The sequence below is a fragment of the Elaeis guineensis genome, chromosome 14, assembly GCF_000442705.2.
Source record: "Elaeis guineensis isolate ETL-2024a chromosome 14, EG11, whole genome shotgun sequence".
Classification (NCBI taxonomy): domain Eukaryota; kingdom Viridiplantae; phylum Streptophyta; class Magnoliopsida; order Arecales; family Arecaceae; genus Elaeis; species Elaeis guineensis.
In genome coordinates this window covers 27,595,046-27,739,224 of record NC_026006.2, presented here as the reverse complement: position 1 = coordinate 27,739,224, position 144,179 = coordinate 27,595,046, and positions in this window count along the sequence as shown.

Here is a 144,179-nt window from a genome sequence, read left to right as displayed (position 1 = left end):
TAGCACTTGGGATCTTCAACTTCTCACACTTAGAACCGCTTCCTCACCATCGTAGCTCTGATACCAACTATTGGAGTACGATCCTGGCTCCTCCCACAGACCTTTGGTGCAGTAGAACCAGCAACGAATAGATCTGGAGACTTCTGGACATGATCCAAGGCCCTTGACGAAATTAGCCTGGTTGCTGTCTTCTTCGTCAGCCTTTCGTTGCAGATGAAGAACGCCTTTGAAACCACCTCTAAAAAATCCAAGATCTGGTATCCAACCAGATCAGACCTGGACCGAGGTCTTTCAATTTATAGATCTTGAATCGGAATATTCTAGATGGGGAAGAAGATAGATGGAGATAGACCTCGCAGATCTGTCCTGCTGCAGCCTTTTTGTAGATCTGTTGATGGAGATCTCACCCGCACCTCAAACGACCTCAGATCAACTCCAGATCTGAGAGGGACTTGTACCAACCTCTTCTCAAGAGATTTCAAGTCTTGGACCTAGTGTTTGGATACCTGCAAGAGAGGGGAGAGAAGAAATGGCTGGCGACTGCAAAGGGGGGAAGGGGCTAGCGCCTCCCTTCCTTTCTTTCCTTTTATGGACTGATGGCAAGAAACCCTATGGTTTCTTGCTCCTGGTGTGTGGAAGATTACTGGAGAGAGAGGGAGAAGAGAGAAAGAGACTTGGGAGAAAGAGTTATCTATTTTCTTGGCTTAATCAAACCTATACAAGTACATGTATATATAAACACCGGGTCAAGTGACCTAAACCCAAAACTCTCTTTACCAACTCTATGGGAGATTAGGTTAACCCAAGCCCATGTACACCCATGACTCGACCTAATCTCACCTATCCTGGGCTCAGACCTGGCCCATAAAGAGTTGGTCCCTTGAGGTCCACATAACCTAGACCTCAAGTACCCGAAAGGCCCACAGTCTTTCAACCTAGGGCCCAACTAGCCCTAGAGTCTCCATGAAGCCCTCATGAATGATGGACCTTGGCCTTAGCCTTGGTCCCCTGGGCCTTGGGCACACCACCTGGATCATAACATTCAGAACACAATACCTTTATGCGGGTAGTCGATCTCTGCAATCTGATCACCGTCGAGAGGCTCTGATCGCCGCAACGTAGCCACACAGAGTGTCTGGCCTCTATCGATCATCCACACGAGGCTCTCGATCTGATTGGCTCCTCACGAGTGCTAGCTCATTGTAGAGCTCTTTTGACGGCTGATGCTGATCGAACTCCTTCGATCGATGTCTATCGATTCTACAGATGTTCTAGATTGTCAGCAGATATGCTTGAGAGGATGTTGAAGATCTCCCTGAAATTTGGTGGTCTCACGACACTCGTAGGTCACCTTCTCACTTTCCGAATCCTAGGCTGAAACCCTAGGGTACACTAAGAAAAACTCTACACCCTTTTTTCTTTCTTTTCTTTCTTTTTCTCTCGGAAGGTTTTGGACCTTCACCTCATGCAGAAAGGTTCCTCATGCCCCAAACTTTCTCTCTAAAAAATTTTTATGCACGCCCCACCTTTCTCCCCTTTTTAAAACAATGTCGAACGTGTCTTATCCGTGTGAGAGGATAAAGATAAGTGGTTGCACATTTGAATTCAAATCGAGTTTGAATTCAAATGCAAACCAACTCATCCCTATCCACTTATGGTGTGAGAAGAGAAGGGCGTGGACTCTTTGTGCGTGGAAAGGTTTCACGAAAAACCTTTTCTCATGTAAGTTATGTGGCGCACAAGATGGATAAGTATGAAGGCACAAGAGATAAGTTATCTATTCAAATTCAAACACACTTTGAATTTGAATGGTTAACTAATCAGCTTTATCCATCCATATGGCACACAAAAGTGGGTGTGGGGAGGGCTTTGTGTGAGAAAAAATTCATGAGAAATTCCTTCTCGTGAATTCAAATGGGTGCAGTGGATGTGAGGTGGCGCAGGGAGTTTGGGTCAAGGTGGTTTCATTATTTAAACCAACCTAATTGAACCAAATAAGTTAGGCCCAATTAGGCTAATTTAAATCTAACTTAGTTAGACTTAATTAAGCTCAATAAAATCCTAATCAAATCAAGAATTGACTAAGCCCAACCCCTGATCAAATCAGGGACCAAACCACTTCGATGATTAGGTCAACACTTAACCTAATGGGTCAAACCCAACTGAATCCAATTCAATTGGACTTGATCCAAAATTAATTACTCAATTAAATTGAGTTAATTAGTGATCAAATCACTAATTAAACCTCTCATAAATGTTGAATCCAAATCCGATGGGCAATCGGGTATCAAAGTTTATCAATATGAAACCTTGATCGAAGAGTCCCAAACCAGTGGGACTCTTGACCCCGGTACCCAAAATGTATGGGACTCATGATTAGAGAATCTTGACATACGCACCGACAAGTCATGTACTTGACTACACCTAGCATCCTTCCATCACTGAATTACAAATTCAGGTAGTCTAGTGCCTAAGTGCAGTGAGTTGCTTGCAAGTCACCGTGGTGGTCTCAAGTCGGAGGGACATTTATACCCATATCCCATCGGAGCAAATCTTGACAGTAGAGATAGCTCTGAAGTCGGTCACGTTCAGTACAGATGTACCCTTACATCTCATCTGTATGCCATACCAATGTCTCCACACTCCTTGGTTAAGAGGACAACCAACCTATATGGCACACAACGACCTATGCTTGATAAACATTGTTGTCCTTGGTAACAACGTATCATTTGGTCGCGAACTGGTTTAAGGACTAAATGACAAATCCTCCTTTGTCGAGTCTAAATAGTCCTAAGGACTTCACCACAGCACAGGAGTTCATTAGAAGATGAAATAATTTATGATGAAAAATACCAAAATAACTTTTATTTATTTATGATTTATGTACTAATACAATAAAGAGCACAACTATCAACAGGTTGACGATTGACTTTGGGACACTATTTCCAACACTGCGAAGATATAGCCACCCTTCTTCTAGCACCAATTCTGTTGGTGCAGAATTCCACCAACGTCGGAGAAGCTGGAGTCAAGGGGATCGCGTCCGCCGTCGGGACCTGTAAGGGAAGTCTAAATCAGAGTTGGGGGTGCTCCGGCAAGATCCTCCAACGCTCAAGTCAGTACTCTGCCTCAACAGAAATGGAGCACTCGAATGAAATTTTAGCAGAGTTTCGAGATAGAGTTTAGAGCTTAGAGAAGAACGTATCTAGGGGTCTCTTTTTATAGACGGAGAGAGTAACTGATTGACAGCGACATCTGTAACTGCCTGGTAGTGGGCCGTTCGGGGCCACGTGAAGTTTGTTATGGAGAGTAGTGGCATCAGGGGGCCATTCAGAGTCACGTGGAGTTTGTTATGGAGAGTGGAGTGGTGTCCATTATCGTGACTTGCCAGAGAGTGGTGGGGCCATGTGGAATCTACTACAGAGAGTGGAGTGGTGTTCGTTGTCATGACTTACTGGAGAGTTTAGGCCTGACGGTCGAAGCTCGGTTGGGACGTCTGATGGAGCGGAATGGCTCTCTATCTTAGTAATCTAAGAAAAGCTTAGATGTCTTCGAGATTGCTGATGAGTCCACTATTATCGGGTGCCTTGGGTGCTGATGCTGTAGGCGGCAGTCATCTACTGTAGAAGCTCGGATGGAGACTTTCTATTGGGAAAGTCTGGTAAGAGTCTGATTTCTAGAAGAGTCCATCTAAAATTTGCCTGATATGGAAGTTCGTCTGAAGATTGTCCATCGAAGAGGTCCGGTTTCATGAGGAATTCGATAGAGGGTCATCCGATAATGGAGTTTGGATGGCACTGTGAAGATTCGTTTGTTGGAGGAGTCTCGAGGACACTGGGGAAGGTCGAATGTTGGAGGAGTCCGGGATTCAATTCTATTGTAGAAGTTCGGATGAAGTCCGGCTCTTGTAGGAGTCCGGACAAAATCCTCTTATTGTAGAAGCTCGGACGAAGATTAGTTATCATGGAAGCTCGAATGGAGACTTCTTATTGTAGAAGTCTCATGGCTGGAGAAGCTCGATCATTGACGAGGTCTGAAAGAAGTTCGGAGTAGAGATCCAGCTGGTGGAGCCTGTCCGTCGTAGAAGTTCATCTGAAATCCATCCGCTGTAGAAGTTTGGCTGGGATCTGGCTCTTATAGGAGCTCGGATGAAATTTGGAAGGTGGTCGACCGTCGTAGAAACTTGGATGGAGTCTGGTTACTGTAGAAGTCCTGCTGTTGGAGAAGCTCGGACATTGACGAAGTCCGAAAGAAGTTCGGAGTAAAGAGATTTGGAGAATAGTCTATCACTGTAGAAAATCGACTGATAGTGAAGCTCAGAAAGCATTTGGAGCAGCCCGGTAGATGAATGGAGGAGCTCATTATCGAAGAAGTCCAGATGGTATTATGGAAGCTCGGACGGTCGGGGGAGTTTAGAAAGATGTCGCATAAGGTCGGAAGCCGGAAGAGCCCTGGAAGGGTCGGCCTTTTACAAACTTCGGCTGGGGTTATTTTATACCCAACACTAGGCATTAAGGCTTCCGATGCATTGGGTGTTTTGAATGAAAATTTTAAACATCTAATCCTTTCGCTGTACCACCGAAATCCAACACTTAATACATTGATATGATCAATAAAAGGGTAAATTTATTTTTTATTCAAGTGTGATGTGTCTTTGAATCATCCATAGAATTAGTTTCGATATATATTCTCAAGGTATTGAGAATTGAAGATATTTATTTAATTTTTAAATACTTTCGATCATAGGATCATCATGAAGACAGTATCGATCCAGATAGACTGACGCACAAATCACTTCTTTCGACATAGATGAGTCTCTGATCTACAATGTAGAGACACTGAGTGACGAGTATGGGTAGTTGTTAGAGAACAACTAGTACTGAGGATGACCATATGAGAAATCACTTGGATTCCTACTCGATCGTCAGTGATCATCTCATTGCTGTAGTTGTGTGACTGATCTTTTGACCTGAGATAGTACTGCTACTCGCAGTAAGGCTGCTGAAGTTTGACTGACATATAAACATGGATCTCAATGAGCCCTTATAGTAGATGTTGGTGACAGTTGGTCCACTGTAAGGGTAGGATGCACATCAAGATGGGATCTATCAATCTTGGTAGAAAGAAGTAGTCCTATGAGATTTGAGAAGCTAAGTCTGAAAATCTGTAACCACAATAGTATAATTGATAGAAAAGAGTTTTCAAAGAAGTCACAACTGAACTTGAGCTAATCGAATTTATCATATGACTGATGATGAGGTTTGATGATCTATCCATGATCTGCCATCTAATCGGAACTCACGATAGAGGGATTGAATCACATGTTAACTACATCTAGAGGTTTATTTCAGTTCTACTAGATTGCCACTACATACTACTAGGTGTCACTGATGGATTGTGAGAGCTCACTAAGATTATTCTGGATCAACAATCCTTGATGAGTTAGAGTGAAATTATTCCAAGCCATTGAAAAGAGTTTCAATGATATTTTGATAAAGATCATTGTATATCTCACTACCAGATAGAATTAAACCTATAGGATCATACAACAAAGAGATTAGGTCTGAAATTAGTAATTGAGCTTCTGAAATATCAATTGGGTTTAGAGAAACCCGATTGAGTTCAAGGTAACCTTGCTAGCACATGGTTGGGCCCAATTTCTCTTTTCGTTTGAATTTCTTATTTGATAAGATAATTCAAACTTAATTATCTGCTAATAACCTATATGAATTAGATTTATGAGACTTCAATTATTGGGTGTCTAAGGTTTTGGATCATATGAATTAAGGATGCAAGTCCCTTATTAATTTCTTTGATAGTTATTTTTGGACGCCACCTTGATTTGATCAAGTTGGGCGTGTCCTATGATTAGAGGGCCTTTTGATCTTATATGGGGCATCCCTTGGGTGTGTTTTGGAGTGTGAAATATGGATGAAAGGGCTCCAATTATTGATGCCTAAAGGATCTCCTAAAGTAAGTTGGATAACTTAAGTTATTAGAAAATCCAATGCAAGTAGAACTTTTATTATGAGATTGAATAGGATTCAATCCTCATACCTATTTAAAGGGATCTCCTCTAAGGTCCCTAAAGCATCCTAACTAGTATCCCCATGCCACCTTTGGAGATCCCCACACCCTCTCTTCCTCTCCCTTTCTCTTCTCTGCTTGGTGTCCTACATGCCCTATTTTTTGGGATGTCCCAAGCTCTTCCACGCCAAGGCTTTGGGCATCTTCTCTTTTGCTGGTTTTTGATGTCTAACAGTAGCACAAAGCAAGGAGAAAGTTTAGAGAAGAAGAAGATCAAGGAAAGAGATCAAGTGTTGATCATGATCCAAGCTTCGTTCAAATTCAGCAGGCTAAATTTTTTTAGAGAAGAAAATTTAATTTCTAGAGGACTGTTCCAGGCTGATCCCAAGTGGATACCTATAGAGATCAGATACTTATGTGGCTAGAAGAAAATCTCTTCTTTTTTAGATTTATATTCGAAGAAAAGAATTACAAAACAGGTATGTGAATTGATCACAATCTGAATTTCAGCATATGTCAATTTCAATACATGAACTAGATCTTTTTGGTTTTATATTTTTATGTATGCATGATTTAAATTAAAAGTATTTTAATCTTATATTTTACTATGATATTTATAAAATAAAATTTTGAAATACACATGCATGCCCTAAATCTCGAATTTCAATAGTGATATCAGAGCCATGAATTTCATATTGCTAAAATTGTCATACATGTTTTGAAAAAGATTTTAAAATCTGATTTTTTTTTGATACATGAGATGTATAGATAAATTTTAAAATCTAAAATTTAATTTTGAATTTGATTTTAAAACATATATTTGATATATGAAAGCATGCATAGATCTAAATTTTGATCTAGAAAGAGTTTTAGTTTATGTTTATATGATACATAGATGCATGCATAAAATCTAAAATTTTATATAATCTGAATTTTAATTCATATATATGATATATGATTACATATTTAGATCATAAATTTACTTTTGATATGATCCATGATTAGTATATGAGATATATGATATCATATAGTAGATCTGAATTTTATTTAGATCTGAATTTACATGCATATATATGATATATGTTTGTATGCTAAATTTAAAAATTATTTTTATGATTTAAAACTTACTTTTATGTGAAGAATTTAGATCTAAAATTTTAATTTTAAAATCTAAAATTTATGTTTGTGTATAAAGATTTTAGTTATAGAAAAATCATTAATTAGGTCATGTAATAGGATTGCATCTAAGATTTTTGATTTGAGTCATATGGGTCTAATTTGATTAAATAATTAATTGAACTGAATCAAGTATTGATTAAAATTAGATCAATTAAGTTATATAATCATATAATTATTGTTGATTAAATCATTTGAGTCCCATATGTAGAATCGATTAACCTAAGGATCTAATTTGGTTCGATGGTTTGAGTCTGATTCGCTAGAGTTAATCTGTTTAGATCAATTGACTGATTGGTGTCTAAGATAAGTTAATGAGATATGATTATTTAATTGATTTCGTTCACTTACTTGATCAATTTGTTGATGTTTAAGGAAAGCAACGGAGGGACCCTCACTAATCTCCACTTACCTGGCCAATTTGGAAGATTGAATCTTAAACTAGGTTGTTTAGTGGTTTGGTTTAGCTCATGCTAATTAGATCAATCATATGATGACTGATTAGATGAGACCTAAATCTAAACCTCTCCATAAATATTAAGTCCATAGGTTTTCCACCGTTGTAGATGTGCGGGTATGCTATCGATGTTGATTATTCTCGACTGGTCATAGTGGTTCAATTGCATCGAGAACACACAACCACTCTATTAGCAAAGAGTTGCTCCAGGGTAAGGATGGGGTTGGGCCCAATAACTGTTAGGTGAGGGACCCAATGACGGCCTTGCACCTGCTTGTGAACGGTGGGTTGGGTCTAACTAAGAAGTATGGGCAATAACTATTAGGTGAGACCACATGACTTAGAGATTAAGTCGCTGCAACATGTTTAGAAAAGTATCTAGGCAAAGAGTTACCTACGCATTGGTGTGCATGTTACCAATAATTGTTAAGTGGGTGCATGTCATCTGTGGGACCGCAGCATCCACTAGAAATCCTTTATCACGTTAGGATTTTCATTTTCTTCCCCAGGAGTGGAGGGATCTGATAAATTAGTGGGAGTTATTGTTTGTATCTTAAAGTCTCTAGAAGCAAATATAACTATTAAGTATAAAAGTCTAACTTGAATCTCTACTCTCATAGTTAAACAATGTCAGCCTCAAACCCTCTAGCCTGCATCTTTGAAACCAATCATTTGACTGGTACCAATTACAAAGATGGGCTCAAAAACTTCAGGCTTATCTTGACCTCCAAAAAATTAGGTCATGTACTCGATCAGGAATCCATAGTGCTATCGAACCATCCTACTGCTGAGCAAAGGGTTGCTTTTGAGAAGTGGACGGATGAAGACAGTCAGATTAAGTGCTATAAACTAGCTTCTATGTCAAATGAGTTACAAAGCCAGCATGAGCATATGCCTACTACCAAGGCTATGATCACTCACCTACAAGAGTTGTATGGTGAGCAGAGCCGTACAGCATACTTTAAGGTGTCCAAAAGACTCTTCAATCTAAAGATGCGTGAAGGACAGTCAGTCCAAGAGCACTGTATGATAGTGATCAAGGACATCGAGGAGCTTGAAAAACTTTGGCTAGAAATACAAAAAGAATTACAGATGGATCTGATCTTTCAATTCCTTACAAGTTCATATAGTCAATTTATTATAAATTTTTATATGAACAAGCTCGATTGCACTATACTCGAACTGGTCAACATGTTGGTCACACGGAGGAAACCTTGAAGAGTTCAAGGGGCACTATTCTCATTGTGGAGTGAACTTTTTCAAGAGAAAGTCTACTGAGAAGAAGAAGGCAAAATCTGCTAAGAAGCAGAAAAAGGAGGATAGGCCAAAGAAGAAAGTTTCTAACAAGGCCGAAGCAAAGGAAAAATATTTTCACTGTCATGCTGAAGGCCACTGGAGGAGGAACTGTCCAAAATACCTGGAGAGCCTAAAGACCAAAAAGGGTGATAAACTTTTCGAAGGTATACTCATAATTGAATCTAACCTTATGGTTTCTTCTACTTCTAGTTGGGTATTAGACTCTGGCTCGAGTGCTTATATATGTACCTCAATGCAAGGTCTGATAGAAAATAGGAGGTTGAGGGAAGGTGACATAATCCTTCGAGTCAGCAATGGAGCAAAGGTTGCTACAGAGGCCATTGACACTTATCCTCTTCGATTACCATCTGGTGTTACATTAGATTTAAAGGACTGTTATTATGCTTCTGTAGCTAGTCAGAATTTGATTTTCATGTCTGTACTAATACATGAAGGTTTTGAAATTTATTTCAATAAAGACTTTTGTTCCATTTATTTATGAAATAAATTAGTTGTATAAGATCTTTTAATTGACTATCTTTATCATTTGCATGTTGATGCAAATGTAAACTTAAATGAGTAAATAGTGAGTGCCATAGGCCAAAAGAGACCTAGAGATGAAATAACCAGAAGTACTTGTGGTACCATAGACTAAGCCATATTGGAGAGGATGGATAAATAGACTGGAGAAGGATGGGATGGATCCTTGGCTCTCTTAATCCAGAGTCATATCCAACTTGCGAATCCTATCTTCAAGAAAAAATGGTCAAGTTACCCTTTGTAGGATATGGGGAGAGGGTCACTGAGTTACTTGCCCTGGTACACACCGATGTGTGTAGGCCATTTGATGTGCAGGCTAGAGGTGGTTATACCTACTTCATTAACTTTACCGATGATCTATCTAGGTACAAATATGTGTATCTAATAAAATACGAGTCTGAGGCTTTTGAAAGGTTCAAGAAATTCAGACATGAAGTAGAAAAATAAACAAGTAAACCCATTAAGGTTCTTCGATCTGATCGAGTAGGTGAGTATCTTGATCAAAAATTTTTGGGATATCTCAAGGATAATAGCATAGTCTCTAAATGGATGCCTCCTAGAACACCTCAGCTCAATGGGGTATCCGAAAGGAGGAACAGGATTCTATTGGATATGATCAGGTCCATGATGAGCTTCACTGATCTACCCTTGTATCTTTGGAGACATACCTTGTTAACTGCCATTCATCTATTAAATAGGGTTCCATCAAAGTCTGTTCCTACCACATCGTATGAGATATGATTCGGTAAGAAATCGAGTCTAGGTTATCTTAAGACTTGGGGATGTCTGGCCTATTCAAGAGATAGATGGCGGATAAGTTAGAGGATAGATCTATTATAGCTCATTTTATATGGTATCCCAAAGAATCTATGAGATACTACTTCTACTTTTCATAAGACCATAATGTGATTATGAGTTGGAATGCCATATTTCTGGAAAAATAGTTTACCATGATGGTGGCAGTGGGAGGTTAGTTGAGCTTGAAGAGAGAGTCTCTGAAGAGCCAAGAGCTATAGATCCTCAGGAACCCATTATCCATAAGTCAGTAGTAGATGTTTCTTAACCACCTCGTAGATCTAGCAGAGTCTCCTGACCTCCTGAGAGGTATGTGGGTATGCTTACGAAGGAAGTAAAGAAAATATTCCTTATGGGAGATAGGGGTCATGGTGATGATCCTAATACCTTTGACGAGGTGATGTCTGACATCGATTTCGAGAAATGATTAGATGCTATAAAATCAGAAATTGACTCGATACACTTGAACCAAGTCTAGACCTTAGTGGATCTACCTGAGAGTATTGTACCTATTGGATGTAAATGGATCTACAAAAGGAAGATAGATGCCGATGGTAAGGTAGAGACCTATAAAGCTAGGTTTGTGGATAAAGATTATAGTCAGTGCGAGGGTATTGACTATCAAGAAATCTTTATACCCGTAGTCATGCTGAAATTCATCCACACTCTGCTTGTTGTTGCAACCCACTATGATTATGAAATCTAGCAGATAGATGTAAAAACTACTTTCCTGAATAGATATCTTGAAGAAGATATCTATATAGAGCAGCCTATGGGTTTCACATCTGATGATGATGACACAGAGTCTGTAAGCTGCAAAGGTCTATATACAGATTAAAGTAGGCTTCTCAGAGTTGAAACCAATATTTTGATGAGGCAATCAAATCATTTGATTTCATCAAAAAATGAAGAGGAACCATGTATATATAAAGGGTCAGTGGGAGCACGATAACATTCCTCATATTGTACGTGGATGATATTCTCCTCATTGAGAATGATATTCCTATGCTGACCACGATCAAAAGATGGTTGTCCAAAGAATTCTCCATCAAAGACCTAGGAAAAGCATTCTATATTCTTGGAATAAAGGTCTATAAGGATAGATCTAAACAGATGCTAGGCATACATAGAGAAAGTACTGAGGAGGTTTAGGATGAAAAACTCTAAAAGAGATCTTTTATCTCTTAGGCATGGTATTAGTCTCTCCAAGATGATGTGTCCGACCATATCTGAGGAGGTGCAGTGCATGAGTAGCATTCCTTATGCCTCGATCATAGGGCGCTTCGTGTATATCATGTTATGTACTCGATCTAATATTGTCCTTATTATGAGTGTCACGAGTAGGTATCAGTCGAATCTAGACAAGGAGCACTGGATAGCTATGAAGAACATCCTTAAGTACTTAAGAAGGACTAAGAATTTGTTCTTGATCTTTGGAGGAGATTATGAGTTGCGAGTCGAAGGGTACACTGACTCAGACTTCATGTCTAATCTTGATGATAGAAAGTCTACGTCAGGATATATATTCGTTTGTAATGATGGTACAATTAGCTAGAAGAGTTCCAAGCAATCTATCATAGCGGTTCGACAATGGAGGCTGAGTATGTCGCTACTTCGAATGCTGTAAAGGCTTTTGGTTCAAAAAGTTCATCGCAAAATTTGGGGTTATGATATTGGATGCCATACTGCTCTACTACGACAATAATGGAGCCATAGCACTTGCTGTGGAGCCAAGGTCTCATCAGAATTAAAGCACATCGAGCGGTAGTATCACATCATACATGACTACCTTGAAAAGAAACATATCGAGGTACAAAGAGTAGACTCTATAGACAACGTGGCAAACTCACTGACTAAACAGTTGAGCCAATCGAAAATGGAAGTCCACCTTGAGAAGATGGGACATAGATTTATGGCCAATTAGTTTTAGTCCAAGTGAAAGATTGTTAGATGTATGTCATAGAAGCCAATATGGTTGACACATTGTAATAAATCTAAGATATAATTTTATACTTAATATATTGATATGATCAATAAAAAGATAAATTTATTTCTTATTCAAATGTGATGTGTCCTTGAATCGTCCATGAAATTAGTTTCGATATATATTCTCAAGGTGTTGAGAATTGAAGACATGTATTTAATTCCTAAATGCTCCCAGTCATAGGATCATTATGAGGACAGTGATCGATCAGGATAGACTGATGTATAGATCGCTTCCTTCGAGATAGATGAGTCTCTGGTCTATAGTATAGAGACACTGGATGATGAGTGTGGATAGTTGTTAGAGAACAACTAATACTAAGCATGACCATATGAGACATCACTTGGATTCTACTCAATCGTTAGTGATCTTCTCGATGCTATAGTTGTGTGACTAGTTCTTTGACTTGAGATGGCACTGTTGCTCACAGTGAGGTTGCTGGAGTTCGACGACATATAAACATGGTCTCAATGAGCTCTTGTAGTGGATGTTGGCGATAGTTGGTCCACTGTAGGGGTAGGATGCACATCAAGATGGGATCTATCAATCTTGGTAGAAAGGAGTAGTCCTATGGGATTTAAAAAGTTAAGTCTGAGAATCTATGGCCACAGTAGTGTAATTGATGAAAAAGAGTTTTTATAGAAGTCACAACTGGACTTGAGTTAATCGAATCTATCATATGACTGATGATAAGGTTTGACGATTTATCCATGACCTGCCATCTAGTCAAGACTCAAGATAGAAAGACTGAATCACATGTTAACTATACCTAGAGATTCATTTCAGTTCTATTGGGTTGTCACTACATACTGCTAGATGTCACTAGTAGATTGTGAGAGCTCACTAGGATTATTTTGGATCGATAATCTTTGATGAGTTAGAGTGAAATTATTCTGACCCATTAAAAAAAAATTCAATGATACTTTAATAGAGATCATTGTATATCTCACTACCAGATAGAATTAAACTTATGAGATCATACAACAAAGAGATTAGATCTGGAGTTAGCAATTGAGCTTATGAAGTGTCAATTGGGTTTAGAAAATCCGATTGGGTTCAAGATAATCTTGCTAGCACATGGTTGGACCCAATTCTTCTTTCCATTTGGATTTCTTATTTGATAAGATAATTCAAACTTAATTATCTGCTAATAACCTACATGAATTAGATTTATGAGACTCCAATTGTTGGGTGTCTAAGATTTTGGATCATATGAATTAAGGATGCAAGTCCCTTATTAATTTTTTTGATAGTTATTCTTGTTGAGAAATATGTCCCAAAAGTCAATCGTCAAGCTGTTGACGGTTGAGCAACCAAGTATTGTAATTGATCTGTTAATAAATAAAATATATTTTTAATATTTTCATCATAAACTTTCATCTTCTAATAAACTTCATTGTTATGATGAAGTCCTTAGGACTATTCAGATTTAATAAAGAGAGGATTTATCGATTAGTCCTTAAAACTGTTGACGACCAAATGATAGGCTGTTAATAAGGATGACATCTTCTATCGAGCATAGGTCGCTGTAGGCCATATGGATTGGTTGTCTTCTTAATCAAAAAGTATGGAGACACTGATATGGCATACAGATGAGATATAAGGATACATCATCATTGAATGTGATCAACTCCAGAGCATTCTGCTGTCGAGAATGTCTCTGATGGGATATAGGTATAAGTATCCTTTAGACCTGAGATCACCTCAGTGACTTGCAAGCAACTCACTGTGCTTTGGTACTGGACTAATTGAATTTCTAATTCAGTGATGGAAGGCTTCTGGGCATAGTCAAATACTTCGAAGTCAGAGTATGATCGAGATGGGATTGACTACTCCAAGAGTTGGAGAAGAATGAGTCACTATATTTCAATTTAGCAAAACCTTGGCCAGATAATCCATCAGATAGATTTGATATTTTGAAATACAATGTGGACAACCTGATCAAAGTTGACAGTTGAACTCTGAGGTATCCTATGATCATTTTGGTCAAGGAGATGAATTATATGGAAACTATATCCACATGGGTTCTAAGGATGTTGTTCTACACATTCGACCTATCCGATCATCAGGTACCATTGCTAGATGGTCACTTTGATTGGTATAAAAATTTATTTCTATACTATCAGTTTAGGTTCAAACCTATGAGGTTACACACATTAGAGTTCATGATCCGATCGGATGGTTGATCAATGATTAAGAATCATTCTAGGGTTAAATGATCAATACGATTGATATTTAACCTAGTGCAAAGTGTTACAGGAGGATCGATTAGTAATTCGATTATTAATTAACTTAATTTAATTAAGCCAATAGACTGAGATTAAGTCTAATTGAATATAATTTAATTAGATTTAGTTTGGACTTGATTGGATCAAGTTCAATTGGTTTATTGGATAAGTCAAGTGCAAGAAAAAAACTAGTCCTAGTTCAATTAGGACTTGGATCAACCTAATTTCTAATTTGATTAAAAAATTAAATTAGATTTAAATCTAATTTAATCTGATTAAATTAAGTTTTTAATTGGGTTAAGACCTATTTTAATTGGGTTGATCTAATTTTAGTTTGATTTGGTTTGAGAAATCAAATTAAAACAAGTCATAAGATAGAATCCTAGTAAGACTAGGATTCCACCTTGCACCACATAAGCCCCCCCACGCCCTCTCTCTTATTTCACACCAATCCCCTCTTATTTTGTGTGATAAAATCCCTCTCTCAGGTCTTTCCCACATTCAAAAAGTTTTCTTTCTTCTTTCATACATAAAAACTGGTTGTGGATCAAATCAAAGTAGGAATAAGTTTGAATTTCAAATTCTATGAGATAGAGTTTTAGAAATCCAAAACTCTTTCCTTTTTGCACCAAATTTATCCAAATTTTTTCTAAGATTTTTGTGGCTTTTATGGCACATATTGTATACCCTTTTCTGGTGGTCCATACATGAAAATAAAGAGGAGGAGCCCAAGAGTTGGACACCCCTTATCTTGCCATGTTTGGATAAGCCTTGACTAGGTATTTGACCTAGACAATGACTCCATCATATATCTCTCTATAAAATGAGTTTATTCATGAAATTTTCGAAAAACATAGAGATTTGAGATACCTTTGGAGCATCCAAAAATTAGAGAGAAGGACCTTTTGGTCGTGGAGATATAATAGACACAAGACAAGGTGTCTAGGAGAGAGTAAAGAGAAGAAGAAGAGGGTCTTCTTCTAAGGTTGTTAGTTTCATCTCTTCCCTTCATCCATCTTGAGTTTCTTGAGAGTGTCTCAGATATAAAACTTCTCCTCCTACTTCTCATCTTTGGAAGAGTCCAAATCAAAAAGAAAGAGACACCTGATCAACCATCGAAGAAGGATTAGCGCAGTACTAGCATACTGTGCTGATTTTCTGGAGCAGGACTTCTAATCGAGATTCGTGGGCTTGTGTGGATGACTCCTAGAGGCCGGACATATGTGCGGCTCACAACATCATCCTCAAGCTCGGATCAGCAAGGTTAGAACATCTAACTTGCAAGGTAATAGATCTGATCTATTGTTTAATACATACATTAGATGTAGTATAGAAACATGTTGATATGATCAACATGTAGTTCATGCTCTATATATTTTAATTTTTGATTTAATGCTATGTAATAATTATGTAATAGAATCTTAGATCTAGAGATTCTCTAATTTTAAAAAATAAATTTTGATTTATTTTAGTCTTTCGCTATCTGATCTTGAAATGTTTCAAGATCTAACCCTGAAATCCTAGATCTGGTTCCTACAATTCTTGGGCGCCACCTTGATTTGATCAAGTTGGGCATGTCCTATGATTAGAGGGCCTCTTGATCTTATATGGGGCATCCTTTGGGTGTGTTTTGGGGTATGAAATAATGAGTGAAAGGGCCCCAATTGTTGGTACCTAAAGGGTCTCCTAAAGTAAGTTGGATAACTTAAGTTATTAGGAAACCCAATGTAAGTAGGACTTGTATTATGAGATTGAATAGGATTCAATCCTCATGCCTATTTAAAAAGATCTCCTTTAAGGTCCCTAGAGCATCCCAACCAGTAGCCCCACACCACCTTTGGAGATCCCCATGCCCTCTCTTCGTCTCCCTTTCTATTCTCTCCTTGGCGTCCTACATGCCCCATATTTTGGGACGTCCCAAGCCCTTCCACGCCAAGGCTTTAGGCATCTTCTTCTTTGCTGGTTTCTAGTGTCTAGCAGCAGCACAAAGCAAAAAGAAAGGTTAGAAAAGAAGAGAAGAAGAAGATCAAGAAAAGAGATTAAGTGTTGATCGCAATCCAGGCTTCGTTCAAATTCAGCAGGCTAAATTTTTTTAGAGAAGAAAGTTTAATTTCTAGAGGGCTATTTCAGATTGATCCTGAGTGGATATCCATAGAGGCTGGATACTTGTGCAGCTAGAAAAAAATCTCTTCTTTTTCAGATTCAGATTTGAAGAAAAAGATTGCGAAACAGGTATGTGAATTGATCACAATCTGAATTTTAGCATATGTCAATTTTAGCACATGAACTAGATTCTTGTGATTTTATGTTTTTATGCATGCAAGATTCAAAAGTGTTTTAATCTTGTATTCTGCTATGGTGTTTAGAAAATAAAATTTTGAAAGACACATGCATGCCCCAAACCTTGAATTCCAACAGATGTCTGACATCATTTCATCATAGGTTTTAGGATCATCAACATGATCCATATCACCCATGAGAAATATTTTTTCTACATCCTCTATCTGCATACCCATGTATCTTTCAAGAGGATGTAAGATCCTAGTGGATCTATGAGGTGAAATAGGTTCCACAGGCTCTATGGCTCGTTATTTTTTAGAAACATTCTCTTCGAGTTGAATCTTCCTCCCACTACCTTCATCCTAAATAAAATCTCTTTCTAAGAATTTGGCATGCCAGCTCACAATCACATTGTGATCTTTTAGAAAATAAAAATAGTATCTTGAAGACTTTTTTGGGTATCCTATAAAATGAGTTCTCATAGATCTAGCCTCTAACTTGTTCGTCTATTATCGTTTGACATAGGCCAAACATCCCCAAAGTTTGAGATAACCAAAATTTGGCTTCTTACCATACCATATCTCATACGGTATGGTAGGAATAAATTTATAGAAAACCCTTTTAGTCAAATTATTGACTATCATTAAGGTGTGTCTCCATAGAAATAAAGGGAGATCGGTGAAGCTCATCATGGATCAAACCATATCCAATAGGATCCAATTTTTTCATTTTGAAATCTCGTTGAGTTGAGGCATGCCAGGTAGAGTCTATTGAGAGAGTGTGCCATTTTCTTAAGATAATCAAAAAAATTTTTGCTCAGATATTCTCTTCCTCGATCTGTTCGAAGTACCTTGACTGATTTTTCAGTTTGCTTCTCTACCTCAAATCTGAATTTTTTAAATCTTTCAAAGGCTTCATATTTATATCTCATAAAAAATATGTACCTATATCATGAGAAATCATCAGTAAAAGTGATGTAGAGATAACCTCCTCTGGTCGGCACATCAAATGGGTCACATATATTAGTATGTACCAGAGCCAGTACTTCAATGACCTTCTTCCTATATCCTACAAAAGGAAGCTTGATCATTTTTTCTTGAAAGCAAGAGACTCACAGACTGAACATTTCAAAGGTGAAAAGGCTCTAGTTCTTTTTGTAGATAATATCAACAAGAAGAAAGGCAAGAAGGATTTCAAGAAAAAGTTAAACCCTATGGCTAGCATCTCCAAGAAGAAGGCAAAGAAGATCTCCACCAAAAGTACTTGTTATCACTGTGGCAAGGATGGGTACTGGAAGAAGAATTGCAAAGAATATCTTGCAACTACGAAATATAAGGAAGCAAATATTGCTAAAAGTTTGTATATGATACAAACAAACTTATTATTAAGTACTTCAATTTTAAATTCTTGGGTATTGGACACTGCCTGTGGCTCACACCTTTGCAAATCATTATAAGGTCTGCAGAAAATAAGAAGTCTGAGTAAAGATGACTTCAAGCTATTCGATGCTAGTGGAGAGTCCATTCAAGCTGAAGCTATAGGAATCAAGATTTTGAAGTTGTCTTCAGATAAAGTTTTGAAACTGAAGATCTATTATTATATTTCAAAAATTATTAAAAATATTATTTCTATACCCTTGTTATTAGAACAAGATTTTGAAATAAAAGCTAAGAATATTGATTATTCTATCTATTTTTTAATGAATTTTATGGAAATAATTTTGTGGATAATGATCTTCTATTCCTATGACTTAGTGATAATGTACTTCATGTTAATAATATGAAGAAAAGAAAGAGAGAAGATGTGAATATCACATATCTCTGGTACTGTCGATTTGGTCATATAAATGAGTCAAGAATTAACAAGTTATACAAAAATAAATTCTTTGATCCTTATGATTTTGAATCATATGAAATTTGTGAATCTTGTCTCATAGGTAAAATGACCAAGACTCTATTTACTGGACATGAAAAAAGGATGAGTAACATTTTGGACCTTGTACATACTGATGTTTATGGTCCAATATCGACTCAAGCCAGAGGTGGATACTCCTACTTCATCATATTTACTAATGATATGTCTAGGTTTGGATATATGTATTTAATGAAATACAAATCAAAAGTCTTTGACAAGTGTAAAGAGTATCAAAGAATGGTTGAAAAATAAACTGGTAAAAATATTAAAGCTCTTCAGTCTGATCGAGGAGAAGAATACTTGACTAGTGAGTTCCTTGATCATTTAAAATAAAATGGTATACTCTCTCAGTGGACACTTTCTTACACTCCACAATTAAATGGTATTGCGGAAAGGAGAAATCATACCTTATTAGATATGGTGCGGTTCATGATTTATTTACGGATCTCTCAATCTTCTTTTAGGGATATGCTCTTGAGGCCACAGTATATGTTTTGAACAAAGTGCCATCCAAGTTTGTCTCTAACACTCCATATGAGATATGGAAAGGAAAGAGACCCAATCTTAAACATCTTAAGATTTGGGGTTGCCCAACTTATGTAAAAAATATTGATGGACAAAAGCTTAGTGCTAGATCAAAAAAATACAGATTTGTAGATTATCCCAAGAAGAGTATAGGATACTACTTCTACCATCCTACTAAATAAAAGGTGTTTATTGGTAGGCATACCATTTTCTTGGATAAAAAGTTTATCCAAGAAGGGGACAGTGGGAGGTCTATTGAACTTGAGGAAGTTCAAAACCTACAACCTATCCAGAATTCAGAAGCGGACTCTCAACCAGATATGCCCATTGTTGAGGCATAGCCACTACACACACCTTCTCTTCAAAGGTAATGTAGAGTGCGAATGTACCACTCAGGTATAGATTTATTATTGAAGATAATAATACATCCACATCATTGAGAATGATGATCCTACGACCTATTTGGAAGCTGTCATGAGTAGTGACTCTGACAAATGGCTCAATGCCATGAAATCTGAAATGGACTCCATGTATGTCAATCAAGTTTGGACTTTAGTTGATGCATCTGAGGGTATGATCCCAATAGACTGCAAATGAATCTTCAAGAAAAAGATTGGAGCAGATGGCTAGATAGAGACCTATAAGGCCAGGCTAGTGGCAAAAAGTTTCAGACAAAAATAAGGTGTTGATTATGAAAATTTTTTTTCATCTATAGCCATGCTCAAGTCTATTCGGATTATGCTTGCTATTACAGTATACCATGATTATGAGATCTGACAGATGGATGTCAAAACTATCTTCTTCAATAAAAATCTTGAGGAGGAAGTCTATATGATTCAGCTAGAGAAATTTATCTCTAGTGGGAGAATAAATCAAGTATGCAAGCTAAATAGATCTATTTATAGATTAAAGCAAGCATCGAAGAGCTGGAACATCCATTTTGATGGACAGTCAAATCATTTGGTTTTATCAAAAATATGGATGAACCTTGTGCGTACAAAAAGATTAGTGAGAGTGCTGTTATCTTCTTAGTCTTGTATGTAGATGACATACTGCTCATTAAAAATGTTATTCCTATGTTGCAATTGGTCAAGACATGGCTATCATAAAAGTTCTTCATGAAAGACTTGGGTGAAGCATCTTATATACTTTGTATAAAGATCTATAGGGATAAATCAAAGAGGATGCTTGGCTTGTTCCAGTTTAGGTATATAGACCTTATGTTGAAGAGGTTCAATATGGAGGGAAGTAAAAGAGGTTACTTGTCCGTGAGTCATGGTATAAAACTCTCTAAGAAGATGTCTCCTAAGACATCTAAAGAGAGAAAGAGAATGAGTTCTATTCCTTATGCTTCGACTGTAGGATCAATAATATACGCCATGCTGTGTACCAGGTCTGATGTGGCTTATGCCTTGTGCATTGTAAGCAGATTTCAGGTAGATCCCAATGAAGATAATTAAAAAATTTTGAAAAACATACTCAAGTACTTAAGAAGGACAAGAAATATTTTTCTCACATATGGTGGATCTGATTTAAAACTAGAAGATTATACTGACTTTAGTTTTCAATCTAATCCGAATGATAGCAAATCTATTTTTGGGTATGTGTTCATCTTGTACAGTGGAGTAGTAAGTTGAAAGAGTTTCAAATAGCAAACTATTGCTGACTCAGTCATTGAGGCTAAGTATATTACTGCTAGTGAAACTGCTAAGGAGGTCATCTGGATGAAGAAGTTCATATCAGAATGAGGTGTGGATCCGGGGATTGAACAACTAGTGCCCCTTTATTGTGACAATATTGGGATAATTGCTCAAGCCAAAGAATCGAGGTCTCATCATAAATCCAAGCACATCTTAAGACAGTTCCACCTCATTCGGGAGATAATCGAAAGATGTGATAGATCATGGATCTTGTTGATACCAAGAACAATATAGTCGATCCATTCACTAAGATCTTGTCATTGCAGTAGTTTGACTGTCATCTTGATTGCATGGGCATCAAGTATAGAGGTGATTGGCTTTAGTGCAAGTGGGAGATTGAAAGAATAATGCCTTATAAGCCAATCGTATATGGGATACGATCGGGTGTTTTCGATAATTTATCTTCCAAACTCATATAATTGATATTATTATTTAATAAAATAGATTTTTTTATTCATTATATGCTGCATCTTATTATTATTTTTAAGATTATAATGAATCCCATAGGTCTAGACAATAGTTTTAGGGTCATGATGAGATCACATCAGTGAGACCTAAATCTTTGATAATCATGACCTAAAATATTCTCAATCATTAGTTTATTGAGTCGGAGATCAATGATATCGGTAAGATTGGCACGTCCTATGTATGCTCAGTGATAAATGTGGTTGATCTTACAACCTCTTGTGTGGTGATACTAATACAAGGATATGTGTTGCCCAGCTATGCAACCCAAGAGGGGGGGTGAATTGGGTTTTAAAAATTTTAAGCTTAACTAATTACTTATGAAAAGTATTTGTTAAAAGCTTGATGAATGAGAAGAAAGACTTTAATTCAAGATTAATTACCTAAAGCAAGAATGCAAGGATATAATAAAGAAATAAAGAAAAATAATAAAGCACACCACAAACACAAGGATTTATAGTGGTTCGGTGCCAACCTTGCACCTACATCCACTCTCCAAGCTCCTACTTGGGAATTCCAATCCACTATACTTGTATTCAACCCGAATACAAACGTCGGAAACTCCGACACTAGCTATTCCAAGCTAGTCCACTTGTTTCCCGGGTACAAGCCAACCCAAAACACTCCGATTTCAGGTTCGGATCAACCTTCTCTTGTTTTGAAAATCCTCCAAAAATAAGAACAATTACTCACAAGAGTAAGACAGTTTAGAGCATAAATAAGTACAAGAATAGCTCCTTAAATGAGCGAATATAACATTAAAAATACTTTACTCAAATGAAGAATCCCCTTTTGGATTTCCTCAAGGTGGATGAAGAGTTGAATGAACGCTTGAGGAGAAGGTGAACTTTGATTGAAGACTTCTTGAAGGCTTTGAAAGAGCTCTTGATCAAGGTTGAAAAATTGGCTTGAAAAAACCTCTCTTTGAATGCTCTTGAATGCCCTTTTGAACGCTCTTGCTTTTCTCTTTCACAATCTCTCGTGTATATTGTAGATTCCTTATCTCTCTCATGTATATTGTGGATCCCCTTTTTGTTTTTCACCTTTTGAAACCTTTTATAGCTTTAGGAAACAAGAGAAAACATTTTAGACAGAAAAAGAGCCGTTAGAGCATTTTAAGGGAGCATTAAAGGCAATTAAAATGGGCAAAAAAACTAGCCGTTGCGGACAATTTCCGTCGCAGGGGTCGACTCATGAGTCGACTCATGCTTCAGGAGTCGACTCATGAGTCGACTTCTGTTGCAACAGCCAGAAATGTTGGTTTCTGGATTTTTTGGCCCAAACCAGCAGAGGTCGACTCATGAGTCGACTCATGCCTTGTGGGTCGACTCATGAGTCGACTCACAGGTCGTGCCAAGCCAAAAAACTAGCGTGCCAAAGAAAATTTTTACGTGCCAATCAGCTCATTGTGCCATGAGTTGACTCATGAGTCGACTCATGCACTTCAAACATTCATAACTTCAAAAATATAAGTCCAAAAATAATGAAATTTTCACCAATAGATTACAAATCATTTGTTCTACCAAATGATACTATCAAATCAGGATTTTAGTAAAATTATGATTTTGCCCCTGAAGAGCATAAAGACTTTTTCAATTTAAAAATATTTGTATCCCTTCAATCTGCTTTGTAATCATCAAAATCAATCTAGGAGCAACAATCTCCCCCTTTTTGATGATGACAAAATACTTGAACAAAAGCATTTATGTGAATGCATTATAGATGCTTGAAAAGAGTATGATTCTTTTGGCATGTGATATAAATGGTCATATACAAGAATAGTTTGCCCATTTGCTTAAAGATTTGAAGATATGCTCATTGGATTATGTGATTTTGGTGTTAGAGTGGAAAACTTATTTTTGTTAACAGATCAAGCTGTATTTTGAAAATTTGCTCATTCTCATTTGATTTTAGTTTTAGCATCAGAGCAAAAAATAATTATGTGCTTTAATTGCTTTTGATACAACAAATAATTATGTGTGCCAAAGCATGTTTAAGAGTTGATTTGGAAAGTGTATTAGATTATTTTGAGTTTAAGATGTATCAGAGCAAGAGAAAAAATAAATTTTGCAATGTATCGGAGCAAGAAAAATAATTTTACAATATTTTCAGAAGAAAAAATTTTACAATGTATCAGAGCAAGTTAAAAATTTTAAGATGTATCAGAGTAAGTTAAATTTCTTAAGATGTATCAAGGTAAATATAATTTCAAAAGATGTATCAGAGCAAGTTAAATTTCTTAAGGTGTATCAAGGTAAATATAATTTCAAAAGATGTATCAGAGCAAGTTGGAATTTTTAAGTATATCAGAGCATATTTAAATTTTTAAAGCAAATCAGAGCATATGTAAAGAAGTAATTTAAAAGTTACTTATTTGCATTGTACTTAGCATTGTACTTTTGATATTGTTCTTTAAATTCTCCAATTCATTCATTAATTTCTCATAATTTGTAATTTTGCTTTTGATGGGTTGCTTTTTCTTTAATTGCTCATAATTTATGATTTTGCTTTTGATGGATTGCTTTTTCTTTAATTTTTGTTTAATTTCTCCCCCTTTTTGACATCATCAAACATGGTTAACTCCTCCTTTTTCTGAAACATTCTTTAATTTCTCCCCCTTTAGAGTTTATCACAGATGTTTGCTCCCCCTTAATACAGTAATTATTAACAGCAAACAACAACAAAGAGAAGACAATATTTCAACAAGGAGAATATATATAACCAAAATATGATCGACATCATTACAAAAGGTAGAAATATAAGTAAAAGATGATACCATAAAACCATAATTGTTTCAATACATAGTTCATAATATAAAAGTCAACCAGCTAATTATTAATACATGGCCCCAAAATACAGATCCTAGAACAAGACACTAACACCTAGGATCTAGTAATGATCATGAGAAGTCATGGATCGGAGTCATTAGATATGGGATGAGAAGCTGATGGATCTCGATCAGAAGTGCGTCCTCTACCCCGTCTGCCTCTGGCATGAGCAGGAGAGCGAGATGAACTGGGTGGCTGAGTACGCTGAGAGACTAAGGACTGAACAGAAAGGGTGAGTCTGATGGAATCAAGTACGTTCAGTGCTCTGGAAATAGACTGAAGTAGAGCAGTGAACTGAGTGGATGCATGCTCACTCGATCCTCGGATCTCTCTCCTCAGTAACTCATATCCACCCTCCAGTGCTCCTCTGAGCCTGCCAGCCTCTGCAGTGAGGTCTGTGACCTCAATAGTGGACTCCTGTGGCTGAGGATGGGCCAAAGCAAGGACTTGCCCCTGCAAGTCAAGAACTCTGCCAGTCAGTCTCCAAACGGTGTCCTCAAGCTGCAGAATCCGGATGGACTGATCTGATATCATCTGAAACACAGTGGAGATGTGGGGAGTCATGGTCTGATCAGAAGAAGTGGCTCCTGGTGCAAAAGTAGTACTGCTCCACTGACTAGATAGCAAAGAAGCCACACGCTGTGATATTTGCTCGATCTGATCGTCAGCCAGTCTGAACTCTGATTGAGGTGCTCTGCTCTTTGGCTGATACACTGGTGTGGGCATCCTAGTAAACTCTGAAGGGCCAGCCTCTATATCAGGAATGAACTGGATATTTGGTGATGCTGCCCTGAAGTCATGGACAGGAGATGATGGACCTTCTTCTTCAGCTCTGTCTTCAACTCTGTCTTCAGCTCTATCTTCAGTTCTCTCCCCAGCTCTCTCCTCAGTTCTCTCCTCAGATCCCTTGATCCAACCACCATCAGTCTTTGTAAATCCCATTCGGTGCAGGGTGTGTTGGTTGAAAGTGTCCACATGAGAGAGCTTAGTAGAAGCCTCCCCCTCACAGCTAACTCCAAACCTCCTAAATACTCGAGTAAGGGCCATACCATAAGGCAAGTGTGCCTTGGATCTGTTCAAAGTCTCTCTCATGGCCTCTATCATAAGTGCAGGGAGGTTCAGGGGGGTCTGAGTGATGACATGAAACATGATACAAACATCTCTGCTGGAAAGTAAATCATGCCTACCACTCCTAGGAAAGAAGAGCTTCGTTACCATCTGATGCAGGATCCTCATCTCAATGGACAAAATCTTTGCTTCCAATTTATTTAAACTCCCTGAATAAGTTCCCCCTAGAATAACTCTGATCCCCTCTTCTTTTACTGGGAGTTCCATATAAGAGTAACCCTCACTAGGCAACTGAAGTATTTCTCCCAATATACTAGAATCCAAGCAAATATCAATACCCTTGACTGTTGAAGTCACTGACCCATTTCCATAATGTAGATTCTGGTAGAATTCTCTAACTAGGTCAACATAGGTGACTTCCTTAAGGGAGCAGTAGAAATCCCATCCTTGGTTTTTAATCTTAGTTGCAAATGTAAAACCCTCTTTTTCAAAGAATCGAAAATCTATATTCTTCTCGGTTTCAACTTTTCTATCAGATAGAGGATTCTTACTGGGGCTTAGGGAGGATTGAGGGGGACCTTGAGCAGATACTGAAGCTGGAGTGGGAGCAGTGGAAGACTGAGCAGCTTGCCTTTTCTTTCGGATAATTTCTTCAGGCTCACGGACTGACTTTCTTCTTTGGAGAAGCTTCATCTTCGGAGCCATATTCACTACAGTAGCAGACAAGAAGACTTGGAGGAACAAGTGAATGAGTGGAGGAGGGATCACAAGAGAGTGAAGAGGAATTTTGGTGGAGAAAAGAGATGGATTTGGGAAGAATGGTGGAGTGCTAGGGCACGCTCCAACCGTGCCAAACAATGGGAGAAAGCACAAAAATCCCTTTCCAAGGTGGCAATTTTTGGTGGAGAGGAGGAGGGAGAAGTGCCTCGAACTAGATCCTTGGATTTGGAGCAAAAGGAGTTGGAGAAGTCGGCTTTTGGAAGGAGGAAGATGAGAGGATGAGTCGGCTCACGAACAGGATCCCTTATAAAAACAATGAGCCCGTGGGAAGTTTGAGGAAATAACAAGTTTGCCATTGAGTCGACTCATGGGGGTCGACTCATGAAATTCAGAAATTCAGAAAAAATATGAATAAATTCCAGAAAAATTTGAAATTTTGGGAGAAGGAGTTTTGCTCAAAGATAAGTTTTTAGAATGATAAAATTGAGCTTTTGGGACCAGGATAGATGTTGAAAATTGAGCTCTAAAAATTTTTGACATCAATTCTTGGAAATTGAGAAGAATTTAGGCATATGGATCTAGAATTCCTAGATTTCTCCTAATTTTACAGAATCTATCCTCACTAAGGGCCTTTATAAAGATATCAGCTAATTGATTTTCAGTGCAAACATATTCAAGAATTATATTTTTATTTTGAACATGTTCTCTTATAAAATGATGTCTTATTTCAATATGTTTGGATCTTGAGTGTTGAATTGGATTTTTAGATAGATTTATGGCACTTGTGTTATCACATCTTATTGGTGTTTCATTAAGTTTGATTCCAAAGTCTTCGAGTTGTTGCTTAATCCACAAGATTTGAGCACAACAACTTCCGGCTGCAATGTATTCGGCCTCAGCCGTAGACAGTGCCACCGAATTTTGTTTCTTGCTAAACCATGAGATTAGGTTAACTCCAAAAAATTGGCAAGTTCCACTTGTGCTTTTTCTATCTAATTTACATCCAGCAAAATCAGCATCTGAATATCCTAATAAATCAATTTGTGAGTCCTTAGAGTACCATAACCCTAGAGTTTGAGTACCATTTAAGTATCTAAGGATTCTTTTAACAGTATTCAAATGAGATTCTTTAGGATTAGATTGATATCTTGCACATAAACAAACACTAAACATGATATCAGGCCTACTTACTGTTAAATATAATAATGAGCCAATCATACCTCTATAGTATTTTAAGTCTACACATTTACCTTCATCATCCTTGTCAAGCTTACATGAGGGACTCATTGGTGTGCCAATTGGTTTGCAGTTCTCCATTCCAAATCTTTTAAGTAGTTCCTTGGTGTACTTGCTTTGGGTGATGGAGATTCCCTCTTTTGATTGTTTGATTTGGAGTCCGAGGAAGAAGGTGAGTTCTCCCATCATGCTCATCTCGAACTCCTCCTGCATAAGCTTAGCAAAGTCTTGACAAAGGGATTCATTAGTAGACCCAAAAATTATGTCATCAACATAAATTTGTATAACTAGCATATCATTTTGATTTCTTTTAATAAAGAAGGTTGTATCTACATTACCTCTTGAAAAACCATTATTTAGTAGAAATTTGCTTAGCTTATCATACCATGCTCTAGGTGCTTGTTTTAATCCATATAAAGCTTTATTTAATCTAAAGACATGATTAGGAAAAGCATGATTTTCAAATCCAGGGGGTTGTTCTACATATACTTCTTCAGCAATATATCCATTTAAAAATGCACTTTTAACATCCATTTGAAATAATTTGAATTTCATAAAGCAAGCATATGCAAGTAGAAGTCTAATAGCTTCTAATCTAGCAACAGGTGCAAAGGTTTCATCAAAATCAATTCCTTCTTCTTGATTATATCCCTTAGCAACCAGTCTTGCTTTATTTCTAATTACATTTCCATGCTCATCTAATTTGTTTCTAAAGACCCATTTTGTGCCAATTGTTGAATAATTTTTAGGTCTTGATACTAAGGTCCAAACATTATTTCTTTCAAATTGATTAAGTTCCTCTTGCATTGCATTAATCCAATTATGATCATTTTCAGCTTCTTCAAAAGTTTTAGGTTCAAGATGAGATACAAAAGCACAATGATTAACTACATCTCTAAGTGAAGAACGGGTTTTTACCCCATGCATAGGATCACCTATAATTAACTCCTTAGGGTGGTTGTGAACATACCTCCATTCCTTGGGTAGGTCATTTGTACCTTGAGGTTGTTCTTGAATTTCTTCACCTCTCTCATCTTGTTTGTCTTCTTGATCCTTGTCTTCTGGAGTTGCTGAATCTTTCAGAGTGATCTCCTTCATACCTTCTATTAGTGGATCTGTATCATCAACACCCTCATTCTTCCTTGAAGGAAGATCATTAGATTCATTAAAAACAACATGTATGGACTCCTCAACTACTAAAGTTCTTTTGTTGAAAACTCTAAATGTTTTACTAGTGGAGGAGTAACCTAGAAAGATTGCTTCATCTGATTTTGCATCAAATTTACCAAGTTTTTCTTTGCCATTATTTAATACAAAACATCGGCAACCAAAAACATGAAAATATACAATATTTGGTTTTCTTCCTTTCCAAAGTTCATAGAGGGTTTTCTTTAAAAATTGTCTAATCAAAGCACGATTTAAAATGTAACATGCTGTGTTAATTGCTTCCACCCAAAAATATCTTGGAAGGTTGCTTTCACAAAGCATGGTACGGGCCATTTCTTCTAAGGTTCTGTTTTTTCTTTCAACTACCCCATTCTATTGGAGTGTCCTAGGAGCAGAGAAGTTATGGCCAATTCTATTTTCATCACAAAAATTTTCAAAGTCTTGATTTTCAAATTCAGTTCCATGATCACTTCTAATATTTTGAATTGAAAACCCTTTTTCATTAGTGACTTTTCGGTGAAATTTAATGAAAATATGAAAAGTTTTATTTTTGTGTGCCAAAAAGAAAACTCAAGTAAAACGAGAGTAATCATCTATAATTACAAAGCCATATCATTTTCCTCCTAGACTAGTGGTTCTAGTTGGTCCAAATAAGTCCATATGCAAGAGCTCTAAAGGTCTAGAAGTTGAAACAGTATTTTTGGATTTAAATGAAACTCTAGTTTGTTTACCTAATTGGCATGCATTACAAATTCTATCCTTTTCAAAATTTAGTTTTGGCAAACTAAGAACTAATTCTTTCTTAATTAATTTTGAAAGAGAATGCATGTTAATATGTGCAAGTCTACGATGCCACAGCCAACTAGTCTCATTAACTTTAGCATTCAAGGATACTAGGCATTGCATGTCTAATTTGGCTAAATCATTCAAATCTACCATATAAACATTGCCATGCCTATGTCCTATAAATTTAATGCCATCGTTAATAGGACTAGTCACAATGCAAACAGATGATTCAAAAATAACTTTATACCCTTTATCACAAAATTGACTAATGCTAAGTAAGTTATGCTTTAAACCTTTAACTAATAAAACATTTTCAATGTATTTGGAGGGAGTGATACCAATGTTACCTATCCCGATGATCTTTCCTTTGCCATTATCTCCAAAGGTGACCATCCCTCCATCCTTAGCATTAAGCGTGATGAATTGTGATTCATCACCAGTCATGTATCTCGAGCATCCACTGTCAAGATACCATTTCCTGTTTCCTCCTTGGGATGCTAGACACACCTGCAAGCAAAGGTCAAGTTTCTGTCTTAGGTACCCAAGCTTTCTTGGGTCCTTTTAGGTTAGTCAAAATGGTTCCTTTTGGAACCCATATTTTCTTTATAGTTGTGTTTGCAGATTTGTTAATAAGGCATGTGTATGATTTATGTCCTATTCTACCACATTTGAAACAAGTAATATTTGTAGACTTGTTACTTGAATAATTTACATAAATATTCTTCAGAAATTTTTATTTCATCAAGGGGTTATAGCCAAGTCCAGCCTTATCATATACAGCTTTTTGATTATCAAGAATCATATTTAATTTGTTTGAACTTAAGGTGAACTTATCTACTATAGGTTTCAGCTTGTTAATTTCATTCTTTAAGCTTTGATTTTCTTGAATCAAGGTGGATTTTTCAATTGAAAGGTTTTCAGCTTGTTTCACTAAGGACTGATTTTCCAATTTCAGTTCTTTGTTTTTCATCCCTAGTTTCTTTAATTCATCAATTAAATCATAGAATGCTTCATGCAATTCTTCAAAAGTAAATTCACTAGGGGATTCAGAAGTTACCTCATTTTCGTGTGCCATAAGGCACAGGTTGGCTTGTTCTGTTGAGGTTTCCTCATCGGAGCTTGAGTCATCACTCGCACTCCAAGTCGCCATCATTGCTTTCTTTTTGAACTTTTTGGGACCTTTCTTCAGTTGTGGACATTCGGATTTGAAATGTCCCGACTTCTTGCACTCGTAGCATATAAGGGGTTGATCTTTCTCTTTCTCTTTGCTTTGTTCTCCTTTTGTGAATGACTTCTTTCTCATCCCCTGTTTCCTTTTTCTTAGAAACTTCTTAAATCTCCGGGTGATGAGTGCCATCTCTTCATCCTGTTCTTCATCTTCAGTGTCATCCATTTCATCATCAGGCGAAGCTGTGGATTTGAGGGCAATGGTTCTTTTCTTTTTGACTTCATCCTCTTGATGTTGCTTCATGCTAAGTTCATGAGTCATCAAGGATCCAAGAAGCTCTTCTAGAGGTAGAGTGTTCAAGTCCTTTGCTTCTTGGATGGCAGTCACCTTGGCTTCTCAAGTTCTTGGCAATGACCTGAGAATCTTCCTTACAAGCTCACTGTTAGTATAAGATTTGCCAAGACTCTTCAAACCATTAATTATATCAGTAAAACGAGTAAACATAGCAGTTATGGACTCATCATGCTCCATTTTAAATAATTCATATTTATGCACAAGCATGTTTATTTTAGACTCTTTTACTTGATTTGTTCCCTCATGGGTTACTTCTAACCTATCCCAAATTTCTTTAGCAGATGCACAAGTAGAAATGCGATTAAATTCATTTGCATCAAGTGCACAATAAAGAACATTCATAGCTTTAGCATTTAATTGTGCCAATTTCTTATCAACCTCATCCCATTCTTTCTCGGGTTTGGTCGACTCCTCACCATCTATAATCTTGGTGGGTGTGTGAGGACCGTTCACTATGATACTCCACATATCATAGTTGAGTGCTTGTATGAATATCTTCATCCGAGCTTTCCAATAGGTGTAATTAGACCCATTAAAAAGTGGAGGTCGGTTGGTAGATTGCCCCTCGGCTAGAGAAGTACCGACATGGGTTGCCATAGATCTTTGGCTCTTTGATTGTTAGATCAAAGAAGGGCTAGAGCACCAGGCTCTGATACCACTTGTTGCCCAGCTATGCAACCCAAGAGGGGGGGTGAATTGGGTTTTAAAAATTTTAAGCTTAACTAATTACTTATGAAAAGTATTTGTTAAAAGCTTGATGAATGAGAAGAAAGACTTTAATTCAAGATTAATTACCTAAAGCAAGAATGCAAGGATATAATAAAGAAATAAAGAGAAACAATAAAGCACACCACAAACACAAGGATTTATAGTGGTTCGGTGCCAACCTTGCACCTACATCCACTCCCCAAGCTCCTACTTGGGAATTCCAATCCACTATACTTGTATTCAACCCGAATACAAACGTCGGAAACTCTGACACTAGCATCCCAAGCTAGTCCACTTATTTTTCAGGTACAAGCCAACCCAAAACACTTCGATTTCAGGTTCGGATCAACCTTCCCTTGTTTTGGAAACCCTCCAAAAACAAGAACAATTACTCACAAGAGTAAGACAGTTTAGAGCATAAATAAGTACAAGAATAGCTCCTTAAATGAGCGAATATAACATTAAAAATACTTTACTCAAATGAAGAATCCCCTTTTGGATTTTCTCAAGGTGGATGAAGAGTTGAATGAACGCTTGAGGAGAAGGTGAACTTTGATTGAAGACTTCTTGAAGGCTTTGAAAGAGATCTTGATCAAGGTTGAAAAATTGGCTTGAAAAAACCTCTCTTTGAATGCTCTTGAATGCCCTTTTGAACGCTCTTGCTTTTCTCTTTCACAATCTCTCGTGTATATTGTAGATTCCTTGTCTCTCTCGTGTATATTGTGGATCCCCTTTTTGTTTTTCACCTTTTGAAACCTTTTATAGCTTTAGGAAACAAGGAAAAATATTTTAGGCAGAAAAAGAGCCGTTAGAGCATTTTAAGGGAGCATTAAAGGCAATTAAAATGGGCAAAAAAACTAGCCATTGCAGACAATTTCTGTCGCAAGGGTCGACTCATGAGTCGACTCATGCTTCAAGAGTCGACTCATGAGTCGACTTCTGTTGCAACAGCCAGAAATGTTGGTTTCTGGATTTTTTGGCCCAAACCAGCAGAGGTCAACTCATGAGTCGACTCATGCCTTGTGGGTCGACTCATGAGTCGACTCACAGGTTGTGCCAAGCCAAAAAACCAGCGTGCCAAGGGAAATTTTTGCGTGCCAATCAGCTCATTGTGCCATGAGTTGACTCATGAGTCGACTCATGCACTTCAAACATTCATAACTTCAAAAATATAAGTCCAAAAATAATGAAATTTTCACCAATAGATTACAAATCATTTGTTCTACCAAATGGTACTATCAAATCAGAATTTTAGTAAAATTATGATTTTGCCCCTGAAGAGCATAAAGACTTTTTCAATTTAAAAATATTTGTATCCCTTCAATCTGCTTTGTAATCATCAAAATCAATCTAGAAGCAACAATATGGGTGTTTATTAGAGAATGAGTTTACTGAATAGACCTATGAGAGAACAACTAATGGAGTCTTATTTATATCTCAACTGATGAATCTCTACTGGGAGTTGTGTAAGTGATCCTTTGACTTGAGATCACGATGGTATCTTGTGTACGTGAATTTATGTTTTGGTTCACTTTCTAACTTGATTCTTTGATCCTTGTATGAGGTGTTCTGCATATGGTGAAGTGTGTATAGATGTTGTGAGTGATCAATAAGGGATCAGCCACTCCTAATAAGGAGAGCAAACATCCTATGTGATCTCATAGGTTGATGATTCTGAAAGTCTTTGGCCAAAGCAAAATGATAATTAGAAAAAAAAAATTAATATATCATCAACTGAATTATCATCTTCTGATCGAGATACATTTAGATAAGCAATTAGGCTTGACATGATTCCATGCTCACAGCTCATCTGAGATGTTGCTTGACTGAAAAATTGAATTACACGGTAACTTACCACTGAAGGATATTTTGATAATTTTATCAAATTTTATTTCTTCTAGGTAGTCATGATATATTGCTATATATCAATCTTGACTTGTGGATTTATCAAAATTAAAAGAGTTTAATTCAAAAATTAATTAAGAAGAGTCCTAGTTAATTGGGACTCAAGCTGACCTAATTTGATTGGATTAGAGTTAGGTCAAGAGTCTGTGTCCACTACTGGCTAGATTTAGAATCCAATAGATCACACACTTTGAGATTTGATCTTAATCTAATTTAATTAAAATTTAAGATAAATCTTAGGGGTTAATTTGATATGCTAGCACATTATATTAACCCAAGTTCTTAATTAGGTTAAGTTTAAAGTGTTTGAGCTAAACTGAACCTATTGCCTTTGATCTGATTGGATTGGGTCTATTTTAATTGGACTCCTATTTAACTCAGAAGAGTTTCAAGTATAGAAAGAGACCTCCATGCCACTATGGTTTCATGCCAAAAATTAAATGCTGCCACCTCTCTTTTGCATTAAGAAAAGGAAGAGTCCTTCTTCCTTAAGACTCTTAACAAACCTCTTTGTTTTTCATGTTTTTTCTTTAATGTCACATGACAAATTAAATGTGGGAATAATGTTGCATAGAAGAGGAAGAATCCTTCTATGTAAAGCCTCTTCTGTGCCACTTAATTCATTGAAGAATTTATTTCTCTGCATGAGAGAAGTGGAGCGCCAAGAGTTGGCATCCCTTGGGTCTCTTGACACCTCTTTGTTCATTATTTATATGGGGTGCCTCTTATGGGATAAGGGCTAAATTTTGATGAAAAATTAGAGGCCTTGGTGTATGACAAGAGAGAAAAAAATTTAAAAAAATTTGAGAAAAAGATAAGAAAAAAATTGAGTGGAAAATAGAAAAAAGGGAGGTTAGAAAAATAGCAAGTGTGGTGAGCTTGTCCTAGGGTTTGATTTTTTTCATGTGTTGGAGTACAAAATCAAATCCTAAGTTGTAAGATGTCTAGAGAGAATTCTCTTGGCATAATCCTAGTGGTGAAATTGAAGGCAATTGGATGTTGGTGTGATTGTTCTTCGAGTTCGAAACTGACAGTATTCTTGTGAAAAAAGGTTGTAGTAGTGCACCAGTTAGGAAGGACCTTGACCAACTTCCATATGGATCACCGTTGGAAGACTTCTATTTTAGAGTCTCATGGAGATCATCTTCTGATCACTGTCGTAGGCGGTCAAGTATAAAAATCAACTCAAACTATATAGATAGGGTGAGTCGGGATCATTTCCATAGGGATTTAAGGTGATTATCTTTTTTTTAAAAAAAAAATAAAAGAGAATTGATTCTAGAAGGATTAAAAAGAAATAAAATAGAAAGAATTTAATTATAAATATAAATTAATTTATGAAAGAAAATAAGTTAGAGAAATAACTCAAAAATTTTGAATCCACCATGCAAATTAGATTTATTTTTTTTTATGTTGCAATATTAATTCTTATGATTAAGGTATTAGTATAGCTTATCTCTAAGAGGTACGGACTATATCAGTAGATCATAGCTCATCCTGTCAGAGTATAAACTATCTAAATTCAATTACAAGATATAAGATTTAATCTAACATACTACGATCTATCTCTCCTAGGCACGTACCGTATCCAGAGATCACGGCACGTCAGTGAAGGGTATAGTTCATGTAGACTAGATCAATACATCAAAAAAATAAAAGGATATGAAATAAAAGCATAATTTTATTACATAAAACTTAAATACAAGAAAGAAAATAAAAATCTATTTACAGGCATCATCGTATTCCTAAATTGAAGGGATTAGCCATGCATTAAGATCTCTAGCTCCATATTCATCTTTTCTCTTGGATCCCTAAACCTCCCTTTTTTTCTCTAATTTTTTTTCTTACTTTTTCATTGATTTTTTTTTCTCCCTACACTTATTCCCAGATCTCCTATTTATAAGTGAATTTTTCACCTTTTTCTAGTCACAAAAGGAGTCCTAAAACCCTTAGAAATCGTATTATAACCATAGGAATTATTCTGACTGTCGAATCGCATTTTGACCATCCAGATCAGCCCAAAACTGTTGATCAAGTTCTTCTCAATGTCAGATGTATTCTCAGCCATTCGATCATACTTCAAATAAATTTTTGATCATTGAACAGCACCTCTGATTTTCTTAACACAGTCGGAATTGATGCTAGCCGTTGGATCAAACTCCAGATTCATTTTCGACCATCGGATCGCACAAAGAGGCTTTTATCCATCGTGGACCACACTTTGGACCGTGAAACTATTCTGTGGACTGCGTCCCTGAATCTGTGGACCAAGTGGCCGGTCCACCATGCACTGAAGGTAATAAAATTTTTTTTTTAAGATATTTTCATTTGATTTTGCCTGAAAAATTTGAAAAAATATGCATTAATTTTTTTTTTAATTTTTTAACATTTTGGTGCTTAAATTTTTAATTAAATCAATATCTATTTTTCATAAATATGCTTTAATTTTATATTTTTTTAAAATTATCTATTTTTGTAAAAAAATCTAATTTATTCATGAAATTAGATTTTTAAAAAGATGTTAGCATAATAAATTATCAAAAATATCTTTAATAAATATAAAAATATACTACTTATCACCTTCTTACCATATTGTTTATCTGAGAAAGTATAAATTTCTATCACTTTGCATGCTTGAATTTATTTTGTTCGATATCTACAAGGTGATTCTAGGGTTTGGGTTTTAGTTCGATAATTTTAATTATTAAATCTTTTAATTTGCATGTTTAAAATTTTTAAAATTTATATTTCGCTATGTGACTAAAACTTAAAAATAGATTTTATTCTATCTGATAATGAGATATATTGTGATCTCCAACACAATATCATTGAAACTCTTTTCGATGGGTTGGAACTATTATAACTTTATACTTCAAGGGTCATCGATCATCAAGACGATGCTCGACGAATCCACAATCCATCAGTGATACCTAACAGTATGTAGTGGCAACCCAATAAAATAAAAGTATCGAATCTCTAGGTACAGTTATCATATAGTTCGATTCTTCTGTCGTGGGTCCAGATAAGACGTAGGTCAAGAAAAACTCATCAAATCTGTTCGTTCGTCATATGTCAGATTCAATTGACTAGAGTCTATATGAAATCTTATGGAAACTCCTTTCCATCATTCACCTACTATGGCCATGGATTTTAAGACTCAATTTCATAAATTTATAGGACCTCTCTCTATCTACGAGGATCGACAGATACCATCTAGGTGCAAACTCTATTCCTATAATAGACCTACTGTAGCCAACAACACCGTAAGATTTTGAATAGCTAGGTAACCATGTGATTGTGCAGTTAAACTACAGCAATCCTATTGCGAACAGCCGAGGCACTGCAGCAGGTCAAAGAACTATCTACACCACTACAACTTTGAGTAAGTCACTGATAAGGGGGTAGCCATCCTAGTGACTTCTCATGTTGGTCACAGTCAGTACTCTTGATCTCTATCAAGCACCTACACTCTCACTCCAGTACCCCTACATTATTGACTCGAGATACGTCTATCCATGAAGAAAAGTAATCTGTGCACCAATCTATCCAGATCAGTCGCCACCCTCGTGACAATCTATCGATCAGGAGCATTTAGGAATTAACTACTAATGACACGTGTCTCAAATTCTTAACTCTTGAGAATACATGTCATCATCCATCAATTTTTTGGATGATTCATGGACATAATTAAAGCACAACATGAATGAAAAAATAATTCAAATTTTATTTTTTTTCAAAATTTCATTACAAAGTTATATCTTTAGAATGTGTATATATGTCAACCAATCTGATTTCTAGGATATACATCTAACAGAAGAGACTTAACTCAACTATGATTCATCAAGTATTTCGCTTTCACCCAATTAAGAATTCTCCTTTCAACTACTTCTCTTATGTTACCTAAGTATGGGCTATGAAGGGACTCAAATCCAACTATAACCATCAAAGTTTTCTACAAAGAAGAAGAAAAAAAATTTATAAAAGATTTGTGAGCCTTCTACCTATTATCCCCTCTTCACTGAATCAAGCATGGACTATGAAGGAATTTTGATCCAACTATAGTCCATCAAGTTTCTTGACAAAAGAGATCAAGGGAGAAGAACTCTAAAAATTAAAAGCTCAAAAAGAAATTTAAAGAAAAAAGTTTCTAATCATAGTCTAGCTTCATCGCAAACCTTAGGGGGATTGCTTAGTTAGACATAAATTGATTTAAAGCAAACATAAAGTAGAACTATACTAATTACAAAAATTTAAAATTATAAAAATTAAAGGATTGCAGAAAAATAAATATAAGAATTTAAATTATCCTAGTACTAAAATTAAAAATTTCATAAATTAAATTGAAGGGAAAGAAACTAATTTATTGTTAGAATAAAATTTTTGATACAAAACTTTTAACTCTTAAGCCATTAATAAGGTTTGGAGTTAAAAAAAATTAAAACAAAAGGAAACAAATTATGCTAAGTTTCTAAAGGATTTGTGCATCCAGAAATACAAATCTAAAGCACACATCCCTAAAAAAGTCCATCTTACTAAGCAAGCTAGCTCATCTTCCAATACGCTACACTGCCCAAACTTAATGTGTTAGAAAATAGCTATGGTTTCGTACGTATGTTCAAAAATTTTTTAAACATCTATGCAGTGAAAATAAATAAATTAAAAAAAATTTAATTTACACACATACCACATCTAATCTGAAAATTATAGTAAGGATCTAGATACGAACAAGTAACCATGATTTGAAATCTAAAAAAAGAAAAATAATTGTTAGCCAAAAATAAGTTGGAGATCAGATCTCCATATCTCAAATCTTACGGATGTTTCGGGTTTTGATCATACCGCATACATGCACAGCCTCTGCTGGTATCCACATAGAGCCATCTGATTAGAGTACTGAGATTATCAGTGTGCTAGTACTTTGTAGATCTCGCTCTTTATCCTTGGATCTAGATCTCTTCTTCTAGATCTTGAAGAAGGAGATCGCTGTGCAAACTCTTTCATGCAAATCCAACAAAATCTGAACCAGATCACTATGAAGACAAGAAGAACCCTTCTTGTTCTCCTCTTCTCTCTCTTTTCTCTTCTTAGATATGATCTCCATTAGATCTTAGTGTGGAGATGTGAAGGGGAGAAAGAAGGGAGGTGTTGGGGAGGAGAGAAAGATGTAAGAAAGAAGCCTACTCACACATCACGCATGCCACCCCTTTCTTTTCTTAAATTTTTGTCACACCAAAAGAAAGTTCTCACACCCCATTAAGAGATAAGATCAAATCTTATCTAAATAGGTAAGAATGGTGTGGAAAAGAGGAAAGAAAAAAATTTCATCGAGAAGAAAAATGCGTGAAATCTTCTCACGCCAAATCCTTAGCGCATGCCCCTCTTTCTCTAATTTTTTTTATCACATGAAAAATTCTTCCATGCCCTAAATAGATGGATTTCTATCTTATTTTGAATCAAATTCAAATAGAAAAAAATTTGAATGAGAAAGAGTTCCAGATAAGGTAGGGCGCCAACTATTAGCATCCTCTCTCCTTCACACACGTAAGAAGAAAGGAGCTCAAGAAAAACAATATCCCACTTTTATTTTTGGCATGATTTATAGAGAGAGAGTCTCAAAAAATATAATTTTTGTGAGTCATGATTCATCTAGTTCATGTTGGGCCTTAATCAAGTTCAAATTGAGTCCGAAACGAATCGAATTCGAAAAGGCTGTCAAGCCCGATCCAATTAAGCTTGAAATCCAAATCTGATTTGGATAATTGAATTCAATTAGTATTAAATTTAATTAAATTTAATTTAAATTAATTAAAACTTAATTTATAATATAATCAGCCTTCAAAAAAAAATTATAACATTTGTAATTAAATCCCTGCACTAACAATTAGCAGCTGTTAAAACTGTAACGCTTACAAATTAATAGTTTTTAAAATTCAAACTATCAATCCTATTGATAATTCAAATATGATCCAAGCCATTGATCAGGTCATGCTCGTTGTATGTGTGACCCCTCAGATTCTATTCTATCTAGTAATGAGACATACCGTGATCTCCATCATGGTATCATCGAAACTCTTTTCGATGGACTGAAACGATTCCAACTCACTTTAACAAAGATCGTTGATCCAAAAATGATCTTAATAAGTTCTCATGATCCACTAGTGATGTCTAGTAATATGTAGTGGCAACCCAATAGAATAGAAAATGAATCCTTAGGTGCAGTTATTGTGTGATATAATCTCTCTATCATGAGTCCCGACTTAACGGAGGTCATGGAGAACTTGTCAAATCCCATCATCAGTCATATGCTAGATTGACTTGACTCGAGTTTAAATGTGAATTCTATGAAAACTCTTTTTCAATATTTATTCTTACTTTGGTCAGAGATTTTTTGAACTCAGTCTTATGAATTACACAGGATTTCTCCTTTTCTACCAAGATAGATAGATTCCATCTAGATGCATCCTACTCCAAACAGTGAATCTGAATTTACAATAGCCAACATACACAGTAAGGACCCGAATGGCTAGAGATCAAGAGAACGTGCAATCAAACTATGTAGCCTCATTACAAATAGCCAATACACCACAGGTCAAAGGATCAGTCACACCATTGCAGCATCAAGAAAATCATTGATGAATGAGTAGACATCCAAATAGTTTCTCGTGTTAGTCACGTTCAGTGTAAGTTGTTCTCTAACAACCACCTGCACTCTCACCCCAGTATCTTTACACCGCAGACTCGAAATTTATCTGTCCTAAAGGGAGGTGATCTATGCATCGATCTTGAATGAATTGATCACTATCCTCCATGATGATCCTTCGATTGGGAGTATTTAGAAAATAACCACTAATGATGTATATCTCAAATTCTCAATACCTTGAAAATATACACAATTATTTTTATTAATTTTTAAGATAAATCATGGACACATAAGATATGATTGGTTATAAAGATTGTCTATTAAGTATAAAATATATCCTAGAGAAAGGTATGTGTCAGTCAAAATTGGCTTCTAGGGCATATATCTAACGAACTCCCACATGCACTAAAGCCAATCTGCCATATACCTGAGCCCCATCTTCTAAAGATAGGCTTCGGTGTTTAGCTGGCTAAGTGACTTGGGCCTACCACATTATGTAGAGTCTACTTTCTGTACCTCTATGTATTTCTACTTGAGGTAATCATATATATCTCTATTCTATGTGCATGAACTTCTGATGAGATGTTGGCTTCCTAGCAAAGGCTTTGGACCATTATCTTTGCAGTACAATATCATAGTATCTAATGGTATGACATCTAGTTCCGCAACTATCATAAGAACCAAAACGCATCTTGTACATCAATAGCATATTTCACTTCCATTGGTTGATTGCCTAGAACCCTTCCAAAAAATCAAACCAACATAACTCAAAAATATATGCTGATGTAGATATTCTACCATCAATATCAATGTATCCTCCTACTCTTAGCTCTAACCTTTTTTCAAAGACAAAAAATAATCCCTTAGTGCTTCTCAAGTACTTAGGAACATTTTTACAGCAATCCAATGCTTCCAGCTTGGATTCGATTAATATCTGCTCATGACTTTTACAGCAAGATATATCCAGTCAAGTACATAGCATGGCATATATTCATACCTAAGAAGATAACGGATCCCTCTTGGAGGTTTCAATGCTGAACCCTTTCAGCACCTCCTCTATATACTTACCTATGAAAAACAAACATCCTTTTAGGATCTATCTCTATAGACCTTTATTTTCAGAATATTTATCCTATATCTTTGAAAAAAAAATTCTATATGTAACCATGTCATAACCAATATCAGCATGGGACCCTCCCACTGACCTTCATGTAACTATATGATTCCTCATATCACGTCATTATAGATTTTGAGATCATCCCTATGTTCCCAATCTCTCTCGAGAAATACTTTCTCTGAATTTTTTGTAAGAATATCAAGTATCTTTCTAAAGGATGGGAGATCCTACTAGATCTATGAGGTGGAGGATTTACTACATCTACTGGCTCATCTTAAATAGGTTGTACAGGTCCTATGACTCATTGTTCTTTAGAAATTTCTCTTGGAGTTCATTCTCCCACTGTTTCTAAGAAAACAGTATGATTGCTCACAATCACATTATGAACCACCGAGAAGAGAAAGTGACATCCTAAACCCTTTTGAGATACCCCATAAATGAGTTCTCATAGACCTTTCCTCTAACTTGTCCACCATTTCATATCTCATATGGTGTGGTAAAACTAACTTTAGAAAAAATCTAATTTAAATTTTAGAAATTAAATCTTGTTTCTAAAAAAATAATAATCAAATTAGTGATGTTCATGATAGACCAGACCATATCTCATATAGCTCCATTGCTCTTCACATATACCCCATTAAGCTGAGGTGTATAAGGAGAATTCCATCATGAAACTATGCCATTCTCTTTCGATAATCGATAAATTTTTTATTTGGTATTGCATACTCGATCTGATCGAAGTATCTTTAGGGTTTTTTTGATTTATCTTTTCTACTTCACATCTGAATTCTTTGAACCTTTTAAAATCTTTCAGATTTGTACCTCACATATATACATATACCATGATAGTTCATTGGTAAAGATGATGAAGCAGTGATAACCTCCTAGTCTGGCTCATCAAATGGACCATACACATCATATGTGTACTAGGATAAGTATCTCAGTGGTTCTTATCCCTTTGATTCACAAAGGATAGCTTGGTCATTAATCCTTAAAGAGATGATTGACAAACTAGATATGACTTAACAGTCAATGAGCCCAAAGACCAATTTTCTTCAGTCGGCAAATCATTCCTTCTCATACATGACCTAGCCAAAAGAATCATCTGTATATTTTAGGTTATTTGGTTCTAGATCTCTTAGACCTAATAGCATTCACTATTTGCTCAAATAAGTTCACAAATGCATCACTATGCAAATGATAATGAACTAAATTCAAATGATAATCATCGAGATTAGGTGCCCATGGCCTCAATGCAACGTTTGCACCATTGCCAACTCAAAAGAGACTTCACCTTCTCTCAGTCCTCTTTCTTTTTTAGACCTTATATTAAAGTACATAATATGCATTAGAGTCTAATGAAAAAGAAAAAATTGTAAGATCAATTTTGAGCAATTCGACATACCTTCCAAAGGCGTGTCTATATTTCTTTAGGTTCTCCAGGTATGTACCTCTGAATTTTTCAAAGTCCCTTAATTACCAGCATATTGATCAATTCAGTTAAGGTGGTATAATATTTATTCATTTAATAATTTCATAAACTATCTGTATGAATTAGAAATTACAGGATGAAATTCATTAGTAATTTTTTATACATGGTCATGTCGAGCCTTTCAAGCTCTTCAATATCCTTGATCATCGATCATGGACAAACTGTCCATTATGCATCTCATGCACTATGCGACTCTGATCATCTTACAACTATTGCAGATGAATCATCATGTCACTGGCAGTCTACATGTCCTTATGCATACATTGGATTTCATCAACTATGAAGTCCAATTTATAGCACCTAACCTAATTGTCAATGTCCAACCATGTGTCAAGTATAGCTTGTTGATTATAGATTGGACAAGCTGATGACATTGGGTTAATTTGATTAAGAATATGGCTTAATTTCTAAAAGCTAAGAACTATTCTTAGATTTCTGAGCTAGAATATGTAATTGATTTCGATTAAGTAGTTGATATCTATGATTCGAGCTGGAGGGTTGGAAGCTGAAGAATTGATTATAGAAAGTAAAAATTTAATTAAATGATTGTACTTGTAACAATTTATTCTAAAAATTTTAGAAACAAATAAAGGCTCTCACTAATTTTTTGAGTCTCTCACACTCCTCGAGTGGAGAAACAGAAACCCTAATACGATAATAGGTTATAGTGGATGCTACGGTCCTATCGATGTACGGCACCTCACCTAATAGTTATTGATAATATGTATATCAATGTATAGACAACTCTTTATCTAGATGCTTCTCCAAACATATTACAGTGACTTGGTCTCTAAGTCCTATGGCCTCACCTAACAGTTATTGGCATATTTCTTAGTTAAGTTTGACCCATCGTTCACCAGTGAGTACAAAGTTATCATTAGATCCCTCACCTAATAGTTATTGGGCCCAACCCCATCTTTACCCCAGGGCATCTAATACCAATAAAGTGTGGTGTCTTTTCGATGCAATCGAACCACTGTAACTAGCCAAAATGATCAACGTCGGAAAAGGCATGCGCATCTCTACAATGGTAGAAGACCAGTAGACTTAATATTTACTGAGAAGATTTGGATTTAAGTCTCTTCTAATTAGTCACATACATCTAATGTAATGACTAATATGGTTTGAGTCAGTATATTTTATGTCGACCAACCTAATCGGCATGGGTGAACTCAGGTCAACAAGTAATCTAATACAAAACATAATCTCCCAAGATGGCCAGATAAGTGAAGATGAGTGGGGGTCCCCCATTGCTTTCTTTAGACACCAATGAATTGGCCAGGTTAGACAACGAAACCAATTAAAGAACCACCATCTAAGACTTGTCTTAGACACCAAATTGGTTGATTAGAATTAATTAGGTTAACCGATAGATCCGGGCTCGAACTGCTGAGCTAAATTTGGTCTTGACTTAATCAATTCACGTCAAATGTGAATCAATTTGACCAACTACAATTAAATTCAATTTTGATCCCCTTTGACCTAATCCCAACCAACTCTTGATTAGGTTTGATCAACTGCTCAAAACTAAAAAGGGTTCTAACCTGATCTAATCAATGACCCTAGTTGTAGTTTAGTCTCTAAACCAAATTTGTTCAACCCATACCCGAAGCCCATGTTCTATGCATTGAAATTTAGATCTTAAATTCATAATTTTAGATCTTATAATTTTAAATCTTAATTCTCAATTAAGTACATTATGTATATGGATTTAGATTTAGATCTCGAAATATTTTTTAATCTAAATCATTTATATTGTATCTCATATAATATCGTTGTTTGCAGAATCGAGTCGACTCATCCTGATACACGAATCGACTTGTCACAGTGAGTTAGTACACACAGAGACAAATAGAAATATATAGACGTAGCCTACATAATTGAGTCGGCTCATCAGCAAATGAGCTGACCTACCAGGGTTTTGAGTCGACTCCAACAAAAATGAGTCAACTCACCTTAACGACTTGAGTCGACTCAATTGAGAATTGAGTCAACTCTACAGGCACACCAGTCACAGTTTCGTACTCTCATGCAAACAGAACCTAGGGTTTTGGATCTAGGATTTTATAAAAAATAAGTTCTTAGATCGTGTGTCAAATAATATATCAAATATAATATTTTAACGATCTAAAAAATATAAAAATACATGCATAATCTGATTTAAATCTAAAATATGTAACAAATTATAATTTTTTGTTCGCTGTTCATCTATATAGAAAGCATCACAGTCAGCATCTCTACACATCATAAGAGAGAACCCATCAAATGGACAAGAGAGGGACTTTGATCCCTTCATCATCTTATGACCGGATGGCCATGGTGACTATCCCAATTTGATTACTAAGCTACTAAAAATTTAATCTAACATATCATATATGTAACCAATTAAAAATCAGATCTAATTATCTTTCACATGTCAAACATATGAACAATAATTATGAATCTATACATGTAATAAAATTTCAACAATCATATTAGATCCAAATTATTTCAGATCTGAAATGATTTCAAATTCAAAATAAATTTGTAATCATATTACAGCAAGCACAAATCATATCTAACTTTAAATGATATTCTACATCATTCTAGGACAACCATGCAGTATAATAGGATTATGCTAGGGCAACCTTATTTTAGAATGATGTGATCATTTTATTAACCTTCAGATTTGATTTTTAGAAATCAGATTTTAAATTTGAGGGGTTTTCATGTTCGTATCAAAATCTGGCTCTGTTACTACTATTAGAAAATTACTACAGTTTCGTACGTATAGTTCAAAAATTTTTTAAACAACTATACAGCGAAAATAGGACTGAAATCGAGCTGGGCTGGGTCGGGCCACACCCCTACCCGAGCCCGGCCCAAATTTTTTTGTCAGGCTTCGGGCTGGGCTTAGGCCCAAATTTTTTTAAAAATATATAGCTCGAACTTGGCCTGAGCCCAAGCCTGGATCCAGCCCGAACACGATTAGGTCGGCCTGCAACCAAGCCCAAATCAAGCTCGGCCCACGTCCAGGCCCGAATGAGCCCATTATTCAAGCTCGAATCAGACCCACGTCCAAGCTCGAATCTGGCCTGTTTAAATGGCAATTTGGATGCTCGTCGGTCGATGGATGAAAGACGAACTAAGGAGGGCCAAGGGCTAGGGCTTTTCAGCCTCTTCGACTTTGAGACTTCGATGGGGAAACTAAGAAAGTCAGGAGAAAAGAGTGAAGAGAAGAGGAAGAGCCGAAGAGAATGGGTTTAAGGGTTTAATGAGATTAAAAGGATGGAGGTCTGACCTTGGCTTCGGTTAGGTGTTGAAGCCCAGCTCTCAGCACAGCAGCACGGTGTTGAAGCCTTCGCTCTCTGGCAATAAACTTTAAAAACTTAGAGAGAAAAAGAAAATATGGAATGACATCTGGAGGAAAGGGATTCGGAGGATCCTTACCCAAAATGATGAACAGTGATGGCCAAAGATAGGGAGACGACGATGACGATGAGGGAAGATGGAGGATCGGTGTCACGAACCAGGGACAGAACATGCCAAATAGAGAAGATGAAAGATCTGTCGATGATGGGGGAAAATGATGATGGCAGTCGGTGGACAGAACACAGACCAGGGATGGAATATCTACTTCGATGAAAGACGACTTCGACAGACGATGACGTCGAACGACTTTGACAGATGACGATGTTGAACGACTTCGATGGGGAAGAACTGAAGATGAAGAAGAGAAGAGGAAGAGGGAAGAGCGGAAGTTTGAAGAGGTGTCGAGGCGATGGGCTTAGCTGACAGCCGCTCAGGGCTCTTAACTAAGAAAGAAGGGGTTTTTCGATCAGGTTTTGTGAAGGAATGGTGAAAGGGGGGAGGGCTGCTGAGGGTTTTTGTAAGGGAGGTATGCGGAGTTAACGCATGATCGCTTCACCAGATTTCTTCCCCTAAAAAAAGGACTCTGGATCGGGAGTCGGGTTGGAATTGGGCCTTTAATTGGGCTCAATTTTGGTACCGAGCCCAGCCTAAAATTAAAATGGGCCCTACTTTATTAGCCCGAGCCCGGCCTGGATGGTTTCAGGCCAAGCTCAAAGCCCAATCTAAAGCTGGCCCAACCCGATGGGCCTCAGGCTGGTCCGAGCCCACTTCCAGCCCTAAGTAAAAATAAATAAATTAAAATAATTTTAATTTATATACATACCAGATCTAATCTAAAAATCATAGTAAGGATCTAGATATGAACAAGTAACCACGATATGAAATCTGAGAAAGAAAAACAATCATTAGCCAAAAATAAGGTAGAGATCAAATCTCCATACCTCGGATCCTGTGAATGTCCCGAGTTCGATTGTAGTCGCACACGCATCCGACCTCTGCTGGTATCCACATGGAGCCACCTGATCAGAGCATCGAGATTATCAGTGTGCTAGCACCTTACAGATCTCGCTCTTCATTCTTGGATCTAGATCTCTTCTTCTAGATCTTGAAGAAAGAGATCACTGTGCGAACTCTTTCGTGCAGATCCGACGGGATCTCAACCAGATCATCATGAAGAGAAGAAGAATCCTTCTTCTTTTTTTTTCTCTCTCTTTTCTCTTCTTAGATCTGATCTCTATCAGATCTTAGTGTGGAGATGTGAAGGGGAGAAAGAAGGGAGGCATTGGGGAGGAGAGAAAGATGTAAGAAAAAAGCCTACTCACACATCACGCATGCCATGCCTTTTTTTTCTTAAATTTTTATCACACCAAAAGAAATTTCTCATGCCCCATTAAGAGATAAGATCAAATCTTATCTAAATAGGTAAGAATGGCATGGAAAAGAGGAAAGAAAAAATTTTCACCAAGAAGAAAAATGTATGAAATCTTCTCAAGACAAATCTTTAGCTCACGCCCTTCTTTCTCCAATTTTTTTTGTTGCACAAAAAATTTTTCCATGCCCCAAAATATATAAATTTCTATTCTATTTTGAATCAAATTTAAATAAAAAAAATTTGGATGAAAAAGAGTTCTAGATAAGGTGGGGCGCCAATAGTTGGCACCCCCTCTCCTTCACGTGCGCAAGAAGAAAGGAGCTCGAGAAAAATAATACCCTACTTCTCTTTTTGAAGTAATTTTTAGATAGAGAGTATTAGAAAACTTAGGCTTTCTGAGTCATGGTTCATCTGGTTCAAGTTGGACCTTAATCAGATTCAAATCGAGTCCAAAACAAGTCAAACTCGGAAAGACTGTCAAGCCTGATCCAATCAAGCTTGAAATCCATATCTAATTTGGATAATTGAACCCAATTAGTATTAAATTAAATTAAATATAATTAAATTAAATTTGATTTAAATTAATTAAAACTTAATTTAAAATTTAATCAGTCTCTAAAAAAAATTATAATATTGATAATTAAGTCCCTGCGCTAACAATTAGCAACTGCTAAAACTATAACGCTTACAAATTAGTAGTTTCTAAAATTCAAACTCTCAATCCGATTGATAATTTGAATATAATCCAAGCCATTGATTAGGTCATGCTCTTTTTGTGTGTGACTCTTCAGGTTCTATTCTGTTTGATAGTGAGATATACCATGATCTCCATCATAGTATCATCGAAACTCTTTTTGATGAGCTGAACGATTCCAACTCATCTCAACAAAAATCGTTGATCCGAAAACGATCTTAGTGAGTTCTCACAATCCACTAGTGACATCTAGCAATATGTAGTGGCAACCTAGCAGAGTAAAAAATGAATCTCTAGGTGTAGTTATCGTGTGATACAATTCCTCTATCATAAGTCACGACTTGATGGAGGTCATGGAGAACTCGTCAAACCCCATCGTCGGTCATATGCTCGATTGGCTCGACTCGAGTTCATATATGAATTTCATAGAAACTTTTTTTCAGTATTTATTCTTACTCTGGTCAAAGATTTTTTGAACTCAGTCTTATGAATTACATAGAACTTTTTCTTTTCTATTAAGGTCGATAGATTCTATCTAAGTGCATCCTACTCCAAACAGTGAACCTAAACCTACAATAGCCAACATACACAACAAGGATCCGAATGGCTAGGGACCAAGAGAACGTACAATCAAACTACATAGCCTCGCTGTGAATAGCCAACACACCATAGATCAAAGGACCAGTCACACCACTGCAGCATCGAAAAAACCATTGATAAGTAAGTAGACATTCAAGTGGTTTTTCGTGTTGGTCACACTCAGTGTAAGTTATTCTCTAACAACCACCTATATTTTCACCTCAGTATCTCTACACTGCAGACTCGAGACTCATCTGCCCTAAAGGGAGGTGATCTGTACATCGATCTTGAATGGATTGATCACTATCTTTCGTGATGATCCTTCGATTGGGAGCATTTAGAAATTAACCACTAATGATTTATGTCTCAAATTCTTAATACCTTGAGAGTATACAAAATCATCTTTGTTAATTTATAGGACCAATCATGGGCACATAAGACATAATTGATTATAAAGATTGCCCATCAAGTACAAAACATACCCTAGAGAAAGGTATGTGTTAGCCAACATTGGCTTCTAGGGCACACATCTAACATAAGGACCCTAGTGCCCCTATCATCTCCTATGTCATATGGGGCCTAACCATAAAGAAAGCTTTTTTAAATCTAGGGACGAGTGTCAACATTCTCTCGAGCTCAGTTTATGAAATTTTTGATTTTGAAAAATTGAAACCTATGCCGGTTACCTTACAATTAGCTGATAGATCCATTAAGGTACCCCTTGGGATGATTGAGGATGTGTTGGTCAAGGTGGATGAGTTCTATTTTTCTATAGACTTTATTGTTTGGAGATGGAATCTGAAAGCGACCCTAGCCAAATTCTAATCTTTTTAAGCTGATCCTTCTTTGCAACAGCCAATGCTTGCATTAACTGTAGGATGGGAACCAAGGACATATAGTTTGGGAATAAAAAGCTAAGGTTGAATATGTTCAATTCTATCATGGGACCATAAAGTGATGAGTTTAGTCAAGGAAATGTAGTAAAGGAAGCCACCCCTACCATACCCTCACAAAACCTTCTGCAAGCCTGTCTAGCTCATTTTGATATGGACAACTTCAACATAGATGGGTACATGGAAGAAGTGAATGCCCTGTTAGAGCCACCCATTTCTGCTCCTCTATTTTTTATGAAATATGAGCAAATGCCCCCTCCCTCTATCATACCTACAACTCCCTCATTAGAGGCCCCACCTACATTGGAATGAAAGCCACTCCTAGTTATGTTAAAAGATTCATTCCTAGAGCTTAATATAATCTCTGACTAGGAAGCCCAAATTGTAGGTATACAAAAAGAAAATGAAGAAGTGATTAGAGGGACAATCACTAACCCAACAATGGACTGTCTAACCCGAGTGCTATCTCAAGAATCAAATATTGCAGTCATTAAACAAGTTAGTCCTAAAAATCCTACCGAGGATCTTTCATGCAAATTTCTGAACTGCACTAGAATAGATGATGTAAAGAAGCTGAGTGATCTGTTAGACCCACCATGGATAATAAAGCGTGAGCTATTTCCAAAGTTGTTTGGTATTATCCTAGACCCCACACTAGAATCAACACCTATCCTTCCAATATGGAATATTACAGATTGGATTTCATCCAACCATCCACCATGGCTAGGTGAACCCAGCAATTTGGTGGATCTACCATTTGAAATCACTTAAAAGATCCACATAGTCTGACTGAAGACTTTAGACTTAGCACTTATTAGGAGGCAACCTAATGTATGCATATCTTTTCAATCATTCAGTTCTTTTTATTTTGTAAAAGCTTAATAAGGATGTCTGAAGAACCTCGCTGGACTAAGAACACATTGAGTCAGGTGTATTCTTTCTGGTCCCTTTTTACTTATTGCATCCTTTATTTTTGTTTCTCCATTGAGGATAATGTCAATTAAGTTGGAGGGAGAAGAAAACTAATTTAATTAAGTCCTCATGTATGATCAAAAATAATTAGTTTTGTGTATCCAAATTTTATCTCGATTTAAAGTTAAATAGGCACCCTAATCAATGAGTGATTAATAGTCTAGATAACTTTAGAAATACTGAGAGATAAATTATTAAGAAAAGTTAATAAATGGTAGAATTTAGATCAAAAAAAAAATTTGAAGAGATTTCAGAACCTTCTATCCATTGATCTTGATAAAAAATCTACTTCATGAGGGTACGAGTGAAAAAATCAAAGTATGCAAAAAGTCTACCTTAATAAAATATATTTTTAGCATTTCTCACTGAGTAACCGGACTCCTTCGCCTAAGTAAGCATTATCGTTCGCATCAAAAGATGAGAATATGAAGAAACCTCTTGTAGAGTCAGTCTTAACTCATAATTTTTTTTGACTCAAGTCAGTAAGCCTGAGGGGTGTTCTATATCAAATGTCCTAAAGCCAACTGATTTGGGAGTCATTGGCCTAAAGTTTGCTACAAGAGTCAATTAAAAAGCTTAAGGGGTTAGGACATTGCACCGACTGTACATATAAATATTGCATCAAAAAAAAAGAGAGAGAGAATAAGGGGACTAAAACTGCAAAAAGACACCACACCAAACCTACAGCAAGTTAGAGAAAAGTGAGGTGGAAAGTTAGCGAAAGAAAAACTCTAAAAATTTTTATGGACTTCACTCAACCACTAACTGGGTTGAATTAATAATCCAATGAAGTATCTCTTTAATAATCTGATCAGGTACAGCTACTTTTAAAAATACCTAGGATAACTTTTAATTCAAGAATAAGTCAGTATATATTGCTGATTTATCTATTTTATTCGAGGACAAGTAAAGTTCAAGTTAGAAGGTGTGATGAATGTATTAAATATGATACAAAGAAGTATTATAATTAATACTATTTAAGTTTTATTATGTTATATTTGATACTTAAAATATTCTTTCTCAAAAATTGTTGATCATGAAGATTTAACCATAAACCAATCAAAAAGGCCTCCAACATTTATAGTTATCAAGCCCAAAATAAAGTCCAAGCCCATTTTATATGAATGTGGAAGAAATGCATGTATGATATAGTTCAGAATGATGCACGGCTTGAGCATGCCATACGAAAGACATACGAACGTGGAGTAGAGGCACATTGAACATGAACTGTCATGCCCCCGATCTGAGATTGTGAATTGAGGATCATGGCAACCGTCGCATACTCATAGAAAACTCTTCCCATAAGCATGCAAGGTATCTTATCATGCTATCCTAAAATAACAGCAGAATAATTAGTCAATAATTTAAATCCAAAATATAATGATCTAAATTTTTTTTTTAATATCTCAATAAATTCAATAATGATTCATAGGCCCTACATCAAATTCAATAAGACTTTCAACCTAAAATAAAAGTATGAAGATTCTGCTTCTGATCACTCTTTCATTCATATCTTGTATCATCTTAATTTCTTAACATCTGTAAAAATAGTAAAATAGGAGGTAATGAGCTAGACAGCCCAGTAAGCAATGATCACTTTCAATAGATTTCATCAGATATTTAAGTAAATAATTATTTATAAAAAATAAGCATATAAAGTTTATCAATTCGAAATCAATTTCAATTATGCAACATAATTCATGCCAAATTCATTTCTTTTTCAAAATTTAAATTTCTTTCAAGATTTTAATTTCTTTCATTCTTAAATTCTTTTCATCAACCATGAGCTATGACTATATTTTTTCTGTGGCAGGGTCATAACACCGCGTATCTTCTTACGATGAGCTACGAATCATCTGGCAGCAAAGTCCTTCAGAACCGCTGGTCTCTCCAGCGATTTGTCGCTGGTCTCTCTGGCGACATAAACCCTCAGAATAAATCAATTGCCAACGTATATGCCTTCATTGATGGGATCCTTACATAGTCAGGTTGTCAATTTATATTGTTCTTATATCAGAATTCTTCATAAATCATATTTCATATTCTAATTTTGATAAGAAAATATAATCATGTAGTATCAAAATCAATCAATATAATGTATCATAAAATCAATATGTTCAATCATGCTTGATCATAACATATCAAAATATGATATTTTCATAACAAAATATCATTCATCCAATCTATGCATCGTTTCACAAATCATGTCAGAAAAAATATACTATAATTTGCTAATAAATTTAGAAAAACTAAAATATTATTTACGTCAAATGCATTCCAAAAAATCCATATAATTCTATAAATTTTCTTCTAAAATTCTTCAATTCATAAACCATATCACAATATCCAATTATCAGGTGTCAATGATACCTATATGAGATTAAATTCAATAATCAGAAAGAATACGAATATAATATTTCAACAGTTTAGATTAGGTCCAATCATCTAATTTCATCTAATCAAAATCTAATTAGGATATAGATGATCCAAAATTTGACTATCAGATCAAATCAGATTCAAAGTGATAGGATCGAAGTTTCTTCATTGGTTTCATAAAATCAAGTAGAGAGAGAAAATCAGAGGAGAGAAAATTTATGAGGTACAATTCGAATTGATCAGGTGACACAATACAACATTACGATTGGTCCAATATCTCGATTGGTAAAATCAACATGATCAAATCAAGTCATGGCTAGATCAGGATCATGGATGATCAAATCTAAGGATTCATGGTCTGATCAAGGTGCTGGCATACTACCTGACAACCACGGATCAGGATGCTTTCACTAGAATCATTCAAACTCATCAAAATAAAATTTTTTTTCTTGATAAATTCTAAAAAATTAAACTTCTAGAGAGATACAATTTTAGAGAGAGAAATTCATGAAGATGAATCTGTACCAATCAGACGATACGGTTCAACAAATTTGATTGATCAGATCAAGATAAATTAATCAAATCATGCTGAAATTATCACATGGATAATTCAATAGAACCATGGGTGATAAAATCTAAAGATATTTGATCTGATCAAGGTGGGTGCCAGTACGCTGTCCGACAATCATGGATCAGGATTCTTTATTAGATCAAAAATATTAAAAGAAATTTTTTCATTGACTAATCTTTTTTTTAGAGAGAAAAATTGATTAAGAGAGAAATAGCTTAGAGAGAGAAAATTCTAGAGAGAGAAAATTTTAGAGAGAGAGAATTCATCTTGGATTCCTCAGACAATATGATTCAACAAATTCGATCGATCAGATCAAATCATGCTAAGATTATCATGTAGATAATTCAATAAAATTATAAAAAATAGAATCTTAAAAATATCTAATCTGATCAAAGTGGGTGCCGGTATACCGTCTGACGATCGCAAATCAAAAATCTATCACTAGGATCATTTAAATTCATCATCATTCTTCTCAAAATTCTAAAAAATCTTAAGAGAAAAAAATAATTTAGAGAGAGAAAGTAGAGAGACTGAGAGAAAGAGAAAGTAGAGAGAAGAAAAGAGGGAGAGAGAGAGTGTTGCCCAGCTATGCAACCCAAGAGGGGGGGTGAATTGGGTTTCTAAAAATTTTAAGCCCAACAGATAACTTGTGAAGAACAAAACAATGGCTTTAAATCAATATTAATTACCTAAAGCAGTATAGCAAGGATATAATAAAGAAATAAGATAAAGCGATAAAGCACACCACAAACACAAGGATTTATAGTGGTTCGGTGCTAACCTTGCACCTACATCCACTCCCCAAGATCTCACTTGGGAATTTTAATCCACTATCCTTTGTATTCAACCCGAATACAAAACGTCGGAAACTCCGACACTAGCTATCCCAAGCTAGAACACTTGTTTCCCGGGTACAAGTAAACCCAAAACACTCCGATTTCAGGTTCGGATCAACCTTTCCTTGTTTTGAAAATCCTCCAAATACAAGAACAAAAACTCACAAAGAGTTAGAAAATTTAGAGCACAGATTAATACAATAACAGCTCCTTAAATGAGCAAATATAACAATAAAAGCTTTACTCAAATGAAGAACCCCTTTTTCAGATTTTCTCAAAGTGGATGAATGCTTGAATGCTTGAGAAGAGGTTGATTGTTGATTGAAAATCTCTTGAAAGCTTTGAACAATCTCTAGATCAAGGTTGAAACAATAGGCGTGAAGAATTCTCTCCTTGAAAGATCTTGCTTTTCTCTTTCACAATCTCTATGGTATATTGTGGATCCTCTCTCTTTTTCTCTTTGGATTTTTCGATGATCTCAGGCTATTTCTTGCAAATTTCGAATCCTTTCTTCTATTCTTCTCTCTCTTTCTTTGCTCCTCGTCTCTTTTGATTTCACGTTTGATCCGCTATTTAATCTATAATTTCTTTCACCATTTAAAGCATTTTGTAGCATTAGAAGCAAGAGAAAATAATTTAGGTAGATAAAGAGCCGTTAGAGGATTTTTAGGAAGCATAAATGGCAATTAAAATGGGCAAAAAAAATAGCCGTTGCTGACAATTCCCGTCGCAGGGGTCGACTCATGAGTCGACTCATGCTTCAGGGGTCGACTCATGAGTCGACCTCTGTTGCAAAAACCAGAGAATGCGTTTTTGGAAATTCTTGGCTCAAATTAGCAGGGGTCGACTCATGAGTCGACTCATGCCTTGTGGGTCGACTCATGAGTCGACTCACAGGTCGTGCCAAGCCAGAAAACTAGCGTGCCAAGGAGAATTTTTGCGTGCCAATCAATCACAGTGCCATGAGTTGACTCATGAGTCGACTCATGCACTTCAAACCATCATAACTTCAAAAATATAAGTCCAAACACAATGAAATTTTCACCAATAGATTTCAAATCATTTGTTCTACCAAATGGTACTATCAAATCAGGATTTCAGTGAAATTATGATTTTGCCCTTGAAGAGCATAAGGACTTTTTTATTTTAAAATTATTTGTATCCCTTCAATCTGCTTTGTGATCATCAAAATCAATCTAGGAGCAACAATCTCCCCCTTTTTGATGATGACAAAATATTTGAACAAAAAATATTTATGTTAATGCATTAATTTCAAAAGAATCCATTATAAGTGTATATGCTTGAAAAGAGTATGATTCTTTTGGCATGTAATGTAAATGCAAAAATAGTTTGTCCATTTTCTTAAAGATTTGAAAAGGGTATTAGATCATTTTGAGTTCAAGATATATCAGAGCAAGAGAAGATAAATAACTTTTTCTATGTATCAGAGTAAGAAAAATAATTATATCAGAAAAGATTTTACAATGTATCAGAGCAAGAAAATTTTATAATATATCAGAGAAAATTTCACACTTTATTAGAGCAAATGTCAGAGTAAATTTCTCATTGTATCAGAACAAATTTTATAATATATAAGAGAAACTTTCTCACACTGTATCGGATCAAATGTTATAATTTATCAGAGAAACCTTCACACTGTATCGGATTAAATTTTATCATGTATCAGAGCAAGTTAAAAGAAATTGTAGGATGTATCAGAGTAAAATAAATTTCTTAAGATGTATCAAGGTGAATAAAATTTCAAAAGATGTATCAGAGCAAGTTTGAATTTTGAAATATATCAGAGCATATAAAAAAAAACTTATTTGCATTGTACTCATGATTTTGCTTTTGATGGATGACTTTTTGTTTAAGTTCTGTCTGATACCAAATTTTGATACCAAAATTTCTCAAAGTTTTGTTTAATCTTTCAATCCTTATTTTTGTTTAATTTCTCCAATATTTGTTTAATTTCTTCAATATTTGTTTTAATTTCTCCAATCTTTGTATTTATTTAATTTCTCTCCCTTTTTTTCATAATTTAGGATTTTGCTTTTTGTCTAATTTCAATTTTTGTTTTTATTTAATTTCTCCCCCTTTTTGACATCATCAAACATAGTTAACTCTTTCTTTTCTTTTTCTGAAATATTCTTTAATTTCTTCTTCTTTAGAGTTTTTCACAGATGTTTGCTCCCCCTTAATATAGCAATTATCAACAGCAAACAACAAGGAGAAGATTTCAACAAGAAGAAAATATATAACCAAAATATGATCATTACAAAGAGGTAGAAATATAGGTAAAAGATGATTCCATTAATATCATAATTATTTCAATACATAGTTTAAAAATAAAATTCAACCAGCTAATTGTCAATACATGGCCCCAAGATATAGATCCTAGAACAAGACACTAACACCTAGGACCTAGATAAGTCAATGATCGGAGTCATCAGATATAGGGTGAGGAGATGATGGATCAGAAGTGCGTCCTCTACCCCGTCTGCCTCTGCCACGAGTAGGAGAGCGAGATGAACTGGGTGGCTGAGAACGCTGAGATGCTAGGGACTGAACAGAAAGGGTGAGTCTAATAGAATCAAGTACGTTCAGTGCTCTGGAAACAGATTGAAGTAGAGCGTGAACTGGGTGGTAGCATGCTCACTCGATCCTCGGATCTCTTTCCTCAGTAGCTCATATCCACCTTCTAGTGCTCCTCTGAGCCTGCCAGCCTCTGCAGTGAGGTCTGTGACCTCAATAGTAGACTCCTGTGGCTGGGGATGGGCCAATGCAAGGACTTGCCCCTGCAAGTCAAGAACTCTGCCAGTAAGTCTCCAGACTGTATCCTCAAGCTGCTGTATCCTGACAGACTGATCTGAAATCATCTGAAATACAGTGGAGATGTGGGGAGTAATGGTCTGATCAGAAGAGGTAGCTCCAGGTGCAAAAGAAGTACTACTCCACTGGCTAGACAGCAAAGAAGCCACACGCTGTGAAATATGCTCGATCTGATCGTCAGCCAGTCTGAATTCTGAAGGAGGTGCTCTGCTCTCTGGCTGATACACTGGTGTGGGCATCCTAGTAAACTCAGAAGGGCCAGCCTCTGTATCAGGAACGAACTGGGTATCTGGTGAAGCTGCCCTGAAGTCATGTATAGGAGAAGATGGACCTTCTTCTTCTACTTTGCCTTCAGTTCTGTCTTCAGCTCTTTCCTCAACTCTCTCCTCAGCTCTTTCTTCAGAGCCCTTGATCCAACCACCAACAGTCTTTGTAATTCCCATTCGGTGCAGGCTATGTTGGTTGAAAGTGTCCACATGTGAGAGCTTGGTAGGTGTCTCCCCCTCACAGCTAACTCCAAACCTTATAAATACTCTAGTAAGGGCCATACCATAAGGCAAGTGTGCCTTGGATCTGTTCAAAGTTTCTCTCATGGCCTCTATCATAAGTGCAGGGAGGTTTAGGGGGTTCTGAGTGATGATATGAAACATGACACATACATCTCTGCCAGATAGTAGATCATGCCTACCACTCCTAGGAAAGAAGAGTTTTGTTACAATCTGATGCAGGACCCTCATCTCAATGGACAGTAGCTTTGCTTCCAATCTGTTTAAACTTCCTGAAAAAGCTTCTCCTAAGATAATTCTGATCCCTTCTTCTTTAATTGGGAGTTCCATATATGAGTATCCTTCACTAGGCAACTGAAGTATTTCTCCCAATATCCTAGGATCCAAGCATATGTCAATCCCTTTGACAGTTGAAGTCACTGACCCGTTTTCATAATTTAGGTTCTGGTAGAACTCTCTGACTAGATCAACATAGGTGACTTCCTTAAGAGAGCAATAAAGTTCCCATCCTTGATTTTTGATTTTGGTAGCAAAAGTAAAGCCTTCTTTCTCAAAGAACCGAAAATCTATATTTTTCCCGATTTCTACTTTTCTATCAGAAAGAGGATTTACACTGGGGCTTATGGAGGATTGAGAGGGACCTTGAGTAGGTACTGAAACTGGATCGGGAACACTAGAAAACTGAGCATGCCTTTTCTTTCGGACAATTTCCTCAGGCTCTCAGATTGATTTTCTTCTTTGGGGAAGTTTCATCTTTGGAGCCATATCCAAAAAGTAGCAGACAAGAAGACTTGAATTCAGTGGAGGAGGGATCACAAAAGAGTAAAGAAGAATTTTGGTGGAGAAAAGAAGTGAATTTTTGAATGAACGGTGAAGTTCTAGGGCACGTTCCACTCGCGCCAATCACTGCGAGAAAGCACAGAAAAATCTTTTTCAAGGAGGCGATTTTTGGTGGAGAGGAGGAGGGAGAATTGCCTCAGAATTGATCTTTGGATTTGGAGCAAGAAGAGTTGGAGAGGATGGCTTTCGGAAGAAAGATGATGGGAAGATGAGTCGTCTCACGAACAGGGTTTCCCGTTTAAAAATAATGAACCCGATGGAAGTTGGTAGGATTTACAAGTTTGCCATTGAGTCGACTCATGGGGGTCGACTCATGAAGTTCAGAAATTCAGGAAAAATACAAATAAATTCCAGAAAAATTCGAAATTTTGAGTGAAGGAATTTTGCTCAATGATAAGTTTTTAGAATGATAAATCTGAGCTTTTGGGACCAGGATAGATGTTGAAAATTGAGCTCTAAGAGTTTTTGACATCTATTCTTTGGAAATTGAGAAATTTTAGGCAAAAAGATCTAGAATTCCTAGATTTCTCCTAATTTCACAAAATCTATCCTCACTAAGGGCCTTTGTAAAGATATCGGCTAATTGATTTTCAGTGCTAACATATTCAAGAATTATATTTTTGTTTTGAACATGTTCTCTTATGAAATGATGTCTTATTTCAATATGTTTAGATCTTGAGTGTTGTATTGGATTTTTAGATAGATTTATGGCACTTGTATTATCACATTTTATTGGTGTTTCATTAAGTTTGATTCCAAAATCTTCGAGTTGTTGCTTAATCCACAAGATTTGAGCACAACAACTTTCGGCTGCAATGTATTCGACCTCAGCCGTAGACAGTGCCACCGAATTTTGTTTCTTGCTAAACCATGAGATTAGGTTTACTCCAAGAAATTGGCAAGTTCCACTTGTGCTTTTTCTATCTAATTTACATCCAGCAAAATCAGCATCAGAATATCCTAACAAATTAATTTGTGAGTCCTTAGAGTACCATAACCCTATAGTTTGTGTACCATTTAAGTATCTAAGGATTCTTTTAACAGCATTCAAATGAGATTCCTTAGGATTAGATTGATATCTTGCACATAAGCAAACACTAAACATGATATCAGGCCTACTTGCAGTTAGATATAATAATGAGCCAATCATACCTCTATAGTATTTTAAGTCTACGCTTTTACCTTCATCATCCTTGTCAAGCTTACATGAGGGACTCATTGGTGTGCCAATTGGTTTGCAGTTCTCCATTCCAAATCTTTTGAGTAGTTCCTTGGTGTACTTGCTTTGGGTGATGGAGATTCCCTCTTTTGATTGTTTGATTTGGAGTCCGAGGAAGAAGGTGAGTTCTCCCATCATGCTCATCTCGAACTCTCCCTGCATAAGCTTAGCAAAGTCTTGACAAAGGGATTCATTAGTAGACCCAAAAATTATGTCATCAACATAAATTTGTATAATTAGCATATCATTTTGGTTTCTTCTAATAAATAGGGTTGTATTTACATTGCCTCTTGAGAAACCATTATTTAGGAGAAATTTGCTTAGCCTTTCATACCATGCTCTAGGTGCTTGTTTTAGACCATATAAAGCTTTATTTAATCTAAAGACATGATTGGGAGAAGCATGATTTTCAAATCCAGGAGGTTGTTCTACATATACTTCTTCAGAAATATATCCATTTAAAAATGCACTTTTAACATCCATTTGAAATAGTTTGAATTTCATAAAGCAAGCATAAGCAAGTAGAAGTCTAATGGCTTCTAATCTAGCAACAGGTGCAAAGGTTTCATCAAAATCAATTCCTTCTTCTTGATTATATCCCTTAGCAACCAGTCTTGCTTTATTTCTAATTACATTTTCATGCTCATCTAACTTGTTTCTAAAGACCCATTTTGTTCCAATTATTGAATAATCTTTAGGTCTTGATACTAAGGTCCAAACATTATTTCTTTCAAATTGATTAAGTTCCTCTTGCATAGCATTAATCCAGTTATGATCATTTTCAGCCTCTTCAAAAGTTTTAGGTTCAAGTTGAGATACAAAAGCACAATGATTAAGTACATCTCTAAGTGAAGAACGTGTTTTTACCCCATGCATAGGATCACCGATAATTAACTCCTTAGGGTGGCTGTGAACATACCTCCATTCCTTGGGTAATTCATTTGTACCTTGAGGTTGTTCTTGAATTTCTTCACCTCTTTCATTTTGTTCGTCTTCTTGATCCTTGTCTTCTGGAGTTGCTGAATCTTTCAGAGTGATCTCCTTCATACCTTCTATTAGTGGATCTGCATCATCAACACCCTCATTCTTCCTTGAAGGAAGATCGTTAGATTCATCAAAGACAACATGTATGGACTCCTCAACTACTAAAGTTCTTTTGTTGAACACTCTAAATGCTTTACTAGTGGAGGAGTAACCTAGAAGGATTGCTTCATCTGATTTTGCATCAAATTTACCAAGTTTTTCTTTACCATTATTTAATACAAAACATCGGCAACCAAAAATATGAAAATATGCAATATTTGGTTTTCTTCCTTTCCAAAGTTCATAGGGGGTTTTCTTTAAAAATTATCTAATTAAAGCACGATTTAAAATGTAACATGCTGTGTTAATAGCTTCCGCCCAAAAATATCTTGGAAGGTTGCTTTCACAAAGCATGGTACGGGCCATTTCTTCTAAGGTTCTGTTTTTCCTTTCAACTACCCCATTCTGTTGGGGTGTCCTTGGAGCAGAGAAGTTATGGCCAATTCCATTTTCATCACAAAAATTTTTAAAATCTTGATTTTCAAATTCAGTTCCATGATCACTTCTAATATTTTGAATTGAAAAACCTTTTTCATTAGAGACTTTTCGATGAAATTTAGTGAAAGTATGAAAAGTTTCATTTTTGTGAGCCAAAAAGAAAACCCAAGTAAAACGAGAGTAATCATCAATTATTACAAATCCATATCGTTTTCCTCCTAGACTAGTGGTTCTAGTTGGTCCAAATAAATCCATATGTAAGAGCTCTAAAGGTCTAGAGTTGAAATAGTATTTTTGGATTTAAATGAAACTCTAGTTTGTTTGCCTAATTGGCATGCATCACAAATTCTATCCTTTTCAAATTTCAGTTTTGGCAAATCGAGAACTAAATCCTTTTTAATTAATTTTGAAAGAGAATGCATGCTAATATGTGCAAGTCTACGATGCCACAGCCAACTAGTCTCATTTATTTTAGCACTTAAGGAAACTAGGCATTGCATGTCTAATTTAGTTAAATCATTCAAGTCTACCATATAAACATTGCCATGCCTATGTCCTATAAATTTAATGCCATCGTTAATAGGACTTGTCACAATTTAAACAGATGATTCAAAACTTACTTTATACCCTTTATCACAGAATTGACTAATGCTAAGTAAGTTATGCTTTAAACCTTTAACTAGTAAAACATTCTCAATGTATTTGGAGGGAGTGATACCAATGTTACCTATCCCGATGATCTTTTCTTTGCCATTATCTCCAAAGGTGACCATCCCTCCATCCTTAGCATCAAGCGTGATGAATTGTGATTCATCACCAGTCATGTGTCTCGAGCATCCGCTGTCAAGATACCATTTCCTGTTTCCTTCTTGGGATGCTAGACACACCTGCAAGCACAGATCAAGTTTCTGTCTTAGGTACCCAAGCTTTCTTGGGTCCTTTCAGGTTAGTCAGAATGGTTCCTTTTGGAACCCATATTTTCTTTGTGTTTGCATATTTGTTAATAAGACATGTGTATGATTTATGTCCTATTCTTCCACATTTAAAACAAGTAATATTTGTAGACTTTTTGCTTGAATAATTTGCATAAATATCCTTCAGAAATTTTTGTTTCTTCAGGGGTTTATAACCAAGTCCAGCCTTATCATATATAGCTTTCTGATTATCAAGGATCATATTTAGCTTGTTTGAACTTAAGGTGAACTTATCTACTATAGATTTCAGCTTGTTCATTTCATCCTTTAAGTTTTAATTTTCTTGAATCAAGGTGAATTTTTCAATTGAAAGATTTTCAGCTTGTTTCACTAAGGACTGATTTTCCAATTTCAGCTCTTTGTTTTTCTTCCCTAGTTTCTTTAATTCATCAATTGAATCATAGAATGCTTCATGCAATTCTTCAAAAGTAAATTCACTAGTGGATTCAGAAGTTACCTCATTTTCATGTTCCATCAGGCACAGATTGGCTTGTTCTGTTGAGGTTTCCTCGTCGGAGCTTGAGTCATCACTCGCACTCCAGGTCACCATCATTGCCTTCTTTTTGAACTTCTTTGGACCTTTCTTCAATTATGGACATTCGGATCTGAAATGTCCTGGCTTCTTGCACTCGTAGCATATAGGGGTTTGATCTTTCTCCTTTTCTTTGCTTTGATCCCCTTTTGTGAATTTCTTTCTCATCCCCTGTTTCCTTTTTCTTAGAAACTTTTTAAATTTCCGGGTGATGAGAGCCATCTCTTCATCCTGATCTTCATCTTCAGAGTCATCCATTTCATAATCAGGCGAAGTTGTGAATTTGAGGGCAATGGTTCTTTTCTTTTTGACTTCATCCTCTTGATGTTGCTTCATGCTAAGTTCATGAGTCATCAAGGATCCAAGAAGCTCTTCTAGAGGTAGAGTGTTCAAGTCCTTTGCTTCTTGGATGGCAGTCACCTTGGCTTCCCAAGTTCTTGGCAGTGACCTGAGAATCTTCCTTACAAGTTCACTATTAGTATAAGATTTGCCAAGACTCTTTAAACCATTGATTATATCAGTAAAACGAGTAAACATAGCAGTTATGGACTCATCATGCTCTATTTTGAACAATTCATATTTATGTATAAGCATGTTTATTTTAGACTCTTTTACTTGATTTGTTCCCTCATGGGTGACTTCTAACCTATTCCATATTTCTTTAACAGATGCACAAGTAGAAATGCGATTAAATTCACTAGCATCTAGTGCACAATAAAGAACATTCATGGCTTTGGCATTTAATTGTGCCAATTTCTTATCAACCTCATCCCATTCTTTCTCGGATTTGGTTGACTCCTCACCATCTATAATCTTGGTGGGTGTGTGAGGACCAATCACTATGATACTCCACATATCATAGTCGAGTGCTTGTATGAAAATCTTCATCCGAGCTTTCCAATAGGTGTAATTAGACCCATTGAAAAGTGGAGGTCGGTTTGTTGATTGCCCCTCGGCTAGAGAAGTTTCAACATGGGTTGCCATAGATCTTTGGCTCTTTGATTGTTAGATCAAAGAAGGACTAGAGCACCGGCTCTGATACCACTTGTTGCCCAGCTATGCAACCCAAGAGGGGGGGTGAATTGGGTTTCTAAAAATTTTAAGCCCAACAGATAACTTGTGAAGAACAAAACAATGGCTTTAAATCAATATTAATTACCTAAAGCAGTATAGCAAGGATATAATAAAGAAATAAGATAAAGCGATAAAGCACACCACAAACACAAGGATTTATAGTGGTTCGGTGCTAACCTTGCACCTACATCCACTCCCCAAGATCCCACTTGGGAATTTTAATCCACTATCCTTTGTATTCAACCCGAATACAAAACGTCGGAAACTCCGACACTAGCTATCCCAAGCTAGAACACTTATTTTCCGGGTACAAGTAAACCCAAAACACTCCGATTTCAGGTTCGGATCAACCTTTCCTTGTTTTGGAAATCCTCCAAACACAAGAATAAAAACTCACAAAGAGTTAGAAAATTTAGAGCACAGATTAATACAATAACAGCTCCTTAAATGAGCAAATATAACAATAAAAGCTTTACTCAAATGAAGAACCCCTTTTTCAGATTTTCTCAAAGTGGATGAACGCTTGAATGCTTGAGAAGAGGTTGATTGTTGATTTAAGATCTCTTGAAAGCTTTGAACAATCTCTAGATCAAGATTGAAACAATAGGCGTGAAGAATTCTCTCCTTGAAAGATCTTGCTTTTCTCTTTCACAATCTCTCTGGTATATTGTGGATCCTCTCTCTTTTTCTCTTTGGATTTTTCAATGATCTCAGGCTATTTCTTGCAAATTTCGGATCCTTTCTTCTATTCTTCTCTCTCTTTCTCTGCTCCTCGTCTCTTTTGATTTCACGTTTCATCTGCTATTTAATCTGTAATTTCTTTCACCATTTAAAGCATTTTGTAGCATTAGAAGCAAGAGAAAATAATTTAGGTAGATAAAGAGCCGTTAGAGGATTTTTAGGAAGCATAAATGGCAATTAAAATGGGCAAAAAAAATAGCCGTTGCTGACAATTCCCGTCGCAGGGGTCGACTCATGAGTCGACTCATGCTTCAGGGGTCGACTCATGAGTCGACCTCTGTTGCAAAAACCAGAGAATGCGTTTCTGGAAATTCTTAGCTCAAATTAGCAGGGATCGACTCATGAGTCGACTCATGCCTTGTGGGTCGACTCATGAGTCGACTCACAGGTCATGCCAAGCCAGAAAACTAGCGTGCCAAGGAGAATTTTTGCGTGCCAATCAGCTCACAGTGCCATGAGTTGACTCATGAGTCGACTCATGCACTTCAAACCTTCATAACTTCAAAAATATAAGTCCAAACACAATGAAATTTTCACCAATAGATTTCAAATCATTTGTTCTACCAAATGGTACTATCAAATCAGGATTTTAGTGAAATTATGATTTTGCCCTTGAAGAGCATAAGGACTTTTTCATTTTAAAATTATTTGTATCCCTTCAATCTGCTTTGTGATCATCAAAATCAATCTAGGAGCAACAGAGAGAGAGGAGAGAGTCTATATATATTTTTTTAATTTTTTCTTCTTCTTTTTTTATCTTTTTTTATCTTTTTCTTATCTTTTTCTTTTTCTTTTTCTTTTCTTTTTCTTCCCATGGCTTCCTTTGGTCCGAAACAGGGGACCTCACAATCCCCTCGACTAGTCGGTCAGTCGGCAGTCGATCGACACGAGACTGACCGACGATAAAAGGGTGATGACGGGCAGCTTGGAGAGACCCATACTGGTGGCCGACGGCGACCACTGGCGTCCAAAAATTCGAAGAAAAGAGGGTAAAAATAGAGGTTTCTTCTGTAATAAAATTTGATGACTCTGATCACTGACGATCGTGCACATGGGCACGGAAAGAAAGGAAAAGAAGAGAGGAAGGGGAGGAGGCTCACCTTCGACACCGGTGAAGCTTTTCGGTGTGAAAATTAGTCGGGCACAGAGTCGGTCTTCCACGATGATTTTTTGGTGATTGTCGTCGATGGACTTCGGGTTCTCCGATGAGAAGAAGAGAGGAGGGTTCTCTTCCTTAAATAGAGTCGGAGTGGGCCTCTTTCTGACTCCGATTGGGAGATGATGAGAGGAGGAAGAAGACTCCCTTCAGGAGTCTTCTCCTCTGTTTTCTCTTTTTTTTTTGTTTGGGCTGGAGTTTGTTACTTGGGCCGGACCATGACATTCTTTTCAAGAAATTTCATCCTCAAAATTTTTCTTGCTTGAGTCTTCATATTTTTTTACTTGAATCTCATCCACAAATATTTCAATATTCTAATTCTTGACATAAATTCATTCTTAAATCATTTCAAAAGAAAAAAGTCAATACATCAAATATCGATCTGAAACGGAACCATTCATTTTCTTATTTATCAAGACCAACATCTCAAAGATTTTTAATATTTTAAGATTTTAAAATCATGCTCTCATACCTTATAAAAATAGTATTCAATATCTCATGACTCAAATTAAAATCAAATCCATCTCTTGTAGATAGAAGAAAATCAATGTCACTATTCTTGTATAAGAACTTCATTCATCATCATTATTTTTTTTTAAAATATTAATCTCTCTTAATTAATCAACCCATCATAAGATAGGAAAGCATGCTTATATGAATCATATAATCACATCCTAATCAATCAAAATTCAAAAATATTTTTTCTTATTCATACTTTCAAAGGTTGAAGATTTATCATTTCAATCTCATTCTCAAATTTTTGATATTTTAATTCTCGATGCAACTTCATCATTAAGTCATTTTATAAAGATCAATATCATCAATGTTGATTAGAATCAAAATCACTATTTCTAGTCATCAAAATTTTCTTACTCAAACTCTTAAACTCTTAAATATTCTAATTTTTGAAGCAAATGTTATCATTAAGTCATTCCATAAGAAAAAATCAATAACTCAAAAGTTGATCTAAATCAAAACTATTTTTTTCTTATAATCAAAATCAATGTCTCTATTCTAAGTAAGTATATCAATTTTCTTTATCTAAACATTAACTACTCTTAATTAATCGATTCATTATCAAATTAAATTATAAATAACTCCGATCCATCTTTTGTAGAATAATCGTCAATATCAATAGTGTTGCTCCTTGAATTGATTTTGATGATTACAGAGTATTTGAGGAGGTTACTAATGATTTTGGCTTGAAAAAAGATTTATTATTTATCAGAGGCAAAATCATAATTTCACCAAATCCTATCTCGAAAGCCTCAAGAGCAAGAACAGAAGATTTGTGATCTATTGAAAAAAATTTCATACTTTTTGGATGTATATTTTGAAAAAAATAATATTTATAAAATTGAGTCGAGCCTATGAGTCGACTCATGTCAAATGGGGCTGAACGGCACGTTATTTTTTGGCTAGCACACCCAATTGAGTCGACCCCATGAGTCGACCCCTATGCATGAGTCGATCCTATGAGTCGACCTTTGTTGCTGTGCACATCAAAATTATAGAACAATCATTTTTTGTTGTGTCACAGAAGTCGACCCCATGAGTCGACTCATGTGTATGAGTCGACCCTATGAGTCGACCCTTGCGACGGAAAAATTCCATAACGACTAGTTTTTTAGCTTGTTTTGGCGTATTTAATACTCATTTAATGATCTCCAACTATTCTAAAACTATCTAGATCACTCTCCATCATCATTTGAAGCTATAAAAGGTACTTAAAGGAGGAAATAAAAAAGAATTTTGAAAAGATTCTTCAACCATTCATTTCAACCCTAAGCAAAGAGCTCTCTTCAAGTTAAAGAAGCTTTCATTTCAAGTTTACCAACCCCTCAAGAACTCATTCAAGTCTTCAACAACCTTAAGGAGAATCAGAAAAACTTTTTCATTATTGTGTAAAATATATTTAAAGCTTTATTTGCTTATTAAAGGAGCTACATTTATATTTTCATGTGATTAATTGTTATACTCTATTTTTGAGTTGATCTTTAGTTTTGAAAGGATTCCAAAATTTGGAAAGGTTGGTCCGAACCTTGAATCAGATTATATTGGGTTGGCTTGTACTCGAAAAATAAATATTTTGGCTTGGGATAGCTAGAGTCGGAGGTACCGACGTTGTATTCTTGTTGAATACGGTTTACTGGATTTGAATTCTCAAGTAGGAGCTTGGGGAGTGGATGTAGATGCAAAGTTGGCACCGAACTACTATAAATTTTGATTGTTTGTGGTGTGCTTACTTGTTCTCTATCTTATTTTCTTTTCTTTCTTGCACTCTTGCATCTAATTTCTGCACCTTGCTTAAATCACTCTCTACATATATCCTGCTCATTGTTGTTTAATCCTCATAGTTCTAAATTAACGTTAAATTATCAAAAACCCAATTTACCCCCCTCCCCTCTTGGGTTGCATAACTGGGCAACAAGTAGTATCAGAGCTTGGTGCTCTAGTCCTACTTTAATTTAACCATCAAAGAGCTAAAGATCTATGACAACTCAAGTTGGTGCTTCACTAGTCGAAGGGCAGTCCACAAACCGACCTTCACTTTTCAATGGGTCAAACTACACCTATTGAAAAACTCGGATGAAAATTTTTATTCAGGCACTTGACTATGATATGTAGAGTATTATAGTTAATGGACCACACACACCCACTAAGATAATTAATGGTGTGGAATCAACCAAATCCGAAAAAGAATGGGATGAGATTGATAAGAAAATGGCTCAACTTAATGCAAAAGCTATGAATATTTTATATTATGCTCTATATGCTAATGAATTCAATCATATTTCAATATGCATGTTAGCTAAAAAAATATGAGATAGATTAGAAGTAACTCATGAAGGAACTAATCAAGTGAAGGAATCAAAAATTAACTGCTTGTGCATAAATATGAACTCTTTAAAATAGAGCATGATGAATCAATAACTAAAATATTTACTCATTTTATTGATATTATTAATGGTCTAAAAAGTCTTGGTAAGTCTTATTCTAACAGTGATCTCATGAGAAAGATTCTTAGGTCTTTACCAAGGACTTGGGAGGTCAAAGTGACCGCAATCCAAGAAGCCAAAGATTTGAATATCTTACCCTTGGAGGAGCTTCTAGGATCACTAATGACATACGAGCTAAGCATGAAACAATATCAAGAAGAAGATGTCAAAAAGAAGAGGACAATTGCCCTCAAATTTACTGCTCAATTTGATGAGAAATTTGATAATACCGAAAATGAAGAGCAGGATGAAGAAATGGCCCTCATTACTAGAAAGTTTAAGAAATTTTTGAAGAAAAAAAGATAAGGAATGAGGAAGAGGCCACCTATAAAAGGAGAATATAGCAAAGAGAAGGATAAGGAGCAACCCCTTATTTATTATGAATGTAAGAAGTCGGGACACTTTAAGTCTAAATATCCATAACTTAACAAGGATCCCAAGAAGTACAAGAAAAAGGCTATGATGGCTACATGGAGCGGAAGTGATGAGTCAAGCTCCGAAGAAGAAGATTCAAATGAACAAGCCAACTTGTGCCTTATGGTACATGAAAATGAGGTAAATACTAAAATTTTTAATGACTTTACCTTTGAAGAACATCATAAAGCATTTTATGATCTAATTAATGAACTAAAAAGCTAGGGGTAAAGAACAAAGAATTAAAATCAAAGAATCAATCTTTACTAAAAGAAAATGATATTATTTCAAATAAAAAATTAATCTTGTCTCAAAAAAATCAGAACTTAAAAAATGAGATTGTCAAGTTAAAATCAATGGTTGAAAAGTTTACTTTAAGTTTAAATAAACTTCAAATGATACTTGATAATCAAAAGGCCATTTATGATAAAGCCAGTCTTGGATATAACCCTTTAAAGAAATAAAAACTTCTAAAAAATATCTTTGTAAACTCATCATGCAATAAGTTTTCAAATATTACTTACTTTAAATGTGGTAAAGTAGGACACAAATCCTATACATATTTTTCTAACAACTCTGAAAATTCTAATGTGAAGAAAATATGGGTTCCAAAAGGAACCATTGTGACTATCAAAGAGGATCTAAGAAAACTTGGGTACCTAAAGTCAAAACTTAATTTTTATATGTAGGTGTGTCTTGCATCCCAAAGAATAAATCAAAAATAGTATTTTGATAGTAGGTGCTCAAGATACATGACTGGTGATGAATCTCAATTCATCACACTTGATGCTAAAGATGGAGGGATGGTCACCTTTGGAGACAATGGCAAAGGAAAGATCATCGGTATAGGTAACATTGGTATCACTCCCTCTAAGTATATTGAAAATATTTTATTAGTAGATGGTTTGAAACATAATCTATTAAGCATCAGTCAATTTTATGATAAAGGATACAAAGTCATTTTTGAATCTGCATAGTAACTAGTCCTATTGATGAAGACATTAAATTTGTTGGGCATAGACATGGTAATGTCTATATGATAGATTTGAATGATCTTTTCAAAATAAACATGCAATGCCTAGTAGCCTTGAATACCAAGATTAATGAGACTAGTTGGCTTTGGCATCGTAGGCTTGCACATATTAGCATGCATTCACTTTCAAAACTTATTAAAAAGGAATTGATTATCAGCTTATCCAAATTAAATTTTAAAAATGATAGAATTTATGATGCATACCAACTGGGTAAACAAACAAGAGTCTCATTCAAATCTAAAAATATTTATTTCAACTTCTAGGCCATTAGAACTATTACATATAGATTTATTTGGACCCACTAGAACTACTAGTCTAGGTGAAAAATGATATGGCTTTGTGATTATTGATGATTTTTCTCATTTTACATAGATCTTCTTTTTGGCACATAAGGATGAAACTTTTTATGTGTTCTCAAAATTTTATCAAAAAATTATTAATGAAAAAGATTTTTTAATTCAAAATATTCGAAGTGATCATAGAACCAAATTTGAAAATTAAAATTTTAAAAAATTTTGTGATGAAAAAGGTATTGACCATAACTTTTCAGCACCTAGGACATCCCAACAAAATGGGATAGTAGAAAGAAAAAATAGAACCCTCGAAGAAATGACCCGTATCATGCTATGTGAAGCAACCTCCCAAGATATTTTTGAGCGAAAGTAATTAACATGATATGTTACATATTAAATTATGCTTTAATTAGATCAATTTTAAAGAAAATTTTCTATGAGCTTTGGAAAGGAAGAAAACTAAATATTGTATATTTTCATATTTTTGGTTGTCGATGTTTTATTTTGAACAATGGTAAAGAAAGACTAAAAAAATTTGATGCAAAATTCGATGAAGCTATTTTTCTTGATTACTCCTCTTCTAGCAAAGCTTTTAGAGTTTTCAATAAAAAAATTTTAGTAGTAAAGGAGTCAATACATGTTGTTTTTGATGAAACTAACAATCTTTCTTCAAGAAAGAATGAAGGTATTGATGATGCAGATCTTCTTATAGAAGGGATGAAGGAGATCACCCTAAAAAACTCAATAATTCAAAATGAAAAAGAACATGAAAACAAACAAGAGGATGAAGGTGAAGAACAACAAGAACAACCTCAAGGCTTAAATGATTTACTTAAAGAATGGAGGTATGATCACAATCATCCCAAAGAATTGATCATTGGTGATCCTACACATGGAGTAAGAACTCATTCTTCTCTTAGAGATGCATGCAATCATTTTATATTTATTTCTCATTTTAAACCTAAAACCATATATGAAGCTGAAAAGATTATAATTGGATAAATACAATGCAAGAAGAACTTAATCAATTCGAAAGAAATAATGTATGGACTTTAGTATCAAGACCTAAAGATTATCCAGTAATTGGTACAAAATGGGTATATAGAAATAAACTAGACGAACATGAAAATGTAATTAGGAATAAAGCAAGATTGGTTGCAAAGGTTTAAAATCAAGAAGAGAGAATTGATTTTGATGAGACCTTTGCACCTGTTGCTAGATTAGAAGCAATTAGACTTTTACTTGTATATGTTTGCTTTATGAATTTTAAGTTATTCCAAATGGATGTCAAAAGTGCTTTTCTAAATGAATATATTATTGAAGAAGTTTATGTAAAACAACCTCTCGATTTTGAAAATCATGCCTTTCCTAATCATATTTTTAAATTAAACAAAGTATTATATGATTTGAAACAAGCACCTAGGGCTTGGTATGAAAGGTTAAGTAAATTTTTGCTTAATAATAGTTTTTCAAGAGGAAATATAGATATAATCTTTTTCATTAAAAAAAATCAAGATGATATCTTAGTTATACAAATATACGTTGATGACATTATTTTTAGGTCTACTAATAAAACTCTTTGTCAAGATTTTACTAAGCTCATGCAGGGGGAGTTCGAGATGAGCTTGATGAAAAAACTTATATTCTTCCTCAGACTCCAAATCAAACAAACAAAGAAAAAAATCTCCATCACTTAAAGCAAATATACAAGAGAACTACTCAAAAGATTTGGAATGGAGGGTTCCAAAGCAATTGGTACACCCATGAGCCCATCATGTAAGCTTGACAAGGATGAAGGAGGTAAAAATGTAGACTTAAAATTTTATAGAGGCATAATTGGTTCTCTATTGTATTTAACTACTAGTAGACCAGATATTATGTTTAGTGTATGTCTTTGTGCTCGCTTTCAATTAAATCCAAAAGAATCACACTTGAATGCAGTTAAAAGAATCCTTAGATATTTAAATAGTACACAAACTCTAGAACTATGGTATTCTAAGGACTCATCAATTGACTTAATAGGATATTCAGATGCCAATTTTGCTGGATGTAGATTAGATAAAAAAAGTACTAATAGAACTTGCCAATTCCTTGGAGTTAACTTTATCTCTTAGTTTAGCAAGAAGTAAAATTCGGTGGCACTGTCTACGATCGAGGCCGAATACATTGCAGTCAAAAGTTGTTGTGCTCAAATCTTGTGGATTAAGAAACAACTTGAGGACTTTGGCATCAAATTCAATAAGACTCCCATAAGATGTGATAACACTAATGCTATCAATCTAACTAAAAATTTAATTCAGCACTCTAGATCAAAACATATTGAAATTAGATATTATTTCATAAGAGAACATATTCAAAACAATAATATAATTCTTGACTATGTATGTACTGAGAAACAATTGGCTGACATTTTTATCAAGGCCTTAAGTCAAGATAGATTTTGCAAAATTAGAAGAGAACTAGAAATTCTTGATCCATCAGCTTAAGTATCTCTCCAATTTCAAGTTCTTAATGTCAAAAAATTTATTGAACCAAATTTGTTGAGCTCAATTCTCATCTCTTCTTTTCTCTTAAAAGCTTAAAACTGTACTTCACATGATCAATCTCTAGGTAGACACTTTTTCCTCAAAGTTTTAGATTTTTTCAAATTTTTTCATCATTCTTATGAATTTTTCTATACCATGAGTCGACCCCCAGGGTCGACCCTAGGATAAACTTATAATTTCATCAAAATCCTTCGGGTGCTCTCTTTTTATTGAAAATTTTTTTTTGAGCCAACTCAACCCTTCTTCTTCTTACTCCCATCGAACCAAAAGCTCTCCCTCTCTTCTCCCTCAAACCGAAGATTTCTCTCAAATCGCTCTTTCCACCAATTTTCACCCTTCAAATTGTCCATTTAGGAACCAACTTCCCCTCCTCTTTCTTTCTCGTTTGGGTGATTCGAGCTTGCCCTAGATTCTACCCCTTTTCTCTAAATCGGTGATTTACCTCCTCAAAATCCTTGCTTTTTCTTCTAAAATCCTTTCCTCTCTACCTCTCATTTAGTCTCTTAAGCTCTTTGCAAGTCTCTTTTGTCCAAATGGCTCCCAAAATGAAGCTCCCATAGAGAAGAAAATCTATTCACGGGTTGGAAGAGACTGAGCGCAAAAAAGAAATGGCAGCCAAGCCCTCTCTTGCTCCAATCCTAGCTCCAGGTCCTGCTTCAGCTTCTACACAGCCCCTAATCAGTCCAAGCAAGGTACCTCTCTCTGATCGAAAAGTAGAATCCGGAAAGAATATAGATTTCAAGTTTTTTGAAAAAGAAGGATTTTCTATTGAATCAAAGATAAAAAATCAAGGATGGGAGTTTTACTGTTTATTAAAGAAAAATACTTATGTTGATTTGGTCAGGAAATTTTACTTAAATTTGAGTTATTGCAATGGAACAGTAAAGTCTACAGTGAAAGGTGTTGATATTATTTTTGATCTAGTGCATTTGGGACAAATCCTACACTTGCCTTGTGAAGGCTATACTAATATGGAGCTTCCAATCAAAGAAGAAGAAATTAATGTTATCTTAGGAAGAACTTTTACTGAAAGTTTAAATAGATTATAAGCCAAGATACTTTCAGTGGAAATGAGGCTTTTGCATCACATAGTGACCAAGCTCTTTGTCCCTAGGAGTGGTAGGCATGACCTCTTATCTGGTGGGGATATTTGCATCATGTACCATGTGAGACCCAGACCCCCTTGAACCTTCCTGCTTTAATGTTTGAAGCCATGAGGGAGATCGTGAATAGGTGGTCTAAGGCTCACTTGCCTTATGGTATGGCACTCACCTTGGTCTTTAGGAGGTTCGGAGTCAGTTTTGAGTGGAAGATAGTTGCCAGATTATCTCATTTCGATACCATCAACCATCACACACTGCACCGCATGAGTTTTTTAAAGACTGATGGTGGTTGGTCAAAGGGTGTTGAGGAGAGAGCAGAGGAGAGAGCAAAGGAGGAGGAACCGTCTTCACCTCCTCGTGATCACAGAGCATCTCCTAATATTCAGTTTGTGTCTAATCACGAGGCTGGTCCCTCAGAGTCAGTGAGGAGGCATGCTTCAGTTCCACAGTCAGGGAGTAGGGTACATCCTTCAGAGTTCAGACTTATAAATGATCAGATTGAGCTGATGTCCCAACGTGTTGCCTCTATTTTATCTTAGCAGTTTGCCACCTCAGTTTTTACTCAGAGGTCGACATCTCAGGATGACTCAAACCAGACTTTGATCCCTCATATCTCTACTATTTTTTAGATGCTCCAGCTCAGTCCGTATGACTTGAAGAGCTTGAGGGATGTGTTCTGAGACTGACGGGCAGAGTTCTAGATTTGCAGAGACAAGTATTAGCTTTAGCCCATCCCCAGCCGCATGATGACATCACAGAGGTCTCCAATCTATTTGCAGAGGTAGCTAGACTTCGAAGAGTTTTAGAGAGTGGATTTGACTTTTTGAGGAGAGAGATCAGGGGCTCCAGTGAGACTGCCTCTATTCAATTTAGTACCCTAATGTAGTCTATGTCGAGAGCTTTGGATCTTTTGGACACCATAAGACTTTCTCTTCTAGCATAGTCCGTAGCTTCCCAGGCTCTAGGATCCTCTCGCCCCTCTACTCGTGTCGATACTTCTACCCATGGTCGAGGCAGATGTGGTCGAGGTCGTGCCCATGGATTTGATCCTATATCTCCTTATTATATCTCTGACTCTTCAGATTCTGATTCTCTAGCCATGATATCTATTAGATCTAGCATAGTTAGTCTTTTATGTCTAAGATCTATCTTATGGCCTTTGTATTTGTTGGCTGATTGACTCTTGGATAGTTGTTATCCATAACTTTTGTATTTTGAGTTGACTCATATGTATTGGGATACTTATGTATTCTGTCACATTTTGGATATATATATTTATATGCTTTGAATTTTAATGAATGTTTATGATTGGGATCAATTAAACTATCTTAATTATGAGATATGAAAAATAACTCATATTTGTGCTATGAAATATCATGAATAGTAATTCTTCTAAATGAGCAAATTGATATGTCTTTTATAATTGCTATAGTGAGGGGGAGTAGAGAAATAAACAATGAAAGGGAGGGAGTAAAGAAATAAAATATGGTATCAAAAAGGAGTAGAGAAAATATATTCTTTATGTTATCTTTTTTTTTCTCTCTTCAAAATCTTTTAAGATCTTAATTGATGCTATCAAAAATGGAGAGTAGAGAATCAAAAATCGAAATCAAGCAATAAGCAATAGAGAAATAGAATCGAGAGCAATAAGCAAAATTGTCAAAATAAATATGTCAAAGAACCAAAATTGTCAGTAATTTTCAATTTAATCTTCAAAGCAAATGATCTTATAAGCAAATTTCAAATTGATCTTCAAGCTACTCATGATGTATTTCATTCAAATAACTAGCTATGATGTTTAAGTGATGCATCTTCATAAATTTGAAATTCATGTTCAATACTTTATATATATTATACTCTGCTTTTGCTCAAGTATTTTGTCATCATCAAAAAAGGAGAGATTGTTGCTCCTTGTATTGATTTTGAAGATTACAAAGTATTTGAGGGGGTTACTATTGATTTTGGCTTGAAAAAAGATTTATTATTTATCAGGGATAAAATCATAATTTCATCAAGTCCTAACTCGAAAGCCTCAAGAGCAAGAACAGAAGATTTGTGATCTATTGGAGGAAATTTCATACTTTTTGGATGTATATTTTGAAAAAAAAATAATATTTATAAAATAGAGTCGACCCCATGAATCGACTCATGTCAAATGGGGCTGAACAGCAAGCTATTTTTTGGCTGGCACATCCAATTGAGTCGACCCCATAAGTCAACCCCTGTGCATGAGTCGATCCTATGAGTCGACCTCTGTTGCTGTGCATGCCAAAATTATAGAACAATTATTTTCTGTTCTGTGCCACAGAAGTCGACCCCATGAGTCGACTCATGTATATGAGTCGACCCTATGAGTCAACCCCTGCGATGGAAAAACTTCATAACAGCTAGTTTTTCAACTCATTTTGACATATTTAATGCTCATTTAATGATCTCCAACGGCTCTAAAACTACGCAGATCACTCTCCACCATCATTTAAAGCTATAAAAGGCACTTAAAGGATGAAATAAAAAAGGGTTTTGAAAAGATTCTTCAAGCATTCATTTCAGTCCTAAGCAAAGAGCTCTCTTCAAGTTAAAGAAGCTTTCATTTCAAGTTCACCAATCTCTCAAAAGCTCATTCAAGTCTTCAACAACCTTGAGGAGAATCAGAAAAGCTTCTTCATTATTGTGTAAAGTATATTTAAAGTTTTATTTTTTTATTAAAGGAGCTACATTTATATTTTCATGTGATTAACTGTTATACTCTATTTTTGAGTTGATCTTTAGTTTTGGAAGGGTTCCAAAACTTGAAAAGGTTGGTTCGAACCTTGAATCGGATTGTATTGGGTTGGCTTGTACCCGAAAAATAAGTGTTCTAGCTTGGGATAGCTAGAGTTGGAGGTACCGACATTATATTCTTGTTGAATATGGTTTAGTAGATTTGAATTTCTAAGTAGGAGCTTGGAGAGTAGATGTAGGTGCAAGATTGACACCGAACCAATATAAATCTTGATTGTTTGTGGTGTGCTTACTTATTCTCTATCTTATTTTCTTTTTTTTCTTGCACTCTTGTATCTAATTTCTACATCTTGCTTAAATCACTCTCTACATATATCCTGCTCATTATTATTTAATCCTCATAGTTCTAAATTAACGTTAAATTTTTAAAAATCTAATTTACACCCCCTCTTGGGTTGCATAGCTGGGCAACAAATAGATAACCTCAATTTTTTCTATTCAGTCAGAGAAATAATAATGATCAAAAGAGTTCAAACTTCAAATTTTATTATACTCTGGAGATTAATATTTGAGTATAATAATCTAAGATCAAAATCATTATTCGATAAACAATCTCAAATTCTTTCTAATAAATAGAGAGTTATAAAATTTAATTCTAGGATAGAGAAAATTTATCTCTAAATATTCTAAATCTAAAATCAAAAATCAAAGGTCCACTCATCCTAGAATTAGGATGCTAAATATTTTTGTAGCATAGTAAGTAGAAGCACTACTTTTAAAAATCACATTAAGGATATCCAAATTTTTTTTTTAAATATTATTCTTTCTAATATCAATAAATTTCTTGTATCAAACCATATCATCTATCATGATTCTTTGACTCAAAGAATCAACATTCCTGACTTACTTAAAGTAATCTAGATCATCATGCTTTCGCTGCGCACTCTGTTTTAACAATCAAAATTTTTTAGATTCACCAAAAAAAAATTTTGATCAAATTATTTCTTTATCTTATTAATAGAAAAAAAAATTTAAATTTTAAATTTCAATTGAAGCCAAAGATTAACTTCTAATTCTCATTCATACTTTTACTGGTATACAATAATCTTGATTAACTCTTGAGTTCAATATCACATTTAAAATCATCATATAGATTTACTATAATCAATATGAATCAAATCTTAATTTTTATATCGATTCAATTAGATAATTTTCAAATCAAAATCCTTATAAGTCAAACCAATAAGAAAATCTTTCGATGCTCCACCAAATTAAGACATAATCAGAATATATAAGAATTTCAAATCATTATTTTTTCTAAAATTTTTATCATCAAAATCCTTAATATCTATCAAGTATCCTTTCATAATAATCATACAAGCCTCAAAAAAATTAATTCTCTACTTAATAGATTCAATCAGAGACCTCATTAGTAAAAGAACTCCATATCAATTTCTAAATCCAAAATTTTTAAATTATAAATTCATATGGATCTCATAATCTCAAATAAATATAAATCAGATCTTTTATCTTAATCTAAAGATATTGTTGGGTACAAAATACCCCCTCAGCCGAAGTTCGTGCCAGGAGTGACCCTCCGGGGATTCTGCCAACTTTCGACCTTCGACGACATCTTTTCGAACCTCTCTGGCGGCCGAGCCAACGTAGCATTCTCGAGTTCTGTCGATGGATAAACCCCCACCAGCATCGACCAGATTCTTCATGACAGACAAACTCCTACGGGAGCCGAACTCCGACCCCGGCCCCTACTGCAGGCAGACTTCGTCCAGACTCCTACGGGAGCTAGACTTCGCCCTGACTTCTACTGCAGGTGAACTTCGTCTGGACTCCCACGGGAGCCGGACTTCATCCCCGGCCCCTACTGCAGGCAGACTTCGTCCGGACTCCTACGGGAGCCAGACTTCGCCCTGACTTCTACTGCAGGTGAACTTCGTCCGGACTCCCACGGGAGCCGGACTTCATCCCCGACTACTACTGCAGGTGAACTTTGTCTGGACTCCTACGGGAGCCGGACTTCGTCCTGACTTCTACTGCAGGTGAACTTCGTCTGGACTCCCACGGGAGCCGGACTTTGTCCCCGACTTCTACTGCAGGTGGACTTCATCCGGACTCCTACGGGAGCCAGACTTCATCCCTGACTTCTACTGCAAGTGAACTTCGTCCGGACTCCCACAGGAGCCGGACTTCATCCCCGACTACTACTGTAGGTGAACTTCGTCCGGACTCCTACGGGAGCCGGACTTCATCCTGACTTCTACTGCAGGTGAACTTCGTCCGGACTCCCACGAGAGCCGGACTTCATCCCCGACTACTACTGCAGGTGAACTTCGTCCGAACTTCATCCTGACTTCTACTGCAAGTGAACTTCGTCCGGACTCCCACGGGAGCCGGACTTCGTCCCCGACTTCTACTGCAGGTGGACTTCGTCCGGACTCCTACGGGAGCCGAACTTCGTCCCTGACTTCTACTGCAGGTGAACTTCGTCCGGACTCCCACAGGAGCCGGACTTCGTCCCCGACTCTGACTGCAGGTGGACTTCGTCCGGACTCCCATGGGAGCCGGACTTCGTCCCCGACTTCTACTGCAGGTGAACTTCGTCTGGACTCCCACGAGAGCCGGACTTCATCCCCGACTACTACTGCAGGTGAACTTCGTCCGGACTCCTACGAGAGCCGGACTTCGTCCTGACTTCTACTGCAGGTGAACTTCGTCTGGACTCCCACAGGAGCCGGACTTTATCCCCGACTTCTACTGCAGGTGGACTTCGTCCGAACTCCTACGGGAGCCGGACTTCATCCCTGACTTTTACTGCAGGTGAACTTCATCCGGACTCCCACGGGAGCCAGACTTCATCCCCGACTCCGACTGTAGGTGGACTTCATCCGGACTCCCACGGGAGCTGGACTTCATCCCCGACTTCAACTGTAGGTGAACTTCGTCCGGACTCCCACGGGAGCCGGACTTCGTCCCTGACTTCTACTGCAGGTGAACTTTGTCCGGACTCCTACGGGAGCCGGACTTCATCCCCGACTTCAATTGCAGATGGCCCTTGCCTATAGTACTAATGCTCAAGGCACCCAATGGTGGACGGCCCGCCAGCAACATCCGAGCTCCTTCCAGATGGATAGCCACCTCTCTCCGCCAGGCGCTTCAACTGTGCTTCGGCCGATAGGCCTGGACTCCTTGACAGGCCACAGTAACGACCACGACTCTGCTCCACTCCCTGCGATGGATGCTATGCGGCTCCACCACTCCCCGCAATAGGCTCCACACGGCAGGCCACAGTAATGGCCACAAATCTGCTCCACTCCCTGCGACGGATGCTATGCGGCTCCACCACTCCCCGCAATAGGCTCCACACGGCAGGCCACAGTAATGGCCACAAATCTGCTCCACTCTCCGGCGGATGTTGCGCGGCTCCACCACTCCCTGGCGAGTCACGACAACGGACGCTCCACTCTCCACAACAGATTCCATGTGGCGAGCCATGGTGACAGCCACGACTCCACCCCATTACTCTTCATGATAAATTTCTCCTGGCCCCGTGCGGCCCACGATGAGGCAGTTACAAACAATCGCTATCAATCCGTTGCTCCCCCCGCCTATAAAAAGGGGGCCCCAGATACATTATTCTCTAAGCTCTCATTTTCTACCTAAAACCTCTGCTAAAATTTTCGTTCGAGCACTCCATTCTTATTGAGGCAGAGAACTGACTTGAGCGTCAGAGGGTCTTGCCGGAGCAACCCCAACTCTGGTTTAGACTTCTTTTGCAGGTCTCGGCGGTGACCACGACTCCCTCGACTCCAGCTTCTCCGACGCAGGTGGATTTTTGCACCAACAGGATTGGCACTAGAGGAAGGGGGTGTGTTTTCGTAGTACCCTTGTTCTTAAAGGAGCGCTCAATGGGACCGCCTTCGATCATCTTTTTCGGTGTCCTCTCCTCCTTCCCCCACTAGGTCTTCACCCGATGGCTTCCCGCGAAGCATCCACACGGCGACCCATGGCCTCCGCAGCCAGATCCTAGGCTCCGACCTCGCCTTCGATTTCTCAGGCTCCTCCCCCTCCGGCAACGGCCGCCGGCATGGAGCGGTCAGACAATCGATCTCCGACGAATTTTGCCAACACCATCTCGAAAGAATCCCGACGGGGAGCGACCGGCATATTGGCCAGACCTCCCAAGTGGAAAAAGATTGAGGAATCCATAACTTTCACTAAAGAAGATGCTCGGGGAGTTCAATTTCCTCGTAATGATGCGGTTGTAGTTTTCTTGAATATAGCTAACTACGACGTCCGCCATATTCTTGTCGACAATGGAAGTTCGGTCGATATTTTGTTCTACGATGCCTTCTCAAGAATGTCCATCCTTGACGGCCATTTGGGATCGAATAGCTCCCCTCTAGTAGGATTTACCGATGATGCTGTCCTGGTGGAGGGAGTGATAACTTTGATTGTAGCTGTGGGTCGATATCCAAGACAATCCAGGGCTCTGGTGAATTTTCTAGTGGTGAAGGCACCATCAGCCTACAATGCAATCCTCGGCCGACCTGGCCTCAATGCTCTCCGGGCCGTCGTGTCAACCTACCATTTGAAATTGAAATTCCCTACCAACCAGGGGGTCGGAGAAGTCAGGGGAGACCAAGCCCTGGCCAGACACTGCTACAACATAGCTTTGCAAAGAAGTGACCAATCTGACCTCTGTCCAGTTGATGGGCTGGACGCCTGCGATGACCTCGCTGAGGAGAGGGGTGGCCCAATCGAAGATCTGGTTTTGATCCCTTTGAACGACGGGAATGCAGAGCATGTGGTGAAGATCGGCTCCAACCTGGGGGAAGAGGTGCGGGCGCATCTCGTCGATTTTCTACGAAAGAATGCGGATGTTTTTGCTTGGGTTCCAGCAGACATGCCGGGGATTGACACGGAAGTCATGGAGCACCATCTGGCCGTCGATCCAAAGCATCGACCGATGAAAGAAAAAATCCGAGGTCACGCACCGGAGAGGCAGAAAGCGATAGCCGAGGAAGTGGACAAACTCCTGAAAGTCGGATTCATTAGAGAAGTCAACTATCCTGACTAGATTTCCAACGTTGTCCTAATCAAAAAGGCAAACGGCAAGTGGAGGATGTGTATAGACTTCAAAAAGCTGAATAAAGCCTGCCCAAAGGATAGCTACCCTCTTCCCAGAATTGATCAATTGGTGGACGCGACCTCAGGCCATGAGCTTCTCACCTTTATGGATGCATTCTCCGGCTATAACGAAATCAGGATGGCGTCGGAAGATGAAGAAAAGACTGCTTTCATTACTAACCATGGCCTTTACTGTTACAGGGTCATGCCTTTTGGCCTCAAAAATGCAGGTGCGACCTATCAGCTGCTGGTGAACAAAATCTTCAAGGAGCAGATCAGCCGCAACATGGAGGTCTACGTGGATAACATGCTCGTGAAAAGCAAATCTTTCATGAACCACGTCGCCGACCTCGAGAAGACCTTCGGCGCCCTCCAAAAATATAAGATGAAGCTGAACCCGACTAAATATGTGCTTTTGGAGTGACCTCGAGAAAGTTCCTGGGCTTCATGGTGTCGGGGCACGGGATTGAAGCCAATCCAGAGAAAATTTGCACCATCCAGGAGATGGCCTCCTCGAAGTCGATAAAAGAGGTTCAACGCCTTACAGGGAGGGTAGCAGCCCTAAATCGCTTCGTCACGAGGTCGGCCGAATAGTGCTTACCCTTCTTCCAAACCCTCAAGCGGCCGAAGAACTTCTGTTGGACCCCTGAGTGCCAACAGGCATTCAAAGAGCTAAGAAGCTACCTCGGCTCACCTCCGTTGTTGGTGAAGCCTGAGCCTGGAGGGGAGCTATTTTTGTATCTGGCGGTCTCCCCTATGGCTCTCGCAGCAGTCCTTGTTAAGGAAGAGGCAAAAATTCAATGGTCGATCTACTACGTCAGTCGCACATTGAGAGACGCCGAAACCAGGTATACTAAATTAGAGAAACTAACTTACGCCCTGTTGATTGCAGTCCGGAGGCTTCGACCCTACTTCCAAGGACACACCGTAACGTTACTCACCGACCAGTCGATCAAGGCTATTTTGCACCAGGCAGATGCCTCCGGGAGGATGGCGAAATGGGCGATCGAGCTCACCGAATTCAACATCAACTATCGACCCAGACCGACGGTAAAAGCCCAGATATTGGCAGATTTTATAGTAGAGTGCACAATCTCGGAGGAGGCCGAACCGGAACAAGGTGAAATGGACGACCTTGAGCCCCGACCGAACTCTCCTGAAGAAGATGCCGACCTCCCTGGTTGCTTTTGGGCCCTCTACGTGGACGGGTCTTCCAACATGTCGGGCGCAGGCGCGGGCCTGATCTTGATCAATCCAGAGGGAATCATCGTGGAGTATGCTCTGCGCTTCGAGTTCCCCGTAACAAATAATGGAGCTGAATATGAAGCTCTGATTGCAGGGTTAAGGATCGCCAAAGAATTGAGAGTAGATCGGCTCCAAGTCCACAGCGATTCCCAATTGGTAGTGGGACAAGTCAACGGAAACTACGAAGCGTGGGAGGACAGCATGGCTAAGTATCTTGAAAGGGTAAAGGAGCTCGTCCCCACCTTTAGTAGCTTCCACATCAGGCAGATTCCAAGAATGGAAAATACCATGGCCGATCTTCTCTCCAAGCTAGCTACGCTGGCTCCAGCTGAATTGCCCAAGGGTGTTCTTTTTGAAGTTCTGAAGTGCCCAAGTATGGAGGAATCATGGTCCGTGATGGAAATTGATTATGAGCCCGGTTGGATCGACCCACTGGTGGCATATCTCAGGGACGGGGTTCTCCCTCATGATGCAAAAGAAGCCCGAAAGCTTAGAAATCAAGCCTCCCGGTACATCCTCTATGAGGACAAGCTGTATAAGAGATCATACTCTTTGCCCCTCTTAAAATATCTCCGACCTTCAGAAGTCGACTACGCCTTATGGGAGGTGCATGAAAGAATCTGCGGAAGCCATCTGGGGGCTAGATCCTTATCCCACAAGTTGCTCCGCCAAGGATATTACTGGCCGACTATGCATCATGACTCAATTGAGTACGTCAGAAAGTGCGATCGATGTCAGAGATATGCCAACATCTAGAGACAGCCGCCACCGAGTTTACCCCCTTGAGTAATGAACTGCAGAGGTAACATGATGGCATGGACCCTCAGTCCATACTTCTCACTTAAAATAGTTGTATGGAGAGGAAAGTAGAACTACTCGGTATGAAATATCGAAGCAGTTGTTTCATGTAAAAATGAGTGAAGGCTCATTTGTACAAGCTCATGTTTTGAAAATGATTGACTTAATCACATGATTAGGTCAATTAGGGTTTGTTATGGATGGAGAGCTCTCTCAAAATTTGGTCTTGCAATCACTCCCCAAATCCTTCTCATAGTTTGTTATCAATTATCATATAAGAGAACTGAATACCACTTTTTTTGAGCTGTTAAACATTTTAAAAATAGTTGAGAGTCACTTCAAGAGTGATAAAGCTAATCTTCATCTAGTGGATAAGAAGAAGAAGATGGCAAAGGATAAGGGTTCAAAAAAAATAAAAAAGTCAAACCTTAAAGGTAGCAACTTCAAGAGGAAGAAGGTGAAGAAGGTCTTCAAAGATGATACCTGCTTTCATTGCAACAAGTAGGGACACTGGAAGATAGATTGCAAGAGCTATCTTGCAACTGTGAAGCCAAATGCTGGTGGTGTTAGAAAACCTACTACGATTTCGTACGTATAGTTCAAAACTTTTTCTAGACATCTACACAGCGAAAATAAATAAATTAAAATAATTTTAATTTATTCATGTATTAGATCAGATCTAAAAATCATAGTAAGGATCTTGATATGAATAAGAAATCATGATCTAAAATTTGAAATAGAAAAATAAACATTAGAAAAATTAAAATGGAGATCAGATTTTCATACCTTGGATCCTGTGGATGTTTCGGGTTCTGATCGTAGCCGTGCATGTGCCCGATCTCTGCTGGTATCCACATAGAGCCATCTAATTGGAGCACCAAGATCACCGATGTGCTAGCACCTTATAAATCTCACTCTTCATCCTTAGATCTAGATCTCTTCTTCTAGAATTTGAAGAAAGAGATGGCTGCGTGAACTCTTTCGCACAGATACGACAGGATCTGAACCAGATCACCATAAAGAGAAAAAGAACCCTTCTTATTCTCTTTTATTTTCTCTCTTTTCTCATCTTAGACCTGATCTTTATCAGATCTTAGCATGGAGAATGCAAGGAAGAAAGGAGGAGGAAGAAAAATTGGGCGTTGGAAAGAAGATGGTCCTAAAGAAGTCACCCCCCACACCTTCACGCAAAAACCATCACGCCCCTTTTTCTTTTGATGCACTAATCTTTTTCTCACATGGACAACCTTCCTTTTTAATGCCTAAGAGATCTCATCTCTTTTAATCTAGGGTGTTAAAATCAAATCCAAAGGTAGAAAGGTTTTGAGATAAGATTGTGATGTAAGAAAGAAATCTCCAAAACAAATCACGCACGCCAATTCTCTGAAAGAATAAGTGCCCTACAAGCCAATCACAAGGGTTATGTGATGGGACTTATCCATATATTCTTTCAATGTTGGAAAATGTGTCCCAAAAAGCCAATCGTCAAGCTGTTGACGGTTGAGCAACCAAGTATTGTAATTGATTTGTTAATAAATAAAATATATTTGGCATCTTCATCATAAGCTTTCATCTTCTAATGAACTCCGTTGTTATGATGAAGTCCTTAGGACTATTTAGATTCGATAAAGAGAGGATTTATCGATTAGTCCTTAAAACTGTTCACGACCAAATGATAGGCTGTTAATAAGGACGACAGCTTCTATCGAGCATAGGTCGCTGTAGGCCATATAGGTTGGTTGTCCTCTTAACCAAAAAATATGGAGATACTGGTATGGCATACAGGTGAGATGTAAGGGTACATCGTCATTGAACGTGACCAACTCCAGAGTATTCTGCTGTCGAGAATGTCTCTGATGGGATATAGGTATAAGTGTCCCTTAGACTTGAGATCGCCTCAGTGACTTGACAGCAACTCACTGTGCTTTGGTACTGGACTAACTGAATTTCTAATTCAAGGATGGAAGGCTTCTGGGCACAGTCAAGTACTTGCGAAGTCAGAGTGTGATCGAGATGGGATTGACCACTCCAAGAGTTGGAGAAGAATGAGTCACTGTATTTCAATTTAACAAAACCTTGACCAGGGTAATCCATCAGATGGATTTGATATTTTGAAATACAATGTGGACAACCTGATCAGAGTTGACAGTTAAACTCTGGGGTGTCCTATGATCATTTTTGTCAAGGGGAGGAATTATATGAAAACTATATCCGCATGGGTTCCAAGGATGTTGTTCTACACATTCGACCTATCCGATCGTCGGGTACCATTGCTAGATGGTCACTTCGATTGGTATAGAAATTTATTCCTATACTACCAGTTTAGGTTCGGACCTATGAGGTCACACACATTGGAGTTCATGATCCGATCAGATGGTTGATCAACGATTAAGAATCGTTCTAGGGTTAAATGATCAATACGATTGACATTTAACCCAGTGCAAGTGTTGCAGGAGGATCTATTAGCAATTCGATTGCTGATTGGCTTAATTTGATTAAGCTAATGGGCTGAGATTAAGTCTAATTAAATATAATTTAATTAGATTTAGTTTGGACTTGATTGGATCAAGTCCAATTGGTTTATTGGATAAGCCAAGTGCAAGGAAAAACTAGTCCTAGTTCAACTAGGACTTGGGTCAATCTAATTTCTAATTTGATTAAAAAATTGAATTATATTTAAATCTAATTTAATCTGATTAAATTAGGTTCTTAATTGGGTTAAGACATATTTTAATTGGGTTGATCTAATTTTGATTTGATTTGGTTTGGAAAACCAAATTAAAACAAGTCATAAGACAGAATCCTAGTAAGACTAGGATTCCACCTTGCGCCACATAATCCTTCTCCACGCCCTCTCTCTTATTCAACGCCAATCTTCACTTATTTTGTGCAACAAAAGCCCTCTCCCAGATCTCTCCCACGTTCACAAAAGTTCTCCTCTCTTCTTTCTTACATGGAAGGTGGTTTGGATCAAATCTAAAAGGAATAAGTTTGGATTTCGAATTCTATGAGATAGAGTTTTAGAAATCCAAAACTCTTTCAATTTTGCACTGAATTTATCCAATTTTTTTTTGGAATTTTTGTAGATTTTAGGGTATACATTGTGCACCATTTTCTAGTAATCCATGCATGAAAATATGAAGGAGGTGCTCAAGAGTTGGGTGTCCCTTAACTTGCCATGTTTGGATAAGCCTTGACTAGGTGTTTGACCTAGACAAGGACTCTATCATATCTCTCTATATAAGATGTGTTTCTTTATGAAATTTTAGAGAAAGATATATATTTGAGATACCTTTGTTTCACCCAAAAATCAGAGAGAAATACCTTTGGGTCATGGAGATATAAAAGATGCAAGTTTGGGTGTCTAGAGAGAAAAACGTGAAGAAGAAGAGGGTCTTCTTCTAGGGTTTTTGTTTTCATATCTTTTCTCCCTCCATCTTGAGTTTCCTGAGAGCGTCTCAGATATGAAACTCCTCCTTCTACTTTCTATCTTTGGAAGAGTCTAAATCAAGAAGAAGGAGGTACCTGATCAACCATCAAAGAAGGATCAGCGCAGTACTAGCATACTGTGCTGATTTCCTGAAGTAGGACTTCTAATCGAGATTCGTGGGCTCGTGTGGACGACTCCTAGAGGCCGGACACATGTGCGGATTGCAACATCATCCTCAAGCCCAGATCAACAAGGTTAGAACGTCTAACTTGCAAGGTAATAGATCTGATCTATTGTTTAATACATACATTAGATGTAGTATAGAAACATGTTGATATGATCAACATGTAGTTCATGCTATATTTATATATTTTAATTTATGATTTAATGCTATGTAATAATCATGTAATAGGATCTTAGATCTAGGGATTTTCTAATTTTAAAAAATAAATTTTGATTTATTTTAGTCTTCCACTGTATGATCTTGAAAAAGTTTCAAGATCTAATCCTGAAATCCTAGATCTGGTTCAATTTTTGATCAATCACAAACTACAATTGGTATCAGAGCCTAGGTTCTTTATTACATGATTATTTATACATGCTTAGATTATTTTTTAGATTAGATCTAATTTATAATCTGATTATTAAATCTAAAATTAAAATTTTAGATCAATCACAAACTGCAAGGTTGTCCTGCTGTAAGGTTTACCCCTTACAGTGCAAAGGTTGTCCTAGTTTGTGTAGATCTATCTTTAATCATAAATTTGTTAAATATGATCTAGATTAAATTTATAATTTATTAGATTTAAAAGATGTTTAAATCTAAAATAAAATCTCTTTGTTAATAATTTTTGTGCAAAAAAAAAAAATTGTTTAAAGTTGAAATTGTTTCAATTACATGAACCTGTTTAGATTAGATCTAAAGTAGTTTCATGTTTATTTCACTTGCATCTTGATTATGAATCAAACATGCAATATGGTTGGTAGAATCATATTGTAAAATTGTTTTACAAATATGAAAATTATTTTTTGAAAAGCCAAACCCAACCCTCAGCCCAAAACTTAATTAAGAATTAAGAAGTTGTTTGATTAGGTTCTAGGATTGTGAATTGAAGAACCTAAGACACAAATCATAACATATTGGGTTAATGGGTTAGTGGGAATTAGGTCCATTAATTAGGTTAGACCTACAGTTAGATTAAAGATGGATTAGAGAATTGACTAAATCTAATCAATTGTTGTCTTAGATTAGGTCAAGGATTCTCTAGATCAATTACAATAGTTGTAGTTGGTCAAGTCCATGTCTTTAACGAGAACCAAATGGACTTGATTCTTGGCTAAGCGGTCTAGCATGAACTGTTAGGTTGATCTAATCGAAACTAATTAAACCAGTTGGTGTCTAAGGTAAACCAGACCGGTGGTTTTTAATTGGGAGCCCGCTTACCTAGCCATTTCTGATGGTGTCTAAGGCAAGCTTTGGCAGACCCTCCCACTGATCGAACTTACCTGGCCTCTTGATGAAATTATGTTTTGATCGGATCACTTGACTATTCATGCTGACCCATGTCAGCTAGGTAAATCAGTGTGACTGATTTAGGTGCTCCTAGACCAGCCCTTTTAATGGTCTCCCTTAAGCTAACTTGGTGAAGCCAGTGGGACGATCATGATAAGCTGGTTTATCTGACTTCATCCTCTATATTATTTAAATCCTCTAAAATTATTAGGTCCTTAAAATGATAAAGTTATGGAGATAACTGAATCATAGCCTCCCATTAAGGTGTTTGATAATGAGTCCATTAACTCAATAATCATTGCAGACCCAAAGGCCTGGTGCTTGTTGACTAATGGAATTATCACTCATCATATGATGACTTGGAAGTGTCTCTCTAATGGTGGTTAGGTGAGCCAACCAAAGTTAGGCTTAATCATTCATTGGTTAGATACACCATGTATGATCATGTTAATGTTTGGACCTAACTGGATCCTTACAATGGAGGCCAAAGCCTACTGATTAGGTTTCTGGGGCAAAATTAAAATTACTAGAAATTATTTAGAGAAACAATTGGTTATGAACCTACCCCTAGATGTACATGGGTTGGCCAACCAAAGTTGGGCTTGTGTGTAGTCTAAGTGGATTCTAGTACCCGCTAAGAAATTAGGGTAATTCCTCGAATTGGAGGTAGAGGCTACCAATTCGAATAAAATAGTGGGAGAAACCTTTTGATTAAAGTCCAAATCTTTAGGTTTAATGAATCAATTACTAATTAGGTTATGGTTCTCTTTTGTGCAGATATGGCCACTTCCCTATCGCTCCGATCATTGTTGGATAATGATAAGTTGGTGGAACCCAATTTCGGTAGCTGGTATCGAAAGTTGAAGATAGTCCTGGAGCATGAACGGATCCTATATGTGATAATGGATCCTGCACCTGAGGAGCCAGCTCTCAATGCACGTGGAACAGTCAAAGATACTTACCAGAAGTGGCTCAATGACCGGACCATGATGTGCTGTATCATGCTGGCTGCTATGAGCGACGAGTTCAGTCGCAGATTCGAGACGGCTCAGCCAAAGGACATGCTTCAAGTGTTGGAGGATGCCTTTGGCACACCCGATGACGTGGAGAGGCACAAGACTAGTTGTGCCATCTTCAACGCCAAAATGCGGGATGGTGCCTCTGTCACTGATCATGTATTGTACATGATCGAGCAGATGGAACGATTGAGCAAGCTCGGCTTTCCCTTGCATAAGCAGCTTGGGAAAGATGCAATACTGAACTCGCTGCCCAAGTCTTATCTCCCATTCCTCACTCATTATAGAATGATAAAATCTGAAGTAAACTACCACAGGTTACTGTGGTTGCTTCAGAACTTTGAGAAGGATCACCAACTCCTCAAGGAGTCGGTGAACTTAGTGGGAGGTTCATCTTTTGGTTCTCGACTTTTTGAGAAAGGAAAGAACAAGAAGAAGAAAGTGAAGAAGGTGCAAGTTCAGGCTGGGATATCTGTGCAGTGTCAGACCAAAAAGATCAAATCCGATAAGAGTCAAGCTGAATGGTTCTTTTGCAAGAAGCGGGGGCACTGGAAGAGGAACTGTCCCCAGTACATTGCCTCCCTAGACCCGAACAGGCAGAGAAAGCAGCAAGTTGTTGCTGGGCAAGGTATTTATATGATAACTCCTTGCAATTTTTCTATTTGTGATATACCTGACTGGGTATTGGATACCGGTAGCCCTTACCATATTTGCAATTCGTTGCAGGGGTTGCAGGTCAGTAGGAGATTCGAGCAAGGCGAGAGGTTCCCGAACGTTGGAGATGGAAGACCAGTTTCAGTTCTAGCATTAGGAATCTTGAAACTTGTATTTGAATCCCATATCGTTGTTCTTAATGATTGTCATTTCTGTCCCAGTTTCTTTTTAAATGTCATTTCTGTAGGCCTTCTGACCAAAAATGATTATGAAATTTTAATAAAGAAATAAATTTGTAATATCATTGAGAATGGTATTACTATTTTTTATGGATATTTGAACAATGGTGTGTATATGTTATCACAACCTGTTAATGTAGTCTATTCAACTGGCAAGCACCCTAGATTAGATAGTGTGTCAGATATCTACTTATGGCACTATAGGCTAGGTCATATAAACAAGAACAGAATAAACAGGTTGACTCAAGAGGGAATCCTCGAAGTTAGTGATTGTGAATCACTTCCAACCTGTGAGTCCTATCTTCTTAGTAAAATGATCAAGTCACCTTTTACTGAAAAAGGTGAGAGAGCTACTGAGCTCTTGGGCCTAGTACATACTGATGTATGCGGGCCCATGAGCACTAGTGCTAAAGGTGGATATTTCTACTTCATAACTTTCACGGATGACCTATCCCGATATGGATATGTCTATCTGATGAAACATAAGTCGGATTCATTTGAAATGTTCAAACGATTCCGAAGTGAAGTAGAAAAACAAACTGGGAAGAGTATTAAAACTCTTCGATCTAATCGAGGAGGAGAATACCTTTCTAGTGAATTTCTCACATATCTAGGAGAGAATGGGATTCTCTCCCAATAGACTCCTCCAAAAATACCACAGCATAATGGTGTGTCTGAAAGGAGGAATCGGACTCTGTTAGACATAGTCCGATCCATGATGGGTTTTTTTAGCTTGCCGATATCCTTCTGGGGATATGCACTCGAATCGGCCTGTTATCTATTAAATAGGATTCCAAGTAAGTCTGTAATTAAGACTCCATATGAGATATGGACGGGACGTAAGCCAGCACTTTCACACCTTAGGGTCTGGGGGTGTCCGACCTATGTCAAATGATTAGTCACAAACAAACTTGGACCTAGGTCTGACAAATGCTCATTCATAGGGTACCCCAAAGAGACAAAAAGATATTTTTTCTACCATGCTGATGAACAAAAGGTGTTCGTCAGCCTTAAGGCAATCTTTTTAGAAAAGGAGTTCCTTGGTGAAGGAACCATTGCCTCTAAGATTGAACTTGATGAAGTTCAACAGGTAGAAGGATCGACACCAATAGCTGAACCTGAGTCTGATATGATTAGATCATATCCGGAGCCCAATATACCTGCACCATTAAGGTGATCCGATAGAGTACCGCGTCAGCCGGACAGATACTACGGTTTCTTGGTCCGGGATAGTGATCCCATCGAACTTGATAAGAATAATGAGGATCCGATCACCTATATGGATGCAATGCAGAGATCTGATTCCGAGAAATGGCTTGAAGCCATGAAATCCGAAATGGAGTCCATGAAGGTCAATGATGTATGGATATTGGTTGACCCACCTGAAAGGGTTAAACCCATTGGGCGTAAATGGGTCTTCAAATGGAAGAAGGGCGCAGACGGAAAGGTGGATCTATAAAGCCCATCCGATCGCCAAGGGGTATCATCAACGTTATGGTATTGACTATGACATGAGATATTTTTCTCTGTGGCAATGCTCAAATCCATTCGGATAATGCTTGCAATAGCTATCCATCTGGATTATGAGATCTGACAGATGGATGTAAAGACAGCTTTCCTGAATGGATAGCTGACCGAAGAGGTGTATATGATACAACCTGAGGGGTTTACATCCACAGATGAGTCCAAGGTGTGCAAGCTTCAGAAATCCATTTATGGATTGAAGCAAGCTTCTCAGAGTTGGAACATGCATTTTGATAAGGTGATCAAAACGTATGGCTTCATTAAGAATGGAGAAGAGCCCTACATCTATAAATGGGCAAATGGTCCAGTTGTGGTATTCCTTGTCTTGTACGTGGATGACATTCTCTTAATCGGGAATGACATCCCCGCACTACAGGGAATAAAAGTTTGGTTGTCATCACAGTTCTCCATGAAGGACTTGGGTGAAGCATCCTATATCCTAGGGATGAAGATCTATAGGGATAGATCTAAAAGGATGCTTGGGTTATCCCAGTCCATGTACATAGATACTGTGCTGAAGAGGTTCAGCATGGAGAATTTCAAGAAGGGCTATCTACCGATAGGCCAGGGAATTTTTCTCTCTAAGAAGGATTGTCCGACAACTCTTGAAGAGAGAGAGCGTGTAAGTAGAGTCCCATATGCTTCACCCGTGGGATCTATCATGTACGCCATGACATGTACAAGACCAGATGTGGCATACTTACTAGGAGTAGTGAGTAGATACCAATCTGATCCTGGAGAAAATCACTGGAAAGTGGTTAAAGCCATCCTTAAGTATTTGAGAAATACTAAGGACCAATGGTTGGTTTATAGCGAGTCAGATCTGAAACTTGTGGGGGTTCACAGACTCCAGCTTTCAATCTGACCATGATGACAGCAGGAGCGTGTCGGGTTATATCTTTACTCTGAATGGTGGAGCAATCTGCTGGAAGAGTTCCAAACAGCATACTGTGGCAGACTCTGTTTGTGAAGTGGAGTACATCGCAGCATCAGATGCCGCGAAGGAAGCTATGTGGCTGAGGAAATTCATCAACGAGCTCGGAGTAGCACCCTCCCTCGATGGTCCGGTCCTGCTCTACTGCGACAGCACTGGTGCCATAGCTTAGGCGAAGTAACCCAAAGCACATCAGCGGATGAAGCACATCTTGCGCCGCTTCCACCTGGTCCGGGAGATCGTGGATCGAGGTGACGTCGACCTACAGAAGATCGACGAAAAGGAGAACCTAGCCGACCCCTTTACTAAAGCCCTGGCGATAAAGGAGTTCGACAACCACAAGTCGAAGATGGGTATTAGATATTGTGCCGAGTGGCTTTAGGACAAGTGGAAGTTGTTGGAAAATGTGTCCCAAAAAGCCAATCGTCAAGCTGTTGACGGTTGAGCAACCAAGTATTGTAATTGATTTGTTAATAGATAAAATATATTTGGCATCTTCATCATAAGCTTTCATCTTCTAATGAACTCCGTTGTTATGATGAAGTCCTTAGGACTATTTAGATTCGATAAAGAGAGGATTTATCGATTAGTCCTTAAAACTGTTCACGACCAAATGATAGGCTGTTAATAAGGACGACAGCTTCTATCGAGCATAGGTCGCTGTAGGCCATATGGGTTGGTTGTCCTCTTAACCAAAGAGTGTGGAGACACTGGTATGGCATACAGGTGAGATGTAACGGTACATCGTCATTGAACGTGACCAACTCCAGAGTATTCTGCTGTCGAGAATGTCTCTGATGGGATATAGGTATAAGTGTCCCTTAGACTTGAGATCGCCTCAGTGACTTGCAAGCAACTCACTGTGCTTTGGTACTAGACTAACTGAATTTCTAATTCAGGGATGGAAAGCTTCTGGGCACAGTCAAGTACTTGCGAAGTCAGAGTGTGATCGAGATGAGATTGACCACTCCAAGAGTTAGAGAAGAATGAGTCGCTGTATTTCAATTTAGCAAAACCTTGGCCAGGGTAATCCATCAGATGGATTTGATATTTTGAAATACAATGTGGACAACCTGATCAGAGTTGACAGTTAAACTCTGGGGTGTCCTATGATCATTTTGGTCAAGGAGATGAATTATATGAAAACTATATCCGCATGGGTTCTAAGGATGTTGTTCTACACATTCGACCTATCCGATCGTCGGGTACCATTGCTAGATGGTCACTTCGATTGGTATAAAAATTTATTTCTATGCTACCAGCTTAAGTTCGAACCTATGAGGTCACACACATTAGAGTTCATGATCCGATCAGATGGTTGATCAATGATTAAGAATCGTTCTAGGGTTAAATGATCAATACGATTGACATTTAACCCAGTGCAAGTGTTGCAGGAGGATCTATTAGCAATTCGATTGCTGATTGGCTTAATTTGATTAAGCCAATGGGTTGAGATTAAGTATAATTAAATATAATTTAATTAAATTTGGTTTGGGCTTGATTGGATCAAGTCCAATTGGTTTATTGGATAAGCCAAGTGCAAGGAAAAACTAGTCCTAGTTCAACTAGGACTTGGGTCAATCTAATTTCTAATTTGATTAGAAAATTAAATTAGATTTAAATCTAATTTAATCTGATTAAATTAGATTCTTAATTGGGTTAAGACCTATTTTAATTGGGTTGATCTAATTTTGATTTGATTTGGTTTGAAAAACCAAATTAAAACAAGTCATAAGACAGAATCCTAGTAAGACTAGGATTCCACCTTGCACCACATAATCCTTCTCCACGCCCTCTCTCTTATTCAATGCCAATCTCCACTTATTTTGTGCGACAAAAGCCCTCTCCTAGATCTCTCCCAAGTTCACAAAAGGTCTCCTCTCTTCTTTCTTACATGGAAGGTGGTTTGGATCAAATCTAAAAGGAATAAGTTTGGATTTCGAATTCTATGAGATAGAGTTTTAGAAATCCAAAACTCTTTCAATTTTGCACCGAATTTATCCAATTTTTTTTTAGAATTTTCATGGATTTTAGGGTATACATTATGCACCCTTTTCTGGTGATCCATACACAAAAATATGAAGGAGGTGCTCAAGAGTTGGGCATCCCTTAACTTGCCATGTTTGGATAAGCCTTGACTAGGTGTTTGACCTAGACAAGGACTCTATTATATCTCTCTATATAAAATGAGTTTCTTCATGAAACTTTAGAGAAAGATAGATATTTGAGAGACCTTTGTGCCATCCAAAAATCAGAGAGAAATACCTTTAGATCGTGGAGATATAAAAGATGCAAGTTTGGATGTCTAGAGAGAAAAATGTGAAGAAGAAGAGGGTCTTCTTCTAGGGTTTTTGTTTTCATATCTTTCCTCCCTCCATCTTGAGTTTTCTGAGAGTGTCTCAGATCTGAAACTCCTCCTTCTACTTTCTATCTTTGGAAGAGTCCAAATCAAGAAGAAGGAGGCACCTGATCAACCATCAAAGAAGAATCAGCGCAGTACTAGCATACTGTGCTGATTTCCTGAAGCAGGACTTCTGATCGAGATTCGCGGGCTCGTGTGGACGACTCCTAGAGGCCGGATGCGTGTGCGGCTTGCAACATCATCCTCAAGCCCAGATCAACAAGGTTAGAACATCTAACTTGCAAGGTAATAGATCTGATCTATTGTTTAATACATACATTAGATGTAGTATAGAAACATGTTGATATGATCAACATGTAGTTCATGCTATATTTATATATTTTAATTTTTGATTTAATACTATGTAATAATCATGTAATAGAATCTTAAATCTAGAAATTTTCTAATTTTAAAAAATAAATTTTGATTTATTTTAGTCTTCCGCTATATGATCTTAAAAAAGTTTCAAGATCTAACCCTGAAACCCTAGATCTGGTTCCTACAATTGGTATCAGAGCCAGGTTCTTTATTACATGATTATTGATATATGCTTAGATTATTTTTTAGATTATATATAATTTATAATCTGATTATTAAATCTAAAATTAAAATTTTAGATCAATCACAAACTGCAAGGTTGTCCTGCTGCAAGGTTTACCCCTTACAGTGCAAAGGTTGTCCTAGTTTGTGTAGATCTATCTTTAATCATAAATTTGTTAGATATGATCTAGATTAAATTTATAATTTATTAGATTTAAAAGATGTTTAAATCTGAAATAAAATCTCTTTGTTAATAATTTTTGTGCAAAGAAATTGTTTAAAGTTGAAATTGTTTCAATTACATGAACCTATTTAGATTAGATCTAAAGTAGTTTCATGTTTATTTCACTTGCATCTTGATTATGAATCAAACATGCAATATGGTTGGTAGAATCATATTGTAAAATTATTTTATAAATATGAAAATTATTTTTTGAAAAGCCAAACCCAACCCTCAGCCCAAAACTTAATTAAGAATTAAGAAGTTGTTTGAATAGGTTCTAGGATTGTGAATTGAAGAACCTAAGACACAAACCATAACACATTGGGTTAATGGGTTAGCGGGAATTAGGTCCATTAATTGGGTTAGACCTATGGTTAGATTGAAGATGGACTAAATTAGAGAATTGACTAAATCTAATCAATTGTTGTCTTAGATTAGGTCAAGGATTCTCTAGATCAATTACAATAGTTGTAGTTGGTCAAGTCCATGTCTTTAACGAGAACCAAATGGACTTGATGTAGAAACCAGATCTAGGATTTCAGGATTAGATCTTGAAACTTTTTCAAGATCATACAGCGGAAGACTAAAATAAATCAAAATTTATTTTTTAAGATCAAAAAATCCCTAGATCTAAGATCCTATTACATGATTATTACATGACATTAAATCAGAAATTAAAATATATAAATATAGCATGAACTACATGTTGATCATGTCAACATGTTTCTATACTACATCTAATGTATGTATTAAACAATAGATCAGATCTATTACCTTGCAAGTTAGATGTTCTAACCTTGCTGATCTGGGCTTGAGGATGATATTGCAAGCCGCACACGCATCCGACCTCTAGGAGTCATCCACACGAGCCCACGAATCTCGATCAGAAGTCCTGCTTCAGGAAATCAGCACAGTATGCTAGTACTGCGCTGATCCTTCTTTGATGGTTGATCAGGAGCCTCCTTCTTCTTGATTTGGACTCTTCCAAAGATAAAAAGTAGAAGGAGGAGTTTCAGATCTGAGACACTCTCAGGAAACTCAAGATGGAAGGACGAAAGAAATGAAAATAAAAACCCTAGAAGAAGACCCTCTTCTTCTTCACGTTTTTCTCTCTAGACACCCCAACTTGCATTTTTTATATATCCATGACCCAAAGGTATTTCTCTCTGATTTTTGGATGGCAGAAAGGTCTCTCAAATATCTATCTCTCCCTAAAATTTCACAAAGAAACTCATCTTATATAGAGAGATATGATAGAGTCCTTGTCTAGGTCAAACACCTAGTCAAGGCTTATCCAAACATGGCAAGTTAAGGGACGCCCAACTCTTGCGCACCTCCTCCATATTTTCGTGCATAGATCATCAGCAAAGGGTTCACAATGTAAACCCTAAAGGCCATGAAAATTCCAAAAAAAAATTTGGATAAATTCGGTGCAAAATTGAAAGAGTTTTGGATTTCTAAAACTCTATCTCATAGAATTCAAAATCCAAACTTATTCCTTTTAGATTTGATCCAAACCACCTTCCATGTAAGAAAGAAGAGAAGAGACCTTTTGTGAACGTGAGAGAGATCTGGGAGAGGGCTTTTGTCGCACAAAATAAGTGAAGATTGGCGTTGAATAAGAGAGAGGGCGTGGAGAAGGCTTATGTGGCGCAAGGTGGAATCCTAGTCCTACTAGGATTCTGTCTCATGACTTGTTTTAATTTGGTTTCCCAAACCAAATCAAATCAAAATTAGATCAACCCAATTAAAATAGATTTTAATCCAATTAAGAACCTAATTTAATCAGATTAAATTATATTTAAATCTGATTTAATTTTCTAATCAAATTAGAAATTAGATTGACCCAAGTCCTAGTTGAACTAGGACTAGTTTTTCCTTGCACTTGGCTTATCCAATAAACCAATTGGACTTGATCCAATCAAGCCCAAACTAAATCTAATTAAATCATATTTAATTAGACTTAATCTCAGCCCATTGGCTTAATTAAATTAAGCCAATTAGCAATCAAATTGCTAATCGATCCTCCTGCAACACTTGCACTGGGTTAAATATCAATTGTATTGATCATCTAACCCTAGAACGATTCTTAATCGTTGATCATCCATCTGATCAGATCATGAACTCTAATGTGTGTGACCTCATAGGTCCGAACCTAAGCCGGTAGTATAGGAACAAATTCCTATACCAATCGAAGTGACCATCTAGCAATGGTACCCGACGACCGGATAGGTCGAATGTGTAGAACAACATCCTTAGAACCCATGCGGATATAGTTTTCATATAATTCATCCCCTTGACCAAAATGATCATAGGACACCCCAGAGCTCAACTGTCAACTCTGATCAGGTTGTCCACATTGTATTTCAAAATATCAAATCCATCTGATGGATTACCCTGGCCAAGGTTTTGCTAAATTGAAATATAGCGACTCATTCTTCTCCAACTCTTGGAGTGGTCAAACCCATCTCTATCACACTCTGACTTCGCAAGTATTTGACTGTGCCCAAAAGCCTTCCATCCCTAAATTAGAAATTCAGTTAGTCCAGTACCAAAGCACAGTGAGTTGCTTGCAAGTCACTGAGGCGATCTCAAGTCTAAGGGACACTTATACCTATATCCCATCAGAGACATTCTCGACAGCAGAATGCTCTGGAGTTGGTCACGTTCAATGATGATGTACCCTTACATCTCACCTGTATGCCATACCAGTGTCTCCACACTCTTTGGTTAAGAGGTCAACCAACCCATATGGCCTACAGCGACCTATGCTCGATAGAAGCTGTCGTCCTTATTAACAGCCTATCATTTGGTCGTGAATAATTTTAAGGACTAATCGATAAATCCTCTCTTTATCGAATCTAAATAGTCCTAAGGACTTCATCATAACAACCGAGTTCATTAGAAGATGAAAGCTTATGATGAAAATATCAAATATATTTTATTTATTAACAAATCAATTACAATACTTGGTTGCTCAACCGTCAACAGCTTGACGATTGGCTTTTTGGGACACATTTCCCAACAACTCCCACTTGTCCTAAAGCCACTCGGCACAGTATCTAATACCCATCTTCGACTTGTGGTTGTCGAACTCCTTTATTGCCAAGGCTTTAGTGAAGGGGTCGGTTAGGTTCTCCTTTTCGTCGATCTTCTGAAGGTCGACGTCACCTCGATCCACGATCTCTCAGACCAGGTGGAAGCGGCGCAAGATGTGCTTCGTCTGCTGATGTGCTTTGGGTTATTTCGCCTGAGCTATGGCACCAGTGCTGTCGCAATAGAGCAGGACCGGACCATCGAAGGAGGGTGCTACTCTGAGCTCGTTGATGAATTTCCTCAGCCACACAACCTCCTTCGCGGCATCTGATGTTACGATATACTCCGCTTCACAAACAGAGTCTGCCACAGTATGCTGCTTGAAACTCTTCCAGCAGATGGCTCCACCATTCAGAGTAAAGATATAACCCGACACGCTCCTGCTGTCATCATGGTCAGATTGGAAGCTGGAGTCTGTGAACCCCACAAGTTTTAGATCTGACTCGCCATAAACCAACCATTGGTCCTTAGTATTTCTCAAATACTTAAGGATGGCTTTAACCACTTTCCAGTGGTTTTCTCCAGGATCAGATTGGTATCTACTCACTACTCCTAGTGAGTATGCCACATCTGGCCTTGTACATATCATGGCGTACATGATAGATCCCACGGCTGAAGCATATGAAACTCTACTCATATACTCTCTCTCTTCAGGAGTTGTCGGACAATCCTTCTTAGAGAGAGAAATTCCTTGGCCTATCGGTAGATAGCCCTTCTTGGAATTCTCCATGCTGAACCTCTTCAGCACAGTGTCTATGTACATGGACTGGGATAACCCAAGCATCCTTTTAGATCTATCCCTATAGATCTTCATCCCTAGGATGTAGGATGCTTCACCCAAGTTCTCCATGGAGAACTGTGATGACAACCAAACTTTTATTCCCTGTAGTGCGGGGATGTCATTCCCGATTAAGAGAATGTCATCCACGTACAAGACAAGGAATACCACAACTGGACCATTTGCCCATTTATAGATGCAGGGCTCTTCTCCATTCTTAATGAAGCCATATGTTTTGATCACCTTATCAAAATGCATGTTCCAACTCCGAGAAGCTTGCTTCAATCCATAAATGGATCTCTGAAGCTTGCACACCTTGGACTCATCTGTGGATGTAAACCCCTCAGGTTGTATCATATACACCTCTTCGGTCAGCTCTCCATTCAGAAAAGCTATCTTTACATCCATCTGCCAGATCTCATAATCTAGATGGGCAGCTATTGCAAGCATTATCCGAATAGATTTGAGCATTGCCACAGGAGAAAATATCTCGTCATAGTCAATACCATAACGTTGACGATACCCCTTGGCAACCAGACGGGCTTTATAGGTCTCCACCTTTCCGTCTGCGCCCCTCTTCCTTTTGAAGACCCATTTACACCCAATGGATTTAACGCCTTCAGGTGGGTCAACCAATGTCCATACATCGTTGACCTTCATGGACTCCATTTCGGATTTCATGGCTTCAAGCCATTTCTCGGAATCAGGTCTCTGCATTGCATCCATATAGGTGATCGGATCCTCATTATTCTCATCAAGTTCGATGGGATCACCGTCCTGGACCAAGAAACTGTAGTATCTGTCCGGCTGACGCGGTACTCTACCGGATCGCCTTAATGGTGCAGGTATATTGGGCTCCGGATGTGATCTAATCATATCTGACTCAGGTTCAGCTATTGGTGTCGGTCCTTCTACCTGTTGAACTTAATCAAGTTCAACCTTAGAGGCAACGGTTCCTTCACTAAGGAACTCCTTTTCTAAAAAGATTGCCGTAAGGCTGACGAACACCTTTTGTTCATCAGCATGGTAGAAAAAATATCCTTTTATCTCTTTGGGGTACCCTATGAATGAGTATTTGTCAGACCTAGGTCCAAGTTTGTCTGTGACTAATCGTTTGACATAGGCCGGGCACCCCCAGACCCTAAGGTGTGAAAGTGCTGGCTTATGTCCCGTCCATATCTCATATGGAGTCTTAATTACAGACTTACTTGGAACCCTATTTAACAGATAACAGGCCGATTCGAGTGCATATCCCCAGAAGGATATCGGCAAGCTAGCAAAACCCATCATGGATCGGACCATGTCTAACAGAGTCCGATTCCTCCTTTCAGACACACCATTATGCTGTGGTGTTCCTGGAGGAGTCCATTGGGAGAGAATCCCATTCTCTCCTAGATATGTGAGAAATTCACTAGAAAGGTACTCTCCTCCTCGATCAGATCGAAGAATTTTAATACTCTTCTCAGTTTGTTTTTCTACTTCACTTCGGAATCGTTTGAACATTTCAAATGAATCCGACTTATGTTTCATCAGATAGACATATCCATATCGAGATAGGTCATCCGTGAAAGTTATGAAGTAGAAATATCCACCTCTAGCACTGGTGCTCATGGGCCCGCATACATCAGTATGTACTAGGCCCAAGGGCTCAGTAGCTCTCTCACCTTTTCCAGTAAAAAGTGACTTGATCATTTTATCAAGAAGACAAGACTCACAGGTTGGAAGTGATTCACAATCACTAACTTCGAGGATTCCCTCTTGAGTCAACCTGCTTATTCTGTTCTTGTTTATATGACCTAGCCTACAGTGCCATAAGTAGATATCTGACACACTACCTAATCTAGGGTGCTTGCCAGTAGAATAGACTCTTATCAGGCTTGACCTTTTTGGTTTGGCTCTGCACTGATGTCCTAGTCTGAACTTGCACCTTCTTTACTTTCTTCTTCTTGTTCTTCTTCCCTTTCTCAAAAGGTCGAGAACCAGAAGACGAACCTCCCACTGAGTTCACCGACTCCTTGAGGAGTTGGTGATCCTTCTCAAAGTTCTGAAGCAACCCCAGTAACCCGTGGTAGTTCTCTTCAGGCTTTGTCATTCTATAATGAGTGAGGAATGGGAGATAAGTCTTGGGCAACGAGTTCAGTATTGCATCTTTCCCAAGCTGCTCATGCAAGGAAAAGCCGAGCTTGCTCAATCGTTCCATCAGCTCGATCATGTACAATACATGATCAGTGACTGAGACACCATCCCGCATTTTGGCGTTGAAGATGGCACAACTAGTCTTGTACCTCTCTACATCATCGGGTGTGCCAAAGGCATCCTCCAACACTTGAAGCATGTCCTTTGGCTGAGCCGTCTCGAATCTGTGACTGAACTCGTCGCTCATAGCAGCCAGCATGATACAGCGCACCGTGGTCCGGTCACTGAGCCACTTCTGGTAAGTGTCTCTGACTGTTCCACGTGCATTGACAGCTAGCTCCTCAGGTGCAGGATCCATTATCACATATAGGATCTGTTCATGCTTTAGGACTATCTTCAACTTTCGGTACCAGCTACCGAAATTGGGTCCCACCAACTTATCATTGTCCAACAATGATAGGAGCGATAGGGAAGTGGCCATATCTGCACAAAAGAAAACCATAACCTAATTAGTAATTGATTCTTTAAACCTAAAGATTTGGACTTTAATCAAAAGGTTTCTCCCACTATTTTATTCGAATTGGTAGCCTCTACCTTCAATTCGAGGAATTACCCTAATTCCTTAGCGGGTACTAGAATCCACTTAGACTGCACACAAGCCCAACTTTGGTTGGCCAACCCATGTACATCTAAGGGTAGGTTCATAACCAATTGTTTCTCTAAACAATTTCTAGTAATTTTAATTTTGCCCCAGAAACCTAATCAGTAGGCTTTGGCCTCCACTGTAAGGATCCAGTTAGGTCCAACCATTAACATGATCATACTTGGTGTATCTAACCAACGAATGATTAAGCCCAACTTTGGTTGGCTCACCTAACCACCATTAGAGAGACACTTCCAAGTCGTCATATGATGAGTGATAATTTCATTAGTCAACAAGCACCAGGCCTTTGGGTCTGCAATGATTATTGAGTTAATGGACTCATTATCAAACACCTTAATGGGAGGCTATGACTCAGTTATCTCCATAACTTTATCATTTTAAGGACCTAATAATTTTAGAGGATTTAAATAATATAGAGGATGAAGTCAGATGAACCAGCTTATCATGATCCTCCCACTGGCTTCACCAAGTCAGCTTAAGGGAGACCATTAAAGGGGCTGGTCTAGGAGCACCTAAATCAGTCACACTGATTTACCTAGCTAACATGGGTCAGCTCGAATAGTCAAGTGATCCGGTCAAAATATAATTTCACCAAGAGGTCAGGTAAGTTCGATCAGTGGGAGGGTCTGCCAAAGCTTGCCTTAGACACCATCAGAAATGGTCAGGTAAGCGGGCTCCCAATTAAAAACCACCAGTCTGGTTTACCTTAGACACCAACTGGTTTAATTAGTTTCGATTAGATCAACCTAACAGTTCGTGCTAGACCGCTTAGCCAAGAATCAAGTCCATTTGGTTCTCGTTAAAGACATGGACTTGACCAACTACAACTATTGTAATTGATCTAGAGAATCCTTGACCTAATCTAAGACAATAATTGATTAGATTTAATCAATTCTCTAATTAAGTCCATCTTTAATCTAACCATAGGTCTAACCCAATTAATGGACCTAATTCCCACTAACCCATTAACCCAATGTGTTATGATTTGTGTCTTAGGTTCTTCAATTCACAATCCTAGAACCTAATCAAACAACTTCTTAATTCTTAATTAAGTTTTGGGCTGAGGGTTGGGTTCGGCTTTTCAAAAAATAATTTTCATATTTGTAAAATAATTTTACAATATGATTCTACCAACCATATTGTATGTTTGATTCATAATCAAGATGCAAGTGAAATAAACATGAAACTACTTTAGATCTAATCTAAACAGGTTCATGTAATTGAAACAATTTCAACTTTAAATAATTTCTTTGCACAAAAATTATTAACAAAGAGATTTTATTTCAGATTTAAATATCTTTTAAATCTAATAAATCATAAATTTAATCTAGATCATATCTAACAAATTTATGATTAAAGATAGATCTACACAAACTAGGACAACCTTTGCACTGTAAGGGGTAAACCTTACAGCAGGACAACCTTGCAGTTTGTGATTGATCTAAAATTTTAATTTTAGATTTAATAATCAGATTATAAATTAGATCTAATCTAAAAATAATCTAAGCATGTATAAATAATCATGTAATAAAGAACCTAGGCTCTGATACCAATTGTAGGAACCAGATCTAGGGTTTCAGGGTTAGATCTTGAAACTTTTTCAAGATCATACAGTGGAAGACTAAAATAAATCAAAATTTATTTTCTAAGATTAGAAAATCCCTAGATCTAAGATTCTATTACATGATTATTACATGACATTAAATCAGAAATTAAAATATATAAATATAGCATGAACTACATGTTGATCATATCAACATGTTTCTATACTACATCTAATGTATGTATTAAACAATAGATCAGATCTATTACCTTGCAAGTTAGATGTTCTAACCTTGCTGATCTGGGCTTGAGGATGATGTTGCAAGCCGCACATGCATCCGGCCTCTAGGAGTCATCCACACGAGCCCACGAATCTCGATCAGAAGTCCTGCTTCAGGAAATCAGCACAGTATGCTAGTACTGCGCTGATCCTTCTTTGATGGTTGATCAGGTGCCTCCTTCTTCTTGATTTGGACACTTCCAAAGATGAAAAGTAGAAGGAGGAGTTTTAGATCTGTGACACTCTCAGAAAACTCAAGATGGAAGGAGGAAAGATATGAAAATAAAAACCCTAGAAGAAGACCCTCTTCTTCTTCACGTTTTTCTCTCTAGACACCCAAACTAGTGTCTTTTATATCTCCACGACCCAAAGGTATTTCTCTCTGATTTTTGGTTGGAGAAAAGGTCTCTCAAATATATATCTCCTCCTAAAATTTTACAAAGAAACTCATCTTATATAGAGAGATATGATAGAGTCCTTGTCTAGGTCAAACACCTAGTCAAGGCTTATCCAAACATGGCAAGTTAAGGGACGCCCAACTTTTGAGCACCTCCTCCATATTTTCGTGCATGGATCACCAGAAAAGGGTTCATAATGTAAACCCTAAAGGCCATGAAAATTCCAAAAAAAAATTTGGATAAATTCGGTGCAAAATTGAAAGAGTTTTGGATTTCTAAAACTCTATCTCATAGAATTCAAAATCCAAACTTCTTCCTTTTAGATTTGATCCAAACCACCTTCCATGTAAGAAAGAAGAGAAGAGACCTTATGTGAACGTGAGAGAGATCTGGGAGAGGGATTTTGTCACACAAAATAAGTGGAGATTGGCGTTGAATAAGAGAGAGGGCGTGGAGAAGGCTTATGTGGCGCAAGGTGGAATCCTAGTCCTACTAGGATTCTGTCTCATGACTTGTTTTAATCTGGTTTCCCAAACCAAATCAAATCAAAATTAGATCAACCCAATTAAAATAGGCCTTAACCCAATTAATAATCTAATTTAATCAGATTAAATTATATTTAAATCTGATTTTATTTTCTAATCAAATTAAAAATTAGATTGACCCAAGTCCTAGTTGAACTAGGACTAGTTTTTCCTTGCACTTGGCTTATCCAATAAACCAATTGGACTTGATCCAATCAAGCCCAAACCAAATCTAATTAAATCATATTTAATTAGACTTAATCTCAGCCCATTGGCTTAATCAAATTAAGCCAATTAGCAATCGAATTGCTAATCGATCCTCCTGCAACACTTGCACTGGGTTAAATATCAATCGTATTGATCATCTAACCCTAGAACGATTCTTAATCGTTGATCATCCATCTGATCGGATCATGAACTCTAATGTGTGTGACCTCATAGGTCCGAACCTAAGCTGGTAGCATAGGAACAAATTCTTATACCAATCGAAGTGACCATCTAGCAATGGTACCCGACGACCGGATAGGTCGAATGTGTAGAACAACATCCTTAGAACCCATGCGGATATAGTTTTCATATAATTCATCCCCTTGACCAAAATGATCATAGGACACCCCAGAGCTCAACTGTCAACTCTGATCAGGTTGTCCATATTGTATTTCAAAATATCAAATCCATCTAATGGATTACTCTGGCCAAGGTTTTGCTAAATTGAAATACAGCGACTCATTCTTCTCCAACTCTTGGAGTGGTCAATCCCATCTCGATCACACTCTGACTTCACAAGTACTTGACTGTGCCCAGAAGCCTTCCGTCCCTGAATTAGAAATTCAGTTAGTCCAGTACCAAAGCACAGTGAGTTGCTTGCAAGTCACTGAGGCGATCTCAAGTCTAAGGGACACTTATACCTATATCCCATCAGAGACATTCTCGACAGTAGAATGCTCTGGAGTTGGTCACGTTCAATGATGATGTACCCTTACATCTCATCTGTATGCCATACCAGTGTCTCCACACTCTTTGGTTAAGAGGACAGCCAACCCATATGGCCTACAGCGACCTATGCTCGATAGAAGCTGTCGTCCTTATTAACAGCCTATCATTTGGTCGTAAACAATTTTAAGGACTAATCGGTAAATCCTCTCTTTATCGAATCTAAATAGTCCTAAGGACTTCATCATAACAACAGAGTTCATTAAAAGATGAAAGCTTATGATGAAAATGCCAAATATATTTTATTTATTAACAAATCAATTACAATACTTGGTTGCTCAACCGTCAACAGCTTGACGATTGGCTTTTTGGGACACATTTCCCAACACTTGATTCTTGGCTAAGCGGTCTAGCATGAACTGTTAGGTTGATCTAATCGAAACTAATTAAACCAGTTGGTGTCTAAGGTAAACTAGATCGGTGGTTTTTAATTGGGAGCCCGCTTACCTGGCCATTTCTGATGGTTTCTAAGGCAAGCTTTGGCAGACCCTCCCACTGATCGAACTTACCTGGCCTCTTGGTGAAATTATATTTTGATCGGATCACTTGACTATTCGAGCTGACCCATGTCAGCTAGGTAAATCAGTGTGACTGATTTAGGTGCTCCTAGACCAGTCCTTTTAATGGTCTCCCTTAAGCTGACTTGGTGAAGCCAGTGGGACGATCATGATAAGCTGGTTCATCTGACTTCATCCTCTATATTATTTAAATCCTATAAAATTATTAGGTCCTTAAAATGATAAAGTTATGGAGATAACTGAATCATAGCCTCCCATTAAGGTGTTTGATAATGAGTCCATTAACTCAATAATCATTGCAGACCCAAAGGCCTGGTGCTTGTTGACTAATGGAATTATCACTCATCATATGACGACTTGAAAGTGTCTCTCTAATGGTGGTTAGGTGAGCCAACCAAAGTTGGGCTTAATCATTCGTTGGTTAGATACACCATGTATGATCATGTTAATGGTTGGACCTAACTGGATCCTTACAGTGGAGGCCAAAGCCTACTGATTAGGTTTCTGGGGCAAAATTAAAATTACTAGAAATTATTTAGAGAAATAATTGGTTATGAACCTACTCCTAGATGTACATGGGTTGGCCAACCAAAGTTGGGCTTGTGTGCAGTCTAAGTGGATTCTACTCGCTAAGAAATTAGGGTAATTCCTCGAATTGGAGGTAGAGGCTACCAATTCGAATAAAATAGTGGGAGAAACCTTTTGATTAAAGTCCAAATCCTTAGGTTTAATGAGTCAATTACTAATTAGGTTATGGTTCTCCTTTGTGCAAATATGGCCACTTCCCTATCGCTCCGATCATTGTTGGACAATGATAAGTTGGTGGGATCCAACTTCGGTAGCTGGTACCGAAAGTTGAAGATAGTCTTGGAGCATGAACGGATCCTATATGTGATAATGGATCCTGCACCTGAGGAGCCAGTTGTCAATGCACGTGGAACAGTCAGAGACACTTACCAGAAGTGGCTCAGTGATCGGACTATGGTGCGTTGTATCATGCTGGCTACCATGAGCGACGAGTTCAGTCACAGATTCAAGATGGCTCAGCCAAAGGACATGCTTCAAGTGTTGGGGGATGCCTTTGGCACACCCGATGACGTGGAGAGGCACAAGACTAGTTGTGCCATCTTCAACGCCAAAATGCGGGATGGTGCCTCTGTCACTGATCATGTATTGTACATGATCGAGCTGATGGAATGATTGAGCAAGCTCGGCTTTCCCTTGCATGAGCAGCTTGGGAAAGATGTAATACTGAACTCGCTGCCCAAGTCTTATCTCCCATTCCTCACTCATTATAGAATGACAAAGCCTGAAGAGAACTACCATGGGTTATTGGGATTGCTTCAGAACTTTGAGAAGGATCACCAACTTTACAAGGAGTCGATGAACTTAGTGGGAGGTTCGTCTTCTGGTTCTCAACCTTTTAAGAAAGGAAAGAAGAATAAAAAGAAGAAAGTCAAGAAGGTGCAAGTTCAGGCTGGGACATCTGTGCAGAGTCAGACCAAAAAGATCAAACCTGATAAGAGTCTATTCTACTGGCAAGCACCCTAGGTTAGATAGTGTGTCAGATATCTACTTATGGCACTGTAGGCTAGGTCATATAAACAAGAACAGAATAAACAGGTTGACTCAAGAGGGAATCCTCAAATTCAGTGATTGTGAATCACTTCCAACCTGTGAATCCTGTCTTCTTGGTAAAATGACCAAGTCACCTTTTACTGGAAAAGGTGAGAGAGCTACTAAGCTCTTGGGCCTAGTACATACTGATGTATGCGGGCCCATGAGCACCAGTGCCAGAGGTGGAAATTTCTACTTCATAATTTTTACGGATGACCTATCCCGATATATGTCTATCTGATGAATCATAAGTTGGATTCATTTGAAATATTCAAACGATTCCGAAGTGAAGTAGAAAAATAAACTGGGAAGAGTATTAAAACTCTTCTATCTGATCGAGGAGGAGAATACCTTTCTAGTGAGTTCCTCACATATCTAAGAGAGAATGGGATTCTCTCGCAATGGACTCCTCCAAGAACACCACAGCATAATGGTGTGTTTGAAAGGAGGAATCAGACTCTGTTAGACATGGTCCGATCCATAATGGTTTTTTCTAGCTTGCTGATATCCTTCTGGGGATATGCACTCGAATCGGCCAGTTATCTGTTAAATAGGGTTCTAAGTAAGTCCGTAATTAAGACTCCGTATGAGATATGGACGGGACGTAAGCCAGCACTTTCACACCTTAGGGTCTGGAGGTGCCCGACCTATGTCAAACGATTAGTCACAGACAAACTTGGACCTAAGTCTGACAAATGCTCATTCATAGGGTACCCCAAAGAGACAAAAGGATATTTTTTCTACCATGCTGATGAACAAAAGGTGTTCGTCAGCCTTAAGGCAATCTTTTTAGAAAAGGAGTTCCTTGGTGAAGGAACCGTTGCCTCTAAGGTTGAACTTGATGAAGTTCAACAGGTAGAAGGACCGACACCAATAGCTAAACCTGAGTCGGATATGATTAGACTACAATTGTTGGGAAATATATCCCAAAAAGCCAATCGTCAAACTGTTGACGGTTGAGCAACCAAGTATTGTAATTGATTTGTTAATAAATAAAATATATTTGGTATTTTCATCATAAGCTTTCATCTTCTAATGAACTCCGTTATTATGATGAAGTCCTTAGGACTATTTAGATTCGATAAAAAGAAGATTTATTGATTAGTCCTTAAAACTGTTCACGACCAAATGATAGGCTGTTAATAAGGACAACAGCTTCTATCGAGCATAGGTCGCTGTAGGCCATATGGGTTGGTTGTCCTCTTAACCAAGGAGTGTGGAGACACTGGTATGGCATACAGGTGAGATGTAAGGGTACATCGTCATTGAACGTGACCAACTCCAGAGTATTCTGCTGTCGAGAATGTCTCTGATGGGATATAGGTATAAGTGTCCCTTAGACCTGAGATCGCCTCAGTGACTTGCAAGCAACTCACTGTGCTTTGGTACTGGACTAACTGAATTTCTAATTCAGGGACGGAAGGCTTCTGGGCACAGTCAAGTACTTGCGAAGTCAGAGTGTGATCAAGATAGGATTGACCACTCCAAGAGTTGGAGAAGAATGAGTCGCTGTATTTCAATTTAGAAAAACCTTGGCCAGGATAATCCATTAGATGGATTTGATATTTTGAAATACAATGTGGACAACCTGATCAGAGTTGACAGTTAAACTCTGGGGTATCCTATGATCATTTTGGTCAAGGGGATGAATTATATGAAAACTATATCCGCATGGGTTCTAAGGATGTTGTTCTACACATTCGACCTATCCGATCATCGGATACCATTGCTAGATGGTCACTTCGATTGGTATAGGAATTTATTCCTATGCTACCGGCTTAGGTTCGGACCTATGAGGTCACACACATTAGAGTTCATGATCCTATCGGATGGTTGATCAACGATTAAGAATCATTCTAGGGTTAAATGATCAATACGATTGACATTTAACCCAGTGCAAGTGTTGCAGGAGGATCTATTAGAAATTAAATTGACCCAAGTCCTAGTTGAACTAGGACTAGTTTTTCCTTGCACTTGGCTTATCCAATAAACCAATTGGACTTGATCCAATCAAGCCCAAACTAAATCTAATTAAATCATATTTAATTAGACTTAATCTCAACCCATTGGCTTAATCAAATTAAGCTAATCAGCAATCGAATTGCTAATAGATCCTCCTGCAACACTTGCACTGGGTTAAATGTCAATCGTATTGATCATTTAACCCTAGAACGATTCTTAATCGTTGATCAACCATCTGATCAGATCATGAACTCTAATGTGTGTGACCTCATAGGTCCAAACCTAAGCCGATAGCATAGGAATAAATTTCTATACCAATCGAAGTGACCATCTAGCAATGGTACCCGACGACCGGATAGATCAAATGTGTAGAACAACATCCTTAGAACCCATGCGGATATAGTTTTCATATAATTCATCCCCTTGACCAAAATGATCATAGGATACCCCAGAGTTTAACTGTCAACTCTGATCAGGTTGTCCACATTGTATTTCAAAATATCAAATCCATCTAATGGATTACCCTGGCCAAGGTTTTACTAAATTGAAATACAGCGACTCATTCTTCTCCAACTCTTGGAGTGGTCAATCCCATCTCGATCACACTCTGACTTTGCAAGTACTTGACTGTGCCCAGAAGCCTTCCGTCCCTGAATTAGAAATTCAGTTAGTCCAGTACCAAAGCACAGTGAGTTGCTTGCAAGTCACTGAGGCGATCTCAGGTCTAAGGGACACTTATACCTATATCCCATCAGAGACATTCTCGACAGCAGAATACTCTGGAGTTGGTCACGTTCAATGATGATGTACCCTTACATCTCACCTGTATGCCATACCAATGTCTCCACACTCCTTGGTTAAGAGGACAACCAACCCATATGGCCTACAGCGACCTATGCTCGATAGAAGCTGTTGTCCTTATTAACAGCCTATCATTTGATCGTGAACGATTTTAAGGACTAATCGATAAATCCTCTTTTTATCGAATCTAAATAGTCCTAAGGACTTCATCATAACAACAGAGTTCATTAGAAGATGAAAGCTTATGATGAAAATACCAAATATATTTTATTTATTAACAAATCAATTACAATACTTGGTTGCTCAACCGTCAACAGCTTGACGATTGACTTTTTGGGATACATTTCCCAACAACTCCCACTTGTCCTAAAGCCACTCAGCACAGTATCTAATACCCATCTTCGACTTGTGGTTGTCGAACTCCTTTATTACCAGGGCTTTAGTGAAGGGGTCGGCTAGGTTCTCCTTTTCGTCGATCTTCTGAAAGTCGACGTCACCTCGATCTACGATCTCTCGGACCAGGTGGAAGTGGTGCAAGATGTGCTTCGTCCGCTGATGTGCTTTGGGTTCCTTCACCTGAGCTATGGCACCAGTGCTGTCGTAGTAGAGCAGGACTGGACCATCGAGGGAGGGTGCTACTCCGAGCTCGTTGATGAATTTCCTCAGCCACACAGCTTCCTTCGCGGCATCCGATGCTGCGATGTACTCCGCTTCACAAACAGAGTCTGCCACAGTATGCTGCTTGGAACTCTTCCAGCAGATGGCTCCACCATTCAGAGTAAAGATATAACCCAACACACTCCTGTTGTCATCATGGTCAGATTGGAAGCTGGAGTCTGTGAACCCCACAAGTTTCAGATCTGACTCACCATAAACCAACTATTGGTCCTTAGTATTTCTCAAATACTTAAGGATGGCTTTAACCACTTTTCAGTGATTTTCTCCAGGATCAGATTGGTATCTACTCACTACTCCTAGTGAGTATGCCACATCTGGTCTTGTACATATCATGGCGTACATGATAGATCCCACGGCTGAAGCATATGGGACCCTACTCATACGCTCTCTCTTTTCAGGAGTTGTTGGACAATCCTTCTTAGAGAGAGAAATTCCTTAGCCTATCGGTAGATAGCCCTTCTTGAATTTCACCATACTGAACCTCTTCAGCATAGTGTCTATGTACATGGACTGGGATAACTCAAGCATCCTTTTAGATCTATCCCTATAGATCTTCATCCCTGGGATGTAGGATGCTTCACCCAAGTCCTTCATGGAGAACTATGATGACAACCAAACTTTTATTCCCTGTAGTGCGGGGATGTCATTCCCGATTAAGAGAATATCATCCACATACAAGATAAGGAATACCACAACTGGACCATTTGCCCATTTATAGATGCAGGGCTCTTCTCCATTCTTAATGAAGCCATACGTTTTGATCACCTTATCAAAATACATGTTCCAACTCTGAGAAGCTTGCTTCAATCCATAAATGGATCTCTGAAGCTTGCACATCTTGGACTCATCTGTGGATGTAAACCCCTCAAGTTGTATCATATACACCTCTTCGGTCAGCTCTCCATTCAGGAAAGCTGTCTTTACATCCATCTGCTAGATCTCATAATCTAGATGGACAGCTATTGCAAGCATTATCCGAATAGATTTGAGCATTGCCACAGGGGAAAATGTCTCGTCATAGTCAATACCATAACGTTGACGATACCCCTTGGCTACCAGACGGGCTTTATAGGTCTCCACCTTTCCGTCTGTGCCCCTCTTCCTTTTGAAGACCCATTTACACCCAATGGGTTTAATCCCTTCAGGTGGGTCAACCAATGTCCATACATCGTTGACCTTCATGGACTCTATTTCGGATTTCATGGCTTCAAGCCATTTCTCAAAATCAGGTCTCTGCATTGCATCCATATAGGTGATCGGATCCTCATTATTCTCATCAAGTTCGATGGGATCACCGTCTTGGACCAAGAAACCATAGTATCTATCCGGTTGATGCGGTACTCTACCGGATCACCTTAATGGTGCAGGTATATTGAGCTCCAGATCTGATCTAATTATATTTGACTCAGGTTCAGCTATTGGTGTCGGTCCTTCTACCTGTTGAACTTCATCAAGTTCAACCTTAGAGGCAATGGTTCCTTCACCAAGGAACTTCTTTTCTAAAAAGATTGCCTTAAGGCTGACGAACACCTTTTGTTCATCAGCATGGTAGAAAAAATATCCTTTTGTCTCTTTGGGGTACCTTATGAATGAGCATTTGTCAGACCTAGGTCCAAGTTTGTTTGTGACTAATCGTTTGACATAGGCCGGGCACCCCCAGACCCTAAGGTGTGAAAGTACTGGCTTACGTCCCGTCCATATCTCATATGGAGTCTTAATTACAGACTTACTTGGAACCCTATTTAACAGATAACAGGCCGATTCGAGTGCATATCCCCAGAAGGATATCGGCAAGCTAGCAAAACCCATCATGGATCGGACCATGTCTAACAGAATCCGATTCCTCCTTTCAGACACACCATTATGCTGTGGTGTTCCTGGAGGAGTCCATTGGGAGAGAATCCCATTCTCTCCTAGATATGTGAGAAATTCACTAGAAAGGTATTCTCCTCCTCGATCAGATCGAAGAGTTTTAATACTCTTTCCAGTTTATTTTTCTACTTCACTTCGGAATCGTTTGAACATTTCAAATGAATCTGACTTATATTTCATCAGATAGACATATCCATATCGGGATGGGTCATCCGTGAAAATTATGAAGTAGAAATATCCACCTCTAGCACTGGTGCTCATGGGCCCGCATACATCAGTATGTACTAGGCCCAAGAGCTTAGTAGCTCTCTCACCTTTTCCAGTAAAACGTGACTTGGTCATTTTACCAAGAAGACAGGACTCACAGGTTGGAAGTGATTCACAATCACTGACTTCGAGAATTTCCTCTTGAGTCAACCTGTTTATTCTATTCTTGTTTATATGACCTAGCCTACAGTGCCATAAGTAGATATCTGACACACTATCTAATCTAGGGTGCTTGCCAGTAGAATAGACTCTTATCAGGCTTGATCTTTTTGGTCTGGCTCTGCACTGATGTCCCAGCCTGAACTTGCACCTTCTTGACTTTCTTCTTCTTGTTCTTCTTCCCTTTCTCAAAGGGTCGAGAACCAGAAGACGATCCTCCCACTAAGTTCACCGACTCCTTGAGGAGTTGGTGATCCTTCTCAAAGTTCTGAAGCAACCTCAGTAACCCATGATAGTTTACTTCAGGCTTTGTCATTCTATAATGAGTGAGGAATGGGAGATAAGACTTGGGCAGCGAGTTCAGTATTGCATCTTTCTCAAGCTGCTCATGCAAGGGAAAGTTGAGCTTGCTCAATCGTTCCATCAGCTCGATCATGTACAATACATGATCAGTGACAGAGGCACCATCTCGCATTTTGGTATTGAAGATGGCACAACCAGTCTTGTACCTCTCCACGTCATCGGGTGTGCCAAAGGCATCCTCCAACACTTGAAGCATGTCCTTTAGCTGAGCCGTCTCAAATCTGCGACTGAACTCGTTGCTCATAGCAGCCAACATGATACAGCGCACCATGGTCCGGTCACTGAGCCACTTCCGGTAAGTGTCTCTGACTGTTCCACTTGCATTGACAGCTGGCTCCTCAGGTGCAGGATCCATTATCACATATAGGATCCGTTCATGCTCTAGGACTATCTTCAACTTTCGGTACTAGCTACCGAAGTTGGATCCCACCAACTTATCATTGTCCAACAATGATCGGAGCGATAGGGAAGTGGCCATATTTGCATAAAGAAGAACCATAACCTAATTAGTAATTAATTCATTAAACCTAAAGATTTGGACTTTAATCAAAAGGTTTCTCCCACTATTTTATTCGAATTGGTAGCCTCTACCTCCAACTCGAGAAATTACCCTAATTCCTTAGCGGGTACTAGAATCCGCTTAGACTGCACACAAGCCCAACTTTGGTTGGCCAACCCATGTACATCTAGGGGTAGGTTCATAACCAATTGTTTCTCTAAACAATTTTTAGTAATTTTAATTTTGCCCCAGAAACCTAATCAGTAGGCTTTGGCCTCCACTGTAAGGATCCAGTTAGGTCCAACCATTAACATGATCATACATGGTGTATCTAACCAATGAATGATTAAGCCCAACTTTGGTTGGCTCACCTAACCACCATTAGAGAGACACTTCCAAGTCGTCATATGATGAGTGATAATTCCATTAGTCAACAAGCACCAGGCTTTTGGGTCTGCAATGATTATTGAGTTAATAGACTCATTATCAAACACCTTAATGGGAGGCTATGATTCAGTTATCTCCATAACTTTATCATTTTAAGGATCTAATAATTTTAGAGGATTTAAATAATATAGAAGATGAAGTCAGATGAACCAGCTTATCATGATCCTCCCACTGGCTTCACCAAGTCAGCTTAAGGGAGACCAGGGCTGGTCTAGGAGCACCTAAATCAGTCACACTGATTTACCTAGCTGACATGGGTCAGCTCGAATAGTCAAGTGATCCGATCAAAACATAATTTCATCAAGAGGCCAGGTAAGTTCGATCAGTGGGAGGGTCTGCCAAAGCTTGCCTTAGACACCATCAGAAATGGCCAGATAAGCGGGCTCCCAATTAAAAACCACCGATCTGGTTTACCTTAGATACCAACTGGTTTAATTAGTTTCGATTAGATCAACCTAACAGTTCGTGCTAGACCGCTTAGCCAAGAATCAAGTCCATTTGGTTTTCGTTAAAGACATGGACTTGACCAACTACAACTATTGTAATTGATCTAGAGAATCCTTGACCTAATCTAAGACAACAATTGATTAGATTTAGTCAATTCTCTAATTAAGTCCATCTTCAATCTAACCATAGGTCTAACCCAATTAATGGACCTAATTTCCGCTAACCCATTAACCCAATGTGTTATGGTTTGTGTCTTAGGTTCTTCAATTCACAATCCTAGAACCTATTCACAATCCTAATTTTTTATGCATTGTCATGTCGAGCATTTCAAGCTCTTCAATATCCTTGATCATTGATCATGGACAAACTGCCCATCACGTAACTCATGCACTGTGTGACTCTGATCATCTCATAACTATTACAGATGAATCAGCATGTCATTAGCAGTCTATATGTCCTTAAGCATCCATTGAATTTCATCAACTATGAAGTCCAATTTATAGCGCTTAACCTAATTGCCAATGTCCAATCATTTGTCAAGCATAGCTCGTTGACTATGGATTGGATATGTTAGATGTGTGCCCTAGATGCCAGATTGGCTGACACATTCTTGTACAAATGTGAGGACAAATTTATAATTTTGACTATAAATGAATAAAAGGGTTATTCTACTATCACATTGTGTACATTATATCTGTGATACATCCTTTGAGTTAGTAGGAATGTTAATTCATATTTTCAAGAGTTGAAAATTTAAGGCATGAATTTACATAACTAACTCATAAATAGCTCCTGACCATAGGATCATCACGAGGATGGTGATCGATCCGGAAGGTTGGTGTACGATCACTTTCTTAGGGTAGATGAGTCTTGAGTCTACGGTGTGGAGACACCAGAGTGAGAGTACAAGTATTCATTGAGAACAAGAGTACTGAGCATGACCACCTCGAGCAGTCATAAGGAAGTCTACCTTCTCGTCGATGACTAGCTCGATGCTGCAGCTGTGTGTCTAGTTCTTTGATCTGAGGTGTATCGATAGTTCACCTTGAGTATGTTATAGTTTGACTACACCATAACTCGAGCTCCTAACCATTCAGAATCATAAGGTGTATGTTGGCTGTAGCATATTCATTGTAGGAACCAAATTGCACCAAGATGGGATCTATCAACCTCGATAGATATGAGGAGTAGTCCTATGATGATCGAAAGATTGAGTTCTTAAGCCCATGGCCATGGCAGAGTGAAATAATGGAAAAGAGTTTTCCATTAAGATTTCATATCGGACTCAGATCGATCGATTGATTCATATGACTGATGTTGGGTTTGACGAATTTACCTTAACTCTAATTCAGTCGGGACTCATGATAGAAGAACTCAATCACATAGGTAGCTACACTGAGAGGTTCATCTTCATTCCTGATAGGTTGCCACCATATACTGTTAGGTATCACTGCTAAATTTTGGGAGCAATTAGAATGATATTGATGATCGATCATTCTAAATTATCTGAATCAGAAGAGTTCTGGTCCATCGAAAGGAGTTTCGATGATGTCGATGATGAGATCATGACATGTCTCATTACCATACAGAAATGAACCTAACTGAGTTACACAAATAAGAGTTAGGGTCTGGATGTCATCAATTGAGCTAGCCCAGTTCGATTGATTTGGATTAGATCCAATTAGGTTCAAGAAAATCATGCTAGCACACGATTGAGCCTAGCTTTCTCCTCGTGTAATCTTTTCTATCTCGACTGAGTCAAATATGATTTGACTCACCCAAAGAACCTTGAGAAGGGCTTTCTCAATCTGACTAAAGCCAGTCTAGCTTAGAAAAGTCTTATCTTAATTTATGAGATGAATTTAAGACAACACCTGCTAATTCCTGTCACCTGCCATTTCCATTTTAGGACATCAGTCAAATATTGACCCATGGACCTTGGACTGAAGGCCACTTGGCAAGAGGTCATTGGAGAGTTTTTGTAGAGTGTCCACCTGCTAATTTTACCCTCAAAGTGGGCACCATAATCAGATATGGCGTGCGCCCCAAATGGATAAGGATAGAGTCCCATGAGATGAGGACTCTATGCCTCGATCGACTCAAACTGTTGGGCGCCAATCTCACTGTGTTTATCCAGTGTTGGTGCCAACAGTAGGAGGGTTTGGTGGGGTTCTTATCTGATATGATCAGATAATATTACTCCACCAATTAGAATTTTTTTAAAATTAATTAAAATTTTCTAATTGGTCGAATGATGTGGCACTGCATGGCACAGCAGGGTCTATTTAAACCCTATTTGTGCCTAAGGTTTAGAGAATCTACTCAATACCCAGAAAAAACATGAAACCCCTCCACTTCTCCATGCCCCCTCTGGTCCTCTCTCTCCCCTCTTCATGTCCAAGAAGTTGGGTGTCCATCTGGTGCTTGTCCAAGGCGTGGTGGCTTCCTGATTAGAAGGCTGCAGGGATTTGTCGAGAAGCTGCTGCTCCAGCTTCAGAAGATCTTCCAGATCAGATCCAGATCTGATTTTTGGAGTAAAGATTCATGAGGAGAAGTTGATCTAGATCCTACTTGAGTGGATATTGGTAGAGGCCAGATGACTGTATGGCTATTTTAGAACCTCAGGCATTGCTGCGATCATCTACAGGGTAATCTAGTTACCCTAGAGGTATTTCTCTATTTCTCATGATTTTAGATTTAATTTTAGATTAAATATTAGATAATAAGAATCAAATCTAATAGACCTTAGATCTAACATAAAGTAGAATAATTTTTTTTAAAAAATATTTCGCCCCAGATCTCATTAGATCTAGAAGATCCTACAAAGAAAAAGGCGATTTTTCCTTCAACCGATATCAAAGCCAGGTTGATGGCTCTATTTTAGATCTAATTTTTATTTTTATTTATCTGATATTAATAAATTTTAGATATCATATCAGATATGATTGGATCTAAAATTAAAAAATTTAAAATTAAATCTAAGTAGATCTAACATGTATGAGATGCATGACTAGACTAGGAATAATTTAAACTATGAATAGTCTTGAAGTTTTATATTTTAATATGATTAAAATATAAATTAGATCTAATTTATTCTTTAATTTTTTGATATTATAAATATTATATTTAGATCAAAAAATAAAAAATAAAATTTAATTAATTCATAAGATTGATCTGCTTCATGCCTAGACTAGTTGTAGAATTATTCTAGTAACTGTCTAGAATAGATTTTATATTGAATAGTTCAATTTAAATCTTATTTTTTAGATGTTACATGTGATGTATCAGATCTGAAAGCATGCTAATTAGATCAAATTTTAATACATGAGATGTATGCAAAGCACGTATAAGTTAGATCTAAAATTATATATGTGATATATAACTTAGATCTAACTAGTTTTGTAGTTAAATTAATATTTCTGATTAAGATATTCCTCATGACTGTCCGGTCATAAGAATAAAGTAGGGTTTAAGATCCTCTCCTCCCATTCATTGGGGTGTTCTTATGGCATGTAGGAGTGCTGCGCATTCATCCTTAATCAGAAATCAAACTTACTTTTCTGCAAAATTCTATATCCTGAAATCCTAAGATTTATTTTACATATTTTATTTATGAATCCAAGACTTAATTAATGAATTAAGCTTATGAAATTAAATTAGGTCTAAAATTGAGAATTTTAGATCTAAGTTATTTTTATAAAATTGGGTTCGGACTTGGATAGCTCAATTAGGTCTAGCGGTTGATCAAACCGAATCAAAAGTTGGTTAGGTGGGATCATGAAAACTAATAATTGACCAGTCTAATAGGATTAAGTCTAGGTCAAGGTCAAATCATATTTAGATGTGATTCGATCAAGTTAAAACCTAATTTGGCTCAATGGTTGAGCCTGGATTATAGGCTAACCCAATTGATTCTGGTTCGATAATTTGGTGTCTAAGGTAAGTTGGGCAGATGCGACCGAATGGCTTTTAATTGGGAGCTACTCAACTCGAATGCGTTCTTGTCAAGTTAATGGCATATCCCTCCCACCGGTTTTACTTACCTGGCCATATGTTCGACCCAGTTCTGATTTGAGATGGCTAACAATTTGAGCTAGCCCATGTCACAAGGTTAGTCATAATTGTTGTGACTATATCAAGTCAAGTTTAATGAGACCTAAATCAAAACTTCCTAAGAAAACATTAAATCTAAGGTCTTACACCATTATGGATGTTCGGGCCCTTCCCGGGGTTGATTGATCTCGACTGGTTACAGTGGCTCAGTTGCACCAGGAAGATGCAACCATGTCCATTAGGCATTGGATGCTACGGATTAGAGGATGGATGGTGCTCAATATTTCAGATACGGTGAGGGACCCACTTAGGAATCTAGTTCGTGCAAATGGTGGATTTGACTTAACTAAGGATTGGAGTAATATTCCGGGCATGGTGAGCTTCATGAATTAGAGATCAAGTTTTGGGTGCATCATGATTAGAGAATCATTGGACAAGAGTTGCACACTCATCGGTTGATCCATCACCAATAACTATTTGGTGAGGTGGTGAGCCAGTCAGTGAGACTGCATCACCCACTAGAAATCACTAATCACGGAGATTTTCACATCTCTACCTAGGAAGTGTAGGGATCTGAAAAAATAGTGGGAGCCTAATTTATTTAAAAATAAAACTCTTAAACAAATTGGTTAAGTATGATTATAAAATCTAACTAAAAACTCTTGACTCTCTACAGAAAATATGTCTGCGTCCAACCCCTTGACCAAAATACTAGACACCCACATATTGACTGGACCCAATTTCAAGAACTGGTTAAGAAACTACATAATTATTCTGGATTCTGAGAAACTGACTCATGTCTTGGATCAGGATCCACCTGCCATGCCAGCACATCCGACTACTGAACAGAGAGCGTCTCTGAAAAAGTGAACGGATGAAGATAACAAAGCCAGGTACTACATGTTGGGTACAATGTCTGATGACTTACAGTGCCAGCATGAGAATATTATGACTACTCACCAAATGTTGGCTCACCGACAAGAGTTGTTTGGTGAACAAAGTCACACAGCCAAGTATCAAGTCTGCCAAAGATATTTTAAGGCTAAAATACGTGATGGACAGTCAGTCCAAGATCATTATTTGACAATGATCAAGGACCTTGAGGAGCTTGAAAAGCTCAATATCATCTTAGACAAAGATTTTTAGATTGATGTGATCCTTCAATCCTTGTCCGATGCATATGGTTAGTTCATCATAAACTTTCATATGCATAAGATACAGTGTACCTTGGCTGAGTTAATGAACATGTTGGTTACGGCTGAGCTTTTTTTGAAGAGTTCAAAAGGCTCAGTCCTTACTGTGGAGCGGACTTCTTCCAAGAGAAAGTCTTTTGGAAAGAAGAAAAAGTCTGTGAAGAAGCAGAAGGTGGATGGAAAAAAAAAGAAGACGGAATCGAAAAAGAAGGCTGATGAAAAGGAAAAATATTTCTATTGTAATTCAGACGGCCATTAGAAATAGAACTGTCCTCAGTACCTGGCCACCCTAAAGAACAAGAAGGATGGTCCTTCTAGAGGTATGCTCGTTATAGAATCTAATCTTATGGTTTCCTCTGCATCCAGTTGGGTACTTGACTCTGGTTCTAGTGCTCATTTTTACACTTCTATGCAGGGTCTTGAGGAGAGTAGGAAGCTGAGGGATGGAGATATGATCCTACGCATCAGGAATGGAGCAAGAGTTGCTGCTATGGCCATGGGAACCTACCCTCTGTGATTACCATTAGGATTAGATTTAGTTCTTAGAGATTGTTATTATGTGCCTGCAGCAAGCAGGAATTTGATTTTTATTTCATATTTAGCACAAGAAGGCTATGTGATTAGCTTTCATAAGAACCATTGTAACATATTTTATGAAAATAATAAAGTTGCAAATGATTTTCTTATTAATGGTCTCTATCAGCTACATATTGATGTATTTGTATTTCATATCGAGCAAAATGTGAATGTCATGGGAATTAAAAGGCCTAGAGATAGTCTAAATGATAGGTATCTGTGGCACCTAAGGTTAGGTCATATAGCGAGCGAAAGACAGGGTTAACAAATTGGAGAAATCTGGGCTATTGAGTCCGTTGACTTTCGAGTCATATCCAGTTTGTGAATCATGCCTTCAAGGCAAAATGATCAAGCTCCCTTTTGTGGGACATGGGGAAAGGGCCACAGACCTACTTGCCCTAGTACATACAGATGTGTGCGGTCTATTTGATGTGCCGGCTAGAGGCAACTATGTCTACTTCATTACCTTGACCGATGATATGTCTAGGTATGGGTATGTATTTCTAATGAAACACAAGTCTGAAGCTTTTGAAAAGTTTAAAGAATTTAAGCATGAGGTAGAAAAATAAACAGGAAAGCCCATTAAGGTTCTTCAATTAGATCGAGGAGGTGAATACCTTAGTCGGAAGTTTCTAGACTATCTTAAGGACAATGGCATAGTCTCTCAAAGGACTCCACCTGGAATGCCACAACTCAACGGGGTTTTAGAACGGAGGAATCAGACCCTATTAGATATGGTCCGTTCTATGATGAGCTTCACAGACCTCCCTGAGTTTCTTTGAGGACATTGTCTCATGATAGCAATATATGTATTGAATAGGATTTTCTCTAAAACTATTTCTACCACACCGTATAAGATATGGCATGGTAAGAAGCCAAGTTTGAGTCATCTCAGAATTTGGGGTTATCCGGCTCATGTCAAGAGATAGCAGGCGGACAAGTTAGAGTTCAGATCTTTTAGAGCTCGATTCATAGGATATCCTAAAGAGTCATTAGGATACTATTTCTATATTCTGAAAGATCACAATGTGATTGTGAATCGACATATTTTTTTTTGAAAAATAGTTTATTCAATATGGTGGATCGGAAGAATAATTAAGCTCAAGGAGAATGTCTCCCAAGAGCAACGAGCTAAAGAACCTGAGGAACCCAATCAATTAGAACCAGTCCTAATACAACCTCTTCTACCTCGTAGATCGACTAGGATTTTTCATCCTCTTGAAAGGTACTTAGGTACTATACAAGAGGAAGTAGAGAAAATATTTCTCACGAAAAATGAAGCTCATGGTGATGACCTCAAGACCTATGACGAGGTGATATCAGATATCGACTCCGAGAAATAGTTAGAGGCAATGAGATCAGAAATTGACTTGATGCACTCAAACCAAGTCTGGACCTTGGTAGATCTACCTAAAGATATTGTACCTATTAGGTGTAAATGGATCTTCAAAAGAAAGATAGGTGCAAATGGGAATGTGGAGACATTCAAGGCTAGGCTCGTAGCGAAAGGTTATAGTTAGTGCAAAGGCATTGACTATCAGGATACCTTTTCGCCCGTAGCCATGCTAAAATCCATCCGCACATTGCTTACTGTTGCAGCCTATTTCGATTATGAAATATGGCAGATAGACGTGAAAATGGCATTCTTAAATGGATATCTTGAGGAAGATATCTATATGGAACAGCCACTTGATTTCACATCCAGTGATGATGATCACAAGATCTGCAAGCTGCAAAGGTCCATTTATGGACTTAAGCAAGCATCTTGGAGCTGGAATACTCGTTTGAATGATGTGATCAAAATGTTTGGTTTCATCAAGAACAAGGAGGAACCATGTGTATTCAAGAAGGTCAGTGGGAGTGTAGTTGTCTTCCTCGTACTGTACGTTGATGACATCCTCCTAATTAGAAATGATATTTTCATATTGACCTCAGTCAAAATATGGTTGTCTAAGGAGTTCTTTATGAAAGATCTAGGAGAAGCATCCTTTATACTGGGTATTAAGGTTTATAGAGATAGACCAAATAGGATGCTGGGACTTTCACAGAAGATGTACATAGAGGAGGTGCTAAAAAGGTTTAGCATGGAAAACTTCAAAAGAGGTTTAGTACCTTTTAGACATGACATTCATCTCTCCAAGAAGATGTGCCCTAGCACACCTGAGGAGATTGAACGCATGAGCAAGATCCCTTATGCTTCGGCAATAGGGAGCCTCATGTATGCCATGCTATGTACACAACCTGATATAGCCCATGCTGTGAGTGTCACAAGTAGATATCAGTCGAATCCAGGCGTAGAGCACTAGACTTCTGTGAAATGTATCCTTAAGTACTTGAGAAGGACTAAGGATATGTTTCTAGTCTTTGGAAATGGAGAACTCCAGGTTCAGAGATTTATAGACTCAGATTTTATGTCTGATATAGATGATCGAAAGTCGACATCTGGGAGTCTGTTCATTTGCAACGGTGATGCAGTTAGCTGGAAGACTTCCAAGCAAATGGTGATTACTGATTCCACCATGGAGACAGAGTATATTGCTACATCGGAAGCTACGAAGGAGGTATTCTGGTACAAGAAGTTTACTGTAGAGCTTGGAGTGATGTCATCGGATGCCATCCCTCTTTACTGTGACAATAATGGTGCCATAGCTCTAGCTAAGGAGTCAAGGTCTCACCAGAAGTCCAAGCATATCGAGCGACGATTCCATCTGATCCGTGATTACCTCAAAAAAGGTTATGTCGAGGTTAAGAAAGCTGACTCCACAGACAATGTGACAGACCCACCTTGAGAAGATGGGACTTAGATATATAGCCAATTGGCATTAGGTCAAGTGGGAGTTTGTTAGATGTGTGCCCTAGATGCCAGATTGGCTGACACATTCCTGTACAAATATGAGGAAAAATTTATAATTTTGACTATAAATGAATAAAAAGGTTATTCTACTATCATATTGTATACATTATGTCTGTGATACATCCTTTGAGTTAGTAGGAATGTTAATTCATATTTTCAAGAGTTGAAAATTTAAGGCATGAATTTACATAACTAACTCATAAACAGCTCCTGACCATAGGATCATCACGAGGATGGTGATCGATCTGGAAGGTTGGTGTACGATCGCTTTCTTAGGATAGATGAGTCTTGAGTCTACGGTGTGGAGACACCGAGTGAGAGTACAGGTATTCATTGAGAATAAAAGTACTGAGCATAACCACCTCAAGCAGTCATAAGGAAGTCTACCTTCTCGTCGATGACTAGCTCGATGCTGTAGCTGTGTGTCTAATTCTTTGACCTGAGGTGCATCAACAGTTCACCTTGAGTGTGTTATAGTTTGACTACACCATAACTCGATCTTCTAGCCATTCAGAACTCTGAGGTGTATGTTGGCTATAGCATATTCATTGTAGAAACCAGATTGCACCAAGATGGGATCTATCAACCTCGGTAGATAAGAGGAGTAGTCCTATGATGATCGAAAGATCGAGTCCTTAAGTCCATGGTCATGGCAGAGTGAAATAATGAAAAAAAATTTTCCATTAAGGTTTCACATCAGATTCGGATCGGTCGATTAATTCATATGACTGATGTTGGGTTTGACGAGTTTACCTTAACTCTAATTTAGTCAGAAATCATGATAGAAGAATTCAATCACACAGGTAGCTGCACCGAGAGGTTCGTCTTCATTTCTGATGGGTTGCCACCATATACTGCTAGGTGTCACTGGTGAATTTTGAGAGCAATTAGAATGATATTGATGATCGATCATTCTAAATTGTCTGAATCAGAAGAGTTCTGGTCCATCGAAAGGAGTTTCGATGATGTCGATGATGAGATCACGACATATCTCATTACCATATAGAAATGAACCTAACTAGCTTACATAAATAATAGTTAGGGTCTGGATGTCATCAATTGAGCTAGCCCAATTCGATTGATTTGGATTAGATCCAATTAGGTTCAAAGAAATCGTGCTAGCACACGATTGACCCTAACTTTCTCCTCGTGTAATCTTTTCTATCTCTACTGAGCCAAATATGATTTGACTCACCCAGAGAATCTTGAGAAAGTTTCTCTCAGTCTGACTGGAGCTAGTCCAGTTCAAAACAGTCTTATCTTAATTCATGAGATAAATTTAAGACAACACCTGCTAATTCCTGTCACCTGCCATTTCCGTTTTAGGACATCGATCAAATGTTGACCCATGGACCTTGGACTGAAGGCCACTTGGCAAGAGGTCATTGGAGAGTTTTTGTAGAGTATCCACCTACTAATTTTACCCTCAAAGTGGATGCCATAATCAGATATGGCGTGCACCCCAAATGGATAAGGATAGAGTCCCATGAGATGAGGACTCTATGCCTCGATCGACTCAAACTGTTGGGCGCCAATCTCACTGTGTTTATCCAGTGTTGGTGCCAACAGTAGGAGGGTTTGTGGGGTTCTTATCTGATATGATCAGATGACATCACTCCACTAATCAAAATTTTTTCAAAATTAATTAAAATTTTTTGATTGATCGAATGATGTGGCACTGCATGGCACAGCAGGGTCTATTTAAACCCTGTCTGCGCCTAAGGTTTAGAGAATCTGCTCAATACCCAGCAAAAATATGAACCCCCTCCACTTATCCATATCTCCTCTAGTTCTCTCTCTCCCCTCTTCACTTTCAAGAAGTTGGGCATCCATCTGGTGCTTGTCCAAGGCGTGGTGGCTTCCTGATTAGAAGGCTACAGGGATTTATCGAGAAGCTGCTGCTTCAGCTTCAGAAGATCTTTTGAAGATCTTCCAGATCAGATCCAGATCTAATTTTTGGAGCAAAGATTTGTAAGGAAAAGATGATCTAGATCCTACTTGAGTGGATACTGGCAGAGGCCAGGCGACTGCGTGGCTATTTTAGAACCTCGGGCATTACTGCGATCATTTACAGGATAATCTAGTTACCCTAGAGGTATTTCTCTATTTCTTATGATTTTAGATTTAATTTTAGATTAAATATTAGATAATAAGAATTAAATCTAATAGATCTTAGATTTGAAATAAAGTAGGATAATTTTTTTCAAAAAATATTTCACCCTAGATCTCATTAGATCTGAAAGATCCTACAAGGAAAAAGGCAATTTTTTCTTCAATTGATATCAGAGCCAAGTTGATGGCTCTATTTCAGATCTAATTTAGATCTAATTTTTATTTTTATTTATCTAATATTAATAAATTTTAAATTTCATATCAGATATGATTGGATCTAAAATTAAAAAATTTAAAATTAAATCTAAGTAGATCTAACATGTATGAGATGCATGACTAGACTAGAAATAGTTTAAACTATGAATAGTCTTGAAGTTTTATATTTTAATATGATTAAAATATAAATTAGATCTAATTTATTTTTTAATTTTTTGATGTTATAAATATTATATTCAGATCAAAAAATAAAAAATAAAATTTAATTAATTCATAAGATTGATCTGCTGCATGCTTAGACTAGTTGTAGAATTGTTCTAATAATTGTCTAGAATAGATTTTATATTGAATAGTTTAATTTAAATCTTATTTTTTAGATGTTATATATGATGTATCAGATCTGAAAACATGCTAATTAGATCAGATTTTAATACATGAGATGTATGCAAAGCATGTATAAGTTAGATCTGAAATTATATATGTAATATGTAACTTAGATCTAACTAATTTTATAATTAAATTAATATTTCTGATTAAGGTGTTCCTTATGGCCGTCCGATCATAAGAACAAAGTAGAGTTTAAGACCTTCTCCTCCCATTCAATGGGGTATTCTTATGGCGTATAGGGGTGCGTGCGTTCATCCTTATCAGAAATCAAACTTATTTTTTTGCAAAATCCTAGATCCTGAAATCCTAGAATTTATTTTACATATTTTATTTATGAACCCAAGACTTAATTAATGAATTAAGCTTATAAAATTAAATTAGATCTAAAATTGAGAATTTCAGATCTAAGTCATTTTCATAAAATTGAGTTCGGACTTGGGTAGCTCAATTAGGTCTAGCGGTTGATCAAATCGAATCAAAAATTGGATAGGTGGGATCATGAAAGCTAATAATTGATCAGCCTCATAGGATTAAGTCTAGGTTAAGGTCGAATCACATTTAGATGTGACTCGATCAAGTTAAGACCTAATTTGGCTCAGTGGTTAGAGCCTGGATTGTAGGCTAACCCAATTGATTCTGGTTCGACAATTTGGTGTCTAAGGTAAGTTAGGCAGATGCGATCGAATAGTTTTTAATTGAGAGCTACTTGACTCGAATGCATTCTTATCAAGTTAATGGCATATCCCTCCCACCGATCTCACTTACTTGGCCATATGTGTCGACCTAGTTCTGATTTGAGGTGGCTAACAATTCGAACTAGCCCATGTCACTAGGTTAGTCATAATTGTTATGACTATGTCAAGTCAAGTTTAATGAGATCTAAATCAAATCTCCCTAAAAAAATATTAAGTCTAAGGTCTTCCACCATTGTGGATGTGCGGGCCCTTTCTGGAGTTGATTGTTCTCGACTGGTTACAGTGGCTCAGTTGCACCGGAAAGATGCAACCATGTCCATTAGGCATTGGATGCTACGGATTAGAGGATGGATTGTGCTCAATATTCCAGATACGGTGAGGGACCCAATCAGAAATCTAGTTCGTGCAAATGGTGGGTCTGACTTAACTAAAGATTGGAGCAATATTTCGGGCACGAAAAGCTTCATGAATTAGAGACCAAATTTTGGGTGCACCATGATTAGAGAATCATTGGACAAGAGTTGTTCACTCATCGGTTGAGCCATCACCAATAACTATTAGGTGAGGTGGTGAGCTAGTCGGTGAGACCGTATCACCCACTAGAAATCACTAATCATGAAGATTTTCACATCTCTACCTAGGGAGTGTAGGGATCTGAAAAAATAATGGGTGCCTAATTTGTTTAAAAATGAAACTCCTAAACAAATTGATTACGTCTGATTATAAAATCTAACTAGAAACTCTTGACTCTCTACAAGAAACATGTCTGCATCCAACCCCCTGATCAAAATACTAGACACCCACAGATTGACTGTACCCAATTTTAAGGACTGGTTAAGGAACTACAAAATTATTCTGGGTTCCGAGAAACTGACTCATGTCTTGGACCAGGACCCACCTGCCATGCCAGCACGTCCGACAGCTAAATAGAGAGCGTCTCTGAAAAAATGGATGGATGAAGATAACAAAGCCAGGTACTACATGTTGGGTGCAATGTTTGATGACTTGTAGTGCCAGCATGAGAATATTATAACTACCCGCCAAATGTTGGCTCACCTATCTCCTAGAATCAAATCGATTTCGATTTCAGTTCTAATTTGAATAGAATTGAGTTAATTAAGCTCATAATTTATTTGGGTCTGATTTAGGTTAGCCAAATGTTGGCACCTAATTGAATTCCTCTTATTTGGTTTGGCCTAATTGGATTGGGTTAGCTTTGACTTGGTGTTATGGATAGATATGGACTAAAGAGTCCATGTGGTTATGGACTCTTAACCAAACACCCATGCCACCTTATTTTTGAGTTTTTCCATGACCTAAAGAGCTAAATGGCACCTCCAATATAAGCCCTCGGATGGCATGAGGTGCTGATCTGTGGTGGAGAAGGAGGGCACTACAAATTGTTGCTACGCGACTCTTCAGAAACACCGATAAAAGACCACATAGACTCCTTCTGCTTTAAGTCTCTTAGGTGCCACTTATATCAGATAATCTTCTGATTTTTATACATTCAAGAAAAGAGTTTTCATGTGTAAAAATCTGAAAATAATCTGGTTAACGAAAAGATGCTTATCACATCTTTTATTGGACGCGCACGGTGAAGGAAAAATCGCCTTTTTCCTTGTAGGATCTTCCAGATTTCATCAAATCTGGGGCGGAATAATTTAAAAAAAAAATTATCCTATATTTATTTCAAATTTAAATCTCTAGATCTAATTTTATTATCTGATATTAATTCTAAAATAAATTTAAAAGTATGAGAAAATATGAAATATCTTAAGGATAATCTGATTACCCTGTAGATGATCGCAGCAAGCCTGAGGTTCTGATTTAGCCACGCAATCTTCTGGACTCTACCAGTATCCACTTGAGTAAGATCTAGATTATCTTATCCTCATGAATCTCTGCTCCAAAAATTAGAACTAAATCTGATTAGAAAGATCTTCAAAAGTCTTTCTGAATTTGGAGCAGCAGCTTGATGAAGAACTCCTGCAGCCTTCCTGTTCAAGGCATCACCACACCTTGATCTTGCATTAGATGGATGCCCAACTCCTTGGGCATGAAGAGGAGAGGGAGGAATTTAGATGGGACATGGAGAAGAGGAGGGGGGGGCATCTTTGATGGGTTTGGCACAATCATAAGGAACCCTAGGCGCAGACAGGTTTATATAGACCCCGTTGTGCTATGCAGTGCCACATCATTCAACCAATCAAAAAATTTTAATAAATCTGAAAAAATTTTGATTAGTGGAGTGATGTCATCTGATCACATCAGATAAAAACCCAAGCCTCTCTCCAAGAGTTGGCACCAACATTGGATAAGCACAATCATGTTGGTGCCAAAGAGTCCATGTTGATCGAATCAACTTCCATCCTTATCCACTTGGGGCACCCTCTTTATCCAATTGGGCTCATGCTATAATTTGATTATGGCACCTAATTTGATGTTGATTTGGCATGTGGACACTCCACAAAAATCCTTCAATGAGCTCTTGCTAAGTGGCCTTCAATTTAAGACCCATATGTCAATTTTTGACTGATGTCCTAAAATGAAATTGGCAGGTGATAGAAATTAGCAGGTGCTTGTCTTAAATTCATCTCATGAATTAAGATAAACCTTTTTTAAGCTGGACAAGCTTCATTTAGACTAAGAGAAACCTTCTCAAGGTTCTCTGGGTGAATCAAATCACATTTGGCTCAATCGAGATAGAAAAGCTTACATGAAGAGAAAATTAGGCTCAGTCGTGTGCTAGCACGATATTCTTGAACCTAATTGGATCTAATACAAATCAATTGGGCTAGCCCAATTGATGACATCCAGATCCTAACCCTTATTAGTGTGACCCAGTTAGGTTCAATTCCGTATGGTAATGAGACATGTCATGATCGACATCATCGAAACTCCTTTCGATGGATCAGAACTCTTCTGATCATATAATTAGAATGATCGATCATTAAGATCATTTTAATTAATCTCAAAATTCACCAGTAACACCTAGCAGTATATGGTGGTAACCCATCAGAACTGAAGATGAACCTCTCCGTGCAGCTACCTGTGTGATTGAGTTCCTCTATCATGAGTTCCGACTGAATTAGGGTTAAGGTGAACTCATCAAACCCAACATCAGTCATATGAATCAATCGATCGATCCGAATTCGATGTGAAACTTCAATGAAAAACTCTTTTCCATTATTTCACACTGCCATGGCCATGGGCTTAAGGACTCGATCTTTCGATCACCATAGGACTACTCCTCTCATCTACCGAGGTTGATAGATCCCATCTTGGTGCGACCTAGTTCCTACAATGAAAATACTATAGCCAACATACACCTCAGGGTTTCGAATGGCTAAGAGACCGAGTTATGGTGTAGTCAAACTATAACACACTCAAGGTAAACTGTCGATGCATCTCAGGTCAAAGAACTAGACACACAACTGCAGCATCGAGCTAGTCATCGATGAGAAGGTAGACTTCCTTATGACTGCTCGAGGTGGTCACGCTCAGTACTCTCATTCTCAATGAATACCTGTACTCTCATTTCAGTGTCTCCACACTGTAGACTCAAGACATATCTATCCTAAGGAAGCGATCGTACACCAACCTTTCAGATCGATCACCATCCTCGTGATGATCCTATGGTCAGGAGCTGTTTATGAGTTAGTTATGTAAATTCATACCTTAAATTTTTAACTCTTGAAAATATGAATTGATATTCCTACTAACTCAAAGGATGTATCACAGACACAATGTACATAATGTGATAGAAGAATTACCCATTTATTGATTTATAGTCAAAATTATAAATTTGCCCTTAGATTTGTACGAGAATGTGTTAGCCAATCTGGCATCTAGGGCACACATCTAACAAACTCCCACTTGACCTAATGCCAATTGGCTACATATCTAAGTCCCATCTTCTCAAAGTAGGCTTCGATTTTTTGCTGGCCTAATGGCTTTGTCAGTAGGTCTGCCACATTGTCTGTGGAGTCGACTCTCTTAATCTCGACATAACTTTTTTCGAGGTAATCACGGATCAGATGGAATCGTCACTCGATATGCTTGGACTTTTGGTGAGACCTTGGCTCCTTAGCTAGGGCTATGGCACCATTATTGTCGTAGTAAAGAGGGATAGCATCCAATGACATCACTCCAAGCTCCGCGGCAAATTTTTTATATAAAAATGCCTCCTTTGCAGCTTCTGATGCAGCAATATACTCTGCCTCCATGGTGGAATCAGCAATCACCATTTGCTTGAAACTCTTCCAGCTAACTGCACCACTATTGCAAATGAACAGACTCCCAGATGTCGACTTTCGATCATCTATATCAGACATAAAATCTGAGTCTGTATATCCCTGAATCTAGAGTTCTCCATTCCCAAAGACTAGAAACATATCCTTAGTTTTTCTTAAGTACTTATGGATACATTTCACAGAAGTCCAGTGCTCTTCACCTGGATTCGACTAATATCTGCTTGTGACACTCACAGCATGGGCTATATCAGGTCGTGTACATAGCATGGCATACATGAGGCTCCCTATTGCCGAAGCATAAGGGATTTTGCTCATGCGTTCAATCTCCTCAGGTGTGCTAGGGCACATCTTCTTAGAGAGATGAATGCCATGTCTAAAAGGTACTAAATCTAACAAACTCCCACTTGACCTAATGCCAATTGGCTACATATCTAAGTTCCATCTTCTCAAAGTAGGCTTCGATTTTTTGCTGGCCTAATGGCTTTGTCAGTAGGTCTGCCACATTGTCTGTGGAGTCGACTCTCTTAATCTCGACATAACTTTTTTCGAGGTAATCACGGATCAGATGGAATCGCCACTCGATATGCTTGGACTTTTGGTGAGACCTTGGCTCCTTAGCTAGGGCTATGGCACCATTATTATCGTAGTAAAGAGGGATAGCATCCAATGACATCACTCCAAGCTCCGCGGCAAATTTTTTATATAAAAATGCCTCCTTTGCAGCTTCTGATGCAGCAATATACTCTGCCTCCATGGTGGAATCAGCAATCACCATTTGCTTGAAACTCTTTCAGCTAACTGCACCACTATTGCAAATGAACAGACTCCCAGATGTCGACTTTCGATCATCTATATCAGACATAAAATCTGAGTCTGTATATCCCTGAATCTAGAGTTCTCCATTCCCAAAGACTAGAAACATATCCTTAGAAGCATTTCGACTCACAATTACATTGTGGTCTTCCAGAATATAGAAATAATATCCTAATGACTCTTTAGGATATCCTATGAATCGAGCTCTAAAAGACCTGAACTCTAACTTGTCCGCCTGCTGTCTCTTGACATGAGTCGGACAATCTCAAATTCTGAGATGATTCAGACTTGGCTTCTTACCATGCCATATCTCATATGGTGTGGTAGGAACGGTTTTAGATGAAATCCTATTCAGTACATATATTACTGTCATGAGACAATATCTCCAAAGAAACTCAGGGAGGTCCGTGAAGCTCATCATGGAACGGACCATATCTAATAGGGTCTGGTTTCTCTATTCTGAAACCCCATTGAGTTGTGGCGTTCCAGGTGGAGTCCATTAAGAGACTATACCATTATCCTTAAGATAGTCTAAGAACTCCCGACTAAGGTATTCACCTTCTCGATCTGATCAAAGAATCTTAATGGACTTTCCTGTTTATTTTTCTACTTCATGTCTGAATATTTTGAACCTTTCAAAGGCTTCAGACTTGTGTTTCATTAGAAATACATATCCGTACCTAGACATATCATCAGTAAAGGTAATGAAGTAGACATAGTTGCCTCTAGCCAGCACATCAAATGGGCCACACACATCCGTATGTACTAGGGCAAGTAGGTCTGTGGCCCTTTTCCCATATCCTACAAAAGGGAGTTTGGTCATTTTGCCTTGAAAGCATGATTCACAAATTGGATATGACTCGAAAGTCAACGGACTCAACAGTCTGAATTTCTCCAATTTGTTAACCCTGTCTTTCGCTATATGTCCTAGCCTTAGGTGCCACAGATACCTATCATTTAGACTATCTTTAGGCCTTTTAATTTCTATGGCATTCATATTTTTCTTGATATTAAATACAGATACATCAATATGTAGCAGATAGAGGCTGTTAATAAGAAAACCATTTGCAACTTTATTATTTTCATAAAATATGTTACAATGGTCCTTATGAAAGCTAATCACATAGCCTTCTTGTGCTAAACATGAAACAGAAATTAAATTTTTGCTTGCTGTAGGCACATAATAACAATCTTTAAGAAATAAATCTAATCCTATCGGTAATCGCAAAGGGTAGGTTCCCACGGCCACAGAAGCAACTCTTGCTCTATTCCCGATGCATAGGATTATTTCCCCATCCCTTAGCCTCCTGCTCTTCTCAAGACCCTGCATAGAAGTACACAAATGAGCACTAGAACCAGAGTCAAGCACCCAACTGGATGTAGAAGAAACCATAAGATTAGATTCTAAAATGAGCATATCTCCAGAAGGACCATCCTTCTTATTTTTCAGGGTGGCCAGGTACTGAGGATAGTTTCACTTCCAATGGCCATCTGATTGGCAGTGGAAATATTTTTCCTTTTCTACAGTCTTTTTCTTCGGTTCTGTCTTTTTCTTCTTTTCATCCACCTTCTGCTTCTTCACAGACTTTTTTTTCTTTCCAAAAAACTTTTTCTTGGAAGAAGTTCACTCCACAGTGAGAACTGAGCCTTTTGAACCCTTCATAGAAAGCTCAACCGTAACCAGTATGTTCATTAACTCGGTCAAGGTACACTGCATCTTATCCATATGAAAGTTCATGATGAACTGATCATATGCATCAGACAAGGATTGAAGGATCACATCAATCTGAAAATCCTTGTCTAAGATGACACGGAGCTTCTCAAGCTCCTCAAGATCCTTGATCATTGTCAAACAATGATCTTGGACTGACTACCCATCATGCATTTTAGCCTTAAAAAGTCTTTGACAGACTTGATACTTGGCTGCACGACTTTGTTCACCAAACAACTCTTGTAGATGAGCCAACATTTGGCGGGTAGTCAACATATTCTCATGTTGGTGCTGCAAGTCATCAGACATTGCACCCAACATGTAGTACCTTGCTTTGTTATCATCATCCGTCCACTTTTTCAGAGATGCTCTCTGTTCAGCAGTCGGACGTGCTGGCATGGTTGGTGGGTCTTGGTCCAAGATATGAGTTAATTTTTTGAAACCCAGAATAATTCTGTAGTTCCTCAATCAGTCTTTGAAATTGGATCCAGTCAATCTGTGGGTGTCTAGTATTTTGGTCAGGAGGTTGGACACAGACATGTTTCCTGTAGAGAGTCAACAATTTCTAGTTAGATTATGTAATCAGACTTAACCAATTTGTTTAAAAATTTTATTTTTAAACAAATTAGGCTCCCACTATTTTCTCAGATCCCTACACTCCCTTGGTAGAGATATGAAAATCTTCGTGATCAGTGATTTCTAGTGGATGGTGCAGTCTCACCGATTGGCTCACCACCTCACCTAACAGTTATTGGTGATGGGTCAACCGATGAGTGGACAACTCTTGTCCAATGATTCTCTAATCATGGTGCACCCAAAACTCGGTCTCTAATTCATGAAGCTCACCATGCCCGAAATATTGCTCCAATCCTTAGTTAAGTCAAACCCACCATTTGCATGAAGTAGATTCTTGATTGGGTCCCTTACCGTATCCAGAATATTGAGCCCAACCCATCCTCTAATTTGTAGCATCCAATGCCTAATGGACATGGTTGCATCTTTTTGGTGCAACTGAGCCACTATATCCAGTCGAGAACAATCAACCCAGGGAAGGGCCCGCACATCCACAATGGTGAAAGACCTAGACTTAATATTTTTTTAGGAAGATTTGATTTAGGTCTCATTAAACTTGACTTGACATAGTCATAACAATTATGACTAACCTAGTGGCATGGGTTAGCTCGAATTATTAGCCACCTCAAATCAAAACTGGATCGACACATATGGCCAGGTAAGTGAGACTGATGGAAGGGATATACCATTAACTCAATAAGAACGCATTCGAGTCGAGTAGCTCTCAATTAAAAACCAGTCGGTCGCATCTGCCCAACTTACCTTAGACACCAAATTATTGAACCAGAACTAATTAGGTTAGCCTACAATCCAAGCTCTAACCACTGAGCCAAATTAGGTCTTAACTTGATCGAGTTACATCTAAATGTGATTCGACCTTAACCCAGACATAATCTTTTTAGGCTGGTCAATTATTAGCTTTTATGATCCCATTTAACCAATTATTGATTCAGTTTGATCAACCACTAGACCTAATTGAGCTACCCAAGTCCGAACCCAATTTTATGAAAATGACTTAGATCTAAAATTCTCAATTTTAGACCTAATTTAATTTTATAAGCTTAATTTATTAATTAAGTCTTGGGTTCATAAATAAAATATATAAAATAAATCCTAGGATTTCAGGATCTAGAGTTTTGCAGAAAAATAAGTTTTAATTTCTGATTAAGGATGAACACGCAGCATCCCTACACATCATAAGAACACCCCATTGAATGGGAGGAGAGGGCCTTTAAATCTTACTTTATTCTTATGACCGGACGGCCATGAGGAATACCTTAATCAGAAATATAAATTTAACTACAAAACTAGTTAGATCTAAATTTACATATCACATATACAATTTAAGATCTAACTAATATATGCTTTGCATACATCTCATGTATCAAAAATTGATCTAATTAAAATGCTTTCAGATTTAATACATCACATGTAATATCTAAAAAATAAAATTTAAATTAAACTATTCAACATAAAATTTATTCTAGACAGTTACTAGAACAATTCTGTAACTAGTCTAGGTATGCAACAGATCAATCTTATGTATTATCCAAATTTTTATTTTTTTTTTTGATCTGAATATATAATATTTATATCATAAAAATCAGAGAATAAATTAGATCTAAATTATATTTTAATCTCATTAAAATATAAACTTATAAGACTATTCATAGATCAAACTATTCCTAGTCTAGTCATGCATCTCATGCATGTTAGATCTTCTCAGATTTAATTTTAAATATTTTAATTTTAGATCCTATAATATCTGATGTGATATCTGAAATTTTTTAATATCAGATAAATTAAAATTAAAATTAGATCTAAATTAGATCTAAAACTGAGCCATCAATCTGGCTCTGATACCAGTTGAAGGAAAAATCGCCTTTTTTCTTGTAGGATCTTTCAGATTTCATCAAATCTGGGATGAAATAATTTTTAAAAAAAATTATTCTATATTTATTTCAGATCTAAATCTTTAGATCTAATTTTATTATCTGATATTAATTCTAAAATAAATTTAAAAGCATGAGGAAATATGAAATATCTCAAGGGTAATCTGATTATCCTGTAGATGATTGCAGCAAGTCTGAGGTTCTGATTTAGCCACACAATCGCCTGGTCTCTAGTAGTATCCACTTAGGCAATACCTAGATCATCTTCTCCTCATGAATCTCTGCTCCAAAAATTAGAACTAAATCTGATTAGGAAGATCTTCAAAAATCTTTCTGAAGTTGGAGTAGCAGCTTGTCGAAGAACTCCTGCAGCCTTCCTGTTCAAGGCATTACCACACCTTGATCTTGCATTAGATGGATGCCCAACTCCTTGGACATGAATAGGGGAGGAAGGACTTTATATGGGATGTGGAGAAGAGGAGGGGGGGTGGCAGCTTTGATGGGTTTGGTGCAATCACAAGAAACCCTAGGTGCAGACAGGGTTTATATAGACCCTACTGTGCTGCGCAGTGCCACACTATTCGACCAATCAAAAAATTTCAATAAATTTGAAAAAATTTTGATTGGTGGAGTGATGTCATTTGATCACATCAGATAAGAACCCAAGCCTCTCTCCAAGAGTTGGCACCAACATTGGATAAGCACAATCATGTTAGCACCAAAGAGTCCATGTTGATCAAATCAACTTCCATCCTTATCCACTTGGGGCGCCCTCTTTATCCAATTGGGCTCACGCTATAATTTGATTATGGAACCTAATTTGATACTAATTTGGCATGTGGACACTCCATAAAAATTTTTTAATGAGCTCTTGCTAAGTGGCCTTTAATTTAAGACCCATATGTCAACTTTTGACTGATGTCCTAAAATGAAATTGGCAGGTGACAGAAATTAGTAGGTGCTTGTCTTAAATTCATCTCATGAATTAAGATAAACCTTTTCTGAGCTGGACAAGCTTCATTTAGATTGAAAAAAATCTTCTCAAGATTCTCTGGGTGAATCAAATCACATTTAGCTCAATCGAGATAGAAAAGATTACACGAGGAGAAAATTAGGCTCAATCATGTGCTTGCATGATTTTCTTGAACCTAATTGGATCTAATCCAAATCAATTGGGCTAGCCCAATTGATGATATCCAGATCCTAACCCTTGTTAGTGTGACCCAGTTAGGTTCAATTTCATATGGTAATGAGATATGTCGTGATCGACATCATCAAAACTCCTTTCGATGGATCAGAACTCCTCTGATTCATACAATTAGAATGATCGATCATCAAGATCATTTTAATTGCTCTCAAAATCCATCAGTGATATCTAGCAGTATATGATGGCAATCCATCAGAACTGAAGATGAACCTCTCGGTGCAGCTACCTGTGTGATTGAGTTCCTCTATCATGAGTCCCGACTGAATTAGGGTTAAGGTGAACTCGTCAAACCCAACATCAGTCATATGAATCAATCGATCGATCTGAGTTAGATGTGAAACTTCAATGGAAAACTCTTTTCCATTATTTCACTTTGCCATGGCCATGGGCTTAAGGACTTGATCTTTCGATCACCATAGGACTACTCTTCTTATCTACCGAGGTTGATAGATCCCATCTTGGTGTGACCTAGTTCCTACAATGAATATACTACAGCCAACATACACCTCAGAGTTTTGAATGGCTAAGAGACCGAGTTATGGTGTAGTCAAACTATAACACACTCAAGGTGAACTGTCGATGCATCTCAGGTCAAAGAACTAGACACACAACTGCAGCATCGAGCTAGTCATTGACGAGAAGGTAGACTTATGACTGCTCAAGGTGGTCATGCTCAGTACTCTCATTCTCAATGAATATCTGTACTCTTGCTTCGGTGTTTCCATACCGTAGACTCAAGACACATCTACCCTAAGGAAGCGATCATACACCAACCTTTCGGATCGATCACCATCCTCGTGATGATCCTATGGTCAGGAGCTGTTTATGAGTTAGTTATATAAATTCATACCTTAAATTTTCAACTCTTAAAAATATAAATTGATATTCTTACTAACTCAAAGGATGTATCACAAACACAATGTACTCAATGTGATAGAAGAATAACCCATTTATTGATTTATAAATAAAATTATAAATTTATCCTTAGATTTATACAGGAATGTGTCAGCCAATCTGGCATCTAGGGCACACATCTAACACGTAGGAGAAGAATAAAATATTGTATCTGATAAAAGAGTTTCACTTGCAGAAGGACTCTTATCAGATATAACTTTTCCTCTATTTAGGATGTGGAAAGACCTCTAAAATTTGATTTGGGGTGTGTGGATTGGATAACACCCGTTGATAGGCGTCTCCATGCTAATTATAAATAACATGGAGTCTCTGATGTTTTGGCATTCAGAAGTGTATCTCTTCTTTCTTACATTCATCTCTAGTTTGTCCAATTTCTTTCTTCCTTCTCTTATTGGGACAAGTCCAAATATAGTAAGGGCAAGTCCGATTTAGGACAAAGGCTTAGGAAGATAGTAAAGGAAGACAAAGAGATAAGAAAGGTAGAAAAAGACAAGCCAAGGGAGGAGGGTGTTTAAGAAAATACAAGAGGAGTGCTGTGCTGCCCAAATTAGTGAAGAAAAATTTTGAAAGAGCTTACATCTTGATCCAGTCTCTATGTGGATCATCATTGGAGGGCGAACGCTTGGGCGCCTAGTGGAAGCTCTGTCGAAATTTTTTTTTTTTGATTTAGTGATACAGGTATTTTTCTATATCTTTTGTAGTGTCATGCATATTTAGATATATGATTGTTAATCACCAAGAAGGTCTTGACTTAGGGTTTGATAATTATGATTTCATTATGCAAAGTTATGAAATTCATACTTCCATTGTGCTATCATAACCCATCATTTCCTTCCACAAATTTTTATCGCACAAAAATTCTTCCTTACATGCCTTAAATAGATAATTTTTATCCTATTTTGAATCATATTCAAATAAAAAAAAAATTTGAATGAAAGAGAGTCCCAGATAAGGTGGGGTGCCTCCTATTGGTGCCCCCTCTCCTTCACACACGTGAAAATAGAAAAGAATATGAAAAATAATGCCCCTCTTCCTATCTTGGTATGATTTTTGGGCTCTCTGAGTCATGGTTCATCTGGTTCAAGTAGAGCCTCAATCGGGTTCAAATCGAGTCTAAAACGATCCAAATTTGAAAAGGCTGTCAAGCCTGATCCAATCAGGTTTGAAATCCAAATCTGATTTGGATAATTGAACCTAATTAATATTAAATTAAATTAAGTTTAATTAAATTAAATTTAATTTAAATTAATTAAAACTTAATTCATAATTTAATCAGCCTCAAAAAAATTTGCAACACTTGCTATTAAGTCCCTGCACTAACAATTAGCAGCTGCCAAAACTGTAATGCTTACAAATTAGTAGTTTCTAATATTCAAACTATCAATCCAATTGATAATTCAAATATGATCTAAGCTATTGAACAGGTCATGCTCTTTTTGTATGTGACCCCTCAGGTTCTATTCTATCTGAGTAGTGAGACATACCATGATCTCTATCACAGTATCATTGAAACTCTTTTTGATAGGTTGAAACGATTCCAACTAACCTCAACAAAGATCGTTAATCCGAAAATGATCTTTGTGAGTTCGCACAATCCACCAGTGACGTCTAGCAACATATAATGATAATCTAGCAAAACAGAAAAGTGAACCCTTAGGTGCAGTTATCGTGTGATACAATCCCTCTATCGAGAGTCCCGACTTGACGGAGGTCATGGAGAACTCGTCAAATCCCATCGTCAGTCATATACTAGATTGGCTTGACTCGAGTTCATTTATGAATCTCGTAAAAACTCTTTTTTAGTATTCACACTTACTCTGGCTAAAAATTTTTTGAACTCAGTCTTGCGAATAGCATAGGACTTCTTCTTTTCTACCAAGGTCGATAGATTCTATCTAGGTGTATCCTACTCCAAACAGCGAACCTGAACCTACATAGCCAACATACACAGTAAAGATCCATATGGATAGGGACCAAAGGAACATACAGTCAAACTATATAGCCTCGCTGCGAATAGCCAACACATCATAGATTAAAAGATCAGTCACACCACTGCAGCATTGAGAAAACCACTGACAAGTGAGTAGACATCCAAGTGGTTTCTCATATTGGTCACACTCAGTGCAAGTTATTCTCTAACAACTATCTGCACTCTCACCCCAGTGTCTCTATACCATAGACTCGAAACTCATCTATCCTAAAGGAAGGTGATCCATGCACCAATCTCGAATGGATTGATCACTGTCCTCTGTGACGATCCTTCGATCGAGAGTATTTAGAAATTAACCACTAATGATGTATGTTTCAAATTCTCAACACCTTGAGAATATACAAAATTATCTTTATTAATTTTTAGGATAAATCATGAACACATAAACATGATTGGTTATTAAGACTACCCAACAAGTACAAAACATATCCTAGAGAAAAGTATGTGTCAGCCAAGATTGACCTCTAGGGCACACATTCAATAAACTCCCACTTGCACTAAAGCCAATCTGCCATATACTTGAGTTCCATGTTCTGAAGATAGGCTTCAGTGTTTAGCTGGCTAAGTGACTTGGGCCTACCACTATCATGTGGAGTCTACTCTCTTCATCTTCATGTATTTCTACTTGAGATAATCGCATATATCTATTCTATGTACATAGAATTCTAGTGAAACCTTGGCTTTTTAGCGAGGGCTATGGACTATTATCTTTACAGTACAGTGTCATAGCATCCAATGGTATGACATCTAATTCTGCAACTATCATAAGAATCAGAATACATTTTGCACATCTATAGCATATTCAGCTTCCACTGATCGATTATTTAAAATCCTTCCATTAAATCAAACCAATATAACTTAAGAATACATGCTGATGTAGATATTCTACCATCAGCATCAGTATATCCTCCCACTCTTAGCTCTAGCCCTTATTCAAAGATGAGGAATAATCTCTTAGTGCTTCTCAAATACTTAGGGACATTTTCATAGCAATCCAAAGCTCCCAGCTTGGATTTGACTAAAATCTGCTCGTGACTTTTACAGTAAGATTTAGGAAGTCAAGTACATAGCATGGTATATACCTATGCCCAAGAGGATAATGGATCCCTCTTGGAGGTTTCAATGCTAAATCCTTTCAGCACCTCTTCTATATACTTATCTATAAAAACCAAACATCCTTTTAGGATCTATCTCTATAGACCTTTTATTTCCATAATGTTTGACCTAAGTCTTTGAAAAGAAAATTCTATATGTAACCATATCATAATCGATGTCAGCATGGGACCCTCCTACTGACTTTCATGTAACTACATGATTCCTTATATCATGTCGTTGTAGGTTTTGGGATCATCCCTATGTTTTTAATCTCCCTTGAGAAACACTTTCTCTGAATTCTTTGTAAGAAAACCAAGTATCTTTCTAAAAGATAGAAGATCCTACTAGATCGATGAGATGGAGAAAGTACTATATATACTGGCTCATCTTAAATAGATTGTATAGGTTTTCTGACTCGTTCTTTAGAGATTTTTTCTTTGAGTTCATCCTCCCACTGTTTTCAAGAAAATAGTATGATTGCTCACAATCACATTGTGAACCATTGGAAAGAGAAAGTGATATCTCAAACATCTTTTGGGATACCCTATAAATGAGTTCTCATAAACCTATTCTCTAACTTGTCCACCATATCATATCTCATATGGTACGGTGAAACCAACTTTAGAGGAAACCTAATTTAAATTTCAAAAATTAAATCTTGCTCCTAAAGAAACAATAATTAAATTAGTGATATTCATGATGGATCAGACCATATCTCATATAGTGCCATTGCTCCTCATATATACACCATTGAGCTGAGGTGTACAAGGAGAATTTCATCATGAAACTATGCCATTCTTTTTAAATAATCAACAAATTTTCTATTTGGTATTGCATCCTCGATCCGAATAAAGTACCTTTAAAAATTTTTTGATTTATCTTTTCTACTTCATATCTGAATTTTTTGAATGTTTCAAAATCTTTCAGATTTGTATCTCACATACATACCTATACCATGATGCTCATTGGTAAAGGTGATGAAGTAGTGACAATCTCCTAGTCTGGCTCATCAAATGGGCCATACACATCATATGTGTACTAGGACAAGTATCTTAGTGGTCCTAGTCCTTTAACCCATAAAGGATAGTTTGGTCATTAATCTTTAAAGAGATGATACACAAACTAGATATGATTTAACAATCAATGAGCCTAAAGGCCCATTTTCTCCAATCAGCAAATCATTTTTTTTCATATATGACCTAGCCAAAAGAAC